This window comes from Mesocricetus auratus, unplaced genomic scaffold (genome assembly GCF_017639785.1).
Source record: "Mesocricetus auratus isolate SY011 unplaced genomic scaffold, BCM_Maur_2.0 Super-Scaffold_100014, whole genome shotgun sequence".
NCBI lineage: Eukaryota > Metazoa > Chordata > Mammalia > Rodentia > Cricetidae > Mesocricetus > Mesocricetus auratus.
This window is the reverse complement of record NW_024429197.1, coordinates 9617870-9739204: the sequence shown is the minus strand read 5'-3', so window position 1 is coordinate 9739204 and position 121335 is coordinate 9617870. Positions and strand designations below refer to the sequence as shown.

The window sequence follows — 121335 nt, the reverse complement described above, 5'->3', positions numbered from 1 at the left end:
AGCAACAAACAGGGATACAGCAGAAAGCTGGGGTAGGAGGCCAGGAGTGCCCCTGAGAATCTCTAACCAGGTTTGGCGGTGTGCTCCTGTAATGTGGCACTTGAGAGGCGGAGGCAGGACTGACTGGGCGCTCGAGCCCCACCACAGGTGTGATGGGAGCATTGGCTGCCTGAAACCTTGTCCACCAGCAAACAAGCAGAATCTCTAACTGGAGCCAAACAAGGTGGTCACGCTATCATCCCAACACCAGGAGGCAGAGGCAGACAGGTTTCTGTGAGCACAAGGACAGCCTGGTCTACACAGCAATTCCCTTGCCAGCACAAACAGGGCCGCCAACATCACCAAGAAAACATAGTGACACACATGTGTCATCTTGTTACTTTGGAGGCTGAGGCAAGAGGATCAGGAGTTTAAGGCCATTCTTGGCTACACATCAAATTTGAGGCCAGCCTGGACTTCAGCATCAAAATAAAATAAATAAGCCCCCAAAAGAGCCACTAAGAGGCAAATGTGACAAAGGCTGCTGAGCTGTGCTCTTCATATTGGAAGCTCCGGGTCTGGCAGGCTTCACCTTGAGTGGACCTCACTGTGTGTTCCCGCTCCTCCTGCAGCCCAGCTGCGAGATGGTCAACAAACTGGACATGCTGGTTCCAGCTTTACTGGATCCTCTTCTTAATCCTGTCACTTCACAGAAGCTGGGGCTGTCCTACTCGGCACTCAGTTTCCCTCCTGTCTGTAACAAAACGTCTATTTGCAGTCTTTCTACTCTTTTTTTTTTTTTTTTTTTTTGGTTTGTTGAGACAGGGTTTCTCTGTGTAGTTTTGGAGGCTGTCCTGAAACTTGCTCGGTAGACCAGGCTGACCTCAAACTCACAGAGAACTGCCTGCCTCTGCCTCCCTAGTGCTGGGATTAAAGGCATGCGCCACCAACACCCGGCCTTTCTACTCATCTTTTAACAAATGAATTTATTTCTAATTACACGCATGTTCCTGTGGTTTCGTGTGGGCATGTGTACCTGAGTTCAAGTGCCCACAAAGGCCAGAGGCTTTGGATCCTCTGAGAGCTGGAGGTACAAGCAGTTGTGAACTGGCCAGTGTGGGTTCTGGGAACTGAAGTCAGGTCCTCTGGAAGAACAATAAGTGTTCTTAACCACTGAACCATCCCTCCATTCTGCTCACCTGAACAGATGTGGGGCTGGAAATGCAGTTTATTGGTAGAACACAGCATTCATGAGACCGTGTGTTCCACCTCTAACACACACACCCACATGCACACATACACACACTCACATGCATATACACACTCACACACCCACATGCACACATATACACACTCACATGCACATACACACATTCACATGCATATACACACTCACACGCACACGTATACACATATACACACATACACACTCACATACACACATACACACTCACATACACACATACATACACACTCTCACATGCATATACACACACTCACATGCACACATACACACATACATGCACACATACACACTCACATGCACACACTTACATACTCACACACACATGCACACTCACACATAAAGGAAGAAAGAAAAGAAGAGAGATGAGTCTCCTGCCCATGTCTTTTCCCCAACTTTCTCCTCCTTTCCTATCTGAATTTCTTTTCATTGAGGTTGCAATTATATGCTCAAATTAAAAATTAAATAGTTGGGTGGTGGTGGCCCATGTTTTTAATCCTAGTACTCAGGAGGCAAAAGCAGGCAGATCTCTGTGAATTCAAGAGAGGCCAGCTTGGTCTCCAGAGTGAATTCCAGGACATAGAGAAACCCTGTCTCGGGCTGGAGAGATGGCTCAGCCGTTAAAGGCTAGGCTCACAACCAAAAATATAAGAGAAACCCTGTCTCAAAAAAACTAAAATAAGGGGCTGGAAAGATGTCTCAGAGGTTAAGAATGCTGAATGCTCTTCTAAAGGTCCTGAGTTCAATTCCCAGCAACCACATAGTGGCTCACAACCACCAGTAATGAGATCTGGTGCCCTCTTCTGGCCTGCAGGCATACATGCAGGCAGAACACTGTATACATAATAAATAAATCTTAAAAAAATAATAAGGCCGGGCGGTGGTGGCACATGCCTTTAATCCCAGCATTCGGGAGGCAGAGGCAGGCAGATCTCTGTGAGTTCGAGGCCAGGCTGGACCGATAGCCTCCTAAACAATACAGAGAAACCCTGTCTCGTAAAAACCAAAAAAATAAAATAAAATAAAATAGCATACGCCTTTAATACCAGCACTTGGGAGGCAGAGGCAGGTGATCTCTGTGAGTTTGAGGCCAGCCTGGTCTACAGAGCTACTTCCAGGACAGCCTCCAAAACAATACAGAGAAACCCTGTCTCAAAAAAACCAAAATAAATAAATAAATAAAAATAATAAAATAAAGTAGTTGAGTGTAGGAATAGCCTGCAGTCCCAGATTTCTGGAAGGCTAAGGCAGGAGGATCACTTAACTGCATGAGTTAAACACTAGCCTGATTAACATAGCCAGAACAAGACAAAGGGATGAAGCCAAAAGCTGCAACCCAGCTTTCTATAGCTACCTTCCACTTGCACAGTCTGACCCTGAGAGGATGGGCTTTCTCTGTAGATGTAGGTAACTAACTGCTCAGTGCTAGAGCAAGTGTGAGTCCTCCCCAGCACTGCAAAATAGTGACATCAAATGCTAAACTAAGATAGAGTCATTGTAAAACACACACACACAAGCTGGACAGTGGTGGCACACACCTTTAAGCCCAGCATTATGGAGACAGAAGCAGGTGGATCTCTGTGACTTTGAGGCTAGCCTGGTCTACAGAGTGAGTTCCAGGACAGTCATGTCTACACAGAGAAACCCTGTTTCAAAAAAAACAAAAAAGGGGGCTGGAGAGATGGCTCAGTGGTTAAGAGCACTGACTGCTCTTCCAGAGGACCCAGGTTCAATTCCCAGCACCTACATGGCAGCTAACAGGTGTCTATAACTCCTTCACCCAGACATATATGCAGGCAAATCACCAATGCAAATAAAATAAATAAATTATTTAGAAAACACATACACACACAAAACAACAGGAGCAGGGGTATTCATGGTCAGTGGTTCAATTCCCAATGCTAAAACAACACACCCTAAAATCAAACAGGAGGAGGTCTACAATGGCTAAAAGCACTGGCTGCTCTTCCAGAGACCCCATGTTCTATTCCCAGCACCCACACAGTAGCTCACAACCATTTGTAATTCCAGTTCCAGGGGATTCGATGCCCTCTTCTGGCCTCCACAAGCCTTTAATCCCAGCATTTGGAAGTCAGAGACAGGAGGATCTCTGAGTTGAAGGACAGCCTGGTCTACAGAGTGAGACCTTGTCTCAAAAAAAAAATTTAACTTTGAACAAAAATTTGCATACTATGAAGAGGAAATATGTATTATTTATACGTTCACAATTACAATTGTTTTATCATTCTAATATTTATGCATCATGACTTCATACCCATACAATAACAAATGAAGGGAATACAAGTTGCTTAAAGAGCACTTTTCTAACTGCTCACAAAGCCATAGTTGGTATTTGTAGCTTTTCCTACTATTCATCCCATACTCTCTTTGCTCTCTGGCAGAATCTCAGCTGTTTATAATTCCTTCCCGGGTAGGGTAACCCAAATCTCTTTTCTGATGGCTTTGAATCTTCAAGGGGAGTGAGTGAGTATATCACTGTCCTTCAGCAGCGCCTGTGAGTGGAGCTTTCATGTGGTGGCAGCCTGCCGTGCTGGGCCATCTGCAACCGGGCTGTAGACAGCAGGGACTCCTTAGGGGAAGGAAGTGCCGCGGGAGCCAAGGGCGAAGGAAAAGTACCTGCCTATCAACTTCCCCACGCCTTCACCTTCACACACCCTGCTTCTTTGCGGTCTATCCCTTGGCATTCCAGTATTTATTTCCTGTGTACGCATACAGCAGTGTGTACGTAGAGGTCGGAGGACAGCGCGCGGGAGTGATTCTCTCCTCCCACCATGAGTGTTCCAAGGACCAGCTCGGCTCACCAACCATGGTGGCAAGCATTGAGCCCACTGAGCCACTTCGTGGAGCTCAGGTCGGGTCATATGACTGCTGAATATTCTGTGGTTAGGCCGTTAGTGCCTACCAAAGTACAGAAGTAAGGAAGAAGACAGAAGTCGTCTCCAGAAAAGGGCATGGATTTGTTCCAAAATCTGAGAGTTCTGTATGGTGATTCACCAAATGGGACTTCCCAATGTCTCCATACAGCATCTCTATTGACATGAAGACTTTAAATACCAGTGAATTAGCTGACTTAGGTTCAAGAGTAGCTTGGAAACATTGGAAACAGCTTGAATGTGGCCCCAGGTGCTTCTCTAAAGTAGGAGACTTACCCCCCCAAAATTTTTTTTTGGCTTTTCGAGACAGGGTTTCTCTGTATTGTTTTGGAGGTTGTCCTGGACTTGCTCTGTAGACCAGGCTGGCCTCGAACTCACAGAGATCCGCCTGCCTCTGCCTCCCGAGTGCTGGGATTAAAGGCTCATGCCCAGCTTCATCAAAAAAAATTTATGGTGTTTCTTTTTTTCTTTCTTTTGCTCTCTCTCTCTCTCCCTCTCTCTCTCCCTCTCTCTCTCTCTCTCTCTCTCTCTGTCTTCTTTTGAGACAGGGTTTCAAGAAAACCTGATGGTGGCGCACGCCTTTAATCCCAGCACTAGGGAGGCAAAGGCAGGCACAGATCTCTGTGAGTTCTAGGCCAACCTGGTCTACAGAGCAAGTTCCAGCACAGGCTCCAAAGCTACAGGGAAACCCTGTCTTGAACAGCCCCCCTACCAATAAAAGAAAGAAAAGAAAGATTTCTATGATGTTTAAATTTTTTTTTTTTTTTTTTTTTTTGGTTTTTCGAGACAGGGTTTCTCTGTATTGTTTTGGAGTCTGTCCTGGAACTCACTCGGTAGACCAGGCTGGCCTCGAACTCATAGAGATCCGCCTGCCTCTGCCTCCCGAGTGCTGGGATTAAAGGTGTGCGCCACCAACGCCCGGCTGATGTTTAAATTTTTTAGATTTGCTTTTGAATTGTATGTGTATGAGTGTTTTGCCCACATGTATGTCTGCAGCCTGTGTGTCTGATGCTCAAGGAAGCCAGAAGAGGGCATCAGAATCCTTGGAACTGGAGCTACAGTTAGTCACCCGATGGGTGCTGAGACTGGAACCTGGATTCTCTGGGAGAGCAGCAAGTGCTCTTAACTGCTGAGTCATCTCTCCAGCCCCAATTCCTATGACATGACAGAAAACCAAAGACTTGATGGAGCTCTGAGTACAGAGGTGTGCTTTGGGCCCTGACAGTGATCTTTAAGGTAAAAGCTAATGGCTCCTGGCATTGCTCACAATTTACATTGAAGAAAACAATCATTTGTCAGGTCAGGAGCCGGATGGATCTCAAACAGCAAGAGTGCTACCACACTCAGAACACCGGCTGTAGTTGGAGTCCCTGCTTAATTAAATCCATGGCAGTTTGCAGTCATCATGATCCAGCTGTCTTATCTACAGACCAAACATGTGGGCTAAATACGGGTTCGATCAGTTCCATCACCTAGGATCTGGAATGTGCAGCTCCCCTAGTCATGAGTTTGTGGAGCTGCCATACCACAGGGGGCGTGGCTTGAACACACAGGCTTCTCCCTTAGTTCCAGGGACTACAGGAGGAATGTGCCAGCAGAAGGGCTCTCTGGTGGGGGCCTCTCTCTGGCTGTCTCCACAGACCTGTTGCACACTCTCCAGTACCCCCTCTTGTGAGGATCTCAGTCCTATTGGATTAGGTGCCTTTGTTATAATCTCGTTTAATTGCCTCCTTCAAGGTGCTATCTCCAGACACTCATGGAAGGGTTTGGATTTAATATATGAATTGTGGGAGACACAGGTCAGTCCATACACGCTGGAATGCCGTTTACTTCTAGTTTGCTAGTTTCATCTACATGTTCTGGGGGCATCCTCTTGGTCCTTCCCACCATACAGCCCTTTTTCTATGGGCCAGAATCAAATGACCCAGATCTCTGCCCCCCCCCCACGGGATGGAGGAGGCAGGAATGTGTAAGTGTGGTTTGCCTGCATGAGTGTCTGTACACCATCTATGAAGAGTCCAGAACAAGGTGTCAGAGCCCCTGGAACTGGATTTACATGGTTGTGAGTCATCATGTGGGTGCCGGGAATCAAACCTTGGTCCTCTGTAAGAGTATCAAGTGCTCTTAACCTTTGGGCTACCTACTGACCTCTCATTTATAACTTAATTATGGGAATATATTCTTAGAAATTTGTCACAGGCCAGTGGTGACGAATGCCTTTAATCCCAGAACTCTGTGGGCAGAGGCAGGTGGATCTCTGAGTTGGAGGCCAGCTTGGTCTACAGGAAGAGGTCCAGGAAGGATAGCCAGGGCTATGAAGAGAAGAAACCCCTGCCTCAAAAAAAAAAAAAAAGAAAGAAACAAAGAAGCCGGGCGGTGGTAGTGCAGGCCTTTAATCCCAGCACTCGGGAGGCAGAGGCAGGCAGATCTCTGTGAGTTCGAGGCCAGGCTGGTCAACAGAGAGTTCCAGGACAGCCTCCAAAATAATATAGAGAAACCCTGTCTCATAAAACCAAAAAGAAAAAAAAAGAAAAAGAAAAAGAAAAGAAAATTTTAATCTTTGTTATCTTATTATCTTGGTGAATATCATCATGTATACTAAAAACAAAAACTTAAATGAGGGGTTGGAGAGATGGCTCAGGGGTTAAGAATACTAACTGCTCTTCCAGAGGAACAGGATTCAATTCCTAGCACCCACATAGTGGCTCACAATGGTCTGAAACTCCAGTCCCTTTTCTGCCTTCAAGGGTACTGCATACATTTGGTGCAGAAATGTATGCAGAGCCAGGTGTTGGTGGCACACACCTTTAATCCCAGCACTCCGGAGGCAGAGGCAGGTGGATCTCTGTGAGTTTGAGGCCAGCCTGGTCTATAGAGCGAGTTCTAGGATAGGCTCCAAAGCCACAGAGAAACCCTGTCTTGAAAAAAAAAGTATGCAGACAAATCTAACAACTTGAGAGAAACAACTGAATACATATGTGAGCTATCTAACATAGCCCATTTTTGCTCCTAGGCCCCAAAACTCTACGAATACTATGGGCAACTGTAGCAGACTGTTATTTGTGTATCTAACATAACTGGACACACAGTGTGCAGTGGCAGTGTAAAGGCCCATGCCTGTGTCTCAGTACATGGAAGGCAGAGGAACAGGATCCCAAGAGAAGCTTTGGCTACATAGCAAGTTTGGGTCCAGCCCGGGCTACAGAGACTTTTTGTTGTTACTGGGGCTTTTGTTTGTTTGTTTTGTTTTTCAAGACAGGGTTTCTCTGTGTAACCCTGGCTGTCCTAGAACTCACTCTGTAGACCAGGCTGCCCTTGAACTCACAGAGAACCATCTCAGGGCCAGACACGCTGCTGGTACTTACTAAGAACAGCACTCACCATGACAGAGCCTAGAGGACTGAAAGTCACTCTGGGTGGATTAGGGAATGAACCTTGAGGGGTTTCAAGAGCCAGGGCCCTATTACAAAGCACTGGAGCTTTCAAGAGCGCTCTATACCAGTGGTTCTCAACCCTTCTTTTCGCTTTTTTGGTGCTTGGTTATTCTTAGATAGGGCTTTTCTGTGTATACCTGGCTGTCCTGGAACTCACTCTGTAGACCAGGATAGCCTCAACCATTGCTCTACATTTAGGTTACATTGAATTCATTAAAAATGTTTTGTTGCTGGGTGGTAGTGACACACACCTTTAATAGGCGGAGGCAGGAGGTGTAAGCGTTTCCACAGACTGGATGGCATGGATGGGGATGGATTATGGCACTCGGGAGCCAAAGAATACCATAGGTCACAGTAAGCATAGCAGAAAGGCTTCCCCAGTGTATCAGCTCTGCTCCTGCAGAAGAGGGCTTCCTAACCGACACTTCAGTTCCATTCCCCTGGAGAGTGTAACACTGCAGTTCACCAGGGGAAGGTTTACCCCGGCGAAAAGTGTTACAGTCCTGCTCTGCTCTACCCAGGCTCTGTCTGCTCCAGGGAAAGAAGGTCTCACCTAAACTTCATTCAAGAGATTCATTGGGAGGGAAAAATCCAGCAGAGTGGCTGCCCCCTGCCAGGGTGGCAGAAGACAGCAGGGCAGCCTGAACAGCCACAAGCTGAACAGATACAGGGTTTATATAGGGATTCTTTTTTTTTCCCCCGAGACAGGGTTTCTTTGTATTGTTTTGGAGGCTGTCCTGGAACTCGATCTTGTAGACCAGGCTGGCTCGAACTCACAGAGATCCACCTGACTCTGCCTCACGAGTGCTGGGATTAAAGGCATGTGCCACCAACGCCCAATTCTATATAGGGATTCTTAGGGGGTGGAGTTTTCCAGAGTGGGGATTGGTCAGATTTCAATCCTGAGCTCAGATTGGCTAGAGCTCCTGCTCAGGGATTGGTTAGTTTTCTGCACAGGATTAGGGTCAGATTTGGCTCTGGTTTCAGGGCCAAAGTGTGTTTCTGTCTCTGGTCCTTTTTAGCTTTTTGACTCTAGTTTTAGAGCCAGGATGTATATCTTTCAGTGGCTCTGATTCAAGGGATAACGTGTGTTTCTTTGGCACTGGTTTCAGGGTCAGGGTACATGTCTTTGGTTCTGGGCCAAAGTGTGTTTCTTTGGCTCTACTCAAGGTGTGTTTCTTTGGCTGGACCCTTTTCCCTACAGGAGGCAGAAGGCAGGAGGTTTTCTTTTGTGTAATCCTGGCTGTCCTGGAACTCTCTCTGTAGACCAGGCTGGCCTTGAACACACAAAGATCTGCCTGCCTCTGACTCCCGAGTCCTGGGTTTAAAGGTATAAGCCACCGCTGCCTTGAACTCTTAATCCCCCTTCCTCAGTGTTTGAATCCTGAGTTCACAGACATGTGTTACTGCCATGCCTGGCTTCTTCTTTCTTCTGCAAGTATTCAATATGAGAACTGTCAAGTACAACACACTTGCTTTAGTTGGCACTTTGTCACAAATAACCAAAGCTGATATTTGGTTACTTGTGGGGGCTGTGGGGCTGGAGCTGAGAACACTGAATTGGCATGGAGCTTAGTGTAACAGGAAGATTACCATACACGGATACACGGGATAGGGATATCAGATGTTATGTTATTAGGGGAAAATCGCTTACATGAGAAACCATAACCCAAGATCAGCCGGGCGTTGGTGGCGCACGCCTTTAATCCCAGCACTCGGGAGGCAGAGACAGGCGGATCTCTGTAAGTTCGAGACCAGCCTGGACTACCAAGGGAGTTCCAGGACAGCCTCCAAAGCCACAGAGAAACCCTGTCTCAAAAAAACAAAAAAAAAAAAAACAAAAAACAAAAAAAAATAAAACCCAAGATCAGTGCTCTGCTGCTCCGAGACTCAACTGGACTGAGAGAGAGAGAGAGAGAGAGAGAGAGAGAGAGAGAGAGAGAGAGAGAGAGAGAGAGAGAGAGAGAGAGAGAGAGAGAGAGAGAGAGAGAGAGAGAGAGCTGCCTCTCCCCAAGTCTTTATCCCACACCCCATATATGCACCTGTGACCACGCCCAAACGGGTGTGGTCAGTGCCAAAGGTTCCTAGTAAGATCTCTCCCTACAATTCCCCTTTTCGTCTAAAGAAAAGATTCAGACTTTATACAAAACTATATACAGGCCGGGCGGTGGTGGCGCACGCCTTTAATCCCAGCACTCGGGAGGCAGAGGCTGGCGGATCTCTGTGAGTTCAAGGCTGGGCTGGACCGATAGCCTCCAAAACAATACAGAGAAACCCTGTCTCGTAAAAACCAAAAAAAAAAAAAAACTATATACAAAGATGGCAAAATTCAAGTATGCACTAGGAAAAGGAGAAGTATGAACATGCTCCCTCAACATCTAAAGCCAGTAAACAACAAGAGCAAATGGCAAGAACTACATAACCAGTCCTAGGGTAAAGGCATCACAGAGATTACTACAGAGCTGTACTAAGCTGGAAAGTTTAAGTCTAGTACCTAATATTTCTGTCTGGGGAGAGAGAACAATAATTGTAACAGTCTAATCTTCAACCTCATCAAAGACCTGAGAAGGAAGATAACAATACTAGGGTAGGCAGGAAGTCCAGGAGAGCAGCTTCCAAACATGCTGTGAAGACAGCAGGCTACCTGGACAGTCACCCAAAGTCTCACAGCAGCATAGGAGCAACCAGCTTTGGCTAAGCTCTGAAGAATCTGACTGACCAACACAGAAGCAGGGAGGTAGAAAGGCTGTCTTACCCTGACTTGACAAGGTTCGGCAGTCTTCTAAACTATCTCCTGCAAGCACAGTAGGACAGCATGCCCAAAGTCAGTGGTTGAGGTGGGGGCAGTTCTTTATCTGAGAGGCCATTAGCCAAGGAGAGACTGGACTCCAGAAGGAGTGTCATCGGTGCCCAACATTTTCTTGGGAAGCTTGGTGCTGTCAGGAGCAAATGTGTCTCATGTTAACAGAGTACTAATATTAAACATTTAAATGCCATTTGCTGTAGGTCTATGAAGTGTTTGAAGACCAAAATCTATGTGTGGCTTATCTCCTAGAAATAAGATTGTGAGTGAAAATATTTGTAATTCTGGGGAACCTAGTTGTACAACAGCTTAAGCTTCCTAAAATAATTCAGCAAGGACCAAGATTACAGCAATATAACTATATTCCAGAGCAGTAGAATTACAGGTAACAGATTCAGATTCTAGGTGGATGCTCATAGAATCCCTAGCTTATGAGAATGCAAATCCACAATGCAAAAAGGTGCTTTGTCCCTTAAAGATCAGATCAGCACCATTGGATGAATGGGTCCTGTATACAGACAGCATTGAGTATAACGATTATGACACTGGAGCTTGGGTAGGAAACGGCATGTAGAGCACGCGTGGAACTATTTTGAACTGCAGAGACGCCTCAGAGTGCTTCCCGTGGCAGCTCAGAATGATGGATCAAGCCAGATCAGCAATCTCTAACTTGTTTGGTGGAGAACCATTGAAATACACCCAGTTTAGCCTGGCTTGGCAAATAGATGGGAGATAAGAGTCATGTGGAGATGAAATTGGCTGCAACTGACCATAACATGAAGGCCAGTGTCCGAAAACACAGAAGGTTTAATGGAAGACTCTTTGGGACAATTGCAGTAGTTACCTTTTTCTTGATTGGATTTATGATCGGCTACTTGGGCTATTGTAAACGCATAGAATAAAAAGACTGTGTAAGACTGGCAGAAATGGGGCTGGAGAGATGACTCAGAGGTTAAGAGCATTGACTGCTCTTCCAGAGGTCCTGAGTTCAATTCCCAGCAACCACATGGTGGCTCACAATCATCTACAATACAATCTGATGCCCTCTTCTGGCATGTAGGCAAAACACTGTATATGTAATAAATAAATCTTAAAAAAAAAGGCATGTACCATTGTGTCTGCTTAAAAAAAAAAACAAGACTGGCAGAAATGGAGACAGATAATTTAGAAATCTTACAAACAGAAGACATTCCTAAATCTTCCCGCAGCTGGATGTTAGTGGTGCACGCCTTTAATCCCAGCACTTGGGAGGCAGAGGCAGGCGGATCTCTGGGAGTTTGAGACCAGCCTGGTCTACAGAGCAAGTGCCAGGATAGGCTCCAAAGCTACACAGAGAAATCCTGTCTGGAAAAAAAAAAGTAAATCTTCTCCCTTATATTGGGCAGACCTCAAAAAAAAAAAAAACAAAAGTACTGTCAGAGAAGTTGGACGCCATAGAGTTCACTGACACCATCAAGCAGCTGACCCTAACCCTTGGGAAGCTGGATCTCAAATAGATGAAAATCTTGCCTATTATATTGAAAATCAGTGGCTTTAAACTCAGCAAAGTTTGGCCAGATGAATATTATGTGAAGATTCAGGTGAAAGGCAGTGTTGCTCAATACTCAGTGACCATAATAAATGCAAATGGTGATTTGAACCAGAGAATCCTGGGGCTATGTGGCGTATAGTAAAGCTGCTGGAGTCACTGGTAAACTGCTCCATGCTAATTTCGGCACTAAAAAAGACTTAGAAGATTTAAATTATCCTGTGAATGGATCTTTCGTGATTGTTAGAGCAGGGAAAATCACTTTTGCAGAAAAGGCTTTAAATGCCAAAAACTTTAATGCAGTTGGTGTCCTGATATACATGGACCAGACTAAATAAATTCCTTTTTTTCTTTCTTTTGCTCTGTCTCTCTCTCTCTCTCTCTCTCTCTTCTTTTGAGACAGGGTTTCAAAAAAAACCTGATGGTGGCTCATGCCTTTAATCCCAGCACTAGGGAGGCAGAGGTAGGCGGATCTCTGTGAGTTCGAGGCCAGCCTGGTCTACAAGAGCTAGTTCTAGGACAGCCTCCAAAGCCACAGAGAAACCCTGTCTTGAAAAACAAAAAACAACAACAACAACAGAAGAAAAGAAGAAGAAGAAGAAGAAGAAGAAGAAGAAGAAGAAGAAGAAGAAGAAGAAGAAGAAGGAAACTGTCCTCCTAGTTGGAACTCCTCCTAGTTGTGTAAGATTGTTACGTCTGCTGCGCGGCCTGTGTCCGAGAACGTGCAGAGGGTGTCGGGTATTGAAAACACAGAGACTCGTTCAATGATATAAAGAGAACTTTAAACAGGCTCCAAAAAGGTTCAAGAAAACCTCCTAAGAAAAGCTCCCACCAGAGAAGCTTCTGCTCTCTCCTCTCCCCTGGCTGGTTCTGCTCTGACCCCAGAGGTGGATGTGTGTGGGTTTTTGAAGGTGCGGTTAGTCTCTGGACAAGGTCGAGGTCAGGGCGGTTTCCGTGGGAAGGCCTTTCCCAGGAACTTATTGTATCATTTTTAGTAAACATGTTTTTACTAAACATTGTCTTACAGCTGCCTACTCCCAGGCAGAAGGGGAAGTGGCCAGGAACTTATTGTATCGTTTTTAGTAAACATGTTTTTACTAAACATTGTCTTACAGCTACCTACTCCCAGGCAGAAGGGGAAGTGGGTCTCTGCTCAAGGTCTGGTGTTCCCACATAAGATGGCATATTTACAGGATAAAAATGTGAACCTCTCTGGGCAATGTGCTGAAAGAAACAAGAATACTTAACCTTTTGGAGTTATTAAAGGTTTTGAGGAACCAAACCAGTACATTGTAGTAGGTGCCCACAGAGATGTCTGGGGTCCAGGTGCAGCAAAAATCCAGTGTGGGAACAGGTCTTCTGTTGAAACTTGTCCAAGCATTCTCAGATATGGTTTCAAGAGGTGGGTTCAAATCCAGAAGAAAGAAGCATTATCTTTGCCAGGTGGAGAGCAGGAGACATTGGAGCTGTTGGTGCCACCGAGTGGCTAAAGGGATACCTTTCATCTCTGCATTTGAAAGCTTTCACTTATATTAATCTGGATAAAGTTGTCCTTGGTATTAGCAACTTCAAGGTTTCTGGCAGACCTCTATTTTTTTTTTAACTGAAAGAGACCTTTTTTTTTCTTCAAAAGATTTATTTATTTATTGTGTATACAGTGTTCTGGCATGTATAACTACATGCCAGAAGAGGGCACCAAATTTCATTATAGATGGTTGTGAGTCACCATGTGGTTTCTGGGACTTGAACTCAGGACCTCTGGAAGAGCAGTCAGTGCTCTTTTTTTTTTTTTTTTTTTTTTTGGTTTTTTGAGACAGGGTTTCTCTGTGGCTTTGGAGGCTGTCCTGGAACTCGCTTGGTAGTCCAGGCTGGTCTTGAACTCACAGAGCTCCGCCTGCCTCTGCCTCCCAAGTGCTGGGATTAAAGGCGTGCGCCACCAACGCCCGGCTGCAGTCAGTGCTCTTAACCTCTGAGCCATCTCTCCAGCCCCCAGACCTCTATTATATACACTTATTGAGAAGACAATGCAGGACATAAAACATCCAATTGACGGGAAACCTCTACATGGAGACAGCAATTGGGTCAACAAAGTTGAAAAACTTTCCCTTGACAATGCTGCTTTCCCTTTTTCTCGCATATTCTGGAATCCCAGCAGTTTCTTTCCGGTTTTGTGAGGATGAGGACTGTCCTTATTTGGGCACTAATTTGGATACCTACAAGAAATTGATTCAGAAAGTGCCTCAGCAGAACTAAATGGTTCGTGCAGCGGCGGTGGCGGAAGTGGCTGGTCAGTTCATAATTAAACTTACCCATGAAATCGAGCTGAACCTGGACCATATGTGTAACAACAAGATGCTGTCATTTGTGAAGGGTCTGAACCAGTTCAGAGCAGATATCAGGGCAATGTGACTGAGGCTACAGTGGCTGTATTCGGCTCCTGGTGACTTTCCGAGCTACCTCTACACTAATGACTGACTTCCGTAATGCGGAGAAACCCAACAGATTTGTCACGAGGGAAATCAATGACCGTATTATGAAAGTGGAATATCACCACACCCCACGCAGGCACTTGTCACCACGCCCGTTTGGGTTGGTCAGCACCACAGGTGCCTAGTAAGATCTCTTCCTACAGTTTAGCGTTCCCATTCCCTTGGCAGCTAAGCTGGTTTCTGACTCTCATCTATTTCCTTGGGACCCTGCCTAATACTAATCTTTGTAGCCACTGGAGCCCTTCTCCTCGGTGCAACAGAAATCACAGCAGTAATTTGCAGAGAAAATGAAATACATTCTTTGATTAAGTACAAAATTGTTAACTATAAGCCAGTTTTGGTGGCCCACATCTCTGTGACTTTCAGGCTATCCTGATCTACACAGTGAGTTCCAGGCTAGCCAAGGCTACATTTGGAAAAAAAAAAACCAACAAAGGAATAACTGTGATTGATAGGGTAGGCAAAGGTGAGAGACTATCTAGGAGAGCTCAGTGCTTGTCTAACATTCAGGAGGCCTTGGCTCAGTTTGATGGCAGACGGTTGTAATCTCAGAATCTGGGAGGGGGAGGTAAGATCAGAATTTTAAAGTCACTGGGGTAGTGGTAGCGCCCACCTTTATTGAAACTGGGTAGGACTTTTATTATCACTATATGCTGGAGATTCCTTGGTGATAAAATTGCTCTTCCTTTGAGCGGGGCATAGTGGTGCACACCTTTTCCCAGAACTTGGAAGGCAGAGGCAGGCGAATCTCTCTGAGTTTGAGGCCAGCCTGGTCCACATAGTTCCAGGACAACGAGTGCTACACAGAAAAACCCTGTCTGGAAAAAACAACAACAAAGCCAAAAATGAGAAAGCAATCAGGAAGCACCTGCAGGTCTAGACCAGGGAATAAAGACAAAAGTTGGGAATTGCTGAACCTGGGACCCCTGGAGGGACTGGGCAGAGCCGCCCCGACCTTGGAAAAGTCTGGCGCTCCTGCCCGCTGTCTCCGCACTTGCAGTGACCGCAGAGGACAGGCTACCTAGCTGGCCGCTGGTGTCTGTGGGTCGGATGCTATGGAGCTGGTTCTGTGACTGTTGCTGGGGAAACACACCTCCAAAGTTCACTCTACAGCAGCTGCAGGAAGGAGAGTTAGAGTCCTAGCCCTTACATCACAGGAAGTCAGCTGAAGGAGCAAATCGCTCCTTTCCTCCTCTGGCCTCACTATCGCCCTCTCGTGGCCTTTATTGGCAGAGCCAAATACTGAGGCAGCTGAAGACGGTTATGTGATTTTCTCTGCTGAGCGCCAGTATCTTACAGCAGGAAAGGGAACAGGGATGGCAAAAAAGAATTTGAAGCGAGGAGCTAAAAACGCAGTAATTAGCAGCAGAGAGATCTTTATAATATGTACATGGAGCTGGACAGTTAGCTCTTCTAGAGAGCAGAGGTTCGATTCCCAGCACCACATGGAGACTCACAGCAGTGTGTAACTCTAGTCCCGGGGGATTCGACGCCCTCTTCTGACCTCTCTAGGCACTGCATGTACATTGTACACAGACTTATATGCAGGCAAAATACTCATACACATTAAATAAATTTTAAGATTATATGTATTTGTAGTTCGAGACCAGACTGGTCTGGTCTATAAGAGCTAGTTCCAGGACAGCTTCCAAAGCCACAGAGAAACCCTGCCTCGAAGCCCCCTCCAAAAAAATTACATTTTATTATTTATTGTGTGTCTGCATGTGCACCCATATGTGCCCATGCGGCAGCTGGAGGACAATTTATAGGAGTTGGTTTTATTCTTCCACCATGTGAGTTCTGAGCATCGAACTCAAGAATCAGGCTGGGCTATAAGTGGTCGCTGAGTCATCTTTCTGGACCTAAAAACTATATTTTAAGCCCCATCTCCACACAGCCTTCATCTGACTGAGCCTTACAATTAATTGTAGAACCCCATATAGGAAGTCAGTGGTGAAAGCTGAACATCTCCCAAGGCAGCCAAACTCAGGTCCATCTCAGAAGTCTCATGAGGACAGTCAACATAGTAGAACTTCCAGAGTTCAGTGTCCCAGAAAGGAAGGGAAGCCAAAGCCAGCAACAGACCAAGGAGTCCTTCCAATAGGAAATCGAGGTCTAATCCAAGATCATCCCCTAGGCTCAGGAAGGGTTTTGCTATGCCTGACCAGTGAGAATGCAGCAGCATTTCGTTAGAAGTCCCTCTTCCTCCGCTTCCCTTTTCTGACCAGACTTTACCCTTTCTTTCTTTTCCCTTTTTTTTTTTTTTTTTTTTTTGAGACAGGGTTTCTCTGTGTAGATCTAGCAATCCTGATTCTCTCTTTTTTTTTTTTTTTTTTTTTGAGACAGGGTTTCTCTGTGGCTTTGGAGGCTGTCCTGGAACTCGCTCTTGTAGACCAGGCTGGCCTCGAACTCACAGAAATCCACCACCTCTGCCTCCCAAGTGCTGGAATTAAAGGTGTGCGCTACCAACGCCCGGCTAGCAATCCTGATTCTCGATTTGTAGACCAGGCTGGCTTCGAACTCACAGAGATCCTCTTGCCTCTGCCTCCCAAGTGCTGGGATTAAAGTTGATCACCACCACTACCCAGCTGACTTACCCTTTCATGCCCTGCCAGTGGACACTGGGTGTATTTGTGAAGTGTAGACAATTTTTTTTTGAGACAGGGTCTCTCTCTGTGTAGCTTTTGGCTGTCCTGGAACTTCTGTAAGACCAGGCTGGCCTCAAACTCACAGAGATCCGCCTGCCTCTGCCTCCCAAGTGCTGGGATTAAAGACATGCGCCACCACTGTCCGGCTTGCAGATGACTTGTTTAATGTGTTGGTCGCCACCAATAACTGCTTGAGAGACTGTACTTAGAACAATGACTCCATGGAACTTGGGGTAAATGTATTCTGTAAGGAAAAACAGGTATTTGGCTCAGAAAGGCATTGACATACAAATATCTGAGTTTTCATCTTCCTGAACGCTGGGCCAAACTTCACTTCCTCATAGGGACTGCCAGGTTTAGCAAGTAGAAGTACAGGATTTGAATTTCAGATAAACAACCAAGAATTTCTCATCATAAATATGCCCTGTGCAATATATTTGGAACATGGTTAAAGTAAGAAAAGATTCATGATCACCTGTGTTCCCTTCCTTGCTGTAGATATGGTCACACGGCTGCTTTGCTCAATGGAAGGTTGATGGAAACAGTGCTAGTATCTTTGAGGCTGACCAGTGTGCTTCAGGATGTAGAGGAATCTGGGAAGTCATGGAAGGGCCAGGTCACAAAGCAAGGACTAGCTTCCCAATGTCTTGACGGATGGCCCCATCCCAGACCTGTACTAGACTACAGTGTAAACAGACAGAAACCTCTGTTCTAGACTACAGTGTAAACCAGACAGAAACCTCTGTACTAGACTACAGTGTAAACCAGACAGAAACCTCTGTACTAGATTACAGTGTAAACAGACAGAAACCTCTGTACTAGATTACAGTGTAAACAGACAGAAACCTCTGTACTAGACTACAGTGTAAACCAGACAGAAACCTCTGTACTAGACTACAGTGTAAACCAGATAGAAACCTCTGTACTAGACTACAGTGTAAACCAGACAGAAACCTCTGTACTAGATTACAGGGTAAACAGACAGAAACCTCTGTACTAGATTACAGTGTAAACAGACAGAAACCTCTGTTCTAGACTACAGTGTAAACCAGACAGAAACCTCTGTACTAGACTACAGTGTAAACCAGACAGAAACCTCTGTACTAGATTACAGTGTAAACAGACAGAAACCTCTGTACTAGACTACAGTGTAAACCAGACAGAAACCTCTGTACTAGACTACAGTGTAAACAGACAGAAACTTCTGTACTAGACTACAGTGTAAACCAGACAGAAACCTCTGTACTAGACTACAGTGTAAACCAGACAGAAACCTCTGTACTAGACTACAGTGTAAACCAGATAGAAACCTCTGTACTAGACTACAGTGTAAACCAGACAGAAACCTCTGTACTAGACTACAGTGTAAACCAGATAGAAACCTCTGTACTAGACTACAGTGTAAACCAGACAGAAACTTCTGTACTAGACTACAGTGTAAACCAGACAGAAACCTCTGTACTAGACTACAGTGTAAACCAGATAGAAACCTCTGTACTAGACTACAGTGTAAACCAGACAGAAACCTCTGTACTAGACTACAGTGTAAACCAGATAGAAACCTCTGTACTAGACTACAGTGTAAACCAGACAGAAACTTCTGTACTAGACTACAGTGTAAACCAGACAGAAACCTCTGTACTAGACTACAGTGTAAACCAGATAGAAACCTCTGTACTAGACTACAGTGTAAACCAGACAGAAACCTCTGTACTAGACTACAGTGTAAACCAGATAGAAACCTCTGTACTAGACTACAGTGTAAACCAGACAGAAACCTCTGTACTAGACTACAGTGTAAACCAGACAGAAACTTCTGTACTAGACTACAGTGTAAACCAGACAGAAACCTCTGGGCCAGAGAGATGGCTCAGTGGGTAGAGTAAAAGGTGCTTGCCACCTGATGACCTGATTTTGATGCCTCAACCCTATTGTGTTAGAAGAGAAGCAACTCCCAGAAGTTTTTCTCTCTCTTGTTGTGTGTGTGTATGTGTATATATAGAGAGAAAGAGATAGAGGCAGAGAAACAGATAGACAGAAAGACAGGGCATAGTGGCTCACTGCTTTAATCCTAGCAATAGGGAGGGAGAAGCAAGCAGGTATCTGTGAGTTGGGGCCAGCCTGGTCTACATATTGAATTCTAGGCTGGACAGGGCTACACAGTGAGATCCTATCTCAAAGGCCTTATTGTGCATGAACCACTGAATTTTAGAAAGTGTTATCCTTTTCTTCTCTCTCTCTCTCTCTCTCTCTCTCTTTCTTTCTCTCTGTCTCTTTTTTTTTTTTTTGAGCCCAGGCTGTCCTGTAACTCACTCTGAAGACCTGGCTGCCTGGCTGGCCTTGAAGTCAGCGATCTGACTGCTTCTGCCCCCTGAGTGTTGGGATTGAAGGCGTTTGCCAACATGTCCAGCTTTAGAAAGTGTTTTTCTGAGCTGGGCAGTAATGACACATACCTTTTGTCCCAGCACTCAGGAGGGTAAAGGTAGGCAGATCTCTGTGAGTTCAAGACCAGTCTAGTCTACAGAGTTCCAAGACAGGCTCCAAAGCTGCAGAGAAACCCTGTCTCAATACCTGTCCCCCCAAAAGCAAGTGTTTTTTCTCTCTCTTTTCTTTCCACCTCCTTATTTCTTCTCCTCTTTCTTCTCATATTGCAGACTGAACCCAGGGCCTTTTAAAAAAATTATTGGGAGCTGGCTGGAAGAGGGAACTGACCTCCAAGCATGCACGCACCCCCAAAATAAAATAAAAAATTTCTTTTCTTTTTTTTAAGTGCTTACTGTGTGACTTGGCATAATAGCATACACCTTTAATCCCAGCACTTAGAAGGCAGAGGCAAAAGGCCAGCCTGGTCTACAGAGGGAGTTCCTGGATAACAAGGGCTACACAGAGAAACCATATCTCAAAATAATAAATAAATAAGTAAATAATTTACACACAGTGTAGCCCAGGGCTGGCCTAGTACTTGTCATTGTCCTACGTTAGCCTCCTAAGTGCTAGACTCAGAGGACACCATGAGCAGCTGGGCCCCACCCCCTCCAGTCTGCACAGCTTTTCTCCCCCGTCCCGCCACCTGAGCCTTTTCATTATTTGTGTTCCTTGTGAGTGCGCTGCACACCTGCACGCAGAGACCAGCGGCCAGCCTTAGTTTTTTCAGGTGGGAGGGGTCAGGGTTGCCTCTCCATTCTGCAGAGATGTCAATCCACATCACTGGGGCTCCAGCCATCATCCCCTATCTGCCCTGTGAAGGGACAAACACAGGAAGATTATCCCACCGGAGAGGACATCTACTTTCTTGAAATGAGGTTCCCCATGAGGACATAGGGCTTGATGATTCTACTGGTATCTTACTTCTTTCTCTGTGTTGTTTTGGAGCCTGTCCTGGAACTAGCTGTTGTAGACCAGGTTGGCCTTGAACTCCAGAGATCCCCTGGCCTCTGCCTCCCGAGTGCTGGGATTAAAGGTGTGCGCCACCACCGCCCGGCCTTACTTCTTTCTCTTGCTGTGACAAATTACCATGACCAAGGGAACTTGTAAAAGAAAGCATTTAATTGAGCTTATGGTTTCAGAGGGTGAGAGTCCATAATGATGGAGCAGGGGTATGGTGATAGAGCAGCTGACAGCTCATAACTCAATCCAAAAGTAGGAGAGGGGCCAGGCGTTGGTGGGGCACGCCTTTAATCCCAGCACTTGGGAGGCAGAGGCAGGTGGATCTCTGTGAGTTCAAGGCCAGCCTGGTCTACAGAGCGAGTTCCAGGACAACCTCCAAAACAATACAGAGAAACCCTGTCTCGAAAAACAAAAGTAGAAGAGGAGGCAGAGAGAGAGAGAAAGAGAGAGAGAGAGAGAGAGAGAGAGAGAGAGAGAGAGAGAGAGAGAGAGAGAGAGAGAGAGAGAACAGTGGCAATGCCACAAATCTTTTGAGATCTCAAAGCTTGCCCTTACCTCCTAACTCTTCCCGATAGTTCTACCAACCAACTGGGAACCAAGTGTGCAAACACAGGAGCCTATGGGAGCCATTCTCACTGCAGCTAGGTTGTCTGGACAGTGAGCCCAGCTCCAAGTCCTCAATCTTGTGTGGCAAGCATTTTTATAGAATGGGTTACCCCCCCACCTCTTCTCCCCCTCCACAAATGTTACTTGTATCCAGTGATGATGTCATGTTAATGATATGTTAATGTAGTGATGTCTCTATGTGCTGTCCCATGCACCATTCTCATGAGTACTCTGTGGAATTCATGCTACCATATCCTTACATTAGCTTACCTGGGTACATATGAGCACATGTCTGCCCACCCTAAGACAGGGCTTCAGCAGCAAACCTGAGAGCCTAGCTTGGTGAACCAATGAGTTCAGTTAGGTCAGCCGACAGGAGTATTGGCAGCTTCCGCACCAAAGGAAAGTGCAGTCCGTCCCCAGCAACCATTACTGGCTCATGTAATCCTCAGGGAAGGGAAGGACCTTGTACAGTGCCTCCCGAGAATGAGTACTCCCTCCCCTCTGTGAGGGATGCTAATCGGCTCCATCCCACACACAGGCAATCGAGCACTCCAATGTTAGAATAGCAGCAGCCTTGCTCTACCTGGAAGACATGTAGATGAGAAGGCTGGTCCAGAGAGGGCCAGTCTTTGCCCAAAGCCTCACAGCCCCCCACCCCCCATCTCTCTTCCTTTGGACGATCCTAACCCTTGCATAACTACAATGGTCCTGTTTCTGAGGATGGTTCCTGACTCCTCCCCTTGGATCTGAGTCCACTTTTCCCAACATGAATGTGCTGATGGCACTATACACTCAGCGTGCCCCAAATACAGCTATTCTTTGGTGAACATTTTTCTAATGGTTTCCCATGTGGTACTATGTAATTTTCACAATTATTCTGTAAGACTATGTTATTCCTTTCCATGTTCAGTGCAGTTTTTCTTCAGTGACCTGGAGAACTGGTCCCAGGGTCCATGAAGGGAATCACACTCCTCACTCACACACACACACACACACACACACACACACACACACACACACACACACACACACACACACAAAGACATAGATTTTGTATATAACCTATGTAACCCTCTTGCATATTTCTTTTTTTTGTTTGTTTTTTGATTTGGTTTTTCAAGACAGGGTTTCTCTGTGGCTTTGGAGGCTGTCCTGGAACTAGCTCTTGTAGACCAGGCTGGCCTCGAACTCACAGAGATCCGCCTGCCTCTGCCTCCAAGTGCTGGGATTAAAGGCGTGCGCCACCAACGCCCGGCTTTTGCATATTTCAAATATCTATAATACATAATATGTGAATGGTATATAAATAATTGTTGTATTATTTAGGAAGTAATGAAAAAGTCACAAGTCTAAATTCTGCTGGGCGGTGGTGGTGCACACTTTTAATCCCAGCACCTGGGAGGCAGAGGCAGGCAGATCTCTGTGAGTTCAGCCTGGTCTACAAGAGCTAATTCCACAACAGGCTCCAAAGTCATAGAGAAGCCCTGTCTTGAAAAAACAAAAACAAAAACAAAAAACAAAGTCAATATACTTAGTACTGCTTTCCTTTTTCAACTATTTGTTTCTTTTTTCTTTTTCTTTTTTTTTTTTTTTCCTTTTGGTTTTTCGAGACAGGGTTTCTCTGTGGCTTTGGAGGCTGTCCTGGAACTCGCTTGGTAGACCAGGCTGGTCTCGAACTTACAGAGATCTGCCTGCCTCTGCCTCCCGAGTGCTGGGATTAAAGGCGTGAGGCACCACTGCCGGATGATGTATTTGTATGTATATATGTATCTGTGTGAGTTTATGCCACACATGTTCAGGGATTCATTCATGGAAGCTAGAAGAGGTTGGATCCCTTGGGACTGGAGTTCTCAAAGGGACTTCCCAACAAGGTTGCTAGGAGCCAAACTCTAGCCCTCTGGAAGAGCAGTATGCACTTTTAATCACTGAGTTATTTCTCTAGCATCAAGATTTTTTAAATGTGTTTTTGTATGTTTCTATGTGGGAATGTGCATGGGAGTGCAGGTTCCCAAAGTTTCCAGGTGTTGGATCCCCAGGAGCTAGAGTTGCAGGTAGTTGCTGTACTTGGGTCTTCTGTAAGAGTACACTGGGCTTTTAACTACTGAAACACCTTTCCAGTCCCTCCTTTTTTGGGGGAGGGGACTGAGACAGGGTCTCACTATGTAGCTCTGGGTGTCCTGAAACTGACTCTGTAGACCAGCCTGGCTTGGAACTCACAGAAACCCACCTTTTTGCCTCCTGAGTGCTGGGACTGAAGGTTTGCACCACACTAGGCTTTACAGTCCTCCTGCCCAGCCTCACAAATTCAGGGACTGCATGTGTGTATCACACCTTTACTTCATCCTCGACATAAAAAAATTCAAGTAGAGCCAGGTGGTGGTGGCGCACGCCTTTAATCCCAGCGGTTGGGAGGCAGAGGCAGGCAGATCTCTGTGAATTTGAGGCCAGCTTGGTCTACAGAGTGAGTTCCAGGACAGCCAGGACTATCTGTTTCACAGAGAAAGTCTTGAAACAAACAAACAAACGGGTAATTCTAACTTCTGTGTTTATGCTAAGGAATGTTCATATTCACACACACTAAAAAGTGTTGCTTTTAAAAGAATTTACCACTTCCCTAATGAAAGCATTTGTGTACTGGCCAGCAACTCACTATAGATATTTAAGGACAGGAGGTGTGCCTGTCTTCCTTAGTCCAAAATAGGCATTAAAAAACAACTGGTGAAAAGAATCATTTAAAATCTCTTAAGCCTCCACACTTCACATTTTTAGATTCAAACTTCCGCTCACTCCACCCCAGAGGGACTGACTACCAGAGACCCGTCAATGCTCCTTCTTCTCCCACCTTCATTAAAGAACAAAAAGACATCTATCTACCTCTAGGTCTGCAGCGTGTCTGGTTTGTATTTCAGCAGAGTCTTAGAAGGAAATGACTTCTCTCTAAACTGTGACCGCCCAACCCTGCTGTGGCATTCTTAGACCTCCGGTAAACAGGAAGCTTCCTGCCTTGGGCCCTTCATGTTCCTGTCTCAGACTATTAGAGACTGTTAATAGGCTGGTAAAAGGACAGCTGCTGGCCATAAAAGCAGCCCATTCCTTAGAACCTCAGCCACTAGCCCTCCAAGGTCAGGGAGAGAGCAAGCCCTTCTCCAGGTGTTGCTCACCTAGCAGGGGTCCTCAGGTGTAGGGTTTCTGGGGTGATGAGGTCTGGAGACCAAGCAATAAGAACACAGCTGCTCCGTGGGAGGTGAATCACCTCTCCTAGGAGGGGAACAATCACCTCTGGTTATCCCTTAAAATGAGACAAAGTGAAGCCGAGACCAAGGGACCCAGTGCTCCAGTCAACCGGACCCCAGCTCCTCCCACACATTTACTTTTGGGAGAGGGAGAAGTCCTAGGATTTGCAGCTGCTGGCTCAGTCTTTGCCAGCTGGAGGGACACTAGGGCAGAGGTGATTGTCTTTTGCCAAGAAGGGCACTCGGTGTCTTGGCAGAAGGCAGAGGGCTGCCCCAATCTGTGTGTACATTTCAGTAGCATTTGACTCTGGACCAAATGCTTGGCTGTGCTAGCTCTGTGGTGATGGGTGGGAATGCTAGTTGGCCAGGCTGGCTGGAGGCTCCCACGGAGGGTGCTGGGTCTCGGCCAGGAGCTTCCCTTCACTGGCAAGTTGAGCTTTCTGTCACGGTTGGAGGGAGTGTGTCCAAGTTCTAACTCTCAGCTTTCCAGAAGCTGCTGCGGATTGCCATCTGCTTTGAAGAATGCTGCTTATTGGAATTTTTGGCTCAGTGGGGAGTAAGGATAAGGATACAGAGCCAAACTCTTCTTACCTGACTTAAGAAACGAATTAACACTGCTGGGCAGGGCCAGCATTTTTTTTTTTTTAAGCTTAGACAGGGACTTATTCTGTAGCTGCCCTCAAACTCTCCTGCCTCAGCATCCTGGAGTGTTGGGCTAAGTATGAGCCACCACACTCATCAGGGTCAGTGATAGTAAAGAGCCAGGAAGCAGGTCAACAACCTGGAACACAGGAACAGAGCTGCAGTGCTCCCCTCCCCATCAGGGCTGCGGTGTTGGTGCCTCTGACTACCACACTCATCAGGGTCAGTGATAGTAAAGAGCCAGGAAGCAGGTCAACAACCTGGAACACAGGAACAGAGCTGCAGTGCTCCCCTCCCCATCAGGGCTGCGGTGTTGGTGCCTCTGACTACCACACTCATCAGGGTCAGTGATAGTAAAGAGCCAGGAAGCAGGTCAACAACCTGGAACACAGGAACAGAGCTGCAGTGCTCCCCTCCCCATCAGGGCTGCGGTGTTGGTGCCTCTGACTCATGCCTAGCAATCATGAGCTTTTGAGGGTGGAAAACCAGCCATCCTGGGTTAGCCAGCAGGTGTCATTCCTCCTCCATGGCAGCTCCTATTCAGGGTTGTTTCCGAGGTGAAGTGGGGTTCCTTTTTTTTTTTTTTTTTTTTTTTTTTGGTTTTTCGGGACAGGATTTCTCTGTGGCTTTGGAGGCTGTCCTGGAACTAGCTCTTGTAGACCAGGCTGGTCTCGAACTCACAGAGATCCGCCTGCCTCTGCCTCCCAAGTGCTGGGATTAAAGGCATGCACCACCAACGCCCGGCGAAGTGGGGTTCTTTTTAATTGGCCATAGGAAATGGGGGACTTCCCACTTAGGTCACATTTGAGCTCCCAGGTGTTTAGATTGGGATCTGTTGTTTAAGGGAACCTCAAGACTTAAGGCCTGAAAGACCTAAACCATACCCCAGGGACAGCACCCTCCTTGTTTTCAGAGTAGGTAAAGAAGGCTCTCAAAATACTTAGGATTACATAGTTGAAACTTGAGGATTAGAATCCAGGGTTCAGATCCTGTGCTCTAGCCGGGCGTTGGTGGCGCACGCCTTTAATCCCAGCACTTGGGAGGCAGAGGCAGGCGGATCTCTGTGAGTTCGAGACCAGCCTGGACTACCGAGCGAGTTCCAGGACAGCCTCCAAAGCCACAGAGAAACCCTGTCTCGAAAAACCAAAAAAAAAACCAAAAAAAAAAAAAAAAAAAAAAAAAACAGATCCTGTGCTCTGATCCAAACAATTTATTAATGAAATTAGGGCCTCACATGCTTTATTTACTACTGAGTTCTAGCTCCAAACTCTTACAATTTATAAAAAGTAACTCAGCAGAGCCTGGCACACACCGCTAGTCCTAGTCCTAGCACTAAGAGGCAGAAGCAGTTGGATCTCTGTGAGTTCAAGACCAGCCTGATCTCCACAGAGGGACCCTGTCTCAACCTCCCCTGATCTCCACCCCCAAATTCATTGCAAATACAAGTTTTAAAATTTTCATAGCGTAGAATTTTTTTTTTGGTTTTACAAGACAGGGTTTCTCTGTATTGTTTTGGAGGCTGTTGGTCCAGCCCAGCCTCAAACTCACAGAGATCTGCCTGCCTCTGCCTCCCAAGTGCTGGGATTAAAGGCGTGTGCCACCACCACCCAGCAGCGTAGAATTTTTTACATAAATGCACACATAAAGGAAACTTCAGAAATGTCTCACTTAGAGAAGGTGGCCCCTTTTTCTTTTTCACTGTCCTGTCCCCGCCATCTCAAGTGGACCAGGCTGTCTGCTAGAGCTTTGAGCAAACATTTAATTTAAATGTACACATGGGAAGCCAGGCAGTGGTGGCCTGCACCTTTAATCCCAGCACTTGGGAGGCAGAGGTAGGCAGATCTCTGAGTTCCAGGCCAGTCTGTTCTAGAACTTCTAGGACAGCTAAGGCAACAGTGAACCCTGTCTCTAAAGAACAAAAATCTCCCACATTGGTCAGCAAGAGGTCAAGCTTGTCTGATGCTTGTTGATCAAGGAGATCTGAGCCAACTCCATTCAGCACAGAACACAGCTCTTTCTCTCACTAAGGACAAGCAGGGGCTCCACTCCTTGCTATTCTCCATTCCTAACTGGACTCCAGGGGCACAGGGGGAGATCCTAAAGGACAGCACTCTCAGGGATGAGCAGGCAGTCCCAGCCAGTGTCTTGAAGTATTCAGCCTCTGGGTTAAATCAGCTTCCAGCCTGTCCCTTGAGATTCCAGGTCAAGTCCAAGGCAGGAAGTTGCAATGGAGGAGTAGTCCCAGGAGCCAGTAAGTCAGGAAGTAGCCAAGAATGCATCTTGTGACTGGAGAACAGGCTTTCCAGTTGTACAAGAGCTTCATGACACAGTTTCTGGAAGCCTCATGTCCTGGTGGGGAGTTTTTTTCAAGAAGCTTCTCAGGAGCTGCGTCTACAGATCTCAACAGTGGTTCTTGATTCTGAAGCAAGTGAGCTGAGAACCAGTACACAACAGGAGTGGAAGAGCACAAAAATCGTGTGAGAACCTAAGAAAACAAAAACAAAAATCCCATATTGATTGGAGCACCAAACATGTGGCTGGGTGAATCATGCCTGACAACTAGGAACTCACACTGGCAAAGCAAATTCAGCAAAGCTGCAGATCTGCCTGATAAAGATTTGTGTACCACCCGCCAGCAACTGGAGTTACCAGTAATCAGTCTCAGGCTAATTACCACAATAATTGGCCAACCAATACTAAAATCTCTATAGGGTCTTATTTTAGCCCACAGCCCATAATTTTAGCCTGTTGGAGGTTGGGAACCTGAGGAGGCTCTTTATCACATGGCTGGGGGCAGAGGGAAGCAGCAGTCACCTTCCCCATCTCACAGTTCTGAGCCAAATCGCCAAGAGCGCTCATCCACCTTGCAAAGTCTGAGCTTGCCTGGCACTCACTTCGAAGCTGATCCAGTCACAGATGACTATTTTGTATTTTCTCTAACCACATGGCTCAAAGAACATCACAGGTTGTCACTATATGCCTGTGAGGGGAGGACAGGTCGGCACAGTGAAGACTTCCTTGGAGACAGCCAAGAACTTAAAAATGGGACATACGATCAGACCCCTGAGGCAGAGGCAGGTGGATCTCTGTGAGTTCGAGATCAGACTGATCTACAAGAGCTAGTTCCTCCCCCAAAAACATCAAACCCCTGATCCTATACTGCCAATACCAACCCAAAACACTGGACAGGATAGTCTATTGCCTGTGCTCCACACTCTAAAAGACCATCATAGGTAATCTGTGTACTAGGGAAAGGGTCCAAGAGAACCTGTGTTCACCCCTACATCCCAGCTGAACACCAACTTCTCATAGCCTTCACACCTGTGCTTGTGCCCTCTGCTGTTTCTCTGTCTTGGAGACAGAATTTCGTGAAGTGCAAGTTGACATCAAACTCTCTCTGTGTATGAGGATGGTCTTGAATTACCTTTTGAGATAGTTCACTGAGTGGCCAGCACACAAGAGGTCCTCCTGACAGTTTCCCCAGCACAAGGATCACAGATGAACACCACCATGTCTGCTTTTTTTAGTGGGTGCTAAGCTGAGGATGCAGTCTCCTATGTGTGAGCACACACAGTTCAGCCATCTCCCCACTCCTACATGCTTCTTACATGGGAAGTTATACTCTTCAGAACCCATCTTAAATATGCTACCTTAAAGAGTCAACCACTTTTTCACATCCACAACAAATACACTCACTGATTGTGTGTGTGGTCAGTTCTCTTCTATCATGTGGATGCTAAGGACTGAACTCAGGTCAGTTATGCCTGACAACAAGTGCCTGTACCTTTATTTGTGTGCTGCGAATTGAATGCGGAGCTCTCAGATGGCAGGCAAGTGCTCTACTCTCAGTACATATGTAGTACTTTATTTTATCTGACCACTTAATTGGATTTTCTTTCTTTGGGGGGGGGCTTTTCTTTTTTTTTGGGTTTTCTGAGACAGGGTTTCTCTGGCTTTGGAGCCTGTCCTGGAACTAGCTCTTGTAGACCAGGCTGGTCTCGAACTCACAGAGATCCACCTGCCTCTGCCTCCCAAGTGCTGGGATTAAAGGTGTGCGGCATTTTATCTTACTTACATCCCATCCTCAGAGTTCTAATTTAGATTCTGAAACAAAGACAGACCCAGGTTTGTGTCTGTCTGGCTATGTGTAGCCTATGCAGATCTGAAAATTGCTTTGTAGTCCAGACTGACTTCAATTTGAAAGCATCCTGCCTCCTCCTCCTCAGTGCCTGACCACACCTGACTGTATACAGTTGTTGACTACATTAGGCATGGGCCATCGACTGAGGGAGTTACTGTGTTCCGGTTGTGAGGTTTTGCCGGCATTCACAGTCAATCCCAGGAGAAACCCACCTCACCTGAACATGCATGAACAGACCTCCAGAGAGCAGCAGCACTGCAGCATGGACCAGGTATACAAACACCTTTGGACTGAGGAAGCCAGGATGGGACTTCTCTAGGGCCTTACTGTCCTTGCTTCTTCGTAGTCCAAGTGTAAGGCAGAGCCAAGGGTGGGCGGTCACATATGTCCAGGTTGCCCACACAACCAGTACAGCCACTGGTGTAGCTAGTAGAAAATTGGGCACCTGCTTGAGCTCATAGTAGCGCAGAAAGCCAACATTCCAGTAGACATCCTGGATATACTTGTATACTAGAGGAAGACCCCAGGAGCACCATGGGGGCTCATTTCCCCCTGTAATCCGGTAGCCTTTATCTACAGCTAACCTTACCAAAGGCTCTGGAATGGAGTGGGCAGAGCCTGGCAAACAGAACTGGGTGTAGGCATAATACTGAAAGAGAGCAAAGGGAAGGCTGACAATGAGCACTGACAAGCAGAGAGAGGCCATCAGCTTCATGAGGGGCTTCAAGGGGTTCAGCTCCTCAAGAGAAGAGAAAAAGCCTCTGCACTGAGAGTGTAGGAGGAAGCCGACACTGACCAGCCCATTGGAGCGCACCCCAGTGGCAAGAGCAAAGAGCAACCCACTTGCCCAGCTCCGGCCCCTCTCCAGCTGCCCCATGGCACTGAATGTCAGGAAGGCAAACAAAGCTTCTGAGTAACCAGCTGCCAAGAAAACATTGGCAGGGCTGAGGCAGAAGAGCATGGCTGCATAAAAGGCCTGGCGGGGACAATGCAAAACCAGACAACCCAAGTCATGCAGTGTGACTGCAGTCAACGCGGAGAACAGGAAGTTGAGAAGTGCCACTGAGATCAGCAGGCGACTGCGCAGGCTCAGGAGGCCCTGCAAAGGTCTCAGCAGCTCAGTTCCCACCAGCAGGGCCAACGGGAAGCCAGGGAAGAAGGCAAAGTTGTGCTCATAAAGGTAGCCGTGCTCAGCGATAAACAGGAAGTGCTCTGCATCCCATCTAGACAGACCACCCAGGAGACCTTCCACAAGCTGGTCCACAGAGCCTGAGGAGGCCAGGCGGGGAGGAGAAAAGGCATCCGCATGGTGATCTGGGATGATGGCATTGAAGAGTGCCTGTGGGATGAAGGAGAACCAGGATGTTGGTGAGTAATGGAAGAAAAGAATTCCCACTTAATAAAATGGGAGAAACAGACTTGATATGGTGTGTGTGTGTGTGTGTGCTCGCGCGTGTGCGCGCACATGCATAAGGAGAATCAATGCTAACTAGTTAACTTTAGCATAGAGGTCAGCCAAGCAGGAGATGCCTGCGTCTACAAATGAAAGCAAGATCAGGATTCACATAAATTGGAGCTGGCAGTAGGGATGGTATTCCCAGGTGTGAGACTGAAGAAGACTGCCTGGGGAGGAAGTAGAGGTACAGAAGAGATCTAAAGACAGGGCCATTAATGATGAAGAGTCCTCCTGGCAAGGAGGTAATGATCCAGCATGGAGAAAAAGCAGGAAGCCAGACATGCTGGCATAAGCCTTGGATCTCTGAACTCAGGAGCCAGAGGCAAGCAAGTATCTGTGGGTTCCAGGCCAGCCTGATATACACAGTGAGTTCCAGGCACACAAGCAGACCAGTGAATGATGAGTGAGCTGTGGGAACCCAGGGGAGAACAGTGTCTTAGAACCAGGAGAAAACCAGGATTGAGAAAGGGTTGAGTGCTGCTGACAGGACCCAAGTAAGACAGCAACTGCAAACCTGTCACAGACTTCAACAATGTAATGGCCACTGGTGACAGTAGAGCTACTTCAGCAGAATGGAGGTGAGAAGCCACCTAGCTAACAGAAAAAGGGAGATGGTGCATGTAGTGATTGTAAGGAGTTTTGCTGAAAGATGAGGGGAGAAATGTGGTAGTAGGTAGAGCAATGTAAAGTACAAAGACAGAGTCTCATGTATGTGAATGGGGCTCAAAGTTGAAACAGAGCTGAGAAAGACCTTGAATTTCATCTCTCTGGCCCTGCATGTCCCAAAGCTTGTTATGTGTGTCACCATGCCTGGTGTGGGGGGGGGGTGTGGGGGTGGGAGGAGGGGATGAGAGATAAATTTTTGCACATTACTGGAATGAGCCAATGAAAAGAAACCACTGAATAGGGATACTGGAAGGAACTCTGGGCAGGTAACAGGGCAGCCAGTGCCTGCTGAACAGATGGAAGAGCAGAGATGGTTTATCACACAATCAGTAACGAAGCCACAAAAACACATGTAGGTAGCCTAATTGCCCTGAGACTTTATCCCGGAATTTGAATTCTTACTTGAAAGTATGAGGGGAAAGTTCTTATGCATTTTTTTTTTTTTGGTTTTTTGAGACAGGGTTTCTCTGTATTGTTTTGGAGGCTGTCCTGGAACTCACTCTGTGGGCTGGCCTCGAACTCCCAGAGATGCGCCTGCCCCTGCCTCCCGAGTGCTGGTATTAAAGGCGTGCGCCACCAACTCCTGGCTTTCTTATGGATTTGTAAAGAGACTGCCCTGTTAAGAGGCCCTGCTGCTCTTGCAGAGGACCTGGGTTTTATTCCTAGCACCCATATGATGGCCCACAACAGTCCATAACTCTAGTTCCAGAGGTTTGATGCCCTCCTTGGGCATTGTATGCATTTGGTATTCATGCTTGCACACAAGCAAAACACTCATACACATAAAATAATAAAACAAAGATTAAATTGTGAAAAGAGAAAAACGAATAAAATTTAAACAATAGTGACAATCCCCAGGTCTTTCCCTTAGTTACTTAAAATGGACTGAACAGAGCCTGGACATTAGATTAAAAAATATATTATGTTTTTATTTATTTTATGTACGGGGATGTGTATACGCCATGTCATGTGTGCAGAGGACAGCTTGCGGGAGTTGGTTCACCACACGGGTCACCGGGACTAAAGTCAGGTTATCAGGTTTGGAGGCATGTGACTACTCTCTGAGCCATCCTGTAAGCCCTGGGTATTAGAATCTTAAATTTTTCATTTTTATACGTATGTGTGTGTGTGTGCGCGCGCGCGCGTGCATGTGGACATGTATGCGCTCTAGAATATAAAATCCAGAGCCTCGTGCCAGGACAGCCTCCAAAGCCACAGAGAAACCCTGTCTCGAAAAACCAAAAAAAAAAAAAAATCCAGAGCCTCACACAAGCACAAATTCTACCATTGAGCTACATCTCCATGCAATGCTACATTTTTTAAAAAAAAGTCCCCAGGGGCTGGAGAGATGGCTCAGAGGTTAAGAGCACTGACTGCTCTTCCAGAGGTCCTGAGTTCAATTCCCAGCAACCACATGGTGACTCACAACCATCTGTAATGAGATCTGGCGCCCGCTTCTGACCTGCAGGGATACTTGCAGACAGAACACTGTATACATAATAAATAAATCTTTAAAAAAATTTTTAAAAAATTTTAAAAAGTCCCCAGGTAACAGTGATATGCAAAAAACATTTAAGAGAACAGGAGGGTGAGTGGGCTATACTAATGACTCATTTGGTCTTGCATTTAAAAAACAACAACAACAACAACACTAGTTAATATCCTTGCATGTTTCTTTTTTAAATGGGTATGAAGGACACAGATCACTGGGTATGAAGGACGCAGATCACTATATTCACCAAGATGAGACTTGTGTCTTATGAATAAAACAGGGATAATGGAAGAAGAGCGTTGCATGTATGCATAGGGGTTTTCACCACAAAGGAATAGATTTGGCTTGGGAAGAGGAAGCTGAAGGCTGGGGGGCAAAAACCAGAGCAACACGGTAGGCTCCATGGATTACAAAGCCAGAGAACCTGACAGAATCAGGTCTGAGGAATGAGCTGTAGAGACAGGAGATAGTGGCCAGAGAATGAGGTGTACAAACAGGCCCTCTGGCAGGGGTTGGCTATGGCGCACCACTATGGAGTGGTGAAGACAAGGTCCCTGGAAGGAAGTGGGATGATGACATGAGGATCGGGTGCTGAACATATCATCTGATTAATAATGAAACCACGGTCGTCAACAGAAGCAGTTACCAGTAAGAGCAACAGTGAACCAGGAGTTAAAATCTTCTAAGAATAACTGTCATTGACAGAGACAGCAACAGTGGAGGTAGCTAGGGATATAATCTGATAGCATAAGGAAGAGAGAGTGAAATCCAATTTATTGTTATACGTCTTTCTGCCTCACTAGGTCGTCAGTTACTTGAAGGAAAACATGACCTTCCACTTACAATTTAGCACAGTTTTGGGAATAGGTACTTGCTATAATTTCGGTGGCTGAGCTTCAGGGATTTGAGGAAATACACTGTTTCCAAAATCACACTGAACGAGAACACAGCTGTCCTGGCTCCTGACCCTAGATGCTGACTTGCTGCACTGCTCCTTTGGCTCTGCCAGGAATTCAGCTGATGCTGGTTCAGAGCCATCACTGAGTCAGGCTCCCCAGCCTAGCAACAAGAGCACAGCTCACTTAGAGGCTCGCTCTCTTTCCCATCAGTCTCTGTCTCTGTGTCTGTCTGTCTCTCTGTCTCTGTCTCTCTCTCCTGGCTGTCCAGGAACTCACTCAGTACACAAGGCTGGCCTCGAACTCACAAAGATCTGCTGAGTGCTGGGGTCAAAGGTGCCTACAGCTGCCTGGCTCTAGTCAGTTTCTTTATCAGGCCACTGTAAACAGTGAAAAGAAAAGGGATGGGGTAACAGTCACAGGCAACAGCACTGGCCTCCATGTTAATGGCACTTTCATCCTCAAAGCCAGCAGGAAGTGCTTCATTTAATGGGTGAGGGACGATTCAGAGGAAAGAAAAGGTTTCTACAAAGGAAGCAGCTAGGAGCCCTAGACGCGGGTGATATAGAAACATACATCATTATATCAATACAGCAACTCTAGGATATTGACCTATGTTCACTCATGATCACAAACTCAGGACAACCAAGTGTAAAGCACTAAGCTAGGCACCACGTATTTCATATATGTGTGATTTTGATTAAAACAGCTATCAAGGCAGCCTGGGGGAAAGGAGTGGCAAAAGGGCAAACACACTGAGAACCACCCGAGTGGCTAAGACAAGGGGAATCATTCCTGATGAATACTCACAGATGGTCTCAGAGCTCTACAAGTACCTCCTCTCTCCCTAGTCAACTAACAGTACTCAGGCTCCAAGGAAGGGAACCCTGGCAATACTTTGAGCTGTCAAGCGCAGCTTCAAAGTATCTCTGTTGGTGAAACCATCAGAAAACTAAGGTCTGTAAGAAAAACTCCAATTAGAGTAGGGAGTTAGGGAGCCTGAGGTCCAGCTCTGGCCCTTTATCTTGCTACATAGTTTTAGACAAATCCTTTAACCTGTCTGTGCCTCTGCTGCTTCTGCTTCATGTGTAAGACACAAAATCAAAACCACCACCAAGGCTCTTGCCCACTTTTCAGCTGCCAGGTAGAACCACACGACAAGGCACCCCACAGGGAGTGGAGAGATGAGGACCATTTGTCCTCCATTCGAGCTCAGTCACACAGCAACAGCATGTCCACGGAGAGGACCAGAGACTGACCTGTAGCATTAGAGTTAGGACGCGGCAGCTCACTGCAAATCTCAGCACCTCCTTCTGGGATGGGTTCGAGGGCCACATCCTCTCACCAGGTCTGAGCTTCCTAAATTCTAACACACAAGGAAGAAAATGTCACACGTGGGCCAAGAGAAAAGCACTAACATTTTCTTCACAGGAGCCACCCCCATCAGCATCTCATGGCAAATGGAATCATCTGACTTTGCAGAGGGAAGGCTATCTCAGAAGGCAGATGGACCACTGGGTGTCACTGTGTACTCTAGTCAGGAAAGTTCTACACTCAGATGAGCAGGAAGCTGGAAAGCTAAGCTCACAGAAGTTTTTAAAGCCCGTTGAATACTTTTATGTAGGAGTCAAAGACCTGGGTTCAAGTCCCAGATCTGTTACTTGCAAGTTCTCATTTAGTTCCTGAGACTCCTCCTTCTTATATGTAAAATGGGGTAAGACTACCCCCTCCCACCCCATCTCACAAATTTGTCATCATGGTAAAACAGACTAAACTAAAAAGCACTACACAAATCAATGTTGTGGCTGCTATTATTTGGCACGTACCCTTTCCCTCTTGCCCAGAATAATAAACTAATTCCCAAACCAGAGTCCCCAAAATGGGACACAGAACCATACTAGAAGCCCGTAATAACTACACATGCCAGTTTAGCTCTCTGATGTGTGTTCAGCTGGTCGGTTAAATTAAGTGGAGAAGGAAAAGAAAACCACTGCTCAGCAGGACTTCGGCCAGCTTCCATTGCTAAAACAAACTTAAGAGCAAAGACAGAGTTTACCACAGGGAAGGAGTAAACGACTAAATGCTATTTCCCATCTCCACAGGAGTGGCAACAATGTACAAAAAACCCAAAGCCATTCTGAGGCACAGAATGCACCTCAAGGCGTTTTTGGGTCTCTCTCTCTCTCTCTCTGTCTCTCTGTCTCTCTCTCTCCCCCCTCCCCTTTCCCCTCCTACTATGACGAAAAAGAGGTACTCCTACAAGTTGGTCTCTGACTTCATGACACACATGTAGTCACACACACATACACACAAAGTAACAATTAAAACAAAGTAGCCACACACATATAAACAAACACATGCACACAAAGTAACAATTAAAACAAACAAGCTGGGTGGTGGTGGCGCATGTCTTTAATCCTAGCACTGGGAAGGCAGAGGCAGGCGGATATCTGAGAGTTCGAGGTCAGCCTGGTCTACAAAGCTACACAGAAAAAACTCTTAACTCAAAAAAATCCGAAAAACAAACAACAAAACAAATGGCAAAGTCACAGAAAACACGGGAGAAAACAAAATTCTCGACCAAGGGAACTGGCTAACAGCGACAGTACTTCTTCCTTGGCACAAGGGGGCACTTACTGCTCACTTCATCACCAAGAGGCCAGGAGAAAACGAGGGCCCCTCATAGCTCCCAACTCCACATCGGTTTACCCATGAATGTTGAGTTTAAAGTTAAGCTTCTGAACACTCCCGGGAAGGAGTATTTCCTGACTACACACGGTATCTCCAACAGTGGATTCACTAAACCCAGAAACACGCACACCCATCTCCTCTGTCCTAGAAGGATTTCATCCCTCGCCCTCCCCCGCCTCCCCCCTGCCCCGGCCTCCCACCTGCGCGCACAAAGTAGAACAGAAAAGTATTGAATCCACTTCTGTATCTTGATCAGACTCGCATTCTCTTCCTCTTTCAAACTATGGCCCCAGTGGCCACAGGAGATACAACCCTGGCTTAATTTGCAGTTAAACTAAGTAAAAATCAACACAATTATTCCCCTAGCTATTTGCCAACTTCCCTTTGAAAGAAAACCCGACACTTAACTGGCAGGACGCTTAGAACCAACCAGTTTCATTCTTTAATTTTCCCGTGAGATAGGATCTGGAGATCTCATTAGACACGGGGAGGCGGTATAATTACCATCGCCATTTTACGGATGTGAAAACTGAGGCTCACTGGGCCAAGTGACACGCCCACTACTTAAAGTGCCTCATGCTCTGCTTTCTAAAACCTTATGCCCAAAGTCATGGGCTCGTTCTGCCAGAAACACAAAGGGTTTGCATTCCTTTCCAGCCAGGGCAACCCAGGTCTCCACCACCTAGCCCAGCACTTCCTCCAGCGACAGCACGTGTTGTTGCTGGAAGCTTAGGGTGACGGGCCCCATCTGGGAAAGCCTGTTCAACTTGAGTCCTGGACTCTCCTCAGTGGGATGATGCGCTCTGACCCAAGTGCTCAGGGCCAGAAGCCTCGCAGGGCCAACGGCCTCCTCCTGCTAAGCTCCGCGGTGACGGGAGCCCGTTCTTTTCGGACACAGCTCCTATCCAGGACGGGGTACTGACCCTCACCCCAAGGGAGCCACGGCCCAGGACTTCGTCCCGAGGGAACCGCAGGGCCGGGCCAGGCAATAGGGCCGGAAGCAGACGAGGGCCGGAGGCCGCAGAGGAAGAGGCGGCGCCGGGGGCCGCTATGGCGGAGGGGCGGGGCTCCTCGCTTCTCCACGGCCTCCGCCTAATTTCTCTCGGCTTCCGTTTGACAGCTTCCCTCCCCGGAGAACTCCCGAGCTCCAGGGCTGGCGCCGGGTCCTCCGCACCCGAGCGTCCAGACCACCCCCGCGGAGCTCCGACCTCAGCACCTCCATCCGGGTCCCGAGCGTCCCGCGCTTGCGCGCTGACTCCGCCGACGGCAGCCCCGCCCAGCTCCTGCCCGGACTCGGAGCGCCCCGCCTCCTTCCTCGGCGGCCATGTTGACCCCTGCTGGGGCGGGGGCCGAGTCTGTGCGTCGCACCTTCCCGGCGTGGTGACACCTGAGGAGTGTGTCTCTCGCTCGCTGTCAGTTTGTGCGCGGGCGCTGCGCTCTCGGTCGGCGCTCCCCAGTCCCATCCCGCAAGCGGCCTCGGACTTCCCGCAGTGGGCCGAGGCTGGACCGGGCACTACCCCAGGCCTCTTCCCTGCAGCCAGAGCCGGGCGTTCTCGCCTGTCCCTCTCTCTCACCAGCCCAGCACAGGGCCTGGCACACGATAGACAATATGAATGGGCAAAAGAAAGCCCTTTTGGGGGTTTCAAGCAGCGGTACCCCGCGCCTGGGTGCGAAGAAAGTGGGGGATCCCCTGGCTTTCCCTTCCTCTGGCTGTGGAGGTTCTCAGTCCCACCTCAGGTGGCCGTATAGGACGAGGAAGAAACCTCAGAGAACACCCCCGAGGACTCCTCCCTCAAGCAGTTTCTGTCGTAGGAAGTGGCGCCAAAAGCAGAAAAAAAAGGAAGCTAATTCAACAAAACCATCTGTTGGGGAGGGCGGCCAGTTGGTACCCCTGTAACGGAAACTGTTAGAACGACTTTGCACCCTCCCTAAAGGAAACAGATAATAAATCCTTCTCCGTTGGATTTCTTGTTTCTCAGGATTCCAAAGCCGCCTGTGGTTTCAGTTATCTGTCCTCTCAACGTAGCTTGGGTCTGGGTTAACCTCTGGCCACAACCCTGGCCGAGGGAGGGGTTTATCTTCTGCAACAGCCACTGATGTGGGTGGGAACAAAGAGATGGTCGCTATCTCTCCAAGCAAAGAAAACTTGCCCACATCAGTTTGGTGGGCACCAGGAGCCATATCGTTTCAGGCCCTGGAACTTAAAACTGTCTGCTGGATATTTGTGTTTAAGGTGGATAAAGTATAAGGCACATTTTAGTTGTTGGTAAAGAGAAAAAAGGAGTTTACAAAGTCATTCCCATGTTTTTCAGTGTGTAGAAACCACGCAATTGTTGCTAGCCGAGTGAGTGAAATGGCAACGCCTCTTTGGGCACACTTGTGACTTGTGAGTAGGGCACAAGGTTGTGACTTGAATCTCTAGAGGCTCTGCAGCACTCTGTCTTTTAAAGACAAAATGGAGAAATGAACTGTCCTTGCTTTGTGAATTCACAGGGGGCAATGCTCAAGGTTCTGTCTATTCACATCGAATTCCCTCAGAATCTACTTGTCAAAAACGCAGGGGCCCTCTTGTGAGAAATGAGAGTGTCTGCTGAAACACCCTTTGGAGGGAGAACTTTGTCTACTCTTCAGTTGCACTTGGCGGCAATGTCTTCCTTCCTTCCTTCCTTCCTTCCTTCCTTCCTTCCTTCCTTCCTTCCTTCCTTCCTTCCTTCCCAGCTACCCAACCCCCTCCTCTTCTGCTCTGTTTCCCGTTTCATTTTCTGGCTTCTACTCCTACAGGAAAACGAGGAAGCTGCATCTTAAGCTCTCAAAGCCCTGCCAGTCAGGCTTTTTAGACTGGAAGGTGGCAGGATGGGATGGGAGCCGGCACTGGGGCTCCAAGGCTGGGAGGTAAAAGAGGCAGTACTCTGCAGTTTGCCCCCACAGTCTGCAGTTAAAACGGAGCCTGCAGCAACACAGCCAGCCGAGCCACTAGAAAGAGAGAAGGCAAGGGAGACAGCCAGCCATGTCCCAGGGCTCCAGAAAGACCACATTTCCCACCTTGCATTTAAAAGGAAATACTCCAGGGAACAGTTTCACAATACAGATTCCTAATCAATGCAAGCAATGTGCCGTGATTTCTACAATCCTAAAATTCAAGAGGATGACATCATTTTTGTTCTTTGAACTTGTCTGCCTATGCATTTTTTGCTCGAAACATCACATCAGACCACCCTTTGGCTTCATGGACAAATTATGTCCATCCTCATCTGTCACCCTGTTCTGTCACTTGTCTGTTTCAGCACCGTCTGCTTTATCCTGTCTGTGTCATTTCAGTACCTGTTTTCCTCTTTTGGAATATTAACTTCTGAAATACAATGGAAGACCAGGAAATCTTTCACCCAAGTATTAGAACACCTGGAAAGGCAGCGTGAGCAGGGAGTGTAAATCAGTAACAGAGTTCTTGTCCTAGATTCAATTAATCCTTAGTGCTACAAAAACAGCAGCAAAACCTCACAGTGCCTTGCATGTTTTGTGATTGGGGAACAAATCGATTTAACTTTATGCCATATTTTGAACATAAGGAAATCAAGGTTCACTAAAGGAATTGCCCAAGGTTACATGTGTTTTGAATTTAGGTCCCAGTTTTCCAAGTTGGCTCTGTTAATATAATTGAGCAGCCAGGCAGTAGTGGCACACACGTTTTATCCCAGCACTTGGGAGGCAGAGGCAGGCCTGGTGTACAAAGTGAGTTCCAGGTCAACCAGGGCGGTTGCACAGAGAAACCCTGTCTTGAAAGAAAAAGGTATTATTATTGAGACAGAGTCTTGCTATGTAGCCTAGCTTGGCCTCAAACTCATTATCCTTTCTACTTCAGCCTCCTGAGGGCTGAGATTACTTATATGTGTGAGGCACCATGCCCAGTTACTTCATGTAGTAATTGTTCCCAAGTTTAAACGTTTTATCTCTTCCTGGCTAGGAGTCTCTAGGAACTGCACTTAGTATCCTGTAAAAGGCGCATCAAGTCCTAATAGTACCTACCTTCTCTTTCTTCCAGTGGGACCACACCAGGCCACTGGCAATGAGGAAGCGCCACCAAGGAAGATGTGTTCAGAAACCACTGGCCCTCAAGTGATTTACGAGTGATTAGCATAAAGTACTCTTTGGGGCTGTTCTAACCACATGTCCAAAGAACGGTTTTCCCACCGAGTACGTAGACACCAGGCTCCCCTCCCTGAAGCACTCTGACAATTCATTGCTCCTCGTAGCTTCCTTGCCTTGTCTGCCTCCACACCTGACATGACCTGGGCCCCAGGCTGGGCTGAGAAACTGCCCCAGTGTAAATATCTGTTCTCTATCGTGTTTCCAGGCGTTAAATTTTCCAGAGCCTGGCGTTGGTGGCACACGCCTTATATCGAAGCACTCGGGAGGCAGAGGAAGGCAGATCTTTGTGAGTTTAAGGCCAACCTGGTCTACAGAGAGTCCTAGGACAGTCAGGACTTTTTCAGAGAAATCTTGTCTCCAAAAACCCAAAACAACCCCCCCTTCAAAAAAACTTTCCAGAGCCCCCTTCCTATGGGATTGCAGTAGCTGACCTTGACCTGGGACACTAGATCTGATGCCACACCATGGAGATGAAAGTGACCATATGGCCCTGATTCCTTCCCAGCAACTGTCAGTAGTCAAGGTTAGTGTTCACGATGAACAGTGAACTTTTTTTTTTTTTTTTTTTTTTTTTTTTTGGTTTTTCGAGACAGGGTTTCTCTGTAGCTTTGGAGGCTGTCCTGGAACTTGCTCGGTAGTCCAGGCTGGTCTCGAACTCACAGAGATCCGCCTGCCTCTGCCTCCTGAGTGCTGGGATTAAAGGTGTGCGCCACCAACGCCGGGCGAACAGTGAACTTTTGATACTTCTCACTGTACATAAAACAATAAAAAACTATTCACTGACAGTTTCCAAGGATGCTGTGAGTATTCACAGCCATCCTGACATCTGATATGACATCAGTTAGGTTTTGGACAGTTACCAAAAATATCCTGTTTGACCTCTGCCATGTCCCACACACCCCAGGTTACTAGGACCCTTCCCTGTTTCCAGTTGCAAGTGCCAACACTGATGCTTCAAAAACCATTGACATGTACAAAAGCACCTCCTTCAGTGTTTGCCTTCAATAGTTAGAAGCCTTGATTCCACTGAGAGACCTGGTGGGAAGGCCTTAGTCCCTTGGGGGTGGCAGTGGTTGCCAAGCAAAAGAGCCAATCAGCTTTAGGCTGGACTTGGCTGCTGTCCAGCTCTGAAAGAAGGTTAAGGTCATTTGGGGGTGGGTGGGAGGGAGGAGCCTGGGAAAAGAACTACTGGCCACACCCGGGTTTCTCTACTGGCCAGGTTCTATTTACTTCTCAAAAGCCAATTACTCACAGCTCAATGGTCAGCAGTTCTCTTGGCCAGTGGTAACTCCTGTCAGAAACTGGGGACTGGGTTAGGCTGCTCCGAAATTGCAGGCGAGCCGATTAAAGAAACCCAGGAAACAGAACTCCTAGGTAATGCTCCACACACAGCCCAGAAATGCACTCTCTAGATTGGAAAGTTCAAGGCCCAAGGCAAAAACAGCGATTAGTAGTTATTATTAAGTAAAATAGATATGAAAAGCATCCCCCCCACCTTTTTTTTTTGTTTTTGTTGAGACAGGTTTTCTCTGTGTAATAGCCTAGGCGGTCCTGTAACTCACTTTGTAGACCAGGCTGGCCTTGAACTCATAGAGGTCCACCTACCTCTTTGCCTCCCAAGTGGTGGGACTAAAGGCCCCCACTGCTCCCCCCCTTTTGTTTTTAATCAGAAACCATGTAGGTTGACAAAGGTTTTTCTTTCTCAGTAAGTACTACTTTGCCATTCCTGTCCCTGACTCAAATGTATTTAACAGCTTTAACAGCTACACCAAGTTTGATGAATGCTTGACTAAAACTCTTGACACTTGCCCCTTGTCAAATCCAACAGAAACCACTCTCCCTGAAGCCTGCTGTGGATGGAGGGCCTTGGTCAGGTGGGCCCTGAGTTGCATATGAAAGGGAGTCATTGCACTTTGTTTACTAAGGAAAGGGATGATGAATAGAGAGGGGTGAACAGAAGGGGATAGTTATCACAGTATTGACTTAAAAGAAACTGCATCTGCCACTCTGATGCCACCTAACTAGTTATTAAGTAGATACCACGTGCCAGGATGCATGTTAGAAAGGAATGAAGCAGTCGGGCGTTGGTGGCACACACCTTTAGTCCCAGCACTCGGGAGGCAGAGGCAGGCAGATCTCTGAGTTCGAGGCCAACCTGGTCTACAGAGGAGTTCCAGGACAACCTCCAAAGCCACAGAGGAGAAAATTTAGAAGTAGAGGATTGGGTTCTTTTCTAACGTGGGTCTTGGGGAGTTGGGGCCTGTGTATTAGGCTTGGCAGCAAATACCTTTACAAGTATATATGTAAGCCAGGCATTGGTGGCGCACGCCTTTAATCCCAGCACTCGGGAGGCAGAGGCAAGCGGATCTCTGTGAGTTCGAGGCCAGCCTGGTCTACAGAGCGAGTTCCAGGACAGTCTCCAAAGCCACAGAGAAACCCTGTCTCGAAAAACCAAAAAACCAAGTATATATGTAAACCAGGCTGGCCTCAAAAGGTGTGCTCTACCACCACCTGATGCCCTCTAACTCTTTTGGGAAGTTGAGCCTGAACTGAAAGCCTTGGACATGTTCTCTGGCTCTGAGCATGGCAAGACCCCTGACAAACATCAGATGATAATGTGAGCCATGAAACCATCTGTTGTATTTTGTGTAGAGTGGACACTCCTTGGACAATGAAACACTAGAGAGGTGACAGCCTGATAAAGAGCAAAACAGTCTCACTATGGTTCTGGCTCTTCTGGAACTATGTAGACCAGGCTGGCCTCAAACTCAGAAACGCATCTGTTTTTCAAGTACTGTGATCAAAGAGTTGTACTCCCATGCCTGGTTTATATTACTTTTAAAAGACTGGCTAAAGATTTTTGTTTAATGTGTATGAGTGCCTTGCATGCATGTATACCACCTGTGTGCCTAGGGCCTATGGAGGTCAGAACAGGGTGTTGGATCACTCCTAGTGTTGGAGTTACAGATGGTTGTGAGCCACCATGGGGGTGTTGAGAATTAAACCAGGGTGCTTTTTAAAATGAAATGCTCTTAATCACTGAGCCATCTCTCTGGCCCTGGTTAAAGATTTAGTTTTAATAATGTGTGAGTTTGTGGAGGTGAGTATAGGTGTCTATGGCCCAAATCAGGTGTCATATCCCATGGAATTGAACAGGAGGTTATGCACCATCCACACATGGGTCTTCCTAGCTGCTGAACCATCTTTCCAGGCATAGGTAAAGCTCATAAATAGTGTAAAAATAAAAAAGCTTCACAAAGTCTTACCAAGATTTAATGTACATTTATTCTTAACACGTGGAACATATAGTATAAAGATTTCATACTGAATAAATGATATTCATTAAGCCAAAAAAGGAAAAAAAGGAGGAATTTACATCAAGTTTTTAGCTACATTGTTGAAATACAAATATGCAGATTTTATCACTGAAAAAATCTCAATTGTGTTTCTTCATCAGGAACTTCAACTGAACCTAGAACTTTTTCACACCTCGATTAGAAAGGAAACAAAACAAAACAAAACCCAGAAAAAATAAACTATAAGTTGATTGGCTGCCGAGACAGCAAGGACTTTTTACAGAGACCTGTACAGCATCGCACCAAGAAGAGCGATGTCTGGCAAGAGATTAAATAGCTGTGTCTCGCTTTGTGCAGGTCACCAACTTGTTAACTCGTCATCCTATAAAGGGGTAGCTGGGAAGGGGACCAACTGTGGAGATTCAAGGGTATGTGCAATGTACAACATCATATATACACACACGTGGCAGCACGGCCGCTGCAGCTAAAGGTTAAAACCAGTCTACGAGGTGATCTCAGGGTTATTCATACAATCAAGGAGGAGAGAAAGAGGTCAGGGTGTTGTAGGTTCACACATGATACTTTGGGGGAAAAGCCTTTTTTTTTTCTCCTCAACATTTAACTAAAAACATTTTTAAAAACTACAGCTTGCTGCTGACCCAGCGTCTTCTCTCATTTCCATGTGAGACATTATTATTACAGTATGTTTACAGTATCAGGTGTACAGTACAGTACATGAAAGGGTCTACACTCTACTGCACAGGCCTCTCCAGTGAACAGGGTCTGCTCACAATTGCGAACTTCTCGGCTCCTGCGAGATTGTGAATGGACAACGATAAACCACACAGTTCAGCAGTCACCTTTTGTCCTTCAGGGTTTTTTTTGTATTTTTTTCCTTTTTTTTTTAACCATTAAAAACAGTTATGAAATGTGGCATCCCGTTGATGCAAGAACCGGGAAAGCCAATTTTTCCCCAAACTCACTGTAAACAACAGTAACTTTGGTTAAAATAAAAAAGTCTTTTATGTAGGCAGAGCTTTGTCTTTTCAAATAGGGTGGGGTCCTGAGGGAAGCAGGTGAGGATGAGGAACAGAAAGGCGTGAGGGAGTGGGGGTCGGGAGAGGCTTTCCCAAGGGAGAAGCTGGACAGCACAGGGTAAACTGGATTCTGAGGTGGTTTTGCATAAATAAAGGGCAACAGTCAGTTTCTAAGTTCTCCACACACTCACACACACACAGGGAGGGGAGGTGTCCCACGGCTGTCATGACTGGCCAATCAAAAACAGTACATCACAAATGACTTGTGAAACCAATGAGTTCATCAACGGTGATACCGAGATGTCCAACAGTCGTGACTCATACAGAGTGAACTCTGAGTGGTTCTCATCCACCTTGGCCAGGGCAAGCAGTGCTCGGGCAGCCCGGCGCATCATGTCCACACTAGTTGGTTCAAAGGGTGGGTTCTGCATATGGAGGAGGCTGGCCTGACTCTGTTGGAACTGTGTGGCAGCAAGGCTGTCCTCCAGGAAGCCCAGGAGGTTGCCGATGCTGCCCTTCTGTACTGCAATGGCTCGGGCTGCCAGGCTATCGCCCTGTGCCAGATTGGCCAGCAGTACCACGGCCATCTCCCGGCATACTGGGTTCTTTCGGTCACTGAGGAAGCGCACCATGGTACTATACAACTTCTCCAGGCGGCTAAAGGGGGGTGTGGCCAGTATCAGGTCCACATTGTTGTCCTGGATGCTGAGTTTGCTGAGGGTTTCCAAGACCAATCTCTGGGGAGAGAGGACGGCATTGGGGCCTAGGGTGGAGAAAGGGTCCTGGGCTTCAGCTGAGGGGCAAACCGCCCAGTGTAGGAGTCCATCCAGTACAGGCAGGCAGATGCTCTCAGGGTACGGGGATAGGTCCAACTGCCCCGAGATGTTGGCAAGGGTGACCAGCGTGTTTTCCCGGAGCATCTCCAAGCAGTCCCACCACCACTCCACTTTGTCACAGCTCACCCCTTGGTCCTGCTCCTCCTCCTTCTCATAAGTTAGTGGTGCCTGTTTCCGTTCTGGATGCTTATGGTGCAGTAGGATCAGCTTGCCCAGGATAAGCAATAGCCCCGGGTGTTTGGACATTTCAAAGTCGTTGCCTGGCACAAATGACAGGCTCCGGATGGTATTAGAAACACAGACACAGCGCTTAGCAAGGGAATCCTGCCAGTCCAGAAGGGTACACAGTGGGGTCTCATCCTTACTGTGGGGCTCATCCTCTAAAATCTTAATGTTCCGGTGGCTCTGTGCTGGGCTAATGCCAAACGGAAACTTGCTGCTTTCCTTAGTGGCCTCTGCACTCTTTGTTCCCTCATCAGTCAACGTGCTAGACCGGGTGGACAACATGTCATCCATAGTGGCTGTGATCCTTTTTTCTGGAAGGCCATCAGGTGGGGGTCCCTCCTGCTCCGTTGTCCCTTGTGCACCATCTACTGTTGTGAGGTGTTTCCGAGGGGGCGTTGGGCAGGGCATATAAGGCCGGGAAGGCAGCAGCTCCACTTTGCTTTCAAAGTGGGTCTGGATATGCTCAGTGGTGTCTCCACCCCCAATCCGCCAGTGCAGCAGGCCACTGTCAAACTCCTGCACCCGCCCAAGCTTATCTGAGCAGTCCACCACAAATGGGTCGTTCTTCTGCACGACCTTCACTGGAAGCTTGTCAAACTTACTGACTAGCTTCTCCTCACTATTCTCTGAAGCTGGTTTGTCCTTGCCAAAGAAGGCCATCTCCTCATCATTTTCAACCACTTCCTCCTCCTCCTCCAGCTTACGATCTGGGAGTTCCTCTTCCTCTTCCTCCTCTGTGGAGGCTGGACTAGACACCTTGCTGAATCTCCCAGGGTCTAGTAGTGTTCTTTGTCCAGGGTCCCCAACCTCATACTCCTTTAAAATGCCAAAGATCTCAATCAGGCATCGACGGAAATATTCCACAAGGAGCTCTAGCAACCCTGGGAGCTGAAAGACAGAAAAAAGTAAATGAACCAAGGGAAGAATCCTTGACCCAAGAATCCTGAAGCTCTATCCAGTTTTCCTTCTCAAGTTAAGACGTTTCTCCCTGAGGAGGTAAAGTCTTTCCCTTCTAAAGGCTCTTTCCTGTTCCAGAAGATTGGGTATTCACTTCTCGCACACCATTTCCTTCTCAAAGAAAAGTACACAAAGCTTTCTTCTGCCTAAACAACAGACGAAGAAGCCTGCCCCCAGCAGGCTGCAAATGTTAGTCTCCCACCAGTACCACCTAATACCTTTAAACCTCTTCTTTCTGAATGAATGTTCTGCTTTTCACCAGGCTTCTTCCCGGCCAATGCCATCGCCTCTCTAGGGTGGCCTCTATATTCCATGGTCACATGGAGGCCAAGTCTAAGCGGGCTGGGTTGAGCCCTCCCAACACAAGCTACAAAAGGGGATGCACTGTCAACAGATGTTCATCTATTCTCCACTAATTTCCAGTTAAGATTAACATTTGGTTGAATTCCTTCCATCCACTTGATTTTTAGAATTAGGCCTTGGGCTGGGCGGTGGTGGCGCACGCCTTTAATCCCAGCACTCGGGAGGCAGAGGCAGGCGGATCTCTGGGAGTTCAATGCCAACCTGTACGGCCTCTAAAACAATACAGAGAAACCCTGTCTCTAAAAAAACCAAAAAAAAAAAAAAAAAAAAAAAAAAAAAACCTCAAATTGGTCTAGCATTTGAAAAATAATGAAAATTTCATTACTTTCTTATGGATAGCAAAATTATTCAATGGAAATAGTCATGCTTTTTGGCCAGCTGGTGAATCAGAGATATAATCCCAGTTAAGTCATGAAAGAAAACTAAGATTAGCAATGCCTTCTTTTATTTAAGAGTAGAAATAGGATACAACAATGCTATTCCTGGTAGGTTGGAAACATCTCAAAGAGTCTATCTTCCCTTTTTCTGTCGTCGTCATCACATCATCATCATCATCATACATATAGTGCCTCATGTACCCCAGGTTGGCCTCAAGACTACCTAGGTAAACAAAGACGACTCTGAACCTCTGATCTCCTAAGCACACACCTCCTGAGTGCTGTGACTATGTTTGTGCCACCATACCTGATTTATATGGTACTGGAAGTCTATCTTTGGGTCATAAACTTCATCTTAATTATAATCCCAGTCTCGAGTCTTGAATTTCTTTTTAATTAAGCTATAAATAAAATCCTTTAGTGCTGGGTGGTTGTGGTACACGCCTTTAATCCCAGCACTCGGAGGCAGAAGCAGATAGATTTATATGAGTTCCAGGCCAGCATAGTCTACAAAGCAAGTTCCAGAAAGCCAGGACTATACAGAGAAACCTTGTCTCAAAAAGACAAGATAAAAAATCAGTGAAAGGGAGGAAGGAAGGGAGGGAGGAAGGAAGGAAACAGTGTTATGGGTGGAGAGGCATGCCACTCCACACGTCATGGAAGTCAGAGCAGGATTTTTGAAGAGTCTGTTCTCTCCTTACACCTCTACATGGGAACTGAACTCAGTTTCCACTGGCAAGTGTCTTAGCAGTTGAGCCATCTTACTGATTTTCTTTTTTTTGTTTGTTTGTTTGTTTGTTTGTTTGTTTTGAGACAGAGTTTTTCTGTGTACTGTTGACTGCCCTGGAACTCACTCTGTAGACCAGGCTAGCCTCAAATAAAAAATCTGTTTGCCTTTGCTTTCAGAGTGCTGGGATTAAAGATGTGCTGAGCTATCTTACTGGTTTCTTACCATGAACAAAATTTTTCCCAGTTGGGAGCAGCATTTTTAAGAGGATGGAGGCAGAGGCAGATAGATCTCTGTGAGTTAGAAGCCTGCCTGGTCCACATAGTACGTTTCAGGACAGCCAGGGCTACAGAGAAACCCTATCTCAGAAAACAAAAACAAAACAAACTCCTAGCTGAGCATGGAAGCTAGGGAGACTGAGACAGAAGAACCATGAGTCCGAGGAGGTTAGTAAGACCCTGTCTCAAAACCAAAGAAACCAACCTCAACAGGACTGACATGCTCAGTGTCAAGGGAAACAGGATAAACACATTTCCAGCAAAGTGACAAGTATGTCAGCGGAGGATGGCTTCACGCTTGTCAGTTTGTATTATCTACATTGAAGAATATCCTAGTCTTTCCCCCATCTCACCCAGAAACCTGTACTCACCTGACTGAGGTTGAAGGTCATGATGCTGTTGTCATCATATAGTAGGATGTTAATGGTGTCTAACGCCCACGTGCTCTCCGCCAGGAGCCCAGATTTGAGGGACATCATTACCCGCCATGCCTCCGGGGTTCCTGAAATAAACCTCTGTGTTGTTCATCCACCAAGCCCTGGCTGGCTGGAAGCACCCCAAGGCTGTCCCGTTAGTCAGGCTACTCTGCTTTCACTGCTCCTAAGCTGCCTAGGACACCCGTATACGGCAGGGCCTTAAAGAAAAACCTGAAATCAGCTGATTTCTTCCGCCCTTCAAATTCTTTTGCATTATTTCAGTAAACAGTGTACCTGATTTAACCAAATCCAGAATATCAGAATGGAGGGAGACATGTGAAAGATGGAAAGGGGTAGTAGATTCAGCCACCCAATCAGGGAGCTCTCCTTACCAATGTCTTTCATTGTGAGGCGCCTTCTCTGCTTCAGCACAGGCTGTGTGGCCTCAACAGAACCAGGTGGGAAGGTAATATCCCGCCGAATCATAGGGGGCTGCACAGGGGTAGGCGCTATGTGTGATGCAGGTACCGGTGGACCTGCCTTCTGCATTTTCATCCCAGAGTGCAGGAATGGAGACTTGCTAGGAGAGGTACGGTTCTCCATTGGCCGGGGCAGGGGAGCGGGGCTGGATACCTGAGGAATGTGATTCTGCATGCTTGGTGGGGGCTGGTAGTTAGACGGAGGGGGTCTTGTCATGGGGGGAACAGGGGCTGAAGGACCATATGGAGGCTGGCGTGTGCCATGGGAAGGCCATGGGCCTTCATGGTTGGCCCTCTGATCTGTGTGGAGCATTTCATCTGTTCGGTTCACACCATGATAAGCAGGACCCTGGGGGGCAGAGCCTGTGCTCTGCCTGTTGGCATAATTGTAGGTCATGTCATTACGCCCCTGCCACATGGTGCCTTGCTGAGCAACCTCAGCTGATGACTGTATAGGACCACCCATCATTTGTGGTGGCATGTTCTGCTGGGCATTGGAACCAGGAGGTGCAGACACTCGGTCTCGGCCAAACTGGAATGGAAATTGGTTCTGGGGGCCGCCTGCTGGTCGGCGCTCAGTAGCAGCGGTGGCAGTAGCAGGATAGGCATTGCTGTACTGGTTGTACACATCTTGCTGAGGGGAAGGCTGGGCCGCTTGCTGCTGGCTGGCAGACTGGGACTGAGCTGCAGGCAACTGTTGCTGTTGAGGCTGCCCCTGCCCAGCGCTATATGGCACACTGTACATCTCCCCTTCATGCCGCTTGGCAGGAGGGCCATATGTACCATCCATCGGCCTCTTATAATTCTAAGACAGAAAACAGAGAGTAAATCAGTATTGTATATTCAGTCACAAAAGTCACAAGTGACACGGGTGACTCCCATTATACACTAATTCATTTATCTTTTGTCCCCTTGAAAGACAAGACATATACAGTTTCTGAGAAAAAAAAAAACACTATTTTCTCTTCTAGGGTTTTCCCTTCAAATAGAAAAATACATAAAACCTCAAACCAAAAAAATAAAATCAATTTCTAACCCACCCCCTTCTTTTGCTTTTTGAGACATGCTTTCTCTCTGTAACAGCTCTGGCTGTCCTGGAACTTATTCTGTAGAGCTCCGCCTGTCTCTACCTCCCAACATTGGGATTTAAAGACATGCACCACAATTGGCTTGCTATTTCTAGCCCTTTTAGAGAAAAGACAGACTTGAGAGACAGGGAGGACACTGAGGGGTAGAAACTACATAGAACTGCCTAGTTGGGCAAGAGGAACACCAAAGTAGGAGCCAAAGTGAATTTTATAGACTGCAGCCAGTTAAATTTGATGGGTTACCGCTTTCCAGGGGAACCCGTGGGCCAATGCATTCCCAGCCATCCTTCTTACCTGTTGTTGCTGCTGATACATTGTGGTCTGCTGGCTGGGGAAGGGGCTGCTGGAAGGGGTGCCTTGGGTGGAGAATTGATTGCCATAGGAATCATGTCTGCACAAGACAGAGTGGGGTCAGGGTAGAAAATCACAAAAGCTAAGCCAACAGTGTCAAAGGAACAAGGATTCACTCACCGTTGCTGCTGCTGCTGCTGTTGTGGGGGGTAGCGGCTAGGAGAATACATCCCCGAGTCTGGTGTGGAAGGCATGAGATTTGGCTGGGGGGCCCCAGTACCCATATTTCCTTCAGGCCCAATTCCAGGCTCCGTCCTAAACAAAATCAGAGAAGGGAATTGAGTACACTGTAGCTTCAGTACACCAAGGACAGGGCAAGTGCAGAGGCTTACCTCACTCTGTCATAAGGACCTCCATAGGGATAGTGCTGTCGTGGTCCCATAGCCACATTTCCCAGCCCAGGGCCAGCAGCACGACTGTAGGGGTCACCCATACCGCCGTTGGGGCCCTGCCCTGAGGACATGAAGGGATCACTTCCTGGAGCTGAGTGTAGAAAGGATGGCAATAAGAAAACTGGCAGGTTGGCAGGGTAGACAAGCAATACAAGACCTGTCCCAAAGTTCCAGGCTCTCTACAGAGCATGCGTGGTTTGTTCCTATTGCTTTCCTGACAGGCTTCATGGGGAAATACAAAGCCTCAAGAGTGGCCAGGTAAAGCAAGACATAAGAGAGGTGTAACAAAACCAAACACAAAAAAAAGGAGGATGGTGGCTCAGTGGTATGCTTGCCTAGTACATATGATTCCCTAGGTTTAACCTGACCCCTTGCATCACAGCAGAAAGGAAAGAGAAGGCAGGCAGGGAAGGAGGAACAAGTGTGGTCGGGGGAGGCAGGAGAACCTCAGAGGCTACCTCAGCAACACCACCAAGCCACTCACGCTCCCTCTGAACAAGCACAAGGCCAACAACACCCAGCAGTTAGTCGGTCACCTTTCCTCATGCTGCCATAAGGATCCTTATTTGGCTCATAGGACATGCGCCCCATCATGTCAGAGGTATTCATACTGGGCTGGTACCCAGGGTTTGGAGTCATGGAATTCCGCTTCTGGAATGTGGGGTCACTTCCATCAGGAAAGGCATCCTGGATTCCAACTGAGTTGCTCCTGCTCCAGAGTAAGGAAAACTAATGAAACCCCCAGTAGACCAATTCCTCATGAAAGCCAAGAGACACAGGAGTCACTCGCTGGGCAGGTAGAAGGGAAAACGGCCCTTGGATCACACCCGCAGACACACTCCCAAATTCTATTCCTGTTCATGGGCCTTACCTCATGCCTGGTAAGGGGGGAATCTGACTATGTGGTGTAGATGCTGGAGTTGGAGGCTTCAGGTCTCCTCCTTCTGCCATAGAACTGCTGGTTGACTGGGGAGTTTGTGGCCCCTGCATAGATCCTGATCCCGCTGTGGACAGAGATACAGAGTGAGCAGTTTACTTGCTAGAAACATAAATGACTCTCACTAAACATGATGCTGTAGAATCTGAGTGCACAGTATGAGTCTGTCTGTTTCTTTTGAGACAGGGTCTCATACTGTGTAGTGCAGGCTGGTTGGAACTTTCTCAGCCTCCAGAGTGCTAGGACTTACATTGTACGCTACCATCTTAGGATCTCTCTAGAAGAGATTTTCCTAAGGACAATAAATTCTTGAGCAGTCTTTTCATAGCTGGTGATCTAAAGGGACAAGTCATAAAGAGGGGAACGGATCGTCACTTATGCAGGCATGTCTTGAAACAACACTGGCACATAAAAGTTCACATTTGACAGCTGCATAATCGAGCCATAATAAATAAACACACATATACACACACCCTCCTTAATTTTATCTTTGGTTGCATTCATAGCTTAGAAATGAAAAGATGATATAGCCATGTCACCATGCCAGGTCATTAAATCACAGGTAACTTTCCTGACTGCCTTGCTTTTTTTCTTCAAGGAACTTGTCTAGTGATAAGCACCATGAGGATAGAAGTGCAAAAACTGAAATCTACGGTGCAGAGAAGCCACATGGCCAGAACCTAGATGGTTTTTGCTATTAAGCAGCCAAATGTCATCCTTAGGTTCCAACGTTCCTCTAAAGAGAAGAGCACAGAGTATCCAATAATTAATGTTTCCATTAGTTTCCCATTACTGAGGTCTCTCCAGCTGATGAGCCAACTTAGGACTGCATTACTCTCTGAGGTGAATGAACAAACAAGGCACGTATGTTTACACCGACCTTCTAGGGCTCATGCTAACCTAGGCCTCAGTCTCCTGAGAAAGGAAGTTGGGCAGAAGAAGCACTCCTCTCATTAGAAAGTTCCATTCATATTCCCTTCCTACCCCCTCCTTTCATTCATTACCATCTTAGCTCTCTGGGGAATTTAGGGCTCTAGCTTGAGCTGTATTCTAAGGCACTGACATCAGCAGGCCAAAGCTCCCAGATGGCCCAGCCACACTGCTATTTGTCAGTTTTTCCTCACTCCTCTAGTGTCCCTCCCACTCACTAGTTTACAAACATTTGGCAAGATGCCAGGTGTACAACAGGAAAATTAGAAAGTGAAAACTCAAGGCTTCTGCACAGCACCTCCCAAGGGAGTCGCCACTGCTGCTCTTTAGTCTGCCAACCTGCTAACCCATGAGGAAGGGTGAAACACACATCTCTGGCATCTGCTCTGCTTCCTGGAGGGAGGGAGGGAGGAACCACTGCTTGAGGAACCCTGCAGGCTCTTAGGGCTCCCAGTCTTGGGGGTGCTTGTACTCTTACCAGGAGAGGGAGGCTGGATCTTGGGCTGGGACTTCTTAGAATCAGCAGCTGCAAAAATGTCTGGAGGAGGGTCTTCTCCCCGCTCAATCTTGCACTCAAAGGCGTATAGACACTGGATATACTGCTTCTTCAAGGAGCTGGCTGCACTGCTTGATGTACCCACATTGAGGTTGGTTGCAAGTTCCCGCCATTTTTTGTTCTTGTTGACCTATAATACCAACCAGAAGAGTCAAATTATACTTTGACAGGGTCTTCTAACAAACAAGCTATGAGACCAAACTGATAGCTACAAGAAACGTATAGTTCTAAGTAACTGCAGGTACTACTGCTTATTTAAACAGGGCAAATGCTGGGCGTTGATGGCACATGCCTTTAATGTTAGCACTTGAGAAGCAGAGGCAAGTGGATCTCTGTGAGTTCAAGGCCAGCCTGGTCTACAGAGCTCATTCCAGGACAGACTCCAAACAAAGCTACAGAGAAACCCTGAAACCCTGTCTTGAAAAAACAAAACAAATTTTCTTTTCAAACTGGAATACAAGCTTAGGCTCAGAAATTCCTTGTACACCTTGTTCTGTATTCAGTGAGTTCCTGGGCCCAGTAATGAAGGCAAAGCAACCAATCTCTCTTTCTATTCCATGAGCAACACACTAGGCCTAATAGAGCGAGGAGGAGGAAATGTACCCAGGATCATCTCAGCTGCCCTAAGTAGCTTTGCCTCCCACTCCAGTTATATGGCAGTTTGCATATGCCCTGCTTTGTTTTCCTTTGTGAGGGAGGGAACTAACGCCTGAAGTGCGAAAGAATCCATAACTGAATGTTAGCTGGCTTCATTCCAATCACTTTCTTTACTTCTAGTGACAGCTGTTTTCCTTTTCTGATTTAGTTTGGAATACATCTCTCCCTTTCAGGCTCTCCCATGCCCACCCTGCAGTTTCTGGTCTGAACAAGGAAGATAACCCCTCTGAAGAAAAGTCTGTGAGGGTTCACAGCCAGTCAGTGGAGCCTCACCAGTGAGTCTCCAGCTGAACACAAGCACTCTGCAAGCACATGACTGAAGTTGCAGTATAAAATAACTGGACACATGTTTTCACCATCTCACTTCTTCCTCCGTAAACTACTCTGAAAATTAAATCCCCCAAGACACGAACGAATTCAAATGTTGAATGAACCTGCCTGGCATGCCAACTTACAGACCAAGTGATTTGGTGGGACCCTTGCTGAAGCAGGGCAGAAGGTTCCACGTGGTCTCTGTTTTTTTTTTTTTGGTTTTTACGAGACAGGGTTTCTCTGTATTGCTTTGGAGGCTATCGGTCCAGCCTGGCCTCGAACTCACAGAGATCCGCCTGCCTCTGCCTCCCGTGGTCTCTGTTTTACCATCAAGAAAATTAAAGCTTATATGGTTTGTAGACCTTGGTTAAGGTCACATTCTTTTTTTTGATTGTTTGTTTGTTTTTACGAGACAGGGTTTCTCTGTATTGTTTTGGAGGCTGTCGGACCAGCCTGGCCTCGAACTCACAGAGATCCGCCTGCCTCTGTCTCCCGAGTGCTGGGATTAAAGGTGTGTGCCACCACCGCCCGCTAGAGTACTATGCCTGTGGGATGCATGATACCATCAGAAGTCAACTGTCTAGTACTTACCTGAGTCAATCCACCAATCTCCTTCACAGACACATAGAGGCGATAGAGGTCCAGAGGTTTCCTACCCACAGCAGGCAGATTTGTCATACCCATGGCCTTTTCCTCTGTGAAGGCCAGGTATCGGTCCACCCACATCTTCCTCTCTGGCTCACCACCCAGCTCATACAACTTGGTGATCTTCTCATTGGTTGTAGTAGAAGAGCTGGATTTCTGGAGGAGTGGGTCAAAAATCAGACTCATCAAAATCAAAGCCAATGCATAGGAAGGGGCCAGAGATCCCTTCTTCTCTGTCCCCTCCCTTTAAGACAGCAAGTCTTCTAAGAGCTCAGGGCTGCTGGTGGAATCTTCCTGCTTTGGTCTCTAAGGTGCTGGGATTATACTACAGAGGTCACTGGCTTTAAAAAAAAAACTATTAAAATTGCCATTCAAATGACTTTCTTGTCTGTAGGTATGTCTGTGCACTATATGTGTGTAGGGCTTGCAAGATCAGAAGAGGGGCATTGAACTCATCCTCCTGACCACTAAACCACTTTTCCAGCCCCCTAATTAAGTTGTTTTTTTTTTTTTTTTAGAGCCAGCTCTGGCAGTCCTGGAACTCACTGTAGATCAGCCTGGCATCAACTCAGAGATCCACCCGCCTCTGCCTCCTGAGTGCTGGACATGTACCAACTTCTTCCCCAACAAGGCTGTTTTGTTTCTTTTTTAAAAATAATCAGGTTTATTTTTTAAAATGTACTTGGGTACTAGGCATGGTGGTGCACACTTTTATCCCAGTGCTCTACATAGTGAGGTCCAGGACAGCCAGAGCTACATAGTGCAACCCTGTCTCAACCCACACACCAACAAAATAGGTAAACAACAAGCCAGGGGCTCATCTGTTTAGAGGACTGCAGTCTGATTCCCAATTACATGTCTCACAAGTCCCTGTAACTCCAGCTCCAAGGGATCAAACACACCTTCTTCTGGCCTCCTTGGCACTGGCACATGTACACATGAGCACACACATACTAGTCTAACAGCACACCTAGATCCAATCTACATGGGGGTCAAGAGTCCAAATCCCCACATGTGTCACTGTCCCCCTTGTGGAATTGTGGTACCAATCATTTTTGCTGCTCTGAGTAAAGTCTAGACAGCTAGTTGCCTCCAGCACAAATTATCAGTGTGCCTGTATGGAAGGCTAAGCTTCAGAGAGAATTCTATGCTGCGGAATCTGGTGCTTTCTCTGGAAGGTAGTAGTGACAGTATGCTGTTATCTACATGGAGATCCTACAGGTAACTTCAAACAATGGCATGAACAGTCATTTTAGGATTCTTCTTCATAGTAGGGAGCAATGGAAATTTTTACCAATTATAACATACTAAAATCTTGCCATTATCTGTCATTTTTCCTTCTTATCATTCAGTGAAGGAGATAAGATACAAATCAGAGAGGACTCAAGACAAAAATCATTACCTTAGATTTGGATTCTGTCTTGGGTGTCCCATCTGCCTTGTTGTTCATTTTTGTAGCTGGAGTTAACTTAACATCCCCAAGGCCCATCATCTCTGGGCTGGCGGCCATACCTGGAAAAAAGAAAAACATTCAAGTTCAATAATTTTGTTACAACTTGAAGATCATTCTTGAAGAAATATCTGGGATAAGCAATGACTTATACTTACCTGCTGAATTGTTGGCCATGGTCCCACCCATAGGATATGGGGGCCCCTGAGGGTTGATCATGCCAGCCATACTGTTAATCCCCTGTCCATAGGGAGGTCCAGTTCCCATCATGCCCCCTTGATTCATATTTGGGTAGCCTGGTGGCCTAAGGAAGAAGATGAAAATTAATACAAGATAAGTTAGGTCAGATTTGGGCATGAGCTAAATAGAGTTATGTGATCATCTAGTTAGAAAACCAGACTCAAGCCATATCTAGTTATTCTTCCATTACTCACAAATGGCTCAAGGAAGGCTCGAGCTTTGCATAGCAAACACTAGCTTAGTCAGAAGGGGTAGAATCCTTGGAGAATTGCTATAAACAATCTCTAAAGTTGCTATATTTCTATTCAAAGGCCCTCTTTATGGTAAAAGGCCTATAAGATATGCTAAATTTTAACTTTTAACTGTCATGTTAAAATGGCACAGATTGAACTTCAGCATTCTCTCTTATACCATCGTTTCTTGCCCAGACTGTAGACATAAGCCAACACACCTAGCTGAAGTTCTGTACATATATTTTTACTCTAGGATTTTTAAGAATTAGCATGTATTTGATTAAACTATGAATGCTCTGAAGAGCTCTTAAAAATATGTACATGCGTCTATGCATGCACAAACAACATTCTGCTGTAGCATCAAAACTGTGCATGGACATCCCTTCACTTCCCATGCCTTACCTGTTTTGGATAGAGTTGGCTGCAACATGCATGGCAACAGCAGACTCTTGAGTTTTCCGGTTCATCCCCCCTGGTGGGGGACACATCCCTGACCCAACCTGAGGTGGCATATTGGCCATATTAGGCCCATAAGGCCTGTTGCCCATTGATGCATGAGTCATTCTCCCAGGAGGGAGTGTGCCATAAGGTGGGATTCCAGGCTGCCCGTGCATTTGACCTCCAGCACCCATAGGGTTCATACTTCCAGCCATGCCTGCATTGGGGTAGTTGGCATTGGGCAAGGCGTTATAGTTAGGCTGCCTAGGATAGCCTCCTGAGAGGGGAGAAAGAGAACACAAGTCTTGGTTAGTGAGCTCTAGTATTTATAAACTCTAAAACTCCAAACAATAAGAATCAATCAATATTTTGCTCATGAAAATGAACAACTCCACGCTCTAAAAAATAAATAAATAATGAGAAGCTATGGGCATGTGAAGGTAGGCATCTCTTGCCCTGCCCCCTAATTTGGGGGTGGGTTATGCTGAGGACTGAATCCAGGGCTTTGTGCATACAACGTACGTGTTATATTACTGAGCCATACTCTAGCAGGACTAGGACTTCCCAGCACAGACAATGGCTGGCTCTGTTACTATGTAGGCCTTTCAGCTTCCAAGAGAATATTTTCCTAGCTACATATTTTTTGCCCCCTCCATTTATTTTTGTGGGTGTTTGTGTCTATGAATGTACATGGATTCACAGTTCAGTGCCTTCACCTGATAAGTCATTGTGTTGGCTTAGAAATTCAAAAGCTTTTCAAGGCAATAGAATTAAGTGAAGACAAGATGCAATCTTGTCCTGCTCTGCTTCAGGGCCTAGGCTGGGTAGATGTCAGTCAAGAACAGTCCTACTCTTTTAACACAGCTGTTTTCTCCTCTCATCTGTCTCCTTCTAACTAGGTACCACACTTACCTTGTGGCCCATACTGACTCCCCTGGGGGCCATAGCTCCCCATGGAGTTCTGCTGGTAGGAGCCCATGCCTGTGTGCATCTGTCCTCCAGAAGGCTGACGTGGAGATAAGGCTGAGCTGGGCTGAGGGGAAGTGTACTGGGGCATCTGGGGGTTCCTCTGCATATAACCTAGTTGTGGAAAGTATCCATATAATTACCTACTCAGTGTAATAGGAATAAATGCTTTCCCCGCATGGAATCTGTCATTTGTCCCTTCAGGTAGGTACCTTGAAAGTTATATGCCATTACATAGTATATACATATCCATTTTTTCCCTTTCTTTCCCTTTCTCTTTCTCTCCCTCTTTTTTTGAGACAGATTTCTCTATTTCTCTGTGTGGCCCTGGCTGTCCTCAGAGATCTACCTGTCTCTGCTTCCCCAGTGCTGGGATTAAAGGACTGCACCAACATTGTCCTATATCACTTTTCATACTAAACAGAAAATTGAGAGACCAACCAACCAACCAACCAACCAAACAAACAAACAACACAAAGGATCCAATAAGTAAGTAAAGGAGCCAATGCTGACTAAATTAGGCACAATGAAAGGTGCAAGCTACCAAAATGCTGCTTCGCAATGAAGTATGAAGAATGACAGCTGGAGTTGCAAATGTGGCCAAGCTCACTGGAACTTCACATTTTGCTGTTGGATTATTCTAAGCCATTGCCATGTGGGTCTCTAAAAGTTATTGCACAGAGCACTGAAGTAAATGCTTTAGTATCAGGTACATTCAATTTGTAGCTCGTGGGACAGCTACGAATTTGGCCCACATATTTGTAGTTGACATCATGTCATAAAGCAGTGGTTTGGATGCCCTTGCTAGCCCTCTGTCCCTACTCTAAGCCAAGTTCTCACCTCGATCTTGGGCAATGCTTGATTGGTTCATGGAAGGATGCATGATGCTGTCTGACTGGCCACTGGGTGGCCGTGGTGGCATCTGGTTGCCTGCTCCAGACAAAACAAGCAAAAGTAAGCAAACAGTGGATCAACCTGCAAATTCTACCTAAGAGGTAAATTAGGCGCTGGAAATGGCTAAATACTTTCTATGTCATATATAAAGAGGTCTCCACCCAAATTTTTGCCACCACCCTTCTTCAAATGCTAGGGGAATCCATGCAGACACGAGCCAATGCTCCCTTGTATCATCATGACCAACCAGTGTTCCCCGTTCACAAAGACCAGTACTTGAGGGTACCTGGCACTGCAGCAGGCGAGAGTGGTCCTGAGCGAGACTGAGCGACACTGGCAGGAGAGCCAACAGGGGATGGGGAGGGGCCTCGGATGCCAGGCAGGTGAGGGGAGGTATGAGGAGAAAAAGGAGACTGGGCTGGATTACTCTGCTCTCCTTGGCTGCTGGAAATCCCTGATGTGCTCACGCCAGGACTCAGAGCTCCTTCTGTCCCCATGGGGAGATCATCTATTGAACCAGAGAGGTCCTGAAATAGACATACAAGGATAGAAATAAGTAAAAGGAGGACAAACACACTATATGCTTGGTCATAACACTAGCGTGCATACAGTAAACTTCATTAAGGAACACAAAGAATATATTTGTGACTTGGTGGGCCTTCTGGACCACAACTATTCAATTCTTCTGAACAAGGCGGTACACATTTGTAATTCTAGCACTCAAGAGAGTGAGGTAGAAGGGTTGTAAGGCCAGCCTGTCATGCACGCCAGCCTGGTTTATACCATGATCAAGCCAATTAACTAAAACTTATCTCAATTCTGCTACTATAGCAAAAGTAGCCACAAACATTAAAAATGTGTATCCATAAGCTTTGTTTATAATATGGGCAGCTGAGTTACAAATTGTAGTTCTCTGGTCCATTCTATCCCCACTAAGCTCTTGTAGAACAGCTGCTACTTGATACTCATTCCCCTAGACAAGGAGAAAAAATGCCAGTCTCTACGAGATTTAAGTGCTGTGCACCCCCTCTCACATTATTGTTTTGTTTAAAAATTTTAACAATTTCCTTTTTATTTTTTATGTGCAATAATTTTTTGCCTGTATATGTCTGTGTGAGTCTATTGAATATCCTGGAACTGGAGTTACAGACAGCTGAGAGCTGCCATGTGGGTGACAGGAATTGAACCAGGGTCCTCTGGAAGAGCTCTTATCTCACAATGTCTAGCCTCACCCACCCCCCATTACTGTAAACCTCTGAATCTTAAGGACTCTTTCCATGCAAACCTTTGTAACATGTGATGTAGGAGGTAAGAAAGGGATATGGGACATGGGAAAGAGAATCTCTTAAATGCCAAGAAGGTTTGGCACTAATTTTCCAACTCCCAATCTACAATAGGGATGGGTGCAAGTTTGCAAAATGAACAAACTCAATATTATGTTCTAGCTACCAGTAGGTTCCCTTGTGTACTATATAGTCCTTACTCCTTTTAAAGTTGCCAGCTGAGATGACCTCCTTGCTTTCTGTAAGAAGAAATTAGCACAATTTGCCAGAGAGTAAGAATCAAATACCCATTTTATTTCTTTTGTGAGACAGGCTCTAATGTAGACCAGGTTGTCCTTGAATTCACTATATAACTAATGACGACTCTGAATTTCACCTCCCATGTCCCAGGACTGCAGGCATGCACAGTTGACTTCCAAGACCTATACCTTTGCATGTATTCTTGTGCTTCTGTGTTTTGATATGGTGTGTGCACTTGCACATGTGGAGACCAGTGGTCAATTTTAGGTACTGTCTTCATTGTATACCCCCTCCCAACTGTCTGTCTGTCTCTTAAAGACAGAATTTCTAAATGTAATTGGAACTGAATAAGAAGACTAAGATTGCTCGCCAGCAAGCCTATTTCTGCCTCCCTGGCACATCAGTATTACAAAAGTGTGTGGACTACCATGACTGCTTTTGTTTTTTGAGACACAGTTTCCTGTGCAGCAATGGGTGTCTTAGAACTTGTTCTGTAGACCAAGCTGGCCATTAACTCAGTCACCTGCCTTTGTCTCTGAGTGCTGGGATTAAAGGAGTATGCCACCACTGCCTGGAATGCTTGGTTCTTTTTGACATGAGTTCTAAAGAACAAGCTCAGGGCCACTGTCTGCCAGGTAAGTACTTTTCCAACTGAGCTCTCTCTAGCCCCCAAAGCCTGAAATCTGCTTCAGTTCAAATGGCTTTGAAAAAAATCAAGTGTTCTTCTTGGAGTGCTTGTATTTACACAAGTAAAATACAAACATTATCTCAGCAAACACATTACAAGAATGCCTATGGCCATATTGAATATCTTTTTGCCTCCCGTAACAGCAGGTGGTCCATGTTCTTAGAGAAAAGTGAAAAAGGAGACAAAATGCCTGGGACACACAGCATGGCTACAGGTCAGGAGATGGCTCAACTGCACTTCTTTTAGAGCAGACCCCACCACACATCTGTTAGGTAATTGTTCAGTCTTGGCTGAACGAGCCCAGAAGCAGCCTTTGGCCGAGGCCTCAGGATCTATGGATGGCAAAGAGTAGACTTCCTTAATAAAGGCAACCTGAAGAGAGTTGTCAGTTTTGATAAAATGTTTTAAGTTTCTTGAAGAAAGCATGCTAAATAAGATACTGTCAGCAATAGCCCCATGTCAGATAGGATGCCCAAGCACAGAAATGTACCAGGAAAGGGAGCAGCATTTCTCTCTTGATTGGTTTGAAACCAATGTAGTAAACTGTTATATTTTGTTAGGTGGTGACTGGTCAGCACAGAACACTGGTTTGAAGTGATTTTAAGAAGCAGAACATTTAAGAATTTGGAAAGAGGAAGAGGTCAAATATTAATAACAGCTACTAGCTGGGCAATAGTGGTGCACACCTTTAATCTCAGTGCTTGGGAGTTCGAGGCCAGCCTAGTCTACAGAGTGAGTTCGAGGACAGGTCCCAAAGCTACAGAGAAACCCTATCTTAAAATTAAAACAACAAAAGCAACACTCCCCTCCAAGGTAACAGCTACTATTTGACCAACTGTTACGTGCAAGGTACTCTGTGACTCTCAAGTGCTAGGTTTACAGAGGTGTGCCACCATACCTGGGGCTCATGGTGTTCTCCCCCATCCCACCCCGCCTTTCTCTGTGTAGTTTTGGAGGCTGTCCTGGAACTCGCTCTATGGACCAACCTGGCCTCGAACTTAGGAGTTCCGCCTGCCTCTGCCCCCCACCTGACTGCTGGGATTAAAGACTTGTGTCACATTGGCTCTTTCTCTCGAGATAGGGTTCATATATTTCAGGTTAAACTCAAACTGAGGGTGACCTTGAATTTCTTACCCCCAACTCCATCTTCCAATGCTAGGATTACAAATGCCACCATTCCAGGCTCAGTCTGGGATTTCTATTTTTTCCTTTTTTTCCAACCCTTGGTTGTACACACCACCATTATCATAAGAAGGAAGCTGATGCAATTGGAGTTTATGATACTTGTGGGGCATGCTCACAAAACCTACTAGTATAATACAAGTTAGGGCCAAGAGACCAGTCACAACATTCTAGAATAAGAATGGCAGCTGGGGCATAGATGGCACAATGAGTTAAGGTAAGGACTTGAGTTTGTATTCTTAACTGGGGACAAAGGCAGGATTGCTGGAGCTTGGTGGCCAGCCAGCGTAGTGCCTGCAAATGGCAAGCTCTCGGTCCAATGAGAGATACTCTCAAAAGAATAAGTGATGGATAGAGCAAGGCACTCAATGTCCTCCTTTGGCTTCCACAGCTACACACACAAACCTCACACAAGCACTCACCGTAAGTTGTTTCTTTCAATAAAAGAGAGAAAAGAAGCATACAATATCCAAGCAGCAGGCAATGTTGGACATATTCATTAGTCCCAGAGGTTAATTACATGGTAAATGTGTTTTGTTTTGTTTTTTTAATTGGAAATAAAGGTGTAAATATCCAAAAGCTGCCTACCAAACCCGTTGTGGGGACAGACACTATCCTGGTCTCATGACCTTTTATTGCATGGGACACACCTCTGCTTTCTACTCTATAAAAAAGCCAGTTTTTCAGGTCTTGTTTCAAAAGAGCTGATGTCAGACCTCCAGTGTGCCTAACAAGTCAGATCTCTACAACACACTTATAAAAGTACAGTTTCCTAAATCTAAGCCCCTATTTTCCCCAGTAGGGGCTGCCTTAGGCATTTCAGAACCACATGTTCTTAAAACGCTACTAAAAGGACCCATCTAATACGTATTTCTTGGGAGAGGAGGGGGTTGCCAAAAGAACTGTAGCAATGCCTCTGTAGTAGAAAGCTTTTCCTTGGGTTTTCTCTTCTCCCAGTATAAGCCTGCTGAGAGATGGGAGGCGGGGATCAGCCCACTCAGTGCCCTTGCCAGTACCAAGGAAGCAGCGGGGCCAGAAGAATTTCCTCACGTGTTTCCAACGTGTTTCATGAATTTTATTGCTCATCTACCATGCAGATCAAAAGCGCTGGAGCGGGTCCAACTATTTCACACAGAATCTCACACTCCAGGCTGGCTACAGCCCCGAAAGCCTTCATTTCTTCACTTGAAATACTGCCCAATGTTATTTTGGGATGTGACCTGATAGAGGAAGCCCATAGGGACTCCATGACGATAACTGTTCCAGCTGTGATTGGTTGCCCAGCCCTAGAGTGTGCCAGCATGGGTTTGTCAGGCTCTGCTGACAAACAGAATTCAGCAGCTGACACCTTCTCTTCACACCACAACAAACCGTGCCTGAATTCACAGTCCATACCTCATGGAGGAGGTTGGGGGCTGAGCTCTCCCAGAAAAAAGAAAAACAAAAACACAAAAAACAAATACAAGATCCATCATGAAGCAGCTGCCTGGTGAAGCAATTAGCTACCAGTTCAGGGTTAAAGAGAGTAGGAAGATAATCTCCCAACAGAACTATGAAAGGATGATACACATGGCAACCATATACTTATGAGTTCTTACATCTACTTAGTTGTGAAGAGTTTTTGCTAGCTTTATGCTGTTGCTGGCAGGTAAAACATTCAACAGAACTAGTTGAGAGCTGAGGACATTGCTCACTTGCATGTGCTTCTGAGACCTTGGGCTTGATACTCAATATGGAGGAGTGGGGGGGTGGGGATACAGGGTGTTTGTAATACTCAATCTCAGCAGCACATACACTAGAAAAGTCTACATTCTTTTCGTGAAATAGGAAATCTCCACTGGTATTTGTTTAGTTCCTCTACCCCTACTGGCACACAGAAGCAGTCACAGCAATGAGCTCCTTTTCAGGCTGGAGAATGGGAAGAAATTCTCAGGACCAAGGGGTGGGGGTGGGGTAAAATGATACAGGAAGCAGACTTCACAGGGCATAGGGAGGAATAGGTCTGGGGAGGTTTAAGCATGATGGCACATGCTTATAATCCTAGTACTTGAGGCAGAGGAAGGAGGATTGAGAGTTCAAGGCCAATCTTAGCTACAAAGTGAAACCCTGTCTCAAAAAGGAGGTTTTTTGTTGTTGACATAACCTTAAAAACAACAACAAAAACTCTTTCTTAAGCACCATAGTAGCCAGGTGTTGGAGGCACACGCCTTCAGTCCCATCATTTGGGAGGCAGAGGCAGGCAGATATCAGTTCAAGGCCAGCCTGGTCTACCAAGGGGGGGGGGGAGAGGAGGAGGAGGAGGAGGAGGAGGAGGAGGAGGAGGAGGAGGAGGAGGAGGAGGAGGAGGAGGAGGAGGAGGAGGAGGAGGAGGAGGAGAAAAGCACCACAGTTATTTATCAAGGGTGGCAATAGGAAGAGACACTTCTACAACAGGCAAGTTGGTATTAGATACAATGCCAGAAGTGAATCAAAAAATGAACAGGCTGCTTTTAATTCTTGTCTAGCCCTATGCTGGGGATTTACTTCAACTTTGTTCTAATCCTATTGTCAACCAAAAGGATATGGCTCAGACAGAAAAGTCTTCTAGACTGCAAGCCTTCATATTTTGCTCCTTGTTCAGCTCAGCAGAGATACATTCAAACTGGGACTTGTTTGGAGACCCCATTCCCCAAGTTAAAAGAAGGGAAGACTCCTTACTGAAAGAAACCACTAAATAAGCTTCAACTCCCACTTCCCAACCTGGTCACAGAATCACTACCCCAAAAGGACTCCTTTAAACACATGTCAGCTCTCTTTACCATCATCAAATCATAGAACAAGGATGGAGACCAACTGCTTTAAATGTAATATAGATACAACAACTTTAGGTTAAAACCAATTAATGCCATCATGTGTACTCACAGGCGTAGCTACCTGGAAGGCTAAAGGTTTCAAGTCTAAGTCCAGTATTGCCAAAATAAAGAAACCTCTATTTTAGAAACAAAACCCAGTTTTACACTTATAAGATCTTCCCGCCATTCTGTTAGAGTATTTATCTTATTGTTTTCTTCTTCTTGTTTTTTCTAGACAGGGTTTCTCTGTGTAGGTTTAGAGCCTGTCTACCACCTGCCTCTGCCCTCTGACTGCTGGGATTAAAGCACAACCCTTCATGTTTTCTTCTTTTTCTATTGAGATACAGTTTCATTGTGTAGTATGGTAGCCTGAAACTTTTCTGTTAACTCAGATTGGCCTCAACCTCTCAAGTGATGAGATTATAGGAGATGGATACTGCGATACTTGGCTTTACAAAATCTACTTTAAATCAAGACAACAGGATAACTTCCTGGTCCATCACCTTTGCTGTCCAGGTGAGGTTCTAAATCATCCAACCCCATACCTGAAGCTGAGGAATAAACCCAGGACCTAGGCTTGCTAGGCAAGTGCTACCACTGAACTAAATCTCCACACACATATCATATCCCCCTCCGAAGTTTTCTCTGTGTAACAGTTCTAAATGCAAACCCTGGAACTTGCTTTGTACACCAAGCTGGCCTTGAACTCGGAGACCCACCTGCCTCTGCCTACCAAGCTGAGTGCTGGGATTAAAGGCGTGTGCCATCCCTCTCATCTCCAACTTTCCCTCTTCATTTTTGATCCAGAGCAGTGACTCTCCCAACTAAAAACTGAGAAGTACATGGTGCCCAAAACTTAGAGGAATATGTTGGAGGAGTTACAGCCGAGCAAGGAAGGAATGTCTGAAGAGGCTCTTGGGAGGCAGGGCTGTTATCACTGAATAAATTTCATTCTAATGAGGGATTTAAGAGAGCTCCCACAGGACAAGCCAAGCAGTGGTGGTGCACACCTTTATTCCCAGCATTGGAAGGCAGGGACAGGCGGATCTCTGTGAGGTTGAAACCAACCTGGTCTACAGAGTGAGTGCCAGGACAGGCTCCAAAGCTACACAGAGAAACCCTGTCTCAAAAAACCAATAAACAAACATTAAAAAAATAAAAAGAACTCCCACAGGATAGTAATTGGTTGAAATTTTATTCTCTAGGCTGGGGGGTGGTGGTGCACACCTTTACTTCCAGTACTCAGGAGGCAGAGGCAAGCGGATCTCTGTGAGTATGAAGTCACTCTGGTCTACAGAGTGAGTTCCAGGACAGAGAAACCATGTCTCCAACAACAACAACACAAAACCAAAAAAGAAAAAGAAATTTTATTTTCCAGTCTGTTATGGCCCTGATGTTACTTGGCCACCTCAACCTCCCCATACATGGATCTTGTCTCCCTCAAAGGCTTCTCATATGGACCAGAGGGAAACATCTTACTGACTTAGTAACTACCTCTTGGCCAAAACAAAACAAACAAACAAACAAACAAACAAACAAAAAAAAACAACAGATGTTCAGGTAGATCTCTGTGAGTTCCAGGACAGCCAGGGGTACACAGAGAAGCCGTGTCTGGAAAAAACATTAGTTAATCACTAGTTAACAGGCTTACGTCTGACCAGTGGTGGAGCACTGCATATTTAATAGGGTGCTCTAATTCCAGAGCTAGAAAAGGCAAGCACCCAGCAACTGCTCTTCTCCAATCAAGGCCTGCTCCATCAACATCAGTGTCCAGCCAAGAGCTGGAGAGAAGCAGGGAGACTTTGAGAAGGTCAATAGGGGAGAGTGTTTGTTGCCTTGGGCTTCTACTGCATCTGAATCTCCCCTCAGAACCACAGCAGCCAGAAAGCAAGGAAGATCACCTGGGGAAGCTATGTTGGCAATGTGCTAAACATGAATTGGAATTAGGGAATGATGCCTTCAGTTTGTAAAGTTCTAAATTTATATCAGGTAGAGATCTTCACTACCATGATCTAGATAAAAGTCTAAATATCTGGGTCAAACAAGTAAGTAGTAGACCTGGTAATCAGGAATAGACAAAATTCTGAAGGCAGATAAGGCACCAACCTCTGTGTCCTTTAAAAACCAGGACAATGAAGTAGGTGAGCTCTTGTCAAGTTCTAGAAGACAATGTGGAGAAAAAAAAAAAACCCAAACATTCTTATCGCTTCCTATCAATATGGTTTCTTTTATTTGACACCTGGTTTCTCTCTTATCCCCCAAACACTGGGAAATTACTTTAACCCACCTCAGTAGACAGCATTCAGAATCCCTTTTGTTAAGGCAAGCCCTAAGCGACCAGTCTGCTGATTCTCAAGCCTTCAATCTCTAGGTTCCCACCTTTGAAGAGGTGTGGCTTCTCAGCATCCTTGGAAAAGGTCAAATGGGAAGGTAGGGACCAACTTGGAGGTAGCCTCTACTTCATGGTAATCAAAGATTATGTCACAATACGTGTCAATTCCATGCTGGTGCCATGTAAGACGACGGAACAAGTTTAGGCTACAGGAGTTGATGCACAGCGCCAGAGCTCAAACTGAGGAGGCTCAGCGCAGCTCAAAGCTGGACAACATGTCTTCAAAACGGAAAAAGATGACTCCACACCGAGGGACTACGTCTGACAGATTCTAAGCTTAGCTGAAGGGAGTACCCAGTGGTTTCTCTCCAAAGGTATTTCTAGGTAGACATGGCTTATTTCCAAAGGCCCAAACACCCTACCCTTGACAAACAAAAAACCATGGTTACCATGAATTCCAGGGTCAGTTTTCTAGTTTGGGTGGTATTCTCTGCAGAACTTTATACAAGCATCAAAAAAAAAAAAAAAAAAGAGAGAGAGAGAGAGAGAGAGAGAGAGAGAGAAAGAAAAAGAAAAAAAGGGGGGGGGGGACAGGTAACCCGTTGATGGGAAGGCAACATAATCACCTGTAAGCTGACTCAGGAATTCCAGGATTCTGGATTTGAAGGGCTTGTTGCTTCTTACATCTTTCCAGAGAACATACCTAAGTCCAGAAGCTCCACCAGCAGCTCTGCTCTTCACTTAGAAAGGCCAACCTGAGCCACTCCCATTGCTCCTCTGTTCTTTCTGCATAGCTAGCACTCTGTTTCATCCCCTTCACCTCTGAGGCTCACCTATTCTTTTTTTTTTTTTGGTTTTTCGAGACAGGGTTTCTTTGTGGCTTTGGAGGCTGTCCTGGAACTTGCTCTTGTAGACCAGCCTGGCCTCGAACTCACAGAGATCCATCTGCCTCTGTCTCCCAAGTGCTGGGATTAAAGGCGTGCGCCACCAACGCCCGGCTTCACCTATTCTTTTTAAAGTATCTTTCTGCTCTTTCTTTGCAGGAATTGGCCAACAGTAAAAAAAAAATTTTTTTTTTGTTTTTACGAGACAGGGGCTCTGTATTGTTTTGGAGGCTATCAGTCCAGCCCGGCCTCGAACTCACAGAGATCCGCCTGCCTCTGCCTCACGAGTGCTGGCATTAAATGCGTGCGCCACCATCACCCGGCAGTAAAATTTAATGGAAGTGAGAGGACCAAGTTTTCTCTTACTCAATAATACTTGTCCTCTAGCTTTAATCATTTTTGTATCTAATCTCTCTATACGCAAAGTGGGAAGTGGGAGGGTAAAGGCAATGATGGTGTTAGTATGTTTAATACTCATTCTGTCTACATTTTACCTTTTTTCCTAACTGTAAAAGTTAAAAACTAAATAAAACTAAAATCTTTGAAGATAAACTACATATACAGTGACCTCTGTTAAGCACACTCCTGAGATATAACCAAAAGTGTTCCTGAGACCATATCTGACTCGCCCACTCATTTCTGCAGGAGCATTCTGGTTGTACCCTCTACTTAACTAGGTACTGGTTCTGGTGGTAACAACTACTATTGTCTTTGTTTTTGGTATTTTGAAACAGGATTTCTCTTTGTAGCCCTGGCTGTCCTGAACTCACCCTGTAGACCAGGCTGGCCTAGAACTCAGAGGTTTGCCTACATTCTGCCTCCCGAGTACTGGCTGCAACTGCTGCTTTTTGATCCTACCCTAGTGATTCCTGGATCACAGATCTTGGGAAAGAGTAACCTCAGGATAATCAGTCTGATAGTGTGTCTAGGTTAAACTAAGGACAAGTTTGCTGTCTGTTTCTGGTCTATACTTGGATCATATCCCTCGATTCTTTCCTTGTAAGTTCTACAACCATACCCAGGCACAGGGTTCAGAACTATATCTTATGCTTCAGCATTATCTGGTGACCCAATAAGAGTAGCTATGCAGAAAACAGTACAGATTTAGTCACAGAGCTTACTCTGCAAAACAAATGCTTTTTTCTTGGGGATGGGAGGGAGTCTGTTAAGAAAGGCCTTCTTTCTTCTCTTTTACCCACCTCCCTGCACATTACCTCTGATTCTAAGCTGGTGTGTGTGTGTGTGTGTGTGTGTGTGTGTGTGTGTGTGTGTGTGTGTGTGTGTGTAGGTTGTGTATAAGTGTATGGGGGAGGTACATAAGACGTTAAATGGTGTGATGGTACAAGTCTTTAGTTCCAGCACTTTCAATCACAGGCAGACTTGAGTAGATGGATTTATTTGAATCTGAGGACAGTCTGTCTACAGGTCAGCCAAGGCTACGTAGTGAGACTCTGTCTCAAAACCAAAACACAAGACAAAAACAAAAAGACTTGAACTATTCACACAAACAGGAAAGCTTTCCACCCTATGTTCTCTATAGGCTATCCTAAAGACAGCAATACCTACCTATCCTAAGCAGAATGGTAACCATGTGCCTTCCTGAACCTAGAAAAAACTATTTGTAAGCACTGGCTGCAAAAGAACAAGGAACAGTGGGGCAGTGAAGGTGCACACCTTTAATCCCAGCACTCGGGAGGGAGGCAGGAGGATTTCCAGGAGAGAAACCCTGTCACAGGGCAGGGTGGATGGGGGTGGTGGAACAGGTCCTGACAACCTAGTATTTCCAATGAACAGGGATAACCCTTTTGTTTTCTTACAAGTTTATGTCTATAGCTTCTTCTAGTAGGCTAGGACTAAACAGAAAACAAGACAAAGTTATGTGGTGTTCTTCCCTTCAGTTCTCTTATGTCTGATCGACTCAGGAGCTATCACATTAAGTCCAGCTACTTCTTAGGCGGAGGACGTTCTACAGAAAACAAAAGGTTCCAGCAAGAAGAATCTGTGTGAGACACACAGGCAGGAAGCATAGCTGAGCCACCAGAGACTAGAATAGAAACAGGAAATGGGCCCCGGGACAAGCATGCAGTAATGTGCAGCACAGGCTCCGGAAGGCACCAGGCAGTATCAGGGATAGAGTAGTGTGACTAAAACGGGCAAGTGGATTGGCTGGCTCTGCCAGAGAACAAGCGTTCTAGAAGGATGGTCACATCTACATGGTACACGCTGCTTGGAGCAGCAGCATCAGACCTGGCAGTCTGAAGGTGAGGGTGAGGATTCCTTTTCAAGGCTGTGAGAGCACTCTGGTTCTATTCCAGATGTGGCCGGATGTTGAGGTAACAGATCACCCTTTTGTTTACCAAAACTGTAACCAGTATTTGCCACCCTTAGAAAATAAATCAGGATATCTCAGACAAGGACTGTTGGCTTTCTCTTACTATGAAAGAAGAAAATAGAACAAAAACAGTATGATTAAAATCCTTCAAACCTCCCAAAATGTTAAGCATTCACAAGATTTGTTGCTTCTCCTGATAGACAGGAAAAGGCTGGCCTCTAAGCTTAGCTAGGATCATTTCATAAAGGCTGGCTGAATACCTTATCTAAACTCAGTAGGCAACAGAGGTCAGAGAATCTGAAGCACACAAGCAGAGGTAACAGGTATGGTGCTATGCTAACACCAAAAATAAAGATGTCCCAGAGAAGACTCCTCACTGGGGTTGTGAAGCCACAGTAGAGACCCATTTGTCTTGAGAACAAGTGCTGAATATCCTACTCCTGTAATCCCAGTATTTAGGAGGCAGGACAGGGTCTCCAGGATAGCCTGGGCTACACGGAGTTCTAGTTCAGAGAGAAACAATGAGAAAGAAGTACATCTCAGACAAAAGGATACAGCAGAAAAAACAAAACAAAGCAAAACCAGGAACTATGAGTAGGAGAGGCTGCAGAGTGATGCTAGGAGCTGTAGCCCCTTGAGCCATGGTCCCAAAGGATCCACAAAACAAGTAACACTATCTCACAACCAGATCTCTGATTTTCAGGTCAGCCAAAGCTGAATAGAGACCCTGTCTGAAACAAACAAAATAATCCTAAAGGATACAGCTTCAACACCCATGAAGTCTCACCAACATGGTTGCCTAAATATGACCAGAACAAGGACAACACCTTAAGCATGCTAACAAGAAGAAGGAAAGTCCATGGAGTCTCAAATGGATACAAAAAACTACAGACAACTAAGGAATAGTTAAAAAGTTTTCTCCAGGAGAAAACACTTCAATTTGTTATCCATTAAGAAATCTCACCCAGAAAATATATACAATGGGGCTGGAGAGATGGCTCGGTAGTAAAGAGCACTGGAGGATCTTCCAGAGGTCCTGAATTCCATTCCCAGCACCACATGGCAGATCACAGCTATCTACATTGGGATCTGACACCCTCTTCTGGTATGCAGGCATACATGCAGACAGAGCACTCATACATAAAATACATAAATATTTTAAAAATATTTAGAAATGTTAGTCTGTATACTGTTACAGACTGAGCAGGTTGAATTCAGAAACATATAGATATAGGTACATATATATGTTACAACAATTAAAGAAAAAGCCATTAATTTGAAACAGATCAATGAAAGGTGGGTATACATGTAGGTTTGGAGGAAAGAAGGGGAAAGGAGAAATGGTGTAATTATAATCTCAAAACAAAAAATAAACCAACAACAATTTTTTGTTTTAAAAAAGAGCAGAATAGATCATGAATGAGACCTCAGAAACTGCATTGCCAAGCAATCTTCATACCATATGACAATCCTTTGAGTGGCAGAGATCTGACTTAACTTTATTAACCAGGATGCTTTATTCTAGACCAAAAGATATGTAATACAGGTAAAGGCCTACTCCTGTTGGGATGCCCAGGAGTCAAGGAACTAAATCCTATCCCTACCCTATTCTCTGCAGTTCTCCAGACTGCTCCTTCCCCAAGCAATTGCCACAGGTTACCCTGGAGGACAATTATGCCCTTTCATAACTTATCATCTGTGACTCACAAGATCTGAGAAAACAAAAGTGAAATGCAGGCCAGCAAGATAGCTCAGCATGGAGAAGCCCTAGGGACCTGAATTAGTGGATACTCCAAAAAGCTGTTATGACCTCCACCACAAAACACTGGTTTTTGATAATGCACACAGATGCTTATGTAATAGACAAACATAATTTTCTAAAACATTAAGTGGAAATCCATGTCCTTCTTTTAGGTTAATCCTAATGTTTTATGGCAGAGTGTGACAGAGGGTAGGGTATGGTGGCACATGCCTATAATCCCAGCACTCTGAGTCAGAGGTAGAAAGATCTGAGGTTGGAGATAAGACTAGGATGGACTAGGGAGATGACTCAACTTAAGAGCATTGGTTATTCTTTGGGAGGACCTGGATTTAACTTCCAGCTCCAAATAATTTATAATACCAGTCCTAGGGAACTGAGGCAGTCTTCTATCTTCTGCAGGTTGTAGGCATACATGCAGTACAGATTATACATACAAGAATGTCCACACAAATAAAAGTAAAAAACACAAGGCTGGAATGATGGCTGAGTCGTTAAGAGCACTTGCTTCAATTCCTAGCATCCACATGGCAGCAGGGCACAACTGTCTCTAACTCCAGTTCCAGGGAAACCTGAAACATTCACAGACACACATGCAGGCAAAACACTAATGCACATAAAATAAAAGTAAATAAATCAGCCAGGCATGATGGCACACACATGCCTTTAATTCCAGGCAAAGGCAAAATCAGATTTCTGAGTTGGAGGCCAGCCTGATCTACAGAGCGAATTCCAAGACAGCTAGGGCTACACAGAGAAACCCTGTCTCAAAATAAAATAATGAATGAATGAATAAAAATAATAAATCATTAAAAACAAAAACAAGAACACTGAAACATAAAAAACAGAACAAGTTACTGGATCATCTATGACATTATTGTGCTGGGCAGCATGACAAAGGAAATGTCTAACTTGAAATATCAGAGCTGGATTCAAATTTGGATTAAAACCTTTGTATATTTCACATATAATGCTGGAACAGACGCATTTCAATTATTGTCTTCCTGGAATCATGGGTGTGGCCTGTCGCTGTTTTCAGGTCTCCCTCTCTCTTTCTAGGATTCAGATTCCGAGGATAGCATCCTCCCAACCCCTTTCTACTTTCTAGGACTCATAATCCAAACTGGCACATCCTTTAGCGAAACCTTTTGCTTTTATTTTTTAAATTAACTTTATTTGTCCAAATATTTTGCCTGTATGTATGTGTGCACCACATGCGCGCTCTGTGCCTCAAGTCAGAAGAGGACGCTGGAGCCATAGCGCTGGGTTACACCATGTGGGTGCTAGGAGCTTAAACTGGGTCTTCTGCAAGCGCAACAAGTGTTCTTAACTACTGGGCCATCTCTTAACCCCCTTGAGTGATATCCAAAGACAGAAATCCTAGAGATAAGAGAATATCTATGATTTCATAGATACTACAAATTCCACTCCTCTCTCTACCTCATCCTGGTATTAATAACACCTATTCCTACCAAGTCAGGGACATAGGAATTTAGATCTTTTGCCATCAGCCTCCTCTTTTTTTAATAGTTTGCTTTTATTTTATGTTATTGGTGTTTTGCCTGCATGTGTATCTGTGTGAGGGTATCAGATCTTGGAGTTACAGACAGTTGTAAGCTGCCACGTGGGTGCTGGGAATTGAGCCTGGATCTTAATAACAGTGTCCTTAATCACTGAGTCAGGTTTCTTTTATGTATCCATGGCTGTCCTGAGCTCACTCTGCACACCAGGCGGACCTCAAACACAGAGATCCACCTGCCACTGACTCCTGAATGCTGGGATTAAAGGTGTGTGCCACCACTGCCAGGGCTGAGCAGAGAGAACTCCATAAACTAAGCCAGGTGTCCTCAGATTTCTTTCCCTAGAAAGGGTTTATCTTCTATAAATACTCGCTAGTATCTTTATCCTTCCCTATTCTGTCTTTTTGTTTTGTTTTGTTTTGTTTTTTTTTGTTTTTCGAGACAGGGTTTCTCTGTGGCTTTGGACGCTGTCCTGGAACTAGCTTGGTAGTCCAGGCTGGTCTCGAACTCACAGAGATTCGCCTGCCTCTGCCTCCCGAGTGCTGGGATTAAAGGCGTGTGCCACCAATGCCCGGCCCTCTTCTGTCTTATACTGATGAAGCAGAGGGTTTGGGCTAATCTAGACAGTTCTCCTGTTCAGTGCTTATCAACAATTCTCTTCACTGTGTGTGGTGATACACCTGTAATACTCAGAAGGCAGAGGCAGAATGATCAGGACGTTTCAGCCTAACCAGGGCTACATGAGACTAAAAAGAAGGAGATGGGGGCTCCCGATGGTGGTGGTGCACGCCTTTAATCCCTGCACTTAGGAGGCAGAGGCAGGCGGATCTACAGGGTAAGTTCCAGGACACCCTCCAAAGCCACAGAGAAACCCTGTCTCCAAGCACCCCACACACACACATATACACAAAAAAGAAAGAGATGGGGGAGAGAGGGAGAACAAGAATGTTTTTTACTATTCCATTGTTCATTTCCCTTTCCTATATAAAAAGGATCCCAATGATAATGCTTCATGACAAATCCACCTGTCTGTTTTCCTTGATATGAATTATTTTCATTTCTTCTTTGGCTCCAGAAATACACAATCCTGGTCAAATGCAGATCACTCCATCTCTGTTGGCTGTATCCACCTGGTTACTACAGGCATTGTACAGGGCTCCATCTGGTTCCTTGCTCTATACTCTACTCCTAGGCTCTGAGGTCTTCTTCATTTCATCCTTTAGCTATTAACTACCATGCAAAACAGCTCTCCAAAAAAATCCAGAATTACTGCTATCCTGGTTTTAGTCTTTCTGGATTCTACTAAAGCTAATCACAATTTATAACATAAAAATGACACTTGGAAGCTGGCTGGTGGTGGGGCATTCCTTTATTTCCAGCACTCGGAGACAGATCTCTGTAAGTTCGAGGTCAGCCTGGTCAGACCAAGTTCCAGGACAGGCTCCAAAGCTACACAGAGAAATCTTGTCTTGAATAACCAATTGGAAAAAAAAATATTAAAAAGTATGGGGCTAGTTGCTGGCCCCGCAGAAGACCATTTGCTGCTCCTGTAAGGGGCACCTACACAGACACATGTATGCAAACATCAAAAGACTTTATAATAAACAACAATCCTCTCCCTATACTGGGTGGGCTGCTGTGAGAGCTCGTTCAGCAGGCAGTCCTTGAGGTACCAGCCCCTTCTGGGATGGGCCTCAGGAGCTACTTGTGGAATGAGGAGCAAGCTCTCTTTCTGGGCGGTAGCAGCAGTGGGAATCACAGCTTCAAGAGTCTCTGGGCAGAAGAGGTTCTCTACCACAGTTTGATTCTAGAATAAATACTTGACTCCCGTTTATTCTGGGCTCTCATATAGTAAGTATCCATTACACTGGGCATGTTTTAGCATGCGCATGCAAGCCCAGTCTCTGGGAGGCTGGAGTTAATAAGATCAATATGCCCCTCACATATATGTACGTGTATCCGTCCTTATCCTTCAGAATACCAAAGAAAGGAAACTTTATGTTATAACAAACCTATAGACTATAACAGGTAGTTAACAGACACACTTGGAAGGAAAATGGGAGGAAAAGAAAAGACAAGCAAGACCCTATAGCAAGACAAGTGAGAGATTAATAGTGACCTGGAAGGCATCAACAGGCAGAGCAGAACATATACAAAAAGACTTTTCTTTCTTTCTTTCTTTTTCTTTTTGGAGACAGGGTTTCTCTGTATTGTTATGGAGGCTGTCCTGGAACTTACTCTGTAGACCAGGATGGTCTCGAACTCACAGAGATCTGCCTGCCTCTGCCTCCCGAGTGCTGGGATTAAAGGTGTGTGCCACCAACGACCAGCTAAAAAGACTTTTCTTTTCCTTCATAAAAACTTAATCATTTTTACTGTATTTGTGATATGTAAATATTGGTGTACAAGTGCTTCAGCACAAGTGTGAAGGCCAAGGACAATTCTGTAAAACTGGTTCCTCTCCCTCTTCATTTACTCAAGCTTTGGGGATTGAGCTGAGATGGCGCCTGTGTAGTAATCTGTTGAGCCACCTCTCAGTCCCAAGATCTTTTTCTTAGGTGGATTAGAATTTAGTGGCCCTACTAAGCAATGGTAATGGAATAGGTTCAGTGATGAGTGCCCCAGAGCAGAGCAGAGCAGAGCTCTCTGGGAGGTAATTTCACATACAAGGGCTAACTCCAGAATACACTGCTGAGACCAAAGCACAACTTTTGGTGTTGTACTTCAGAAGGTACCATCCATCTTGTTTTTAGAGACAAGGTCTCTTATTGGCTACCTCCCCAGTACTGGTATTATAAACACTGACCACTATTTCTGACTCTTTTACACGGATGCTGGAGCCCTTGTACTTATGGGGTAAGCAGTCTATCATCTGAACCTCCCCAGCCCAAGAATATCCTCTCTTCTTCATTTCCAATTCACTTTTTGCCCACGTAATCACCAGAGGTGTAAGTTACCATTATTATCAAAGTTGTCATTGTGGCCTCCTAAACTACTGAATTTTTTTCTTGTTTCAGTTTCATGGGTCTAACAACCTGGACAGTGTGGTGTAGCTTTAATCCCAGCACTCAGAAGGCTAAGGCAGACAGAGTGAGCTCCAGGACAGCCAAGGTTACACAGAGAAACCCTGTCTCAAATCACATATTTAAACCAATTGAAAAATACAAAATTTTGGGGTACTATTTCACATCTATTTAATCAGAATCTCAAGTAGGTTTTGGTAATCTATCTTCATTAAGTGCCAGATAATTTTTAATACATACTGAAAATGTAGAAGTTACCTCAATAGGGCTTTTCAATCTTGTACCCATTTTCAATGCCCTATCACAGGCATATTTTCAAGACCAAATGTAAACTCATAAATATGTCCCTGTAAAAATAAAAACTTAAATGTGCATTACTCTGGGAAACCACACACTTGTTTAAATAGCTGCTTTTTTTTTTTTTGAAAGATAAGGCCTCACTACATAGCCTCCATGCATGATCCCATTTAATCTTCCCAGTGCTGAGAATAGTGAGTATATACCAACCACAATACTCAGCTAAAGAGAAAATACTCACAAAAATACCCCCATAGGTGTTTGTGCCTAAGTGTATACATGTGCAGTATTGTACATGTATATGCAGGGGAGGTCAGAGGAGTTCTAGATCCTCTGGAGCTGGAGTTATATATATAGGCAATTGTAATTTAAAAAGTCCCGAAGGACACCATTCAACAGAGCTTGGATAGAGGGACTTTTTTATTGGGGGAAAGTGAATGGGGGGAAGGGGAGAAGAAAAGGGGAGACCAGCCTCTGGGGTCAGGAACAGCAGAAGAGAAGGGGGGAGGGAGAAAGAGAGACAGAGGCAGGCAGAGAAGCAAGAGAAAGAAATGGGAGGTGGGCAGGGCCCCTTTAGAAGGAAATGTAGTGAATGTGTACATGCGGTGCTCTTAGTGGCTGCAGCTGAGGGTGTATCCTGTCAGACCCAAGAGCAAGCCAGTACTAACAGTTGTAAGCAGCTTGATATGAACCAAACAGTCTTTAAAGAAACACCTGCAGGCATGAGCGGTGTTATATACGCAAGGCAGAAGAAGGCTCCACACCGCCTAAATGACATAAAGAAATGCTGAAACCCCCTTTCCTCTTCCTCCAAAAAGCCAACAGCCCCACACTCCTAATTAATTACAAATCAGACATCTGTTTCAGGCTAGTCTCCCAAGATTTTGCCTGGAAATGAAAGACCTCATTTGGCCCTTACGAGGCTCTTCTTAATATAAAATGACAGCTATTTCACAAGATGGGTAACAAACCTTAGCCTCACTTCCTAAGGCCACAGTCAGTAAGGACAAACAAGACAGCTTCTAAAATGGAGTATAGATCTGTCATCTCTGCCCTGACCTAGCACAAAAAACAACAATCTAGTAATGGGCCAAACTGTCCCCATCAGACAGAGTAATATTATAGACATTTCATTTATTTATTTGGGGGGGGGTTATAATTTAATCACATTTCTCACTTGCCTTTGCCTCCCTCCAAATACCCCATAAACTCGTTCCCACTCTCTTTCAAATTCTTGACCTCATTTTTACTACTTGTTTATTATGGATATCTTTGAGGGTTCCCCCCCCCCAATGAATTGGTAAGCTGTATCATATGCCAGGCACTATGATGGTAAGGTAATAAGCAAAAAAAAAAAAAAAGGCAAGTATAAAAATACACCGGGCATTGTTGGTGCATGCCTTTAATCCCAGCACTCAAGGGGCAAAGGCAAGCAGATATCTGTGAGTTTGAGGCCAGCCTGGTCTACAGAGTGAGTTGCAGTGCAGTCAAAGCAACAGAGAAACACTGCTTCAAAAAACAAACAAACAAACAAAATATATACATAGCTTGCTTGTTTCTAACAGGTTACTCTAAAACATATTTAACAATCCTAGTCTTGGATTCATGTCAAAGGTACATGAGGCATAGGGCTCAAGGGTTCAATAACAAGCTGCCTACTCTCTGGGAGCTTGCTGTTTAAATAAGTGGATGTATTAAGCAAAATGCTCTGCCAACATGGAGCACCTTTGGAGGTATAGTTTGGTTTCTAAGGATGAATATCCATCCAGACATGGAATTATTCTTTATACTTGTTCATATCTCAAACATTAGTTAATTCATCATAGAAAGTTATTTACGTTCTGAATAAATGACACTTAAGATATGAAGTAGAGAGCCGGGCGTTGGTGGCCCACACCTTTAATCCCAGCACTCGGGAGGCAGAGACAGGTGGATCTCTGTGAGTTTGAGACCAGGCTGCACCGACAGCCTCCAAAACAATACAGAGAAACCCTGTCTCGGAAAAAAAAAAAAAAAAAAAAAAAAAAAAAGAAATGAACTAGAGTGGAACAGAAGGAATTGAACAAGTGTGAGTTCAAACAAAGGTATAAAAGCTAAAAACACATGAGGTCTCAGAGATAGCTGAAATACACAGAAACAAGAGCAGAGGCTCTCAAGGTGCTGTCCATGGTCTGCAGAACTAAATGTCACAAAAGGAGCTCAATAAGAATGCCCTACTTCAGACCTACAATTAGAAAAAAAATGTGGTGATGAGAGGCACACCAATCTGTTTCTAATGTCTGGGTAATGATCATATATAAAAGGTTTTGGATTTTGCCAGGCGGTGGTGGTGCACGCCTTTAATCCCAGCACTCGGGAGGCAGAGGCAGGCGGATCTCTGTGAGTTCAAGGTCAGCCTGGCCTACACAGTGAGTTCCAGGACAGCCTCCAAAACAATACAGAGAAACCCTGTCTCAAAAAAAAAAAAAAAAAAGTATTGGATTTTATGCTAAGAGTAATAAGAAATTAACTCACAGGCTACAGAGATGGCTGAGCAGCTAAGTGTACTGGCTGCTCTTTAAGAGGATCTAGGTTCAATTCCCAAGACCTACATGATGGCTCACTTCAGTTCCAGGGGATCTAATGCCCCTTTTAGACCTGATACACATGATGCAAGGTGTGCAAGCAGGCATAATAATAATGGGGCTGGAGAGATGGCTCAGAGGTTAAGAGCACTGCTGCTCTTCCAGAGGACCTGAGTTCAATTCCCAGCAACCACAAATCTGTGATGAGATTTGATGTCTTCTGTCATGCAAGCAGGACACAGTGCATAATAAATAAATAAATCTTTAAAAACCAATATAAATTAACTCACTAAATGCTGGGTTAAAGTATTCAAGGTAATAGCATCTAGAAGAATTACTATTATCTCAGAGGATAAAGATTACAAACCAAGAGTCACACAGTGAGGTATACCAGTGACAAGGGTGACAGGAAACTGGAAGGACATTCTGGCCTCTGAACTGGTACCAAACTCAGAGGATTCTCTACACTCCTGTTCAGTGAAGAGACACAAGGGTCCTATTACTATTTTGTCAGCTTGAGACAAACAAAGTTATCAGGGAAGAGGAGCCTGCAGGCAAGTTTGAAGAGGAACATTGTCTTAATTAAATGACCAATGTGAGTGTGCAGCCCCTCTAGGTGATGCCATCCCTAAGCAGCTATTCTTGGGTTGTGTAAAAAGCATGGTTCTGCCGGAGGGTGGTGGCGCACGCCTTTAATCCCAGCACTTGGGAGGCAGAGGCAGGCGGATCTCTGTGAGTTCTCTCCTGGTCTAAAAATAAGGCAGCAGTTAGGCATGGTGTCACAATGGGGGCTGAAGCAGGAGAACTGCATTGAGTTCAAGTCCAGTTAAGGCTATACAGCAGCATCTTATTTCAAAAAACCCAACCAAAAAAACCACAAGTTGCCAATAAGTTAGCCAGCTTGCCTACATATCTTGTTAGACAGGTTCCATTAACAGAAGCCTACATCTGGAAATGGTACTTGTTCTTGGTATTCCCAGAAACACTATTCTCCCAATTCCTGGAAGGTCAACTTTCACTCAGTGACTGAATCAAAAGGTCTCAAGTTTCCAATCCTTAGAAGACACATTAGCATGCCTGCCTATGACCCTTCTCAGAGAAAGAGCAAATATTCTTTAATCCAAAGGCCAGGAGATCAATGCTATCCTGGATTATACAGAGAAACCCTCACAGAATCAAGAAACCTTTTGAAGGTCAGCAACTTATATTGACAGAAATCCATCAATCTGAGGTTTTGTCACAATAGCATGTCACCCAGACTTAGCCACAAGTAATAATAGATGGGAGGGTAGTTAGACATTCAAGTGAAGTTTAGAGGAGTGAGTGAGGAGGCCCAGTGCATTTGGTGACCAATGATGCAGGTATGGTGACCTGAGTATGATCCCTTGAACCTACATAAAGATAAAAGGAGAAAATGCATTCCACAGGTTAGCCTCCAGCCTATATGTGTGCACTGTGGTACTTGTGCACACACACATTGATGAAAATGACATAGACATAGACAATAAGAAGAGCTAAATAACTGTCTGTCTGTCTGTCTGTCTTGTGAGACAGGGCCACTGTGTAGCCCTGACTGGTCTGGAACTCACTGAGGTTCACCTGAGATAAGCCACTGCTTCATGCAGACCTTTCCTCAGTTGTAAAGTCACCCCAGAGATCTTATCCCGACCACAGCCCTTCTCTCAGACTCAGAAGCCTGGACTAAATTTCTGCTGACATTCCCCTGAGGTAGAACTTTAGTGATTTTGAAGGCAAGCCATGGAAGCTTCATGATGAGGAGTTACTGCTCTCTGTGTGTTCCTTAAAGGTCTAGGAGACATCTGGGGATGGTAGCTTATAACTGTAATCTCGGTACTTGAGAGGCAGGGGCTGGAGAATTACATGTTTGAGGCTAGCCTGGGATACATACATAAAGAAACTTTCTCAAAAGATAACTCAAAATGAAATAAGATGCTATTTCTCTGATGCCTAAATAAGCAGTAGGTTGCAAACATCCAAGTAGACTCAATAGTTTGTTTGAAACAGATTCTCACACTATTAGCCAGGCTGACCTTGACCTCAGAGTGATCCTCCTACCTTCGGCTCCCCAGTGCTAGGATAACAACCATAAGCCACCACAACTCTTCCTGGTTTGAACTCCCATTTCCCTAACTAAAACAAAATTTATAATGGTGGGTTTGCTATCAACCAACTTACGAGATTTCAAAGAAACCTATTTTATTTGTGTCCAAGAAACTCACTTTTAGAGGTTTAGACTTTGCCCAGATAAAAGCCCCCACGCAAACGTTCCCACAAGTAATAGGTATCAAGCAGTTTCTGTACCATCTGAGATGACTACAATGCCAGTCACTATGCCTACCATAAACCAAGCACTCTTCTCTATTAACCAGTAATATCAAGTACTACTAAGTAAACTAGCTTATGGTCACGTTACAAATGTAAAAACAAAGGCACAGAAAAGGGATGTGACTTAGTTACAGGCTGTAGGTATGGCAGTAGAATTAAGATGCAGTTCTAGGAAATTTGGCTTGCTGAAACACATTTTTGGAGGGCAGGGATTGAGACAAGGTCTCTCTGTGTAGCCCTGGATGTCCTGAAATTCACTCTGTCGACCAGGCAAGCCTTGAACTCACAGAGATCCACCTGCCTCTGTTCCCTGAATTCTGGGATTAACAGTGTGTAGGTGTGGCACAGTACACACGTGAGGACACCAAGTTATCAGGCTTGGCAGCAGGTGAGGATCCGCCTGCAGCCCAAGCTCTAGGATACACTGCCATTTTGATGGTACAATCAGTTGATTCCACAAGCAAGGACTTGATTCCATAATAAGTATTTAGGTTGAGATCAAACACTTGAGTACATAAAAACACACATTCACACAAATGACCAGAACAGCCACTTCTACTCAACTCATGTGCAATGTGACATCACAAGCTTGAATGTACCAAGATACTACTTCTTGAACTAATATTAAGCCAAAATCCTAAAAACTAAGACCTGACAAGCAAGGTTAAAAAAAAGAGGAACCAGAGAGATGGTTCACCAGTTAAAAGCACTGGATGTTCTTGCAATGGAGTTCAATACCATCACCCACATGCTGGTTCACAGCCATCTGAAACTCTAGTCCCAAGGGATACAATATCCTTTTTTGGCCTCTGAGGGTACCAGGCATGTATGTAGTACAAATATGTTTGAGTTAAAAACCCATTAAAGTAACATTTAAATTAAGGTAATTTAAAAAAAATTTGAAATGTCAAAAAAACAAACCCCGTACTTTTCTTTGTACCTGTGATTGAGAGCAAGAGTTTCCAACATCTATGTTTTCTATCCCTCATATTAATTACTTCGTGCATAAGAGGCCCAAGATTTTGAGAAATCAAAACAAAGGCTGGAAAGTGAAGGTACAGGCAGGTCTAAGCCTGTGAGTCTGAGGCCAGACAGGATTATATAGTGAGACCCTGTCACAAACCAACAACCAAACCAGTTGGGAATAGTGGTGCAAGTGTATCTGAGTGCTCTGGAAGAAGCAAGAGGATCAGGAATTCAGAGGCAGCTTCTACCATCTAGGGAGTGCAAAGCTAGTCTGGGATACCAGAGACTGTCTCAAAAACAAACAACTCTAAAAAAGGAGACCACAAACCTATCCCTGGATAGGTAAACAGAACGGATATTCTACAAAGTTAGCTTTTTGAATTCCCACTCAGAATTTTGAACAGTTTAGATCAATCAGTGCCACCGAAACATCCAAAACACAGTTTTTGTGTCTTCTCTAGTCCATCACCACTGACAGGTGTTAGAAACACTCACAGGCAAGCTGGAAGGTCTTGACTGCAGACTCAGGTTCATATCTTCTTGCCCTCCTTTACTGGAGGTCATTGAGGGGGCTGAGGATGCCTGAGACCCAAATGAATCTTGAGAAAGCTCCTACAAGAAAAGCAAAGACGCTGTGAAAGCCTACCCCACATGGTGGCACACATTTCATCTCCATGCTTGGCAAACAAAGGCAGGGGGGGGTCTATGAGTTCCTACTCAAAACAGTAACAACAGAGAGAGAGGGAGAGGGAGAGAGAGAGGCCGACCAACTGACAGACCTGATAGATCAATCAGGCTGGGGTTGGAGAGATAGCTCAGCATCTGTTCAGTTCTCAGCATCCATATGAAGGCTCACAACGCAATCATCTCTATCTAGCTATAAAGGAATCAATACCCTCTTCTGACCTCTGTGGGCATCAGGCATACACAAGGTACACAGGCAAACATACAGGCAAAACATCTATACAAACAAAAAAAAGTTTGAAAAAGAGGAATCAAGCAAGAAAACTTGATTCAGGGTAAAAGGGTAAAAGAACTGTTGTGCTTTCTTACACGGGAGACTCTTGTGAGAAGTGCAACTGCACATATTATTATTTGACAAGACAAAAATTTAAGCAATGGTTCTTAAGAACGTCAAGAGTGAGCCTGATATGGTATAGGTCAATGCCTGGGATCCCAGTATTAGGCAGGCTACAGCAGAAGGATAGCAAGGCGTGTCTGGGCTACTCAGTGAGGCATTGCTTCAAAAACAAACAAACAAAAAAACCCTCCAAACAAATTAATGTCAACAGTGGAAATTGTTGTCTTTTTACTGCTACCCAAGGAGAGCCATTTCTTAGGGCTGGGGGAAGAAACATAACTAACTATAGTTAACTAAGTTTAGTATCTTATCAAGCAATGGATTAAACAATTTGGTTTGTTTAAAAACTAGCTAAGCAGCCAGGAATTGGTGGCACACACCTTTAATCCCAGCACTGGAGGTTGAGGTAGGCAGATAGAAATGAGTTCTAGACCAGACTTTATCAAAACAAACAAAACTCCAAACAGAGAATTTCATAATCCAGACTATCCTGAGTAACAGAACAGAATAGCAGCAAAAATAAACTGCATATAACACAGCTACCTAAAGTGATTACTTTGGATGTTCACATTACGATATACTGTTTGGGGGAGTGGGAATCAGACCCCATTACCATTTATTTCCTGTCTATAGGATTTTCCATTGCTTTATTTTTTTACAATAAGAATTATAGGTCTTTATATAGTTAAAAAGGTTATGCCTTTATTAGTACATTTACCCAGAGTTTAATTGGTTTTATACATAACACAAAGCTGCAAGCTGCCTCTGTTTAGCACAGGGAGGACAAGAGGTAGAGCAACTCACCTGTGGTGGAGGGAAGCGCTGCTGGGAGTAGGCAGTTTGCTGGGACTGCTGAGGCTGGGGCTGAGAATAAGCAGCCTGCTGGGAAAGCGTCGAGGATGCTGGCTGCTGAGGTTGCTGCTGCTGGTAGGGAGACTGTGCCTGTGGTTGTGAGTAGGGGGGCTGGCTCTGGGGATGCTGCTGTGCAGTGGACTGCTGCGAGGGGTATGGAGTTGGGGACTGCTGATGTGGAGGCTGGGATGGCTGCTGGGAATATGGAGGCTGAGAGGATTGAAGCTGTGGCTGCTGAGTCTGCGGCTGTTGCTGATATGAAGGCTGTGCATGAGGGGTCTGGGATGGTGGTTGCTGGGAGTAAGGTGGCTGCTGTTGTTGGGGATGAGGACTTTGCTGGTTATAATATGGAGTCTGGCCCTGCTGACCATACCCACTGGGGCCTTGCTGTCCATAGGGTGGAATCTACAAGAAAGAAAAGATACTTTTAGGACTGCCTCACCTAGATGAAGAAAGGTGAGGAGTAATGCCTGAACAGGAATATAAAGTACCCAAGCCTCATCTCATAAAAAAAAAGTTCAGGTTTCTTCTACTACCACTCTCTACACAAGCCCTAAAAAATGGCTTACTTATACATAATACTGAATTCACCCACTAAAAAGTCATGCCACTTTTGAGCTCATGTGAGTCCAACAACTCACATGAGCTCAATAACAGTTATTTTCCCCAGGAAGGTTATTCTTTTTTATCATGGCCTAGGTTGTTTTTATTTTAGGAAATTTATCCTAATCACAATGAAGAGGCACTAGGAGCCTGAATCCAACAATTGAAGGCCCAGTGTGTAACAATCTGAATAGTATCCAAATCACTAAGCTGCCTTGGTTCTCTTTCATTTAGTCTTCATTTTAAAAATATTCAGGAGTTACTGTATTTGCCTAAAATGTACATAGTCCCCAATACTACATAAACTAGGCATGATGGATAGAGATTGCTTCGAATTCCATCCCCCTACTGGTGACCTGGAGGCAGGAAGTTCAAGGTCATTCTGAATATTCTAGAGTTAAAGGTCATCCTGAAACCAGAGGGAGGGGGGATGGACCACACGACACAACCCAAGGAAAGAACCCTATGTCACCTCTCACTTTTCTCATAGAAAGATAGCACCCATCACTTGAGAGGCAGATGGAGGCAAAACTCTTGAGTTTGAGGCCAGACTGGTCTACAGAGATACTATTTCAAAGAAAAAAAGAGGAGGAGAGGAGGTGGAGAAGGAAAAGCAGCAACAGCAGCAGCTGGGCAGAGTGGTAGTGCACATCTTTAATCCCAGCACCCAGGATTAAAGGCAAGAAGATCTCTAAGTTTGAGGTCAGCCTAATCTACAGTTCTAGGACAGCCAGGACTATACAAAGAAACCCTATCTTTAAAGACAAAATAAACAAAAATTTAAAAAAAAGAAGAAGAGTATGTACTTCATTTTCTGTACTTTGTTTTAGAAATAATTTCAAGCTTCATACACTGTCCTTGCCTTTTTGTTACTCAGACATAAATGGCAGAAAGTTTGCCAATACAAAAACAAAAATGACAAGATGATAGATATTAGGGCCAGCAATATGACTAACCGATAAAGATAATTGCCATCAAGCCTGATGACCTGAGTTCAATCCCTATTTGAGCAAGTTGTCCTTATCCAAGTAAATAATAGTAATAATTTTTTAAAGGGTGACAGTACAAGAGCTGGGGTTGGAGCTCAGAAGCAGAGTCCTATCTAGTATGATTGTGCCCTTGGGTTTGATTCTCAGCACTGGAAAAACCAAAAATCAAAAAAACAATGGTATGAATAATCAGTCAGACTGACATGATTTTTCCGGACAGGGTTTCTCTGTGTTGCTTTGGAGCCTGTCCTGGAACTCGGTCTGTAGACCAGGCTGGCCTTGAACTCACAGAGATCCGCCTGCCTCTGCCTCTCGAGTGCTGGGATTAAAGGCGTGCACCACCAATGCCCGGCTGAAACATCTTTTTCTAAAAAAAAAAAAAAAAACAACAACAAAAACAGGAGGAGTCTCTTCTGTCACAGCACTGTTTGCATCTATATTGTTCATCATATTACCTTCTGTGTTTCACACCAAATCCTTGTTAAACTTCTCTTTGACCCCGGCAGCTTATGCTACAGGCCATGAGAAAAGTGAAAGGCTTCCTCACATACAAGGAGGTTTCTACTGTAGTAGCAATACACAGGTACTCACCATGGCCTTCTACCATTTATCCTCCCCCAAGGGAAGAGAAGAACAGTCAGGTCAGGGAGAAGAGGGGAAAGAAGACATGTAGATGGGGTTCAAACCCTAAGATATGTTGAGACAGACAAAAAGGCAGACACATACACAGGATGGTGTACACGATCTTGTTCTTCTTAGCTAGCTTATGTGCATATCAAGGAGGCCTCAGTCATTCTAATCCTGGAACACTGATTTTAGACAGCAAAGAAGGTCAAGAACATCATATACCTGCTGTGCATAAGAGAGGCCGCCCATGGCACTCTGAGCCCGGCCCTGCATGGTCATTGGGTACCGCTGTGGAGTCTGGGACCCATATGGCTGCCCTGGGTACCCATGTCCTTGCTGCGGTCCTGAAGGAGGTCCCTGTTGTTGTGAGTATGGGTTAGTCCCACCATACGGCTGAGGTCTCATCTTTCCCATCTGATCCATTGGACTGGATGGCTACAAAATAAAGAACATTTTCATTAGCCTCAAGTTTTGACGGCCTCTGGCCAGCATGAACACATAGAAGTCTTTTAAATTAAGCCTACTATGTAAGAAACCAGTTATTATGGAAAAGTAATGGGACAGATCCAGTAGCCCTCAAGTAGTCATCCAACTCTTTTCAGAACTTAGATTTTCATTTAAATAATAATAATGCCACGTGAAAGCATTTTTGAAGCTTCAAAACCAGATACAGAAGCATTCTAGAAAACTGAAAAACAGGCTGGGGGTAGGGAAGAACAGATTCCATAGTCCATTAATAGAAACTTTTCCTTTGCATTTTTGTAAAGCTATGGCACAAAGCATTTCAATTTATGTCTTCTTCAAGTGAACAACAAAGCTAAGTAATAGCTATTGAAAGAACAGTAATGAATTTGGAGCCTTTGTTTATTTCAAGTGAAAAACCCATTTCATTTAAAAATCAAGAATTTGAAAATAAAAAAGGCCAGAACCTTGTCTTTTTAAAGAACAAAATATAAGACTGGAGAAATGCTCAGCAGTTAGCATTGGGTGGCCAACAACCACCTATGACTCCCATACATGCCAAAATACACACAAATACACACATGGGGGGGGCACGACAGACAGACAGACAAACATAGAAAGAAACCTTTAAACAAATAGTAAGCTATAGGCTGAGTATGGTGGCAAATGTCTGTAATTCCAGCACTTGAGGCAGACAGAGGATGATCCTAAGATGCAAAGTGAGTTTGAGACCAGTCTAGGTTAAATGGACTGTCTCAAAAAGCCAAAAGCAACCAAATACAACACCAACACAAAGCTCAAAAGTTCAAAGCACAGACATCGTTGCACAAATACAGCTTTTCTAGCTGGGCATTGTGGCTCACACTTGTAATCCTAGCACTTAGGAGGCTGAGGTAGGGGGGAGTTGTGCATTTGAGGTAACCCTCAGCTACATAAGAAGTTTTGGGCCAACTTGAATTGATGAGACCCTGTCTCTGGATAGATGGATGGACGGACAGACGGACGGACGGACGGACGGACGGAAATTCATGACTTCCCAGCCCTTCATGCTGTGTGCCAACAGTTTCAATCAGCTCATTCACTTTCTGACATGGTTTTATCCTACTGGATGAAACAGAAAATATGTTCCTAACATATTTTCCTCTGTCAGATGCTGGCCTGCATCTACTGGTGACAGGAAGAGGGAAGAATTCTTCTAAATAGCTCTCAAATACACTCAGTTGGAAGATAGGTTCAGAGCCCTAAACAAAACTTGGAACAGAATCTTAGTTTGGGAGTAGGATGTAAATCTAAGTATTATAGATATAAATATCATTAACTTTCAAATGAAGTAGTTTAGCAAACCAGTAACATACACCAAAATCACCTGGAGAGCTTGTCAAATCAGACCACTAGCATCTGTGATTCAGTAGGTTCACATACTGCCCAGAATATGCATATTTGTAACAAGTTCCCTGGTGACCATGATACTTTTAAGAAGCACTGCCTTGCCAGGCGTTGGTGGTGTACGCCTTTAATCCCAGCACTCAGGAGGCAGAGGCAGGCGGATCTCTGTGAGTTCGAGGCCAGCCTGGTCTACAGAACGGAGTTCCAGGACAACCAACACAATACAGAGAAATCCCTGTCTTGAAAAACAAAAAAAAATAGAAGAAGGAACCAGAAGGAGAAGGAAGGAGGAAGAGGAAGGGGAGAGGAGGAGGAGGAGGAGGAGGAGGAGGAGGAGGAGGAAAGGAGGAACAGCAGCACTGCCTTAGGGGCTGGAGACAGCTTAGTAGTAGGTTCTAGTTCCAGTTCCAGGTTTGGGGAGGATGGGGGCTCAAAGTGGGTGGGTGGAGGCGACCTAGAGGTCTAGATCATCCTGAGGGGTCTTTCTAGTTCCATTACTAAATAAATACTAATTTCTTGATAATATAAGATGTGCTCCATTTAAACAATTGCTCTTCCTTCTTCCATTCTTCTCCCCTCTTGTGTGTTTTTATTATACTAGAAGAGGTAAAGCTATTGTGAAGGAATATGCTGTCAAGTACAACAGCAACAACAAAACCCAGGAGCTAGTGGAAGGGATATGGTGGTGCACACCTGTGACCCCTGCTACTTAGAAGCATAGGCAGGAGCATCACAGAATCAAAGCTAGCTTGGTCTATATATAGCAAGTCCAAAGCCAGCCAGGGCTACATAAATGTAGCTTTGCTTGTTTTCGAAGAGAAACAAAATGAAAGAGAGAGGCAAAGTTCTCTCAGATTATGGATAAATTTCAACTAAAAAGATAACCATAGTAATGGGAGTACTTCTTTCCAGACAAGAGGATCACAGGAAAACCATGTCTCAAACCATTACCTTTCAGTGTTATTCCAGGCTATTTCCAACAATCTTAACTTCTACATCAGAAGTCCCAATAATGCTCCCAATTAGATTTTTGGTACCTACAGGGGTGATTTTGTACCACTTAGGACAATCGAGTTTAACAAAAAACCCCCGCTAGTGATAAATACCACAAATTCCCCCAATACTGTTGGCAAATGGCACAAAGATGGGGTGGGGCAGGGGAGTTTAAATGCCACACATCACACCTCATCTCATCCCAGGCTACAGGGGCCATCTGAGACCCTCAATTGAAGAGGGCAATATTTTCTACACAGAGACACAAGCATGCTCTGGCTGTGTGTCAGTCTAGGCCTAACGCCAGGTGCACTTATTACGATGGTGTTATTATGGAGCTTCTACAGCAATGGCTATTAACAATGGCTGTAGATCAGAATTTTCCATGAGCTTCACAAATGCCCAGGTCTCAAGGTTCCAATTTTGTTGGTGTGGGATGGCTTGAGTCTTCCCCCCACTTTGGATCCATGAATGATTCTGATGTATGTGATTAGCTGAAAACCAGAGAACCAGTAAAGCATTATTCAATAAAATGGACTGTGATGTGCTACTGCTACACACTTGAAATATGAAATGTGTGCCGGGCGGTGGTGGCGCAGCCTTTAATCCCAGCACTTGGGAGGCAGAGGCAGGCGGATCTCTGTGAGTTCGAGGCCAGCCTGGTCTACAAGAGCTAGTTCCAGGACAGCCTCCAAAGCCACAGAGAAACCCTGTCTCGAAACCCCCCCCCCCAAAAAAAAGAAATGTAACTGGGGAACTAAATTATTTGCCTTCCCCTCTCTTAAGACAGATTTTGCTACATGGAGACCAGGCTAACCTCAAATTGGTACTCTCCCTGCGTTAGCTGTCAAAATATTGTGATTAAAGGTGTGGGCTTCCACATTTAATCTTATTCTTTTAATGCTGCTGTCTGACTCAAGAGATTTGTCTGCTTCTGCCTCCTTAGCTCTGAAACTATAGGCGGCACCACCACTACCTGGATACTTTTATTGTTTTATACTCGCTTACTTTTTGCAGACCTAGGAATTTAACACAAAGCTTGATACATGATAAATATTTCACCACTTTTTGGTTCTTGTTTTACTTTTTATTGAGATAGGGTCTTACTAAGATGCCCAGGATAACTTTGAACTTTAATGCATTTTATGTGTATGAGTGTTTTGCTCCGACATCTGTCTGCACCATGTACATGCCTGCAAAAGATGTTGAATTCCCTGAACTGGTATTATGGATATTTGCGAGCCACAATTTGGGTGCTGGGAATCAAACTACAGTGCTCACTGCAAGAACAAGTGCTCTTGACAGCTGAATAATCTCTTCAGCCTCTAACCTTGAAATTTGATGCTTCTACCTCAGCTTTAGAGTAAATAGAATTAAAGGCTTGTGTGAAAGCTTGGCATTATATTAGTTCATTTATTATTTATTAATTACTTCTTTTAAGGCAGGGCCTTTAAATAGGGGTCTCAAGGCCTCAAACAAGATGACTTCAAACTGATGATTTTCCTGACTCTGTCTAGCTTAGCTTCCCTAAATGTTGGGATTAAAGGCATGTGCCACCACAACTAGGTTATGTGGTGCTTGAGATCAAATCCAGGGCAAAATTTGTCTGATAAGAACTCTATAAGCCAAGCTATCCATATGGCTAGTGGCTACCGTACTACAATGTAGTTTGAGAATGTTTCTAAATAATTTACCATTTCCTGCTAAATATGGCTCCGAACTTCCTATTAAACTCCACAATATTAACATATAGGAAGAAGCCATGCTTTGGTGGAGCACGCTTTTAACGGGAGGCAGAGACAGGTGAATCTGTGAGAGTTCGATGCCAGCCTGATATACAGAACGAGTTCCAGGCCAGGACAGCCTCCAAAGCAATACAGAGAAACCCTGTCTCGAAGAAGAAAAAAACAAAAAACAAAACCCTAGAATAGGAGGAATTACAGGCATAAACTACCACTTTACTTTGGTCAAGTTCTGAGACACAAGAGTTTAGGAATTTTATTTTCAAAGTCTTCTCAGTAACCCAGAGAGAAAGCACAGTTCAAACTATTCAGCTAAATAAAACAGGCTATGAACCTTGTGGGCAGAGGGAAAAAATGGACTGAACTGAATTAGAAAAGGGGTGGGCATAGAAAAGTCATAAAGGAACAAGGACATTTTGAGATAACCCAGCCTGTACCAGCAAGGGTCCAATGCATACCAGCCCCAAACACATGGCCAAAATATAAAAGCTTACAATGGCATGGTGGCATCTATTTTCCCTGAACTTAGAGGAGGCAAAGTCTAAGGCCACTTTGGCCTCACAGTAGGATCTTTTAAAAATGGGTTAAAAGTCTGTTCTCACATAAGACATATGTGCCCAATTGAACAGAGAGAGCTACTTCTAAAAGATGTGGGGTTCAAGAACTGCCTTTCAAAATGAATCTGACAGACTTGTTCCCCTCAAAGGCTTATCATGATGAGCTTATTTGAAAATTTATCCAGCTCCAACAACTAGACCACACTGGTCTCATGTCAAAGTTAAATATCTGCTCCTCTCAAAAGAGAATCTAATCCCCACTTCTGAGACTTAAAAATATTGTGAAAAGATATGTTTTTCAGTCATAGAAAAAAAGGCACCATCCAATCTCTTAAAGTAGAAAATACCATTAAATCTTCACTGATCAGTTTTACTGAAACACAAAATTTTCTACTACATGTAAAGTAGAAAAGCCGGTCTCAATAGTGAGCAGCCACAAAGCAGAAGATGGGAACCCTGAATTAGAGCTGCTGCAAAAGAGCCAGAGATTCCACTCTGGGAAAGACAGAGAGGAAATCCTTTCAATGGGAAACCACAGGAGTAGATTACTGTGATTACACTTCAAAAGCAGAGGCTCTGCCACAGAGACACATAATTGAGAGGAAAATGCTGGCCCTTGATCAGGGAAGTCAGGCCCCCTGCTATATACTCTCCTGCATTCATAAAAAAATAAAAATAAAAAGGGTGAAAGAGCTATAAGAAAGCACATCTCAGTCTACCACTTAGCTCCTTCCAGATCACTGGCCAAGTTATAAACTGCCTGACAAATGAAAAGAATGCAGTTTAGGGGCATCAAAGGCTTATCCGTCTGAATATATTCAGTACAAACAGCTTGCAAACAAACCACTTGCAGAGTTCCCCTGCTCTCAGCAAATGGAATTACAAGCACCTCCAGACCAGTTGGCTATTGGAATCACAAGTTCTCAATGTATCAAGGAAAAATCACAGTGACCCTGTGAACTGCTGAATGTAACAAACTGCGTTTCAAGGTTCCTCAGGGTTAAGTGTCAGACGTAACCAATTTCAGGACACTCAAAAAATTAAACATAGTTGCAAATTCTCTATCTGACCTTGAGCCATTGAGAGACCAGACAAGACCAAGTACTAACACAAACACCAAGCGGTAGCACTCCCTGGCTGTATTATGTGGTAGTGGCACCAGAAAAAAGAAACTAATTCTGAAATAAAAGTCTGAGAAGGAATTGATAATCAATCCCAAGCCAACGGTGCATTGAGGAAGTGATCAGAAGTGGAGGTAAGGGCCAACTTTAACGCCCACCAGAGTAGAAAGAATAAAATGAATGGGTGGGTCACAAAGAAGCCCTGAGCACTACACACTTGTTCTTTCACTCTAAATGCCAACTAGTTGGTGCCAGTATAAACCCAGAACCTTACCCTTGGATTTTGGGCCTCCACGTATTATTTCTTACTTCTTATGCTTTCAATTTATTCCTGGCCAGATTTGTTTATGAGTTTTAATAATAACAATAAAAAATGCATCCCTGGCTCTTTAACCGAAAGAACCCCCTAATTGATTCCCACAGTAATTAACCTGCATTTTACCTCAGAGAGCGGTAGTTAAGGAAGTCGGCACTGCTATTTATAACTCATCTCAAATTGAGGGCAGACTGCCTAAAATCTAACACATCCCAGCTGTACTCCTGTTTGAACTGGGGCCAAGGGAATTTTTTAAAGCAATCTTGGCACCGAATGAATGACACCAACAGTATGAGAGCGCAAGTGGTTGTGTTGTGGTGACGTAGCATTGGAGGTGGAGGGGGGCAGTGTACTGTGATCCCTCTCGTGCATGCCTGCTGCCTGAGTCCCAGTACAGTAAGCTGGGAACCGCCCACCGAGATCCAAACACAGGAAAAGGCTTTTCCTGTGGACTGCCTTGAAGTGAGAAACACATGGCTAATCTGCATAAACTCGAAGCCACACCGCCCCTGCCAGGAAGGTTAGTGCTCGTAATCTATGGCCATGGAGCTGGCTGCCTGGGAAGACTTGGACTGGAGCCTGATAACCCAGAAAGAGCCGAGAGAACAGATGGGTAAGGACCCCAACAGAATACAGCCCTGGGTCACGTGACTCGCCACATGGCCCCGCCAGCACAAACTATTGTCTGGCTGCAGAGCTCCCATACAAAGGCACCAGGCCTCAGCTTCCTGTGATTCTAGGGACTGGCGGCAGCTGTTGATCAGTGTCCGGAGGGGACCCTCCTCTGCTAAGGGGCACTCCCCTTAACAGAGTAAATACAAAAGTTAAAGCCTCTCCCAATCAGCAAACTTTCACTTTTCCCGCCAGCTCCACAGAAATCACTTAGATAGTAGGTCGAAGGAGACTTCCCCTGCAAGAACAGTCTTGTTCCCTGGAACATAAACTGACCAGCACAAATCACTCCCATTGTCCCTTTTCTCTACAACTACAGACTATCCTTGCCTCCCCTCCCACTCCAACCCCCACCAGTACGCCATCAGATTCCTACCCAAATCCAAGAGGAAGTACTATGAAATCAGCTCAGATTTTTATATCCTGAGACCCTGCCTCCTAAAATGAGACTATACAGGGGCCGGAAGGTGGGATGCTATTTTGTTCTTTTGAGATGGTGTCTTGCTATCTTGTCCAGGCTGGTTTCTAACTCTTGGGTTCAAATGATCAGTCGTGCTGAGACTATAGGCAGTTATACCATACCCAGCCACTTTTAAAGAGGGGAAAGATGACAACATCCTAACCTCCTATTTGGCCTAACCATATCAATCATTCATCCATGAGGAAATGGAAATTAGGGAGGGTAGGAAAATGACAACCTTATGTAACATTTTACCCAGAGAATCAAACCCACTTGATCTAGGAGTCTTATTTATAATCTTACAGAAGATTGAAAACAAAAAAAAAAAAAAACAGTTCATTTAAGTTCTGAAGAAACTAGTCACCTGCCTCTGTGGTTGGTAGTTTGGAACCACTACCTCCAAGTCAGTTTTGTTGTTTCAAATTCTTTCAAACTTCTCCTATGTTTACAAGTTGAATAAGATCACATTCCCAACAAATCAGGCAAGGGCTGTGACCAGACCTAATGCCCTTCCAAGCCCATACTACCTTAGAGTGATACAAAAACAAGGTGGGCATGGGCTAACCCAAGCCTAAAATCCCAGCATTTAGGACACAGCTCGTTTGGCGATGGCCTGGGTTATTTACAGCCAATTTGGGGAAGGGGGAAAAAGCTAGATTCTGAGTCAAAATAATAAAGGGTCTTTGGACAATGGCTCTCTATACAGATCAAAGGAGCACAGAAAATTTAGCAAGATTTAGAAACAGAAACCAAAAGAGAAAGTCACTAAGCCATCTAATAAAACTAACAGAATAGGAGAGCTAATTAATAACCACTTCACAGCTGCCCACCCAAAAGAAGCACACCAGAAAAAAACCACAACTGGTATTTCTTTACTTCTTCACTGGCACCAAAAGAGTAACTCAAACAGCAGCAACTAGAGCACCAGACTAATAAGGAAAGTCTCCGTCATCCAGGCGCTTTCACTAACCACTTCTTACAGTTCTTACAATGAAGAACTGCTTTTTGTTAAGACTGAACTTACATGCTCGATTTTCCTACTTCCAACTATAGTATCTCTAAGGAAAACAAGCAACTTCTTCAGAAAAATATTCCTCTTGCTGAGGGGTGTAGTAGTGAATGTTTTTAATCCCAGCAAAGGCAGGCTGATCTCTCTGTGAGTTCAAGGCCAGACTGATCTACATAGTAAGTTCTAGGACAACCAGAGTTACATAACAGAAACCTTATCTCAAAAAAAAAATGAATGAATAAAATCTACACAGCTGAGTGGTGATGGGGCAGGCTTTTTTAATCCCAGCATCTGGGAAACAGAGTCAGACAGATCTGGTCTACAGAGTGAGTTCCAAGACAGCCAAGAACTATACACACAGAGAAACACTGTCTTGAAAAAAACAAAACTACAGAAGAAAGCTATTTTTCAGATGTCACCTAAAACACAGGGCCTTAAAAACAGGCTAAGGCCCCCAAGAGCACAGGCAGAAACAAAAGGTCATCTGATGAATCAGGAGCTCCCTTCACAACAGTAAAGTTCTTGAGGAGAATACTCAGAGGTACAACAGGTTGGGGTCCAATACCAGTCCTCACAACAGCTTCATAGGAGGACAAGCAAGAATGAATTGATTTTAACTCATTATGGTATTTAATGCTACCATCCAGGATTCTAAATCAGTGGCAAGAGGACAGAGTCAGGTGGGTGTTGGTGATGCACACCTTTAATACTAGCACTCGGGAGGCAGAGGCAGGAGGATTACAAGAGCTAGTTCCAGGACAACTTCCAAAGTCAGAGAAACCCTGTCTTAAAAAACCAATCCCCCCCCCCCCCAAAAAAAAGGACGGTCGGGAATCAATTCTCAAGGGAGACATTACTTCTCTTACTATTTATAACCTTTTAAACTCTAGGAAGGTAGGACTATATGCAAGGTTCACTACTTTAAGGAATAGCTCTTCAGATACTGCTTAAAATACAAGACGACAAACTGGAAAAGACATGCTCTGAGGGTCTGTATGACCATCCTGAGCCACCGAATTAAAAGCTCTGCCCATGGTGTTTCTAATTTCTTTGTCCCTCAGTTTCCTCATCAAGAGAAGAGGTAACTGAGCATAGAGGGAAAAGTAGGCAGATCTCTGTGAGCTTGAGTCAAGATTGGTCTACACAGTGAAAATCTGTCTCTTTGTGTCTCTATATCTGTCTCTCTCCACCCACCCCACCCCCACTCTCTTTCACACAGAGGCACACCACGCATGCACAGAGAGTTAGAAAATAGAGAATAGCCAGGTGTCAGTCCATCATTAAGAGAGCAAAACAGGAGGATTGCAGTTTGATGCCACCCTTGGCTACAAAGTGAGAACCTATCTTTAAAAAAGGCCTAGGGTGCTGGCTCAGTGCTGCACAAGCATAAAGATCGAGTTCAGATCCCAGCACCCTTGTAGAAGCCAAGCCCAGGAGTGGGTGTCTCTAACCTCAATGCTGGGGAAGTAAGGACAAGGCCAACCAGTCTAGTCAAAATGGCAAGCTCCGGGTTCAGTTAAAAGACACTATCCTCAAAAATAAGATGGAGAGTGACAGAGGAAAGCACCCAACATAGACAAGCAGGAGCAGGAGCATGCATATACATACACAGGGACATTTAGCTCAGTGTTTGTCTAGCATCAGGACCCGTATTTGACTCCTAGCACAGAAAATGCCACCGCCATCAAACAGGTATTTTCATGGGTATATGAACCAGCTTGGAATAAATTGAGATAGAGACAATAATCGTATCAGTCCCTCCGGATCCGAAACCTCACACAATATCACACACATACACATGCACAACACATACTTCCAATACATACATGACTGTGAAGAAATTTAGGGTTTTTTGTTTTTTGGCTTTTCAAGACAGGGTTTCTTTGATTAGTCTTGGCTGTCCTAGAACTAGCTTTATGAGATGAGCTGTCCTCAAAGGCATGCACCACCACCACTCACTAAGAAGTTTAATTTATATACTACCCACAGCAAGAGGTTAACATTTGCAGCAATGCATTATAAGTTAGGTGAATGTCTCTCTCAAAACATGGAATTTTCCATTTAGTATTTTCAGATAGGAGCTGACCTTTGGTACCTAAAATCTCAGAAAGTAAAACTACAGACAAGAAGGGGCTGGGGCTACTGGGGCTGGAGAAATGACTCCGTGATTAAAACATTGAGTTCAATTCCCAGCATCCACATGGGAGTTCACAACTTTAACTCCAGTTCCAGGGCATCCATGGCAGCAGGTAAACACACATGCACACAAGGCAGGCATACAAGCAAAATTAAAAAAAGCAAAAACCCATATATAAGATAAAATAAACCTTTAAAGAAAAAGGGGCGGAAAACTACTATACCACCCTAATAATTGCATCTTGAGGATTTGAGGGAATAAGTGAATCAAATGAAACCGTCCATCAAATGAAACTGCTCTAGTGTAGGAACTATTCTACTTGAGGATCCAGGACTCAGGAGAGAGGAGCTGTAGTTCCAGTTATCTTCAGCTTCAGAGTTGAAGTCAGTCTGTCTCAATACCAACAAACACACACAGCCCTTAAACAGACAAACTCTTCTGTGCAGCCTTTTTTCATTTATAAATGGGAATTCTGAACCCTTCTACAAAGTCTGTAGTTTTTTCTTCCACCATACCATTACCACACAAGGGATGGTAGGTATATCTGCTTATCCTTGCTTAATGTATGTACCTAGGCAGCATGTAAGCCCCAGGAGGTAGCAATGCATGTGTGTATGATTCCATGCCATGTCTGTCATCTAGCACTCTTGGCTATCTTAATCCTGCATGAGTCTCAAACTTCCAGCAGCAAAGCTTATAAACCAGAAGAACAGCCTGGTGGTGGTGGCTCACACCTTTTATCCCAGCACTTGGTAGGCAGAGGCAGGCGGGATCTCTGAGTTCTAGGCCAGACTGGTCTACAGAGTTAAGTTCCAGGACAGCCAGGACTATACAGAGAAATCCTGTCTTGAAACAAAAAAACAAACAAAACCACCAACACACAAATTAGATACCAAAAAGATTGGACAGTTCAAGTCTGAAGCATCCCCACTTTCAGTGTTTTCACAGACTGAATTTGTTCAGTACCTCCTTCCAGGAAAGAACTCTGTCTGACACAACAGCCAACAGTTTCAACAGGGAAAACACTAGCCACTCTAAGTGTTTTTAATTAAATCTATGAAAAACTTGTTTTTGTTGTTGTCAGACTTTCATAATGCTACTGATAATTATTACTTGGGGAGCCAAGTTCCAAATACCCTCCAGTGCAGCTCCACAGAAAAAGATGGTCCTCACCCACCAGTTACAACTTACGGAACTTACCACATAGAACAACCAAGAGAACAGAAAGAAGTCAGGACTGACCTTAACAGTTAATAGTATGACGCCTGCTAGCTGAGGAGAGCATAGCATTTTATTTTAAGCAATAGCTGGTGTCAGGCCTGGTAGCTCATGTGGAAGGCAAGGGGACTGCTGTGACTTTGAGACCAGCCTAGATTACTTAGTGAGTTCCAGGTTACTCTGGTTGGAAACATAAGATCGCATCTCAAACAACACACACACTCCACCAAACTTCTGTTGGAAGACAAACAAAAATTATTTTCCCTCTGTGCTTTTATTACAAGTACAGCCATACTGATATCTATTATTATTTAGAGCAATTTCTTCCTCACTACAAAGTATCTGAAGAGGCAGGGAATGTGGACCCTGTGTTCACAGCACTGTTTTGACAGTGCTGTACCTCAGTAACTTACTGCTGATTGATAGTGGACTAGCACTTAGTTAAACATTTTGCTGTAAGACTTATGCTTGTAAAACCCCAATTATTGTACACTTAATCTAGGTGTCATTTCTGCAAGCATAATGGACAATGAGGAATTTGAAAATTTAGTCTTTGATACTCACACAAAGTGACATGACTTAATACCAAAACAAGACCCTACTGCCATTCCCTAGTGCACCTACTACGGACATTGGTATGGGTGAAACCTTCCTAAGTTTGGCGGGGTGCAGTTCTCTTGGTACTTTTGCCAGTCTTCAACATGCCATATTTATCACTGTGTGATATGGCACAAAAGGAATACAGAGGTACAGTCATGTAACCAGACACAGCTTCACCTAGGCGAGCACAAAGCACTGTCCAGCTCCTCGGAGTATTTTAAAATACTCCTCCGGCTCCAGTATCTGGTTCAAAACCAGCTAAACAAGTAAAGGCAGAACCTACACCTTTCTCTTGTAAAGGCACAGGTGGCATGCGCGCACACACAAATGCATGTAATAAAATTAAAGATACTAAATCTAAGTACATGGTTTCTTCTCTTGCCAAAGTTTTCCTCCTATACTAAAAAGGGTATGTGGAGCACATCACTGAAGGGTGGAACTTAATTTACATACAGACATGTAAATCAAGTATTATACTTTGACAAAAAGCAGCAGCAATACCACTCAGTTTATTTCACTAATTCCTAGAAGTACCTTGATCTACTCCCCTAAAATGCCACTTTTTTTCAGCCTAGACCCACGCCAAATCTACTGAATGCTACAACAGACACAATTACAGAAGCTAAAGGAGGGCTCATCTGGGCTGGGCTTTGGTGGTGTGCACCTTTGTTCCCAGAGCTAGGGAGGCAGAGGCAGTCAGATCTCTGAGTTCCTAGCCAGCCTAGTCTACGGAGTTGAGTTCCAGGACAGCCAGAACTGTTCCACAGGGAAACCCTGTCTCAAAAAACAAAAACTAAAGGGGGGGGGCGCTAATCTTAGTTTGTTAGCATTATTCTAGGTACATCCAAATCCTAGGATTTAAGGTCAGCAATTAAAGGATCGCTACTTCCTTTCAAAGCTTCCAAATTATATTGTTATCAAACTCCTAGACCACTGTACAAAGGAATACGTTCATTAGGCTCTACTTCAAGACTGAAGTTAGCAGCTATCTCTTTAGAGGGACATTGTTAGTTTTCTTTCTCTGCACCCTAGCCAGCTGATCATCTGAGATGGATACTTGGCATACTAAACAATCATTAAAAAAAATCTAGTCAACATCTTACCCTCTCACATCTCTTCCTGCATTCCTAGTCCACTCTGGTTCACACACTCCTCAGATATTATCTTACTTCAAAGCACTAAGAATGTCCCGTTAGTGTGTCTGGGCAGGTGAGCCCAACTATTTCAATCCTATTTTATTTTTTTATTTAAGTTTTTGTTTTGTTTGGTTTTTTTGGTTTTTCGAGATAGGGTTTTTCTGTATTGTTTTGAAGGCTGTTCTGAAACTCGCTCTGTAGACCAGGCTGGCCTCGAACTCACAGAGATCCACCTGCCTCTGCCTCCCGAGTGCTGGGATTAAAGGCGTACACCACCAACGCCCGGCCCTATTTTATTTTAAACCCGAATGTCATCATGAAACCACTATTGGCCACCTGATGTTTTCTGTTGGGTGCTTTAGAGAAGTCAATTCCAAGTTGCACTAGAGAGCAAGGACTAAAATCACAAAGTGAAGGAAAAACAGAAATGTTATAAGCTGTCCTGTGCCAACTGAACCCTGTATAGTAAGGCTGGCTAAGATCATCCTTTAGACCAAAAGCTGAAGGACAGTGAGGAAGAAAGTGTTAGCCATTCAGGAACTTCTGTTTCTTTATTAGTTAGACAAAAGTGCCACCTGCTTTTTAATTATCCCAGTCTTTAGAACAGAGGTAAGCAGTAAGACACTAGGGTCTTCTCAGAAATGTTATACTGACGTAGCACTAACTGCATCTCCAAGCCTATACCAACTCTAGCATGGCAAAGTTACTGGAGCACCCATGTGTTTCATATTCTACTAAGTTAGATTCCAAGTGAGGGAATGAAAGGCAGTGGAGGGGTGTAAAAAGAAATAAAGCCAAAAGTAGGAGATAAAATAAGTTAGAAACGTAGCCAGGCGTTGGTGGCGCATGCCTTTAATCCCAGCACTCGGGAGGCAGAGGCAGGCGGATCTCTGTGAGTTCGAGCAGCCTGGTCTACAGAGCTAGTTCCAGGACAGCCTCCAAAAGCCTCGGAGAAACCCTGCCTCAAAAAAAAAAAAAAAAAAAAGTTAGAAACATGTACGTACAACACAGAACTCCCCACTGAAAGTATTCCTCTGTATATCCAAATGTCAAATCACAGGCCAAACTGTAAGCCTCCTGGAAACTACTGACCTATCCTGGTTGGGTTTTAGTGATGCATTTCTCGGGCAGCAAGGAAAAGGTCTGGCTGTATACTTGTTTCTAAAGGAAAGGACAGACATTCTACTTGAGATTTTCTGAAAGCACATGTGAATTAGAGCACTGGTTCTCCACTGTTTATTTGAACCAATAATGTTTATTAACTGACCATTTCTGCTATTTTCATTACATTGCCAAGGACAATCTTGATTAATAAGAACTCTTCATATAAATGGAGACATGTCTCTTGAATATCATTAACTCACACAACTGAAAACAGGTCTCAGCTCAATCATTCACTCCTCAAACAGGGCTCACCCATTTCAGTGATGGGATAATTTGCTAGGATTCTTACTTTGCTAAAACTTCAAAGGGGACACAAGGTTAAAATAAAACAACACTTAGGCATGAAGGAGAAGGGAGTTACTATGAGTGTTCTCAGATCAGGTGGTCATCACAGACAGAAGGAACAAGGCATTTAATTAGTGTTGAAACACTGGTATGTTTGGTTTTTTTTTTTTAAAGACAGGATCTCTTGTGGCTGAGGCTGGATTTGAACTCCTGATAGTCTTGTCTCCATCTCCCAAGTGCTAGGATTAGGTGAGCACTAAACTGGTAGTATTTGGAGACTGTCGTCAAACATACCCAGAAATAGTCTTTTGTACATTCCTCCAACTCCCAAGACCACAGATACAGATTATTGCCATGTCACCACCTCACGGCAGAACTAGGAGTAAAAAGAGTATGGGTGCCATCCTATTAGAGTTTCATCTATTTTCTACACGGGCTAAATGTTTGGATACCCCTGAAATGTCTACGATGAAGACCTCACCCCTAACAGAATGGTTTTACAGAGTGGAGCCTTGGGCAGAAACTGGGTTCAGCTTGGATCACAATGGTAGCTCCCCATACTGGGAATTAGAGCAAACAAGATTTGAGGCCAGTCTGGTATATCTACATGGCGAGTTCCAGAACAGCCAGGACTATACAGAGAAACTGTCTAGAAACACCAGAAAAGAAGACCACAAGCAAGAGACTTCACCTAAAATCTACTCTGCTGACATCTAACCTTGCACCTCTACACTCCAGAACTGTGAGAAATAAAATCTACAAAGTTTTGTTACTTAGTAGACCATGAGGTTAACACAACACTTTTTTACAGCCTTTTCTCTATCCAGTAACACTTTCATCATACAAAACAGATGTATCAGAAACATCCATCTACAGTATAATTAGAAGCACCTCAGGCAATCCAGATATGCCCTGAAGCCTAGTTCAGTGTAAATGCGCTATGAAGTACTTCTCTCATTTGATGTCCATCAGGACAGTCTAGAGAACCTGTTAAAGTAAACCTAGGAAGTCTGGATTCACGGTTTCAATTTCTAAACAAGTCACCCAGGTAGTCTCTCAAACAAGGCCAAAATTTGGGTTTTTCAGGCAGATAGATATGGTGACGTGGCCCTCAGGAGGCTTATACATAGCAGTTTCAAATTCAAGGGCAACCTGTGCTACATAACACAAGACCCTGCTTCAAAAAAAGGAAAAAGCTGCTTCATCAAGTTAACAGTTGGCCATGCAGGCCTGAAAACCAGTTTGATCCTGAGAACCCAAGTGGAAAGGGAACTAGCACAAGGTTGTTTTCTGACCTCCACATACACAATGTCATACATCTGAACCCACACCATACACACATAGTAATAAGATGGGGGGGTTGCTTGTTTGCTTTTGAGACAGGGTTTCTCTGTGTAGCTCTGGCTGTCCTGGAACAAACTCACTCTGTAGACCAGGCTGGCCTAGAACTCAGAAATCCTCCTGCCTCCCGAGTGCTGGTATTATTAATGGCGTGCACCATCGCCGCCTGGAAAAAAACTTTTTAAAAAAGAATTTCTATAACTTAGTAGTACTTCCATTCTTCTTTAGTATATAGTACAACCTACAAAGTAGGGTAATTTTTTTTGCCATCATGTAGTCTAGAATACAGAGTAAGAGAAATAGCTGATCTAAAGATGCACAGTCTGAAGAAAATTTAACCCTGAACCTAGAATCAACTCTTCTGTGAAGCTGTATGTGGCACTTAACCGTGTGTTCCAGTAATACGCTCCTCTCTAACTGGCACACCATGTTTCTTTTTTGTTTGTTTGTTTGTTTGTTTTTTGTTTTTTGTTTTTTTTTTTTTTCGAGACAAGGTTTCTCTGTGGCTTTGGAGGCTGTCCTGGAACTCACTCTGTAGACCAGGCTGGCCTCGAACTCACAGAGATCCGCCTGCCTCTGCCTCCCGAGTGCTGGGATTAAAGGCGTGCGCCACCAACGCCCGGCACGCCAAGTTTCTGAAAATTATTCTGTAAATATTTTCATAATGCAAGTCACTCAGACAAAAGTAGTCCTATCTTAGAACCCAAATCCCATCCCCAGTCTGAAAGGTGAATCTTGATAACTGCCTCAGAGGACCAAATACTGCCAGTTCTCTTCCCAGGAATTACAAAACAGCAATAAACCAGGTGCCATGACCATTTATGAGAAACCCAGAATAATAAAACTTTAAATAGGAAAAATGGACAGGGCCAACAACTAGGTAGTGTCACAGGAACCATTCTCCAGCAAGGTGCAGAGACTGCTCAGTGGTGATGAGTATTCCTGATCTTCAGTTCTCAACACCCACATGGGGTAGCTTACAACCACCTGAAACTTGATCACCAGGAAAATTCAAAGCCCTCTTTTGGCCTCTGCAAGTACCCTCACATATGTGGCAGGCTCTCAACACAGGCATATACAAACAAATAAAAATAACTATTTTTAAGTTCTAGGCATTTACAAAAATAATGTCCTAAGTAGTCCTGGTTCTCATGTTGGGCGGTGGTGGCGCACACCTTTATGCCAGCACTTGGGAAGCAGAGGCATGCAGATCTCTATGAGTTCTAAGAGCTAGTTCCAGGACAGTCTCCAAAGCCAGAGAGAATAAAACAAAAAAGTAGTCCTGGTTCTTAAGTAATTTGTTTTGCAAACACAAAATTAGTATTTTAACAGGAGATGGCTCAGTGATAAGAATACTTGCCTAGCAAAGAGACCCTAGATTTAATTCCTAGTACCTTAAAAAACAAATAAATACCTTCAGAGCCTTAAATAACTACTATCCCTAAAGAATGTGTTATAACTATTTCTGTGACTGGAAGCCAAAAGGAATGAGGGAATCTGCCTCTTGACAATCAAATATAATGTTTACTCAGCAAAAATCAGGCTCAGAGTAAACAGTAGCTGTCCTGAATTCTCACTTTCACCATGCTAGTGCCAAAGTCTCAGTAAAGATGCCTGACCCTGAAAAAATGTTTTAGACAAACTGTTCCCTAAGTCTATTATGATAGTTGCTTTTTTTTTCTTTTGGAGCCCAGATTTCTACACAGGTAAAAGTAGGAAGCCAAAGCATAAGTCATCTAAACTCGATGATAAAAAGTTTCAGACTCTGCTGGGCAGTGTTGGTGCACGCCTTTGACCCCATCACTCTGAAGACAGAGGCAGGCAGATCTCTCTGAGTTTGAAGTCAGCCTGGTCTAAAGAGCAAGGACAGCCAGGACGACACAGAGAAACCTTCTCTAGAAAGAAAAAAACAAGCAAACAAAAAAGTTTGAGGCTCTGGACTAATTAATGTAGGACCAGCCTGTGAATTCCACAGGATCAAACAGAATGCTGTCCAAAGAGCAGAGAGAAAGCCTTCTGTATTTCCCTAAGACAACCTGGCCATAAACACAGCATTTCTGTCTAGGTAGCCTATTTGCTAAGGACAGAAGAAAAGTAATGTGTATTCCAGAGAAGGAAAATCATTGGGTAGAAGATCCAAAAGGATGTACTCAGAACAATGCAGAATTCAGTCCTTTACCACATAATCAAATTCATACTGTTCTTTTTTTATTATTTAATTATTTATTTATTTTTCTTTTGTGTGCATTGGTGTGCATTGGTGTCTTGCCTGTCTGTGTGAGGTTGGTGGATCCTAGAGTTACAGACAGTTACAAGCTGTCATGTGGTTGCTGGGAATTGAACCCAGCTCTCTGGAAGAGCAGTCAGTGCTCTTAACCACTGAGCCATGTCTTCGGCCCCTCATAGTGTTCTTAAAGTCAAAGTACACCACACTAGAGCCAATTCAGAGTAAACAGCCAAGCCCAAATGCACTCTTGCTGGGAAAGCTCAGCGAGCACACTGTGAGCTCAAGAAAAAAGGGAGGCAAAACAAAAATCAAGCACACAGCAAATGGTTTTTTAAATAAGTGATGTCACACTGACCGGACCCCTAACGCTGGTGTTAGATCTTTGGAGGTGGGGTGGGGTGGGATCCTTTTAACAGAGATAAACAAGTAAGTTGAAAGCTAACAAGTTTAAAAGTGAAAAGCATATAAAAATCTTGGCTGCTGGTAAGGAGCCACAGAAAAATCATGAATGTGCCAGTGCCAAGGGAAAAGGAAATCTAATATCCAACATTGCAGATTTGGGAACACAGAAGTAACAAAGCCATAAGGATACCCAAATGCAAAGGGGAGGGTTGGTTGTACATATTTCCTCTCCATGGGGGTGGCAATTCAAACAATGCACTCTGAGCCTGCAGAGCACATAGCCCAACACCCAAAGCCTCTTAGTATGTAGTATCAACATAACTTCCTAGAGGACAACAAAAAACTGTCCTGGATTACTGGGTGATTTCTAATATGCACCATAACCAACACTAAGGAACTTCCCACTGCAGCTTTCTGGAATGTATTTCTTGGCATCAGGCTTCTTCCCATTCCAGTCCACCCTTAGAATATGTAGAAGCCACTGAGAAATATTCAACCTGTCCAATGACACTCTCCCTGATATGCACAAGTGACCAACAAAAACTCCCTCAGGTATTTCCTTTATGTGCAATTTAAGCAACAAAATAACAACAATAAATCCTTTCCTCCATTTCAATGGGGATGGACAATTTCATGGAGGTTAAATTGATCAAGTCAATGTTTACCCTAACTTGATTCCTCTAAAATGTGGGACTGGGGCTCCATGGTTATGAGTGCTTACTGCCCCTGCAAAAGGCAGAAGACTAGGGTTAAGTTCCTGAAAGCCAAAGCAGCAACTACCTGTACCAGTACCAGAGGTTTCAATGGCCTCTTCCGAATCAGTGGGCAGAGGCAAGTGCATAAACACATACATGCACTCAGATACATACACATAAAGTCAACAGTTAAAAAATACAATAAAGCCGGGTGCTGGTGGCTTTAATCCCAGCACTCTGGAGGCAGAGGCAGGCAGATCTCTGTGAATTCGAGGTCAGCCTGGTCTACATAGAGAGTTCCAAAGCAATACAGAGAAACCCTGTCTCAAAAATAAATAAATAAATAAGGGGTACATCATCTTCAACTCCCGCACACCTACTATACAGGACAGATGAACTAAAATGCCTAGTGCTGAAATTACTCAAAATTCACTTTCCAAAATGCAAAAACCAAGACAAAAGGAAGTCGGAAGAAACATTTCTAAATTAGAATCTACATTCAAGATTCCATTCTTACAGGGCTGACAAGATGGCTCAGTGGGCAAAATTGTATTTTCTCAGCATGCCTTTAATCCCAACACTCAGGAGGCAGAGGCAGGCAGATCTCTGTGAGTTCAAGGTCAGGCTTCAAAAAGCCACAGAGAAACCCTGTCTCTAAAACAAAAAAGCCTGACAAGACCCCCCCCAACCCCACACACAGACACACACACACACACACACACACACACACACACAGAGTTCACACTCTCTATGTAAAGGTAGGTGGAAAGAGGTTATCAACTCCACAAGATAACCTATCTCTACACTCCATGGCAATTTTACAAGCCCACGGTTTTAAAGATTCTGTAATTCCATGCTGGTTCAGTATTACCTATCCACTTCCAGGAGGAAGCATTTTTGTATTGTAGTACTTGGCCCTGGACACACAATTCACACTTGGCTATTAAGCATCCACTGATGGTCCTTAACAACTGTCAAACACAAAGACCAGTAGGTAAGGCAAATCACAATCATTGCATTTCAGAGGCTCCATTAGGAATAATCGTGTTTGTAACATTGAATTTCTTTTGGCAAACTGCATATATCCATCAACCCATCAACCAATATAAGGTTCTAAAGCAATTCAGCTTGAGCACAATTCCCACCTTGTCAAAAGTAACAGCAGCATAAGAGTTCTGAACAGGTACTTAATGACTAGAAAAATGGCTGTGATTCAGAATGTTTCCTGTACTTCCAGAGGACCCAAATTCATTTCCCAGCACCCATATTGGCTGGCTTACAACCACCTGTAACTCCAACTCCAAGGGATCCAACCTCCTCTTCTGGCACCTAAGTCCATGTGCTATTTACTCACCCAAATAAAATCAGGTTTACCAACTAAGCTGTTCTGAACCACTATGACTACAGGGTTGTCCAGAATATACAACTCAGAAGACCTTCCAAATGCAGAATCACTACAAATAAATCCAAAACTGGGAAACTTAGCAGATAGGGACTACAAAATCAGTGCAACCACTCTTTCAGGAATTGTATGGTTAGCATGTCATCTAAAAGTCACTGTAACACCAAGGTAAACTACAGGTCTAGGAATGGCCACACAGTTTGGATTCTATAAAGCCCACGCAACTAGAAATCATTATGGATAAAGGGCAAGTTAATATTTTAACCTTTTTCCTTTTAAAATATTTATCCCAGCACTTGAGAGGCAGAAGCAGGAGGATCTCTGTGAGTTTGAGACTAGCCTAGTCTACAAAGCTACACAGAGAAATCCTGTCTTAAAAAAATAAAAAAAAAAATGCTGGGCGTTGGTGGCGCACACCTTTAATCCCAGCACTCGGGAGGCAGAGGCAGGCGGATCTCTGTGAGTTCGAGGCCAGCCTGGTCTACAGAGCGAGTGCCAGGACAGCCTCCAAAACAATACAGAGAAACCCTGTCTCGAAAAATCTAAAATAAATAAATAAATAAATAAAATATTTAGTTTGTTAAATGCTACACATCTGAATAGGTAGCTATCCCTAAGTCTGCTAGATTCTGATTGGTCCTCATTCCTGGTTCCCTTAAGCCTGTATACTTGACTTGAGGCACATCCACAGTAAAACCACTTTGCTAAGTTTTCTGAATGTGTGTACCCAGCCCAAGATGACTAAATTCCTCTAAAGCTGATATTGCTTCTATCTTTTCTAAGGAGCAGGGTGGAGTTGAAACAGTCTGCCTATGTATCCTAGACTGCCTTGAATTTAAAAGCCATTCTCCTGCCTCAAACCTTCCAAATCCCAAACCCTAAGTGCTGAGATTACAGGTTATCATACCTGGTTCTGTCTCTACCTTTTAAATCCTTTTCTATATAGTACCCAGTCAGTATAGGTGTTCTACCTAGTAACCAGTCAGTGAAAATGTTTTATCTAGTACCCAGTCAGTGTCAAATGCAAAATGGGCCCATTTCTCAGGCCACTGAAGTCTTCCAGATCTCCTGACCTGGACATTAGGTATCAAGATGAGGTTCTAATAACCTTACCATCTTTGTAATGGGAAGGCCTTAATATTGGGCATGAAAATCAGTGTCATCAAATTTCTTTTTTCTTAATTTTGCTTTAAAATAACCTGATAGCTTTTGTAAAAAGAACTGAACCTAAAAATTATCATCAGGGCCATAATTATATTCATATTCCCTGCTATTATCCAAGCTAAATCAAACAGGCTCTCATAGAACACTGATCTAAAAAAAAAAACACACACTTCTTGTGATGTAACTGGTATCAGTGAATTTCGGGGCCTTTTTTTGGAGGGTGTGGGTGTAAGGGTAGTGGTGAGACAGGGTCTCACTATGTAGCTCTGGCTGGCCTAGAACTCACTATGTATGTAACCCTAGCTGGTCTCAAAGTCACAGATCAACCTGCCTCTGCCTCCAGAGTTCTAAGATTAAAGGTGTGGGCCACCATGCCTGGATTGGTGGATTTAGTCTTAAAAGCCTGGTCTACAAGAGCTAGTTCCAGGACAGACTCCATAGCCACAGAGAAACCCTATCTTGAAGGGGGGGGGGACCAATAACAACAAAAGCTATATATATATATAAATAAGGCAGGTCCTTCAGCCCTTCACAGCTTAACAAGAGAGGAGAGCTGACGCTGGACCTTCAGTATCATTCTCCTTTCTGGTGTTCTAGAAATGTAAATCCAATCCAACAGACTTCATGCCAAACTACAAATCCTTTTCCAAAGGAACCGAGGTTTTAACTCAAAGTCTCCAAAGCCAAGCTTTTGGAACACATTTATTTCACTATTGAAACATAGATAGTTCTTTCCAAACTTCTGTCGGCTTTTCCTATGTAACTGCAACTGACTTTTAACAAGGTTTCATGTCTTCAACTTAGCATGAAGTCAAACCACAGAGGTTTGTTCCCCTTCCAGGGTGGCATCTTCTCCTTGGTAGTTCTACCTCTCCCAATTTCTCCATCCTGCATGCCCTGCCCCCACAGCATTGCCTTCTTCCCCATCCCTTTCTCAGCAGGGTTATTTTATTCTACCTCATGAGGCAACTAGCATTATCTTTGCCTGAAAACTGTTTATTAATTTGCCTGTCAAACATTCTATAGAGCCGTTTACATCTTACTACAGAAACCTCCTGGGTACATATTGACAGCTCAGCAAGTATTTACACAAAGCTCTGAAACACTTGGTTCCTTCAGAGGAAGAAGCTGCTGTGTCAAGCGGAGAATCAAACACCTTTTCTTCTACCTTTTTCCTCCTCTGTAGAAGCAAGCCTCCCTCTAGCACAGCTCCAACATGCAGAAATCACACTTCTAAACTATTAAGAGAAAAAGATGAGAAACCCCGGGGTGCTGGGGGAAAAGACTTGTAGGACTACAGCAAGCCACACCATGTAGTTCCTTAAACCAGGGTACAGGAAGGCAAACAACCTAAAGAATTTACAGTCTAACACTTAGTTTTTCCTGTTCCCAGCTCAGGAACTTTTGTTTCTCTCAGCAAAACTTACAGGGCAAGTCCAGGCACTCAGATTACAACCAACTGCCCAAACCAGACCCAGACCTGCCCCAACGCTGAGGCTGAGCGTCTGAAGAGCTAAATGCTACCTCTCCCTCCCTTCCCTAACCACCCACCTCAAAGCAGAATGCTGATGTTAAATTGTATCAATACCTACTTCATATCCCACCTCAGGGGCTAGCCTCCTGGGGACCCAAAAGCAACTATTTTCAAATTTTAATGAAGTCTGCTAATATTTCATTACCTTCACTGTTTTAAAACTTTCAACCAGGTGAAATGACTAATGACAAACAGATTAACAGTTTTGAGACAAGTTTTTTCTTTGTAGCATTCAACTTCTCTGAGCTTATCCCTGCAAAGCCCAGGAGACAATCTTCAGTTCCTTAAGCCTAGAAAAGAAAGATAGCCTTAAAAACACCACTGAAATCAGGCTCAAGCCTTAACCCAGGAAGACTACATGAGTTTGAAAGTCAATCTGAGAAACCAGGTTTTGGTGGCTCATGCCTTTAATCCTAGCACTGGGGAGGCAGAGGCAGCCTTCTGTAAGTTCGAGGCCAGTCTGGTCTACAGAGCAAAGCAATACAAAGAAACCCTGTCTCAAAAAAAAAAAAAAAAAAACAGAAAGTCAATCTGAGGACCCTCTGTCTCTCCCTCTGCTCCCCCCCCCTCTCTATCTCTCACACACAACACACAGGTAGATGAGAAGCTACTGAAGAAGGAACATATCTACTATGAAGAAATCAATGAGTTCCAACATAGCGCAAGATTATTTGGTTGGCCAGTTTCATTTAACCGAAAATGCAAATGACTTGCCCTGGGTCAGTTTCATGAGAAAGCCTCCCTCACTCCTGAGTTGCCAGCTCTCTGATCCTTCACCAGTAGACAACACAACTCAGTGTGCAGTTTAAGGACCAATCTAAGCAAACAAACTAAAGAACAAGCAGAGATAAAAGCTAGGTGGATTCAGAATCTCTTTCAGAGCCCCAGGAATCAGAGTTCACACTGGAAGGATACTATTTGGTATCAATTTATTCTGTATGCTTTATTGGATTGTTTGTTGTGAGGCAGGGTCTATGCAGCTCTGGCTGATTCAAAAAACAATCACAGAAATCTTTATGGCCCCATAGTCTCCCTACTGGGATCATGGGTATGTGCTACCATACTTTTTTTCTCCTTTGATACAGGCTTTCTCTCTAGGTAGTCCAGGCTGGCCTGGTATTCACTGTGTAACCTAGGTTAGCCTTAAATGTAAAGATTATTCTGCCTCAGTATTATGAGTGCTGGGAATACAGGTGTCAACCACTATTACTGACTCTTGAATACCATATTCTAAATATATATGCATGCTGCCATTGCTTCTAAAACTTGATAGATTTTAAGCACATCAATATGATCTTTTGGGGCTGGGAATAGGAAAGGATGTAGACCATTACTTTGTTAGCCTACTCCCACATTTTTAAAAAAGTTCACCAACTGCTATGTGAAATGCCTACTGTAGCTGACACCACACCTGTACAAATGTATCCAACATATGAAGGCTGCAGCAGGTAGTGGGGGGGGAACGACACAACACAGGACCTATGACCTTCAATTTAAAAAGTCCTTATGCAGATCAATACAAAAGAAACCAACCTTACTGCTTCCTCTCTTCTCACATCACTATCCCAACTCCCTTCATTCACAACCACTAACAGTAAAGAAATACAAAGTCTCCATGCTGTATTTTCTGTGTGGTTTTCCTAGCCCCTCCTAAGAGAGAACTCCCAATTGTTCTGTATCCAGACAGCCCAACAATATCTACCACACATCCTGATAATCCAGGATTCCCGTATCTGTTTCCCAGAAGTTTGGACACATGCTAGTGTCATGCCCAGAACTATTTACTGTAGCTCTGTTTGGCTTGGAAATGGGGGTTTCTGTGGCTCAAGCTCTTGATCCCTCCACCTCAAATACACACACCCACCACCACACCAGACTATACCCTATTAAAACAAACAAGCAAACAAAAACTATGATGAACTACTATTACTCAAGGTATACTGCTAAAAGTGACCTAAGTAAAAAAGCTTTACAAAAACTCACCGAATAGTAACCTAAAACCACATCATCAATACCATTCAATCCCATGAAACATGCTACTTGTTATTAAAAGGATGAAGGAAAACTTCAGTGATTGTCCTAACTCCTATGAAAAACACACACTTAAAATTATTATTATTTTTTTTTTTTTTTTGGTTTTTCGAGACAGGGTTTCTCTGTGGCTTTGGAGGCTGTCCTGGAACTCGCTTGGTAGTCCAGGCTGGTCTCGAACTCAGAGATCCGCCTGCCTCTGCCTCCCGAGTGCTGGGATTAAAGGCGTGCGCCACCAATGCCCGGCAATCTTTATTTCTTAAAAGCAAAGTCAAATAACAGCATCACCTTACTTAATCATGTTTGAAAAAATATTCTTTTGTTGTTTTGCTTTTTTGAGACAGGGTCTCATTGTACAGCTCTGACTGGCCTAGAACACACTAAGTAGACCAGGCTGGCCTCTAACTCAAGAGTTCCACTTACTTCTAATCCTAAAAAAAAGTCTTTAAGCTATGACTGGGATGGGGAAAGGAATGACCTTTCTTAATAATACTTAGGACTAGGGATATAGCTCAGTTGGCAGAGTGCTTATCTAGCATCTGTGAAGTCCTGGGTTCAACTCCCAGTCCTACATTAAAATCCTGGCCTAGCTGGGCGGTGGTGGCGCATGCCTTTAATCCCAGCACTTATGAGGCAGAGGCAGGAGGATCTCTGTGAGTTCAGCCTGGTCTACAAGAGCTAGTTCCAGGACAGCCTCCAAAGCCACAGAGAAACCCTGTCTCAAAAAAGGAAGGAAGGAAGGAAGGAAGGAAGGAAGGAAGGAAGGAAGGAAGGAAGGAAGGAAGGAAGGAAGGAACCAACCTGGCCTAGGGCTATAGAGACAGATGATGGCTCAGCAGTTAAGAGCACTTACTGCTCTCTAGCAGAGGACCTAGGTTCAGTTCCCAGCACCCACAGACAGCTCAGGGGATCTAACACCTGGTCAATTCTGGTACCTGTACATATCTGGTACATATAAACTCATGTAGGTACACAAACATTCACATAAAATTTTAAAACTCTACAAAAACAGAATAAACAGGCCTGGTGATACATGCACACATAGATCCCAGAACTTCAGGGGTAGAGGCAAGAGGATCAAGAGGATAAAGTTATCCTTGAATTCAAAGCCAGCCTGAGACTTCAAAGACATAACAGGTTTAACCTCAAGCAACAAGTAGAATCTCAGAGCCAAGGCCATCCCCCTATAGCCCTAAGGGCCATAGACTATTAGACACCTAGACTGCTACACAACTGTAGTTTACAAAACTCAGGTTGTACTATTTGTTTTTCCACGAGTTACTACTGCTCTCCAGCTCATTCCCTGCCATCTCAGAACTGAAATGAAATTGAATAGGAAATCTATTTTTTGAGTGCTGGGGCCTGGTGGTGATAAAAAAATTTTAAAAATTCATCCAACAGCAGCAGACATAACATTCTAAACAAGGACTGTATCCACATTCTTATTATGTTCTTTGGACAGAATATATGACTTGTACCTAGACACATAGGGAATGCTCAATTATCTAATGACCAAAAACCGAAATTACTGTACCACAAAAGTTGACTAAAAATAAATAATAAAACATAGCTCCTAACTGTAATCCTAACACCTGAGAGGTAGAGAGAGGAGAATCAGGAGTGCAAAACCAACTTAGGCTTCATATACATCCTGGGGTCCATGACATCCTGACACAAACAAAACACAGTTTTTAGTGAGCCTTGACACCCATCCCCAATTATTTCTTCTAATACTTCCCAAGAAAGAACATTTCTTAGTCAAAAGAAAACACAGCGAGGAAAAGCAGACATATAACACAGAATGAGAGACACGTGCATACTGTCTAAGACAAAACTTATCCTCCAGGCAGCAGGAAAAAATTGGGATTGTCCTATTCTCACACAGATGAAGAACACTGGGTAAGATTGTAGCATCACAGGAGAACTGCCTTCCATGGCTATTTTCAAAGTTCCAAGCCCAACAGAAGACTAGAAAGTAGTTCTAGGGTCGGGAGGGGGATACAGGAAATCACTGTTCCAAGGGAACAAAATCTAGCACAAAGGTACAAGTGCTGGGAATGGGAGCCTGAGGACGTTCCTTGCTCTTTGAAAATAGCATGCCCAAAGGGGCATAATATTCCTGACCAAAGCACCCAGGAAGAGGAAAGCAAAGAGAAATAAAACAAAATGTACGAAAAGGTACCAAAAGTGGCAATCATAAGTGTCACTGTAGCTCATGTCTTTACACCCTGAAAGATAAAAGGGAAAAAGAGAAGAAAAAAAAAAACCTTAAAATACAAAGAAAAATATTGGCCAATCTCCACTTAAAGTACTAAAATGACTGGTGGCAAACAAATATTCCAGGAATAAGTCATAAATTTCTTACAACAAGCCTTTAGGAGACAATCCCTCTCTAAATCTGGAAGAGATCACCATTTCTTTCAATTAAACTGTTCTCCCAAGTTCAATTAACAAAAGAAAAGTGTTAACAAGATTCAACATGTAAACAAAGAAAGAAGAAAGCTTTGCTTAAAAGGGAACTCTTGATCCTAATATCAAATTCCCTCAGAAAGCTCTGAGCAAAAATATTAACAAAAACCATCTTCTTCCCCTACAGATCCCACATTTGCCATTCAATAAAAAGGCCAGTAAAATAATTTCAATTCTGTAAAGTGGAACAGTGTCAAAAATTATTCAAGACAAATGTATCCTCAGAGCCATCAAAGAACTCATTTATACCATCAGGAAAGTCACAAAACCAAAACAAACAGCAAACCCATTGTAGAGAAAAACTCAGCTACTGTTCCAACAACACAGAATCTATTTCAGACTGCATAAAACATAACAAGCAAAATAAATCCAAGGTACAAGCAAAATGCCATCGCCTCCTCTTTTGTTTCAGGCACAATGTAACAAGGGCAGCCTGTCTGGGGCTCTGCTCCTACTGATACAGTATTGCTGCTTAAACATCCCTCCTCAAGGTCACAGCCAATTTCAGCTCTGGAATAAAAGGCAGATAGTGGCAGCGATGGTTTGGGTTATCACTGGCAGAAAAGCAGAGTGTAAAAGTTTATGAGCTCATCAGGATTGTTGTACCATTACATCAGAGGCAATTATAAATGGCCAAGAGCAGAAGATGGGGAGCCAATCAGATCACAGATAGGATGTCAACCTAAGACCAACTGTCTCCTGGCTTTGACAGAAGGATTTTACCTCCATAATTCAAATCCCAAACCAAAGCAATCTGCACTTACTACTCCAATCACTCAGCTGTTTACCAGCACTTCCAGAGAGAAGCCCAGGCCACTGGGCCTGCGGAGACTAAGACAAGAGGTGGCCCGGGCGGCCCAGGGCGAACCACAGTCGGCCTCAAGCTGCCCCGGAGCAGGCCCCAGCTCTCCCCCGAGGTCCCCGAGCCCTAGGGGCCACTCTTTGAAGGCACATTAGGGGACAGCCCAGAGGAAGGCAAGGGGGACAGAGGAGCGGCAGGTGAGCAAGAAAATGTTGCCTTCTGTCTCTCGGGTTCCTGACACTGCCTACACCCCTAACCTGAACCCCCAGCACCCTCTCGCCCGGGCCTGGCCCTTCCAGGCACACTTTGCTCCGCACCCCCCCTGAGGACCCCCAGAGTTCGAAAGGACCAGCGGAGAGGGAGAAACCGGACAGACACCTCTGGAGAAGCCCCACACAAAGGCTGATCAAGGGAAGGAGAGGAAGGCAGACAGGCAGCCATTTTAAGAGAGAAGAGCCAGACAATGGCAGCTCCCCGGCAGTGGGGGCCCAGACCTGAGGGGAGCCCACGGCCCGGGCCTGCTCCCCGCGGTCGCCACCCACCCCCCCGGCCCCGCTGGCCCCAGCCCCCTCCCCACTCAGCTGTGTACCTGAGGGGTCCGGGCGAGCGGCTGCCCCCCGCCGCCGCTGCTCCCGGGGCTCATGGGCGCGTGGTGGCTCCTTTGTTGGGCCCCTCCCGAGGCGGCCGCCGCCGCCGCCGCAGCAGCAGCAGCCCCCCAGCACTGCGAGGCCATGTCCGCCGGGCCCTTGCCCGCGCCCCCGTCCTGGGGCCCGCCGCCGTAGTCGCCCCCGGGGTAGCCCTGGTAGCCCCGGGCCGAGCTGGGCGACGTGAGCAGTTGGTTGAGGGTGGGGGTGGCGGTGGGCTGGGGAGTTCCCCCGCCGGCCGCTGAGGGGCCGCCTCCCCCCCATGGCCCCGAAGCGCTGCTGAGCGAAGGACGAAGAAGACGAGGAGGCAGAGGCGCTGGAGGAGGGAGGCGGCTTGGAGCCGGCGGCCGCCGCGCCGGAGCCCGGAGTGCCACCTCTCGGGGAGCTCAGCGCGTAGGCCTGGGGGGCCGGGGGGTAGGCGCTGCGGTTGGGGTAGTAGGAGTTGTACTGGTGGTTGGGGAAGCCGTGGTCGTGCGAGTTCTGCTGGGGCCCGGCGTAGGGCTCCAGGCCCCCGCCACCGCCGCTCTGCAGCGCTGCCAGGCCAGGGCTTTGTTGTCCGCCATGTTGTTGGTGGAAGACGGCGGCCGCGGCGGCGGCGACGGCAGACGGGCTCCGGCCGTAGGGTTGCCCGAAGCCGTAGGCTGGGGGCGGCAGGGCGGCCGCAGCTGAGTGAGGAGGCGCCCCCACCCCGTCGCTGCTGCCGCCGCCGCCGCCGCCGGGCGGCTCCGTGAGGTTATTGTTCAGGGCGGGCCTAGGGCCCGCGTTCCCGTTCGAGTTCTTCAGGTCCGGCTCCGCGCCGGGCCCGCCGCCGCTGCCGGCTCCGCCGCCGCCGCCACCCCCATTGCTCTCGGCCCCGTCCTGCAGCTCCTTTCCCAGCGGCTGCGGCGGCCCCACAGCGGGGCCCTCGCTTTCCTGCCCGGCGGCTGCCTTCATTTCCCCGCGCTCGGCCGCTGCCGCCGCCGCCTCGCCCCCCCGCCTCCTCCCGCTGTTGCTGCTCGGCTTTCTTCAGCTCCGAGGGCGGCGGCGGCGGGTTGCCCAGGCTGCTGGCGGCGGCGGGGGCGACCTGCGCGGCCATGATCCCCGCTGTCTCGTCCGCGGAGAGACCCGGCCCTGTCTTCGTCTTCTCCCCCCTCCCACCCCGCCCCGGGGCCGAGTCCCCCGGGCTGCCCTCCCCACCCGCCCGGGCGGGCCTCGCGGGGCTCCGCTGCTGCGCTGCGCTCGCTCCTCTCCCCCCCGCCCCGCCGGCTCAGGCTCCGGGCTGGCGGCGGAGGAGGAGGAGGAGGCGGCGGCGGCAGCCGAGGCGCCGGCGGCTCAGCTGCTCCCGGCTCTGTAGGCTCGGGACCCGGCTCTCCCGGCTCATTCCCCCCAAGCCCTTGCCTGGGAATGAGGGGGGCGGTGGAGGCTCCGCTCCCCAGGGCCTGGCCCCGCTGTGACTCTCCGCTTTCTGCTGCCGGAGAAAGGAGGAGGGAGGGAGGGAGGGAGGCGAGGGGGAGGGGGCGGGAAGGGAGGGAGGGAGCGGGGGGGAGGGGGACCCGGGACGGGCGGGCTGGAGGGCGCGCGGCAGCGGACGGGGCGCCGGGAGGCAGAGTAGGAGCGCGGCTCTGGCGGGCGCCCTGCCTCGCCTCCCCGGCCGCGGCTCGGGCCGAGGCTGCTGCGCGGCGGCGGGCGGGCGGGCGGACGGGCGAGCGAGCGAGCGAGCGGGCGGGCGGCGGGACTGAGCGGCTAGAGCGCCCCACTCTCCTCCGAGTCCCCCTCACTCCGACACGAGGCTCAGCACTGCCATTTTACCCAGCGCCGTCGCGGCCGCCTGAAAAACCCGGAGTGGAGCGCGGAGCGGGCGCAGGCCGTGGAATGGACTCTCTCCCTTCCCCTCACAAAGGAGGAGGGGGAGAGAACGAGCCGCGGCGGCGGCAAGCCCTCAGCCTCTTTCGCTCGGCAGCGCCGCCGCTGAAGGCTTCGGGGAAAACCCGGTCCGGAGCGGGCGCCTCCGGAGCCTGCGCCGCCTCTCTCGCGGCGTTCCCATCCTGGCCTGTCCCCTCCTGGCCGCCCCGAAGGGAGCGAGCCGCATGAACTTTACCCGCGCCTGCAAAATTGGACAGAGCCCGAAACCGCGGCCGCCGCGGCCCGGGCCTGACCCCCTGGCACAGGGCCTGGTCTCTTGGCTGCGACTTAGCACCTCTCCAGCACTTTTCTTCAAAGCCTCTTGCAGACCTGCTCTGGAGACCCAGCTGAGTGAGCCCTGCTTTTTACCCCCTTTGGCTAGCCCCAAAGGAGGACTGACCATTGTTCAAACTATCCGTTCTCAGGTCCCTGCCCTCATTAGCCCGCCCTGACAAGGCCCTGGGGGCATGAGGTCTGGATTATCCCCATTTTATCATCAGACAGAAGAGAAGGGACTGCCCAGGTCACTTAAAGTCAGAGGGCAGAAGAGAGTGGCTATAAGAAGTGGAGTCACCGAGTCACCAAAGCTGCATCGTGTCTACTTAGCCAAAGGAGGGATAAAAAAGAAAAACATTACAGTTGTGGGCTAATACAACAATGGGATCAGAGTGTCAGAAGGGGTTTCAGATCAAACGGTCATCTCACCACTTCACTTAAAATGGTGGCTAGTGATGCTTTGGGGGCCTGCGACAGCCCTCTAGGCAAGCCAAGCTCCATTAGCTCGTCCTAGGGGAACCTAGCTCACAATGGCCAGTAGCCCTAGTCTCAGAAGGCAGTGCCTTGGGAGTCTGTAAACAGCCCACAGAAGGGGCTCCAGGGACTGGCGGAACCTGTGTTCAAAGACCACTGCACAAGAGGGATGCGGAAAATGGGAACCATTTTCTCTTTAACGAGAGAAAAAGCGGAGCCCAACAGGTCACAGAGAAAACGGATGCCCCTCAGATCTGTAGTCTATCCCAAGGTGTAGACACTCCTTGAAGTTTACCAGAGACCCTAAGGCCAGGGTTTATCTGGAAAGATCAAGGCATTCACGGAAAAGCTCAGTTGTCCGGATCTACAGGCCTCCCTCACCAAAGCCCACAGCAGCCTTTTCTTCTCAGGCAGGCTTGGAATGCTCTGACATGGCAAGCTAGGAAAAACCAGAGGGAATTCGCTCCTCGCCAGGCCCAAGGCTGCCTTGGGAAAGGCCAGGGCTCTGGCATCACTGACAAAGGCCTCTTTTCCTCTCAGGCTGTATAAATGGAGACTGGGAGCCATAGACCATTATCTTAGAACTTCTGGATTCCGAAGGCCCCTGGAGTTCTGACCATGTTGCAGGTTAACATAAATAATCCTAAAGGGTTACATTCATTTCTACCCCCCAAGAAAAAATCCAGAATATGCTACACTACAAACCCTCCTGGTGATTGGAGAGGGGAGATAGCCTGACCCCTGTGCTTTCCCATCCCCCAACCAAAACCCAAACGAACCTGCCGAGATGGGACTGGCTGGTATGGACCAGTGCCCTCTCTGATTCACAGTCCTCGGAGCAACAACTCCACTGGTGCATTAGGTCCTAGAAACCAAATT

At 45.4% G+C, this 121335-nt stretch overlaps 2 protein-coding genes, 1 long non-coding RNA gene and 1 pseudogene across 13 annotated transcripts; 1 reads left to right on the top strand and 3 right to left on the bottom strand.

Annotated features, from left to right (window-relative positions):
- Positions 1-10993: 10993 nt before the first annotated feature.
- Positions 10994-14495, top strand: LOC101830354 (annotated as a pseudogene).
- Positions 14496-17161: 2666 nt separating this feature from the next.
- On the bottom strand, positions 17162-24030 carry LOC110342734. Of its 2 annotated transcripts, XR_005881204.1 has the most exons (4): positions 23889-24030; positions 20134-20256; positions 17494-17611; positions 17162-17262 (listed from the first exon to the last, which is right to left on the bottom strand). It is a non-coding gene; the product is annotated as an uncharacterized LOC110342734 (long non-coding RNA). The 2 variants fall into 2 exon arrangements; XR_002384898.2 differs by lacking the exon at positions 17494-17611.
- Positions 24031-26084: 2054 nt separating this feature from the next.
- On the bottom strand, positions 26085-37718 carry Pigv (phosphatidylinositol glycan anchor biosynthesis class V). Of its 10 annotated transcripts, none has more exons than XM_021232701.2 (4): positions 37600-37718; positions 34800-34906; positions 29248-30369; positions 26085-27374 (listed from the first exon to the last, which is right to left on the bottom strand). In XM_021232701.2, exons 2-4 carry the CDS (start codon positions 34875-34877, stop codon positions 27093-27095), a joined length of 1482 nt encoding a protein of 493 aa, XP_021088360.1. In that variant the 5' UTR covers positions 34878-34906; positions 37600-37718; the 3' UTR covers positions 26085-27092. The 10 variants fall into 10 exon arrangements, with proteins under 10 accessions (XP_021088360.1, XP_021088361.1, XP_005079622.1 ...); XM_021232702.2 differs by lacking the exon at positions 37600-37718 and adding an exon at positions 37440-37560; XM_005079565.4 differs by lacking the exon at positions 37600-37718 and adding an exon at positions 37161-37293.
- A 5921-nt stretch (positions 37719-43639) lies between these two features.
- On the bottom strand, positions 43640-118956 carry Arid1a (AT-rich interaction domain 1A). The gene is given in 22 exon segments (XM_040756402.1): positions 43640-46659; positions 48845-48975; positions 49282-50173; positions 50751-50847; positions 50928-51062; positions 51140-51290; positions 51736-51911; positions 52071-52203; positions 53545-53752; positions 55183-55392; positions 56639-56748; positions 56845-56990; positions 57562-57874; positions 58510-58677; positions 59404-59493; positions 59744-59984; positions 84200-84316; positions 85590-86042; positions 88079-88291; positions 117771-118085; positions 118087-118797; positions 118799-118956. Coding segments are annotated over 22 exon segments (6837 nt in total). The 5' UTR covers positions 118901-118956; the 3' UTR covers positions 43640-44934.
- Between the last annotated feature and the right edge of the window lie 2379 nt (positions 118957-121335).

Bases quoted from the DNA above. Each gene is read 5' to 3' on its own strand.
- Pigv (XM_021232701.2), bottom strand. From the start codon at position 34,877: ATGTGGCCCTCGAACCCATCCCAGAAGGAGGTGCTGAGATTTGCAGTG. The intron at 30,370-34,799 runs GTCAGTCTCTGG...TTCATCCCACAG, and splicing joins TCCTAACTCTAATGCTACAG to GCACTCTTCAATGCCATCAT. The intron at 27,375-29,247 runs GTGAGGTGGGTT...TTGTTTTCTTAG, and splicing joins GTCTGTTCATGCATGTTCAG to GTTCTCACACGATTTTTGTG.